This window comes from Mastacembelus armatus, chromosome 17 (assembly GCF_900324485.2).
Source record: "Mastacembelus armatus chromosome 17, fMasArm1.2, whole genome shotgun sequence".
NCBI classification, from domain to species: Eukaryota; Metazoa; Chordata; class Actinopteri; order Synbranchiformes; family Mastacembelidae; genus Mastacembelus; species Mastacembelus armatus.
This window is the reverse complement of record NC_046649.1, coordinates 167,417-311,595: the sequence shown is the minus strand read 5'-3', so window position 1 is coordinate 311,595 and position 144,179 is coordinate 167,417. Positions and strand designations below refer to the sequence as shown.

General features: G+C 41.5%; 3 protein-coding genes across 10 annotated transcripts; 1 reads left to right on the top strand and 2 right to left on the bottom strand.

Moving 5' to 3' along the window:
* Nucleotides 1–22,154: 22,154 nt before the first annotated feature.
* Nucleotides 22,155–30,863, bottom strand: tmem68 (transmembrane protein 68). Of its 5 annotated transcripts, none has more exons than XM_026313011.1 (9): nt 30,735–30,863; nt 29,332–29,514; nt 28,485–28,658; nt 28,114–28,213; nt 26,944–27,111; nt 24,802–24,995; nt 24,561–24,621; nt 24,172–24,311; nt 22,155–23,981 (listed from the first exon to the last, which is right to left on the bottom strand). In XM_026313011.1, exons 1-9 carry the CDS (start codon nt 30,777–30,779, stop codon nt 23,877–23,879), a joined length of 1,170 nt encoding a protein of 389 aa, XP_026168796.1. In that variant the 5' UTR covers nt 30,780–30,863; the 3' UTR covers nt 22,155–23,876. The 5 variants fall into 5 exon arrangements, with proteins under 5 accessions (XP_026168796.1, XP_026168799.1, XP_026168798.1 ...); XM_026313014.2 differs by lacking the exon at nt 30,735–30,863 and adding an exon at nt 30,089–30,189; XM_026313013.2 differs by lacking the exon at nt 30,735–30,863 and adding an exon at nt 29,977–30,115.
* tgs1 (trimethylguanosine synthase 1) lies at nt 30,703–51,953 on the top strand. Its single transcript, XM_026313009.2, has 15 exons — nt 30,703–30,887; nt 31,005–31,057; nt 31,156–31,265; nt 31,403–31,484; nt 31,552–31,629; nt 31,797–32,342; nt 32,882–33,008; nt 33,345–33,431; nt 33,613–33,766; nt 36,133–36,466; nt 36,544–36,687; nt 43,958–44,104; nt 46,133–46,349; nt 47,409–47,487; nt 51,501–51,953. The coding sequence occupies exons 1-15, from the start codon at nt 30,778–30,780 to the stop codon at nt 51,612–51,614; spliced, it is 2,382 nt and encodes a 793-aa protein (XP_026168794.1). The 5' UTR covers nt 30,703–30,777; the 3' UTR covers nt 51,615–51,953.
* Nucleotides 51,954–64,258: 12,305 nt separating this feature from the next.
* Nucleotides 64,259–141,992, bottom strand: cntnap2b (contactin associated protein 2b). 4 transcript variants are annotated; one of them, XR_003296024.2, is made up of 26 exons: nt 141,516–141,992; nt 127,755–127,865; nt 125,295–125,488; nt 121,964–122,111; nt 110,708–110,911; nt 110,350–110,534; nt 105,684–105,827; nt 103,555–103,810; nt 103,298–103,447; nt 96,902–97,064; nt 96,638–96,744; nt 96,214–96,333; nt 88,941–89,056; nt 87,069–87,153; nt 86,812–86,968; nt 86,336–86,463; nt 86,069–86,239; nt 84,537–84,755; nt 83,243–83,479; nt 82,876–83,109; nt 82,626–82,759; nt 82,161–82,254; nt 81,609–81,839; nt 81,407–81,481; nt 81,047–81,127; nt 67,025–67,120 (listed from the first exon to the last, which is right to left on the bottom strand). XR_003296024.2 is itself a non-coding variant. In XM_026312847.2 (25 exons), the coding sequence occupies exons 1-25, from the start codon at nt 141,595–141,597 to the stop codon at nt 66,921–66,923; spliced, it is 3,945 nt and encodes a 1,314-aa protein (XP_026168632.1). In that variant the 5' UTR covers nt 141,598–141,992; the 3' UTR covers nt 64,259–66,920. The 4 variants fall into 4 exon arrangements, 3 of the variants coding, with proteins under 3 accessions (XP_026168632.1, XP_026168633.1, XP_026168635.1); XM_026312847.2 differs by lacking the exon at nt 81,047–81,127 and having other exon boundaries at nt 64,259–67,120; XM_026312848.2 differs by lacking the exon at nt 81,047–81,127 and having other exon boundaries at nt 64,259–67,120; nt 141,522–141,992.
* Between the last annotated feature and the right edge of the window lie 2,187 nt (nt 141,993–144,179).

Here is a 144,179-nt window from a genome sequence, read left to right as displayed (position 1 = left end):
TCAAAAGAGTGTCCTGTATCTTTTAAATGGAGGTGCACAGCTGACTGTGGTCCCGAGGAGCTGCTCCTCCTGTGCTGGGTTATCCTCCTGTTAAGTGGTTATTTGGTTTCTCCAATGTAGAGTTCTGAGCATTTTTCCTTACACTGGACAGCATATACTACATTGCTCCTCTTTTGTTTTGGTGTCCAGTCTTTAGGGTGAACCAGTCACTGTTTCAGTGTGTTGGTGGGTTTGAAGTGAACTGGTATCTGATGTTTCCTAAAAATCCATTGGCCTCCCTGGAGGTATGGTTTTTGGTGTAAAATAAGATATTGGTCTGAGTGGGGGTTCTGTCTGTAAAATTCATCTCTGCATGAGAAGTATGTAGTGTTCAGACAAAGTTCCAGTAGCAAGCAGATTTGGTCTGGGTTGAGGCTGCTCCTGGTAGAGAGGGGCGATCTTCAAGATGAGTAGTGAAACGTTTTGAACTAAAAACTAGAAGTCCAGTTGCCATGACTCAACCTCTAGGTAACTTCACCTGGACAACTGAGAATCTCCACAGACAACCATAGTGCATAGTAACGGTTTACCTGCTTGTCCATTGCTTGCATTTATAATGGCCTGGTCAAATCTCCAGATTGGATCAGTGTTTCAGTCCACCCCATGCATGAGCTGCGTTGTGTCTCCTGCTGTAGCTGCATGTGTTAAAACAGCAACTCCAAACAGTTTCTGGACATAATGGTCATGGCATTGTCCGGAGTTTGTGCTCATATATATTGTTTTTTTCAGAGAAATAAAAGCATGTAAAAGAAAACAAAAAAACCCTCATAACCCTCCCCATCCCTTACTGTCACTCATGTCAAGATTACAATATGCTGACATAGTCACTGCATTGTGGTGTACAACATAACAATAAAATATTACATATAAATGTATATAGTACAAGGGTATTGCTACTGGTGACCTGTCCAGGGTGTTCCCCTGCCTTTCACCCAAAGAGAGCTGGGATAGGCTCCAGCAGATCCCTGTGTCCCTAATTAGGAATAAGCAGGTATAGATAATGGATGGATGGTTGGACAAGAGTATAGCTTACGCAACAAGTCATTTAGAATCAGTATTACAGAGTCATACACACGTCAAGGATCTTGTACCCAGATGATCTATCGAAAAAGGTCAGGAAAGGATTATATATTATATATATCTTATTCTTTATTCTTATTCTTTCACGCCTATGGCTGGAGATCTCATCTTTTATCCCATGAGTTACTGAGAGTCAGGCAGACTCCTTCCACCTGAGAAGCACTAGGCAGTGTGCCAAAAGAGGCGTGAAAGCAATAACTTTATGTCCACCTACTGGGAGCTATAACCATGATCCCAAACAATGCCATTAGGGGGCTAGGGGTGATCTTAACTTCTAACACAGTAGAGTGCTTCAAAGACACACCTTCAGTGCCCTTCCAGACTGAGGCATGACAGAAACATGTGCAACAAGGTTGCTTCAGCAGTCTTGCATCTGTTACAGATGGGATCAGCCTAAGGGAACATTTTAGCCAGTTTGGATTTTGACATATGTGCCTGGTGCATGACCTTAAACTAAAGTAAAGAATGATGCACACACATGGAAGAAGAGAGAGCTTTAAAGTGTAATGCAAGTGGAATCACTAATTGTCATTTGAAGGTCCTGTTCCCATGCATTTTGTGTTGTAGAATTAGTAATGAGTTCTAAAGGTCAGGCAAGTTTATTTATATAGCACAATTCATACACAGAGTAATTCAAAGTGCTTTACAGAAATAAAAGACACGTTTAAAAGTACATAGGCAAGAATCAAAATAAGAAACAGCAAATAGTGAAATTAAAATTAAAGGGTGCAGATAAATCACTGTCAGTTGTCATATGTTATATGCCACGCTAAAAAGAAAGGTTTTTAACTTGGACTTAAAAATTGCCACAGATGAGGCTTGTCTAACATCATCAGGAAGACTATTCCAGGTTTTAGCTGCATAGAACTGAAATGTTGCTTCTCCCTGTTTAGTCCTGACTCTGGGCACAAGCAGAAGATCTGTCCCTGATGTTCTCAGAGTCCAAGATGGTTCATGTGGCATCAACATGTCAGAGATGTAATGTGGTGCTGAGCCATGAAGAGACTTATACACAAGCAGTGCTGTTTTAAAGTCTATTCTCTGAGAGACAGGAAGCCAGTGCAGAGATCTGAGAACAGGAGTAATGTGGTTGTACTTCCTAGTTCCAGTCAGGACCCGAGCAGCAGCGTTCTGAATGTACTGCAGCTGCCTTGCAGCTCTTTCGGAGAGCCCCATGAACAGGCCGTTACAGTAATCTAACCTGCTAGAGATAAATGCATGGATGAGTCTTTCCAAGTCTGGTTTAGACATGATCCCTTTGTTTCTGGCAATGTTTTTGAGGTGGTAAAATGCTGACGATGTTATAGATTTAATGTGGCTGTTAAAATTCAAGTCTGAGTCTATGATTACCCCTAGATTTCTAACTTGATTTTTAAATTTTAGAGAAAGAGACTCCAGGTGATTGCTGACACTTTCTCTTTGTTTCTGTGGCCCAAAAATTATTATTTCAGTCTTGTTACTGTTTATTTGGAGAGAGTTGTTTTGCATCTACAGAGTGATCTGTTCAATACAGTGACAGTGAATCGATTATTCACTAGCTGTGAGTGAGATGTAAATCTGAGTGTCATCTGCATAGTTATGGTAGGACACATTATTGCTGCGTGTTAACTGGCCTAAAGGAAACATGTAAAGATTGAACAAAAGGGCTCCCAAGATGGACCCCTGGGGGACCCCACATTTTTAAAAAAATTTGTTGGTAAAATATCAAGGCAGCATGATGTAGATTTTAATTGTAGAAGCGTTTCTGCCAGAGCTCTGTGATCAAGGAGATCAAAATGTTCTAGATTCACTGGAGAACAAGGAGGCACAAGTGATACTGTCATGTTCCTTGGACTGCAGCTAGATATAGTTTGTCTTATCTTTAATATTTTGTCTGTGAAAAAAGCTGCAAAATCATTGCATGACTTTTTGGACAGAGAGTTCAGAAGGAACAGGGGCTGCTGGGTTTGTGAGTCTGTCTACAATAGAAAACAATGTGCGGGCATTATTGCTGTTTCTATTGATAACCTCTGAGAAAAATGATTGCCTTGCATTTTTTAATTTTTGGTTATAGTTGTGAAGACTCTCTTTGTACAAGTCGAAATGAACCTGGAGTTTGGTTTTTCGCCACTTGCGTTCTGCCTGTCTGCATATTCTTTTCTGAATTTTAACCACTGTGGCATTTCTCCAAGGTGACTTTTTTCTTGCTGACAATACCTTGGTCTTAATTGGGGCAATGGAATCAATAACAGTCATAACTTTGGAGCTGAAACTGCTTACAAGATCATCAACAGGGGCTGATGGCATGGTTGGTGATGGTGCAAAAGCCTGAATGAATAATTGTTAGGTAAATTCTTTTAACAAATAGACTCAGAGGACGAACTTCAGTAAGATTATATAGAAGTTTTACTTGCAAGGAGTAACAATCACACAGCACCTTGGTACAGCATGAGGATCACTGGCTGCTTGCAGCCTAACACATCAGTTTTCATGGAAACAAGAAAAAGGGAGGGGATTTCACACAGAAAGACATCTGGGCCCTTATCAAATAGTCAAGATTAGAGCAAACTGTGCTCACTGAGAGCAACAATTATATTTCTACAATGCACAATAGGCCCTATTCAGAAGTGCTTCAGTTATACTAAAGTAAGGTGGATCAGGTCATAGGAGGTCACAGGAGAGTAAACATTTTAATTTCTCTAACAATAATGCACAGCTCTTCTCTGCTTTTTGACTATCTCTGTTTCACCTGTGTTCAAAACAGCAGGGGTGGTTGTTTTAAAAAAAACACAGCAATGATCAGAAAGAGCAACATCGGTCACCACCACCTCAGAAATATTAAGACCTTTAGAGATTACTAGATCCAGTGTGTGTCCCTTGATATGTGTTGGATCTGTTACATGCTGAGAAAGCCCAAAGTTGTCCAGGATGTTCAAGAGTTCTTTTGCACTTGCATCATTGAGATTATCAACATGAATGTTAAAGTCACCCACAAATCAATGCAATCAAAATCAATGCATACAATAGATAGTAATTTAGCAAACCCATCAAAAAAATGTGCATTGTACTTTGGGGGTCTATAAATAGCTACAAATGTTGCTCGACAGGAGGATTTGGTATGAAGAGCAACATATTCAAAGGAGTCAAACTTTCCATATGACATGTTTTTGCATTTGAGGCTATCATTAAATAAAATGGCAACTCCACTCCTTTCTTATGTATTCTTGTTTCACTCATGAAACTGAAATTTGGAGGAGTTGATTCGATAAGAACTGCAGCATTATTATCTTGTCCTAACCATGTTTCAGTTAAAAACATTTGAAACATTTTGTCAGATTTTGAGAGACAGGTGAGGGAGGCCCCACACTGGGAACCCAACCTGAGGGGCGGTCTGGCCAATAATCTGTTTAGCCCTAGCTCTTTCTGTCTGCAGGTTCCCAGTGGGTCCACAACTCCAAAGTTGCCTGTCATCTGGATTTCTGAAACTTTCTAAAGGCCTGCACCATCTGCGCTTGGGGCAAGGCGTCCCACCAGCTGATGGCAGGTCTCCTCCACCTGCTACCCATTCCCATGCGGCCGTGGTCCCACATTGCCCTGGACTTTATCACCGGCCTTCCACCCTCTCACGGTAAGTCAGTCATTCTCACTATTATTGATCAGTTTTCCAAGGCTGCACACTTTGACACTCTCCCCAAGCTCCCCGTAGCTTCGGACACTGCTCGCCTTCTCAAGGACCATGTATTCTGCCTGCATTCTGCAGCATGTGGTCTCTGTCCGTGGGCCCCAATATCTCCCAAGTGTGGAAGGTGTTCTGCAAGGGCCTGGGGGCTACGGTCCGTCTATCCTCCGGTTTTCACCCCCAGAGCAATAGCCAGGCCAAGCGAGTGAACCTGGAGCTAGAGGCTGCCCTCAGATGTGTGATGGCCACTGACCCTACCTCCTAGAGCTACTACCTCCCATGGATTGAGTACACTCATAATTCCCAGGTGAGCTCTGCCACAGGCCTAAGGTCTAGGCCTAAGGACCCAGATACTTACCTGTGTGGTTGTTTGGGTCCTCCTCCCTTCTCTCTCGCAACAACAGATATGTGAACTGTACCATGGAGCTAATCTCTTCTGATTCACTAACTTCTTTCAGAGGGTCAACAGTATCAAGAGTTTCATGCAGTGAGGCTACAGCACTGTCAACAACATAATCAACTTGATAGGGAGTAGGATTGAGGCAGCTGCCCTCCACTGTGTTGGTACATGGCATAGATGTAAATAAAGATGGACTCATTTTAAGATAAGATAATTCTTTATTGATCCCACAGTGGGGAAATTCAATTGTTACCACAGCTACAAGACAACAGTAAGGTGCAAGAATGAAAAATAAAAAGTGTGCAAAATGTGTGCAGAGATTAAACATTTAACAAATTTACAAATAAGAATACTATACATAATATGTCTAAAATAAAATAAAAATAAACTACACAAGATAAGCTAAGAAAAACCTCTTTGTACACAGTTGAGTTTGTTAGACTGATTGGTTGTATAATCTAACAGCGGTGGGAATGAAAGACCTGCGGTACCGCTCCTTCCTACACGGAGGGTGTAACAGTCTTCCACTGAAGAAGCTGCTCAGCGCCTCCACTATCTGATGCAGTGGATGAGAGGTATTGTCCATGATGGATGTCAGCTTGGCCAACATCCTCCTCTCACCCACCACCTCCACAGAGTCCAGTGGACAGCCCAGGATAGAACCGGCCCTCCTGACCAGCTTATTGAGTCTTTTTCTGTCCCGGTCTGTGCTGCCTGCTCCCCAGCAGACCACAGCGTAGTGGATAGCAGAGGCTACCACAGAGTCAATGTCCTTAAGAGAGGCCTGCACATTCCGAAGGACCTCAGTCTCCTCAGAGGCGACTTTGGCTCTTCTTGTACAGGGCATCGGTGTTATTAGTCCAGTCCAGTTTATGGTTTAGGTGAACACCCAGGTACTTAAAACTGTCCACTATCTCAATATCTGACCCCTGGATGCTCACCGGTGTGTGATGTGGTGTCCTCCTCCGGAAGTCGATCACCATCTCCTTCGTCTTACTAGTGTTTAAGCACAAGTGGTTGCACTCACACCAGTCCTCAAAGTCCATGATGACTGACCTGTACTCCAGCTCGTCCCCCCCAGTGTTGTTAGAGAAACACCGCACCCTCTGGGTCGGTGCTGTGTTCTCCACACAGAAGCTGATGTAGTCTGTGATGCAGTGGATCAGGCTGTAGATGTCTTCCTCATGAGAGCTGCAGAGTGTCTCCCAGTTTGTCGTCTGGAAACTCACTCTGTCTCTCACTGCCTCATCAGTCCACACTTTCACAGTCTTCTTCTGTGCAGGTTCTCTTCTCAACTTGGGTGTGAGGGGAGGGAGTTGTATACATCCTTAACGTTTGCATACAGCAGGTCCAGCGTCTTGTTCTCCCTTAACATACTGGGTAAAAGTGGGGAGAATGGAGGAGAGTGAGGTATGGTTGAAGTCCCCGCTGATGAGAAGGAGCGCCTGTGGGTGCCATGTCTGCATGTGCATGCAATACGGCCGAATGCCGACAGCGAGAAACTCAACATCCCGGATGCAGAGCTGTTCCTTAACAGAGACGTGCGCCGGGTTGCACCATCTCTCGTTAATAAACACCGCCAGTCCTCCTTTCCTCTTACCACTCTCTCCCAAACTCCTGTCCGCCCGAACCAGTTTAAATCCATCCAGGGCGACCACAGAGTAGAAAAGGGAAAAGAAAGGGGAGAGCTGCCGTAACTTGCTGCTGCTCTTGCAGCACCATTTTCTTAAATTTATTAACAGTGTTGTCTCTAAATCCTGATTGAAAATCTTCAAATATTTCATTCCTGTGTAAGTGGTCTGATAGCTGCTTAGCAACAGCTTTTTCTAGGATTTTAGAAATAAATGGTAGGTTGGATATTGGTTTATAATTAGCCAAGACTCCTGGATCTAGGCTTTTTGAGTAAGGGTTTGATTACTGCAATCTTAAAGGCCTGTGGTACGTAGCCTGATACTAGAGCAAAATTTACTAAGTCTAATGAAGATGAGTTAATTAATGGCAGGGTGTTTTTAAGCAGTCTACTCGGGATGGGATCTAAGAGACACGTTGATGATTTTGATGAAGCAACTACTGATGTAAATTCAGAGAAATCTATGGGAGAGAAGCAGTCTAAACATAACTGAGGTCTTACAGATGATACAAGAGCTACTGTAGTAGAAGATTCATTTATTGCAGGTATAGGAAGTTTATCTCTAATAGTTGTGATTTTATTTGTAAAGAAACTCATAAATTCATCACTGCTGAGAGCTAAGGGAACACTGGGCTCAACAGAGCTGTGACCTTTTGTCAGCCTGGCTCCAGTGCTGAAAAGAAACCTGGGATTGTTCTTATTTTCCTTTATTAGTGATGAATAGTATGTAGTTCTGGCTTTATGGAGAGCTTTTTTATATGTTAAGAGACTGTTTTTCCAGGCTAGAAAAATTTCCTCTAAATTTGTGGAACGCCACTTCCTTTCCAGCCTTCGTGATGCCTGCTCTAAGGTACGAATATGTTAATTATACCATGGGGCTAATCTTCCCTGATTCACTAACTTCTCTTAGAGTTAGTTCTTAGAGTCTCTGGGTAAGAAACACAGGAGCACTCGTATCTTTTTCCAGATTGCATCTAAATCATTTCAACTCACAAGTTACATTCAGTGTATTCATTGTCCAACATTACAGTTTCAACATTCACTGAGCAAATTCTGTATCTTATGCTCTCAAAAACACTCATCAACACGCATCAGGAGTTTTACAAAATTAATTGGAGCGATATACATGGAGTATTTAAACCTAATACACAAGGTAACAGTAAAATAAACACGAAATAATGATACGAAATAGCGCGAGAATACTCGCGGTTCCGCTAATATAGAAGTAATACGAAGCTTAAGGTTTTCATCTGTGGTGGTTTTAACCATGCACTGACAGTGTTGCCAACTCCACAGTAAGGAAAGTAGCTATTGGCTGTCCTAAAAGTCGCTAGGAGTCGCTAAATGACGCCATCACCTAATTTGCATAAGTCATTTTGCTTGTCAATTTGTAATGGACACTGTGGAAGAAAGGAATAATCTTGTGGGAGAGCTAAAAAGTGAGTAAAAGACACTGTAAATATGTTTAGAACTGTAAATGTATTTTCAGTTGATCCTTTGTCAATTTGATTTTTTAATTTAGCCATTTAATAGACTATTTTTCAAAATAACCCAAATTACATATAATCAGTTTCGTCCTGTATTCTTAACCCTCCTCCTTTATCTGGGCTTGGGACCAGCAAAGTGACCTAAAAGAGAGACAGTGGCGGAGTTACTTTGTTTTTGTTTTTTTGTGCGTTTTTTTTTTGTGTGTGTGTTTTTGTGTTTTTTATTTTTTTATTCTTAACTTTGTTTTTGCTCCACTTTGGACTGGAGCCTGGAGTATTTTTGACTGTATAGTTTTGACTGACATTGTGAGCTAGCTAGCTAGATCTTCACAGACAGAGTAGGCGAGGTGGTAGACGTGACTGAGAACGTCTGATGCAGCGAGTCAAATGTTGACGATGATTTATTTTAGAGTGACAGTGTCGTAACTTTTACATTTACTTGCCGCTCTGTAAACAAGGCGGGCTCGGTGGCGACTTTGGGCGTGCGCGATTCATTTGCCATTTGACACAGCGGTGTGTGGGTCTCTTCCCCTCCTCTCTGCTCTAACTGCAGCTGCTGTGGGAGGCTATATTGAGACTGACCGCATTTGAGCGGTTTGGGACGGGGAGGGGCTCACAAAAGCACCCGCTGCTTGTGTCGTGTACAGTGTAGTAGAACGATACGTGCTTTCACGTCGAAGTCTCCAAAAGTTCCCGAAAAGTCGCTAACAAAATCAGAAAAAGTAGCTAGATTTGTCGCTAGTCGCTTTTGACAAAAAAAGTCGCCAAGGGGGGTTAGAAAGTCGCTAAATATAGCGACAAAGTCGGCAACAGTGTGTACTGACCTGTTCTTAGAGTCTCTGGGTAAGAAACACAGGAGCACTCGTATCTTTCTCCAGATTGCATCTAACAGGAAACGGGAAGTTGGTCCGCATTAGGCAACCGGGAGTGGACGACTACAATGCCAAAGGTTCAACTTACCATTACACTACTTTACTTACCCGTACTTACACAGGATTACATATAATAATGGCAAAATAATAATCCTCACAATTTTTAGAGCATACCTGCACTGTTAAAGTGACCACAAACAAAAGCTTGACGTATTGCTTATCACTTACAACACCAAATGTAATGGTGCGGTTGCACATATTTGGGTGCACCGCACTTGCACAAAAGAGCTCTCAGAAGACCTACGATCAAGAATTATTGACTTGCATGAAGCTGGAAAGGGTTACAAAAGAATCTCTAAAAGCTTAGATGTTCATGTATTGTGGGAATGCAGACACACTTTGTGTGACTAGTATGCAGCATAGTGTGTAAAGTGTACTCCTGTATGTTTTAGACACGTGACAGGGTCACCGCTCTTCACTATGTCTTTACCATGAGGGAAGGTAAAGGGAATGACAACTCCATATATGGTAATAGTCCAAATTCCTTTTCTGGAAAAGTACTGGTATTTGGGGCGGTGGCCATCAGCTATATCTATTCTATAGTTTCCCCCTATAGCTCAGATCTCTCCGTGTGTCCCATGAGGGTTGATCTCCAGAGCGCTCTGTATAGTTTTAAATAAAACCTATGATCAGCTGAACCACTCCAGACGTCTTTGTGTACTTCCTCATCAAACGGACCTGGGTAAGTTAAATGCGAACTCAACAATTTGGTGGCCCGTACGGGGATGAGGAAAATTGGACTGACTGCCTGAGGAACGCATTGACAATATACTTGGCGCCACAGACAGGTTAGCAGAAACCTTTTCATGAATTCTGCATAATTGGCATATTCTAAAATTACAATTGTCAATGTGTGAATCGGGATAGTTATAAATTTGGACGGTTTGGGGTGGTAGGTCGTCATTTCGTGTTGGATCGATTGACGAAAAAAAGAAATAAAACCGTGTTGGATCGGTAATAGAAATAAACCTTGTTGGATAGGTAATAATAGAAAAACCGTGTTGGATCGGTGGGCTTTAAGCTTTTGTTCCCGGTTGTGGCGGACCCACCGGTTCCCGACGGGGGACTGGCGGAGCTGGGTTGCAGGACCCGGGGAACTGGGGAACCCCGAAGTGGTGAGTCATGTCGGATTGACTCATGAACAAGGGACGCTGTGTTGGATAGGTTGTGTAGAGTTTTGGGTTTTGGATGTTGTGCATTTGTGTGGATCTCGAGGAAGTTTGAGTGAGTCTGTGTCGGTGTGAATTGGGGAGTGGGGAGTGAGGACAGTGGGTGTGTGTGTGTGGAAAGCGCCAGAGATAGATAGAGACAGGAAGTGTAGGGGCGCGGGGTTTGTGAAGACAGAGAGAAACGCGGAAGTGAGAGAAGGTAAGGTAAGTAAGGCTCCGCCTATATTTGGTTCCCTCTACTGGAGGAAGAGGGAATTGTATTATAATTTATTTGGCTCCCTCTCCTGAAACAACTAGGGATAATAATAACTATAGATAGAGCCCCCTCTGGTGAGGAGGGGATAAATTAATAAATAAAATAAAATAAATAAATAAATAAATAAAATAAGATAGAATAAAATAAATAAATAATAATAACAATAATAATAAACAAATAAATAAAAATAAAATAAATATATAATACAAGAATAAATGATAATAAATATAAGAAGAATAATAAAGAATAATAATAGCAACAATATACAAAATAAAGATAGACCATGCATTAATTTGGAAGGCAGACTTGAATATAACAATGGAAAGACACCTGGACCAACAGGTAAGTGATGAGGAATGGGGCCCGTCTGAAAAATGGGTGAAACTGGAAACTCAGGTGCCATCAACCCTGGCGGCAGGTCGGCTGAAGCAGGGGCAGAAGAATACAAAAGAAGAAATGGAAGAACAATATAGGAAGATGTTAATGGTTTGATTAAGGAAAAAGGAAGAAACCCACAGGATTGAGCTGCCCTGATCCCATGGATATGGGAGAAGGCACATGGACACGAGAAACGGGCCAAGGAAGCAGGAATGGAAGGAGAAAAAGCTTCCATCCTTAGTAAAGGTAAGTTCAGACAGAGAAAACAGGAAGAGGAGGCAGAGGCCAGTACCTGGATTAATATAGCCCTGCTGTGGCAGAGTACCCAGCATCTACACAAGGATAAGACATGGAAGGCCAAAGAGGGAACTGATGAGAAATTGCCACCACCTTATTTCGTAAGTAGTCCATCTGCACCCTCGGTTCCTACTCTATATCCTGTAATAGAGATCAAAAAAGGAGAATTGCAAGTGCCTGATCTGCCTCAGCCTAGTCCACAGGTCCACACACAGAAATCAGGCTATAAAGAGTACATCGATTGGGAAACTTTGAAGTTAACTCCCTCTGGAAGTGGATGAAGCTCCCCGGATCACGCGGCAGAACCTGTTCCTTTTGCAGACAGAGCACATAGAGAGGGAGGCCCCAGGAACGTTCATATTCAAACACCTCCTGAGACGAAGGTAAGTACTGATAGGTGGACAGACCCACAGATATTAGACCGGGAAGTTTTGCTGAAGTTCACCCCACAAAGACACCCAAAGACAGGACAGATAGTCCTCTGGGCGGAAGGAACATGAGGTCCAGAGATGAAGGAGGCTGAGGAAGAAGAAATGAACGGCTCAGCTGGAAAGGTGACTGGTAAACTAGAGGATCCCGGTCCTAGTGAGAACTAATTGCCAAAAGCTCAGATCATGGGGACCCCCCAAGGGTCCCCCACCTTTCCCCAATCAGTCCACCCAATCCATTGAGAGCAGCGAGGATGAAAAGGACCGACTGGAGGACGGGGAGGTAAATCAGCATCATTCTTTAAAACCACCCTTGTTGGCTTCGGAAGGAAGTGTGAAGTATCGGCCGTATGGGCTCGGGGATGTGCAGGTGTTGGTGGATCAACTTCCCCCAGTGGCAGAGGAAGGAGGTTTGTGGCTTGGCAAATTGGACAAGCTGATCGCAGGGCAGAGATTGGCATTGGGAGACTTTAGGGCGGTTATTCAGAGGTGCCTGACCAGTATAGATGCACGAGACCTTGAGAGGGCAGCAGGGACTTTGCGCCAGCAGGATGAGAAGCCGTTTGCGCAATGGGCTGGTGACCTGAGCAGGGTGATTAGAGAAAAATATCCATTACCCACTTCAACCGCCGTGCCCAAACTGGCATGGAATTCGAAAGAAAATCCAAGGATCTTCTTGGATCAGACTAAGGAACTGTGGGGTGCGTCATACTGGGTGTCATCCTGGCAAACCAGGGCCCCAGAGGGAGTGGTATAGACAGGCGGTGTTGGAGGGAGTATCGGAGAAGGTAAAAACTGCTATGTGTGACAATTCTGATTTACAGGGGGCTGACTCTGTAGTGTGGGAGAGACATCTGGTGCACCATCTGACTCGTGTTCAGCAACAACTGCAAAAGGAAGACGAGCAGAATAAGGGCCTCCAAACTCAGCTTTTAAAAAAATACAGCTGTCAGAGGCCCGGGAAAGGGTTAATTCAGAAAAAAGAAGGAGAACAACGAGGAACCAAAGAAATTGATGTGGCAATGGGGAATGGATGCTCCAGAATCCCCGGACCTGTTTCCCATACTGCCCTGGGAGCCGAATCGCCGTTTACCGGTGAACAGAAGGGGGTACAGGGGAGCTCCGAGGGGGGAAATGGATGGAGAGGATGCGGGGGGCGTGGGGGCCCACCTCGAAATGTATGCTTCCTATGTGGGGACACAGAACATTGGGTAAAAGACTGTCCTCACAGAGGTTACTTCGCCCGAGGAAGAGCCCGGGGGGGACAGGGTGCCGGTTCGTATCGTGGACGAGGTGGCCCTCCATCCTACAACATGCCAGTGATGAACTGGGGATCTCCCGTGACCTGGGATGATCCCTACCAAGAATGATACACCCCATCGAGAGGCCCGGACAGCAGTAAAACTACGGCGGATCCTCTGCTGCCCGTGATGGTCAATTACATGAAGTTGTCGTTTTTGGTCGACACTGGGGCAAAATGCTCCACTTTGAACACCACCTCAGAATCTACGCTGTCGACCCAGACTACCACAGTTATGGGCTTCTCGGGGAAGAAACAGACTCTGCCGGTGACACTGCCACTACTCACACAATTGGGCCACCAGTGCGTCCGCCACACTTACATCTACTCTCCGGGCACTCCTGTCAACCTCCTGGGCAGGGACTTACTGATCAAACTGGGGGCGACTATTCTCTGCTCCCTTGAAGGACTGAGTGTGACTCTACCAGATGGCACATGCTTGCCTTGTACCCGGTATTCTACCGGGGAATGTGCACAGTTCCTACTTAGACCCTCAGAGGAAGAGGGAGCAGATATTTACTGGGCTAAACTTTGCCCTGAACCACCAGACCAGGGAGGCATCTGGTCAGCATATCAAAGGTGGCGCCCCTGGATCTCGCTCCTTGACCCCTACGTCCCTCCCCCGGACTCTCTCCGTGTCACCCTCTTCTATGACAGGCTCCAAACCGATTGGTACAGGGGAGAGTTCGATCAGGTCGTAGGAGATTCTTGGAGCATCAATACGGAAAATATTTATGTGGCACCAGAAGGTGTGGCGGCAGCGGTGAAGCTGCTTCCGGAACAACAACCGTGGTATCAAATGGAGGAGGATTCTACACCCCATGTGTCTCTCGCACTACACCCGAGTCGTGAGGCCAAAGAATTGGGAGGTATCGTTAAGAGGGCATTGGCTCACTCAGACTGGAAGCCCACCTCAATATCGCAGGTCTCATACGCTCCCACTATACAGACCTTTATGTACTGGCGGCACCATCTGCGACTGCCTGTATACAGGCCACTAAGATAGTCTTGATGCTTCTGGCAGAGAGGGGTTTCAAGGTTAGTAAACAGAAACTCCAAACCTGTAGAAGACAAGTCTCCTTTCTGGGGCGTTAGATCTCTCAAAAGGGGGCAGGATTGTCCCCTGCCCACAGATCCACCATACTGCACCACCCCAAGCCCCTGCTGGTAAAGGACATGCTCTCCTTCCTTGGCCTTACAGGGTACAGCTGCTCCTACGTCCCGGATTTCACGAACCTCACGAGCCCCCTCCGATGGATGGTGAAAGACCAAGGTCTGAGGAACCTCTCCGCCCACCTTGTTTGGACGACGGAGGCAGAGCAAAACTTCATCCGCCTTAAACAAGAACTGGCTACAGCAGCTGAGTTGGCCATTCCGGACTATTCACTCCCATTCTTTTTGGATGTGTCTGTCACAGATGCCGTGGCCAATGGCGTCCTGTACCAGAAAAAAAAAAGGCAGCCCAAATGTGGAAGAACTTAGAGCAATGGTGGCATCCATATCCCAAAGATATGGCCAGAGAGTTGGTCAGGGAATGTGACATCTGCACCAAGTACAACACCAGACCAACAGTGAAACCAGAGATCGGTAGGTATCCACTTATCACCAGGCCTGGATGAGAGATTGTTATTGATTTCACAGATATGGGAACCACCGTTCGAGGGTACAGGTACGTACTGATGTGTGTGGAGGTGTATTCAGGGTGGCCAGAAGCGTGGCCCACCAAGAGGGAAGACAGTAATACGGTAATCAAATGCCTGATAAATTATTATATCCCCAACCATGGCTTCCCAGAGAAAATTAGGTCAGATAATGGGACGCATTTTAAGAATTAGGATTTGTAGAAAGTGGAGGCCATGATGGGGTTGAAACATGGGTTTGGAACGGTGTATCATCCACAGTCTTAAGGAAAGGTGGAAAGGATGAATCGAATTGTAAAAATCAAATTGGCAAAAATCTGTGCACAGACCAAATTGAATTGGATTGATGCATTGCCATTGGCACTTATGTCCATCTGCTCTTCTGTTAACCAATCCACTGGGTTTACACCTTTCGAACTCCAAACAGGGAGACCTTTTCCAGGGTCCTATACCATTAGCCCAATAACCACAGTAGAGAATGAGGGTCTGTCAACCAAAGCATATTTTAACCTTTTGCAAGATCTCGTTTCAGCTTTTCCTCAACAGGTGGCGAACAAGGGGGTCTCCGGACAACAGACGGTCCCAGAAGCCGACTGGGTGCTTCTGATGGTCATCAAAAGGACGTGGTCCGAACCACATTGGACAGGACCTTATAAGGTCACGGAGAGAACATCTCACGCAGTGAGGCTGCAGGGAAAGGCGATACCTGGTACCACTGGTCGCAGTGTGTACTAGGACAACCGCCATCCAGATCCTTGACTAAGGTCCAGGAGGACCTGTAACAACATACCTCTGTCTCGGCTGAGGCAGAGAAGGACCCTCCTCAGAAAGGGGCAGAATAATCCCCGGGGAGTGAGTCAGGTATTGAGGTAGTCCACCCTCAGTCCGAAGAAAGAAGAAGCCGTCCGAAAAGGAAGGGGGTAAGAAAGAGCGCCCCTCTCCGACAAGGGCCGTGCCAAGCCTCCAGCCGACGAATAAGAGCACCGAGGGAGGCAGCGTCGAGGGATTGTTGGTTGTGATTTTGAGCGGTGGTTTCAGCTGTAGATCTATTTAGTTTATAGTGTATGTTTAGTTATTGCCAGATAATTTAGTCAACGAGTGGGGAAATAAAAGGAGATGTTTGGATTTGGGAAGGTATTGGGGGTCTTTACGACCCTGACTGTAATGATTGTTGTTTTGTGTTTGGTTCACTATGAGTTTCGATTTTTGTATTTGTAGGCATACTGGTCACATGTGGGTGTTGCTGCATTCCCTGTATGAGATCCCTGGCGCTTCGGGTAATTTCATCCGCATTAGAGAAGCAGGACCTGAAGGTCCTCATGCCTTTATTGGCTACTGATCCTGATGATCTCAATAGTGGTGTTGCCATACTGAGGCCTATTGATGTGTGATCTCCTAGGGGAGATCAAAAGGGGGATATCAAATTTTGACATTTACATAGTGGGGGTGGGCTCTTAGGAGAGCCCAAAAGGGGGAATTGTGGGAATGCAGACACACTTTGTGTGACTAGTATGCAGCGTAGTGTGTAAAGTGTACTCCTGTATGTTTTAGACACGTGACAGGGTCACCGCTCTTCACTATGTCTTTACCATGAGGGAAGGTAAAGGGAATGACAACTCCATATATGGTAATAGTCCAAATTCCTTTTCTGGAAAAGTACTGGTATTTGGGGCGGTGGCCATCAGCTATATCTATTCTATAGTTTCCCCCTATAGCTCAGATCTCTCCGTGTGTCCCATGAGGGTTGATCTCCAGAGCGCTCTGTATAGTTTTAAATAAAACCTATGATCAGCTGAACCACTCCAGACGTCTTTGTGTACTTCCTCATCAAACGGACCTGGGTAAGTTAAATGCGAACTCAACAGTATCCACTGTAAGACAGACTATCTACAAATGGAGATAGTTCAGCACTGTTGCTACTCTCCCTAGGTGTGGTCGTTCTGTAATGATGACTGCAAGAGCACAGCGCAGAATGCTCAATGAGGTGAAGAAGAATCCTAGAGTGTCAGCTAAAGACTTACAGAAATCTCTGGCACATGGTAACATGTTTGTTGACAAATCTACAATAAGTAAAACATTAAACAGGAATGGAGTTCATGGGAAGACACCACGGAGGAAGCCACTACTGTCCAAGAAAAACATTGCAGCACGTTTGAAGTTTGCAAAAGAGCACCTGGATGTTCCACAGCACTACTGGCAAAATATTCTCTGGACAGATGAAACCAAAATTGAGTTGTTTGGAAAGAACACTCAACGCTATGTGTAGAGAAAAAAAGGCACAGCATACCAACATCAAACCCTCATCCCAACTGTGAAATATGGTGGAGGGGGCATCATGGTTTGGGGCTGCTTTGCTGCCTCGGCCTGGACGGATTGCTGTCATCGATGGAAAAATGAATTCCAGAGTTTATCAAGACATTTTGCAGGAAAACCATCTGTCTGCCAACTGAAGCTCAACAGAGGTGATGCAATAGGACAACGACCCAAAGCATAGAAGTAAATCAACAGAATGGCTTCAACAGAAGAAAATACGCCTTCTGGAGTGGCCCAGTCTTGAGCTCAACCCGATTGACTCCAAAATTTAATAGGGATTTTATCCAAGAATTTTCTGACTTTTTGTCTTCTCTATGTCACGCTCTGATAGTCTTGTTAAGAAAATGTTTTATTCTGTTTACATACAGTATTAAAAAATAATAGCAGTACAATGTGACTAACCAGAATAATCCAGGTTTTTAGTATATTTTTTATTGCTACATGGCAAACAAGTAACCAATAGGTGCAGTAGATTCTCAGAAAACAAACAAGACCCAGCATTCATGATATGCACGCTCTTAAGGCTGTGCAACTGGGCAATTCATTGAAAGGGGTGTGCTCAAAAAAATAACAGTGTGGCATTCAATCAGTGAGGTCATCAATTTTGTGAAAAAACAGGTGTGAATCAGGTGCCCCCTATTTAAGGATGAAGCCAGCACTTGTTGAACATGCATTTGAAAGCCTGAGGAAAATGGGTCGTTCAAGACATTGTTCAGAAGAACAGCGTACTTTGATTAAAAAGTTGATTGGAGAGGGGAAAACCTATAAAGAGGTGCAAAAAATTATAGGCTGTTCAGCTAAAATGATCTCCAATGCCTTAAAATGGAAGGCAAAACCTGAGAGACGTGGAAGAAAACGGAAGATAACCATCAAAATGGATCGAAGAATAACCAGAATGGCAAAGGCTCAGCCAACGATCAGCTCCAGGATGATCAAAGACAGTCTAGAGTTACCTGTAAGTACTGTGACAGTTAGAAGACGTCTGTGTGAAGCTAATCTATTTTCAAGAATCCCCCACAAAGTCCCTCTGTTAAAAAAAAGGCATGTGCAGAAGAGGTTACAATTTGCCAAAGAACACATCAACTGGCCTAAAGAGAAATGGAGGAACATTTTGTGGACTGATGAGAGTAAAATTGTTCTTTTTGGGTCCAAGGGCCATAGACAGTTTGTGAGACGACCCCCAAACTCTGAATTCAAGCCACAGTACACAGTGAAGACAGTGAAGCATGGTGGTGCAAGCATCATGATATGGGCATGTTTCTCCTACTATGGTGTTGGGCCTATTTATCGCATACCAGGGATCATGGATCAGTTTGCATATGTCAAAATACTTGAAGAGGTCATGTTGCCTTATGCTGAAGAGGACATGCCCTTGAAATGATTGTTTCAACAAGACAATGACCCCAAACACACTAGTAAACGAGCAAAGTCTTGGTTACAAACCAACAAAATTAATGTTATGGAGTGGCCAGCCCAATCCCTGGACCTTAATCCAATCGAGAACTTGTGGGGTGATATCAAAAATGCTGTTTCTGAAGCAAAACCAAGAAATGTAAATGAATTGTGGAATGTTGTTAAAGAATCATGGAGTGGAATAACAGCTGAAAGGTGCCACAAGTTGGTTGACTCCATGCCACACAGATGTGAAGCAGTTATAAAAACTGTGGTCATACAACTAAATATTAGTTTAGTGATTCACAGGATTGCTAAATCCTAGAAACAAAAACGTTTGTACAAAATAGTTTTGAGTTTGTACAGTCAACGGCAGACACTGCTATTTTTTTGAACACACCCCTTTCAATTAATTGCCCAGTTGCACAGCCTTAAGAGCGTGCATATCATGAATGCTGGGTCTTGTTTGTTTTCTGAGAATCTACTACACCTGCTGGTAACTTGTTTGCCATGTAGCAATAAAAAATATAAAAACCTGGATTATTCTGGTTTGTCACATTGTACTGCTATTATTTTGAACAATACTGTACATCCTTACACTTATCTTAGTATCCAAGTATTTGTTTCTTAATTCTGAGATGTCTGAAAGATAACTTTTGCCATCTGTGGGCTGGAGAACAACAACAGGATGGTTGACCATATTTTAATCCCATTTTATTGCCTAGTCTTAGAGACCACAGTTCTGGTCTCTTATCTAGATCTGGAAGATGGTTGACCGCTTTTTAACCCTTCTATCTTAATTTGACAGATGGTGGCCCTCACCTCATGAGGAATATACTCCTTTTGAATGGAATTCTGGTCACATAAGCTATAAAATGTCTACCCTGGCTGTGCCTAGCCAGTGATCTCTCACTCTGCATTCAGTGTGCTTAGTGACAGTTTACTCCTTTTGCAAGTAAAAGTGATCTAAACTCTGAAGTTCATCCTCTGAGTCTATTTTGTTAAGAATTTCCCTAACAGTCTCTTAATCTTGGGTGACTTTAATATCCATGTCTGTTGTCATTCAAAACCTCTGGTCAAAGAATTTTAATGTCTTATGGACTCTCTTAATTTCATACAATCTGTTACTGGACCTACACATCAGAGGGGTCACACTTTGAATTTAGTGTTTTTACGAGGTTTCTCTGTAATATTTAGCTATGTGATGCTGTTATCTCTGATCACTGTCCAGTTCTTTTTGATTCTGTTTTTCCATGTAATCCTCAAAACTCTTATCATTCTCCTCGTTACTCTAGATGTTTAAATTTCGCTGCTGCTAAGTTTTTCACTGATGTGTTTTTATCTACTCAACTTCCAACTGCTGTGAATGCTCTATCCTCTTGTCCATCCCGATGAATAAGTTGATCGATTCCACAGTACCTGCATTTCCACCTTGGTCTCAGCTGCTCCTTTGTGGTTACAGAGATCCAAGATGATGAGGAAAGCACAGCCATGGCTTCGTGCCATTACACAAGAGTGTAGTTGTGCTGAGTGCAGTTGGAAGAAAACTAAACTTCAGATATCGTATGAAATCTTCAGAGAATGTCTTAAACGCTATCAGAGTGCGGCTAAGAAAGCTCAGAGGAAATACGTCAGTACAATTAATGTTTTTTTAAACCCCACCCCTAGTACTTCATTGGAATTCTCTACTGAATTGTGTGAACAGTTTTTAAAACATTTTATCCTTGAAGTCCACTTGTTATTGCATTATCAATAGCTCTTGGAATCAAATGGAATTGTACTAGCTTCATTTAAACATGCTATAGTCCAACCATTGTCAAAAAAGCACCATCTTGAACAGCATGATCTGAATAACTATAGACCCATATCTAAATTATCTTTCATCTCAAAAGTTTTGAAAAAGTTTATTCCCAGAGCGGGATAACAGTCCGACTTCTCCCCCATTTTAGGTGGTTTGGTGGGCATAGCGGGTCAAGAGGTTGTTAAGTATGTTTCAAAGGACAAAAAATGGCTTGTTGGTAAAAACTGGCAAGGTGTAGAAAGGTATTATATGCAGCGGGGGGCCGCTGGTGGCATAGCGGTAGCGTGCCCATCCACGAATGCCGGCTGTCACAAACGACCTGGATGACTTCCCTCTCTCTCTCTCTCCACTGTCCTATCAATAAAGGCAGAAATGCCCGAAAAAATTAAAGAAAAAAAAAAAAAATTCAGCTCCTTCTAGTATGTCTATTATGTTAATTTTGACCTCAGATTTTAATTTAGTTTTAGTCATAGTCTTTTGACTAAAATGCAATTTTATTTTTAGTCATATTTTAGTCGTGCTTTGTTTTTGTTTTAGTCTAGTTTTAGTCAACTAAATCTACTGTAGATTTAGTCGACTAAAATCGACAAAATATTCTAAATTAAAATTAAATAAAAAACAAGTTTCATTAAGTATATATGGAATATGGCCTGGCCCTGTGATGGACTGGTGACCTGTCCAGGGTGTACCCCTGCCTTCCACCCGAGAGAGAGCTGGGATAGGCTCCAGCAGATCCCCGTGACCCTGAGCCAGGAAAAGCGGGTATAGAAAATGGATGGATGGATGGAATATGGCCTTTCCATAAAAGACCAAAAATTAGATATGCATTGTTTATAACATTGTTTATGACATTCTTCATTCTTTAAAGCAAAAGAGCAACTCTGTACTTAGCAGTAATGCCATTGCATCAAAGATGATACTGACTCATATATCTTCTCTTTGTTTTCTCCAGGCTGTTGCCATCTCATTATAGTTTAAGTCAGGCAGAAACCCAGTGTAGGCTATGATGATGTCGTGTACTCGCGCATCCCGCGTCACTAGGTGGATCAGTTACTTTTCAAATGTGCGTGTGTGTCTAAGAAGATTGATTCTGATTGGATCTTTTCTAAAAATGTCCCTCTCACATTTTCGTCTCGTTTTTGACTTCAACGAAAATGTCAGTATATTTTTATTTAATTTTCGTCGTCATCACTTAATTTTTATTTAGTTAACGTCTCATTTTCGTCAGTGAAAACATGTTGACGAAAGTTAACGAAAATACTTTGTCAACGAAATTAACACTGATGTCCACCAGTCTGCAAAAATATATCTCTGGTGTCACCTATACAAAAAATTTACTTGTTCAGATCAGATTTATAGAAATAAATTCATCAAGACCTCCGCTCCGCTGAGACCAACAAACTCAACAGCAACTCACTTTTCCTACGCAGACACCAAAATGATGATCATCAATTTTATCTCGGTGTACTCTATGATCTTGTGTTTCCTGCAAAAGCACCTCTGAGGAAGCAAAATCTCAAGAAAAGAAACACATAGAAGGGGATGTCACCAACGAAAAGCCTGCCCTTGAAATAGAGGGGTTTAAAGCCCACTTTTAACTGTCCATGACCATCCAATAGTTTGGTGATTGTCAATTTGCCAAATCATGGTTAGTGGATCTATTCGACACTTCATTTTTGTACATTAATCTGAACTCAACATAAAATGTGGGCCAGAAAATAAAACAGATAGAACATGAGTAAAGCACAGTTGAAAAAAATATATTTAATATTCTAAAATTATTTTTCTTCTAGTTTGGATAGCTGATTAACTAGTTCCTTTTCAAAACTGCTGTCTTGTCCTGTCCTCTTGTCACACAGTAGACACCAATATTTTCCAGTAAGCCATCTAAAAACCTGACCAGAGAAACTACAAGCAGTTACAGTATGTTAAATCAATTAGCAAAATAATGATATATTAATAAAATAGATTTATTATTAGGTTCAAGTGGATTTCAGTGTTTAAAAGTGCAACATTTATATTTCATTGACATAATTTAAAAATACATGTTAGATCATCTCAACACTAAAAACATATATAGAAAAAGGCAACCAGTTCACAGCAATAAAGAATCTAGTAAAGAATCATCCACAAACAGTTTCTGTTCTCAGAAAGGTTTCTCTGAAAAAACTAAAAATCTGAGTTGGCAGTGATTCTTTGAATATAACAAAATTTAAACATACATGTGATCGGAGTACAACACTGCTGATAAAGCACTACAAATCCAGGAAAGAAAAAAATGATCATGATCACATTATCATACATTATTACCATACACAAATGTACCAATATCAGTATTTATATCGCTATAATACAGTGAGAAGATCATGGGGTTTTGGGAGGGAATACTGATGGCTTGATGAGCAGTCACTGAAAGTACCTGACAAGTTTTCCACCAATGACACTTGTGTTGGTAATATTTGGTTAGCATTTGTGTGGGAGAGTTTTGTAAAAACCACCATCACATAAATGCCAGGACACAAGATGCCTACAGTGTGTTTACAATACAATATTCAAAGACTACTTGATGCATAATGAAAGTTATATGCTTCTCATGATGTTTTCAGGGAACCTATTTTAAAAAGGGCACTCTATTGACTTTACACTTAAAAGTTCAGTTTACTGGGAAGCTGAAAGTGTCAGTAGTTCCAAATATAAAATGAAAACCATTTTTTTAGCATGTCTAATATTGTTATTACTGGCATTCATCTATTGAAGTACTTACCTACATTAATTTTGATTTATTTCAGTTTTTGGTTTTCAAGTATCACTTTTATGAAATAAAATCTTATCACCCTGTTTGACTGATGAAAGACACCCACTGCAGCAGCTCTAAAAAAAGACCTCTTGTCAACTCCTGCTATTTTCAATGCTACATCTTTTATTACTTTTATTAAGTAATCCATTGCTGTTTTCTTTTGAGTAATCAGTTACTTGTTCACAGTTACTCTTTAAAATGTCAATAAATGGTGTAAAATATACATCATTGCATTTGTATAGTGCAAAGTAAAAATCCACATATTCAGTTTTAATTGATATAAAACAGAAAATAGCCAATAGTTACTGGAACATATGTCAATTCATTTTGTTGTGCTGATTTCAAAACATGCTGGTTAGTTTTGTGTCTGAACCCTAGGTAACCAATATTAGAATTGGGAGCAAGAAACATGAGACATTCAGATCCTTACAACTTAAAAGCCTGTATTGAGTAAAAAATACACCTCAGTCAACAGAGGACAGTTCACTCACAAAACAACTCTAATAATATTTTCAGCAGGTCTTCCCTTGTGATTGTGTTTCTGATCTGTTTCATTTTTGAAGGTCAATTATTAAAACAGCAACACATAATTTGTGCAACCATGGACAAAATAAAAGGAATGTAGGATAGGAAACCTTACAGTACATCATAATTGAATACAACGGAAAGTACAGTCTCCCAAATGACCAAAACATGGTTCACCTGTGTCTGCTCTGCCTAGTCTAACTCTGCAATTTAATCCCACGAATTATTCTGTGTTCCATTGTTTGCTCCCAATCAAAGATGACCAAACTTATGTGCTGTTACAGCACATTACAAGCAATCGTCTGCATAGTCACATGCATTGGACATTTGGTCTCTGTTGTTGAGCTGTTGATGTTATTGACCTTTATTTTTGGTGTGAAAACGCTCCAACAAGGCTCTCAGGATGCTCCCTGGGGTCTGCTGGTGCTGGGCGATCAGAAACTGCACTGCCTGATGCACCTGCAGAGCAAATAAACAGTCAGCAGCACTATGTAAAAATGACTGTTGCTTTGTGTAACCGCTCATATTACTGGTAACATCCACAAGACATCCCTTTAATGTAATCACATAGAAGAATGACATTAAAAATGAAGCAAAGAAGAAGACAGAAATGTAGTTCTTAGCAGTGCAAAAACTTCAGCTAACTCACCTTTTCTGCCAGCTCTGCAGCATTTATGTTTGGGTCATATGGAATGGGATCACCAAGGAAGGTCCGAAACTTCACAGGAAACCCACCATAAACAGGAGCTACAGGGAGACGAAACCTCTCATATACCCAGCGGAAAAATCCTGGACAGAAAGAGACAGAATGAGTGAGTATTGTAGAAGAAAAAAAAAAAACACACACCATGGCTACAGACGAGGACAAACAAATAAGTTACTATCACATTGAGACCACCTGAGTGAGGTCAGTATGTTTATATAGAATGTGTCTGTAGAGTGAGCTGTGCTGCTTTTTCTGTGTGTAATGTTGTCCTGTACAAACTTCCAGGTCAGTGGTACCATCAGTTCAGTGATGTTTTCTGTGATTTAACTTACTGAGAGTGCCCAGAGATCTGAAGCCTTCACGCACATTTTGAGTAAACATTGGAATTACTGGCTGAAAGACATTAAAGATGAGAATTAAAGATGAGAATTTTCTATTCTGCAGAATTCTATCATGTGAGGAAGACACTGCACTGTGCTGCATTGAGACACTTGTTTTGTTTTTTTATAGCAGAGCAGCAACAAGAATCAACTGTATCTACAAGAACGGGAGCTTTCATGAATAACAACACACCACTTGAGAGTCGATGGCAACCTGGGCAAAACCTTTGCGTTTTCCCCAGAGAAGAGGGTAGGTCTCGTCACTGAACAGAGCCTCACGCACTCCACCTGGAGAAATTCCCAACAGGTGACCATTCTTCAGAGCCCGCACACACTCTTCCTGAGGACCATGGATCACACTGAACACCTCCAAAAGCAACTTGAAACCTAGAGGAACAGGACATAATGAGCCACCGTAAGGACAGAGTACTTGCTGAGGGGAGGAGAAAAGAAATCAATCACAACAACTTTTCCAGCCCAGCCAAGCAAAAATATTTTTGCAACATTTTTCCACTCCTTATGCAGAATTGAAAGTGTGCATAAAAACATACAGCGGGGAAAATAAGTATTTGACACGTCAGCATTTTTATCAGTAAGGGGATTTCTAAGTGGGCTATTGACACACAATTTCCACCAGATGTAGCCATCAAGCCAAATATTGAATTCATACAAAGAAATCAGAACATTTAAGTATACAAGTTGAGTCATAATAAATAAAGTGAAATGACACAGGGAATAAGTATTGAACACATGAAGATAAGAAGGTGCAAAATGGCAGGAGATCACCTGAAATCTGTCAGTATTACGAAAGAAACCCTGCCCCCTATCAGTACTAATTGATATCAGCTGCTTTAGTCCTAATTGATAGGCCTATAAAGGCTTCTCATTACCCAGGAGGCACACAGGAAAGACTTCATGATGGGTAAAAGCAAAGAACTCTCTCAAGATCTTCGTAATCTTATCGTTGAAAAGCATTTTGATGGGAATGGTTATAGGCGCATTTCCAGAATGCTGAATATTCCTGTGAGCACTGTGGGGGCCATTATCCGGAAATGGAAAGAGCATCAGTTCACCATAAACCGGCCACGATCAGGTGCTCCATGTAAGATCCCTGTCCGAGGAGTCCAAAGAATAATCAGGAGAGTTCTCCAAGACCCAAGAACCACTCGGGCAGAACTTCAGGAAGACCTTGCATCAGCAGGTACTGTTGTTTCAAAGAAAACTATAAGCAATGCACTGAACCGCGATGGCATCCATGCACGCTCACCACGTAAGACTCTACTGCTGAACAAAAACCATGTTGAGGCTCGGTTAAAGTTTGCGAAAGAGCATTTGGAGAAGCCTGTGGATTATTGGGAGACTATAGTATGGTCAGATGAAAGCAAAATTGAACTTTTTGGCAGTCATTCTACACACCATGTTTGGAGAAGAAATGGCACTGCCCACTACCCCAAGAACACCATACCAACAGTTAAGTTTGGGGGTGGAAGCATCATGGTTTGGGGCTGCTTTTCAGCAAGGGGTACTGGCAGACTTCATATTATTGAAGGCAGGATGAATGGAGAAATGTACCGGGACATTCTGGATAAAAATCTGCTGCCATCTACCAGAAAGCTGAAAATGAAAAGAGGGTGGACATTTCAGCAAGACAATGATCCCAAACACAAGGCCAAGGAAACAATGAAGTGGTTTCAAAGAAAGAAAATCAAGTTGCTTGAATGGCCCAGTCAATCACCTGACCTAAATCCCATAGAAAATCTGTGGAGAGAACTGAAGATCAAAGTTCATAAAAGAGGCCCAAGGAACCTTCAAGATTTAAAGACCATTTGTGTGGAAGAATGGGCCAGAATCACTCCTGAGCAATGCAGACAACTGGTCTCTCCATACAAGAGGCGTCTAGAAGCTGTGATCACCAACAAAGGCTTTTCTACAAAGTATTAAATAAAGTGTGTTCAATACTTATTCCCTGTGTCATTTCACTTTATTTATTATGACTCAACTTGTATACTTAAATGTTCTGATTTCTTTGTATGAATTCAACATTTGGCTTGATGGCTACATCTGGTGGAAATTGTGTGTCAATAGCCCACTTAGAAATCCCCTTACTGATAAAAATGCTGATGTGTCAAATACTTATTTTCCCCGCTGTATGGCTGGAAAGGCACCAACAAAGAGTACACAAATATAAAAATACTCAGACTGATTTGGATGTGGACTTTTCCTGTGCTATCTTAATTTTGAGTATATTAGAAACAATCCATCTGCCTTTTAATACTACTTTTATTGTTCATAACAAAGAACATAAAACACACACACAAAAAAAAAGTGTGAGTACCTGGGATCTTGAAGAGGAAATGGTCAGCTACAGAGTGACATGTCCGTCCCTTTTGAATGATAACACTGGCCAGGAAGTAGTAGTAGTCAATGGGAATGGCTCCATGATAGTACACTATCAGTGCTGGTCCTTTGTCAGGGATCTTTTCCATCCCATGGATCTCATAACCTGATACATGTCAATGTACATGACAAATGAAAAATATATAACGCTGATAAGAACTGTGGCCCTGACAGCTCACTGCACTGTAGCTTAAAAGCATATGGAAACAAAAAAAAAGAACCGGTGCTTCATTTAGCTGTCACAAGAAACATAAAATATAATTATCAGCGCTGGCCAAATAAACACAGGCCTGTCAATCTAACTATTTATTTTTACTTTGCCTTCATTATAGAAAAACATTTTTGGAACATACCCTTGACTCTTGTTACTTATTTTGTAATAGAATATATAGCAATATTAGTGCTATGATGAACTGCATTGTTCAAGTGAGCCATGATAGTGTCACAGTGACAGAATACACAAAGACCCTAAAACTGAAGCAGTGAAATACAGCTGCGCTATCACTGAAGCTGTTTTTGTAAATTATAGGCTATATCTGCTATTTTTGTTAAAGTTGACAAACAATCTGTTGAAACGTTATATAGTTTTAAATCATAGGTCACTGCCCTTGCATTGCAATAGTCACTATGAATATGCTTTACCTATTAATATTTTTTCTTATCAAATATTGTATTTTAGGACAGCATATAATACAAACATAATGACTCTCACATCGTTTACACAGCTCACCTAATGAGCCTATCTGGGCTAGGTGGAGTGAAAACAATCTGAAAAGCAAATTTGAATTTTCTACCAGCTTTCCCTTAGACTGATGAAGCTACGATTAGTGGTGAAACATTTCAACCTAATTACTAGAAGTCCAGTTTTCATGACTCAGCTTCAAGATAACTTCTAATGACTCTTGACCCATTTACCTAGTCCACCTAATGAGCCTATTTAAGGCTAGGGGTGGAGTGAGACCACCTCAAAGACAATTTTTGACAAAATGGGTAGCTGACTGACAAAATATTTATAAACAACAAGCAAGTACAGAGAATATGAGGAGGAGAGAGAAGGGAGAAAGAAGCACAAGACATACATTTGTATCTGAAGCCCACAGTGTTTTACCATGCCATATGGCTCCATGTCCATCCCAGAGGGTAGCCAGAGTCTTCCGGGCTCCATCCCACAGGTTGTTGCTGTAAGCTTCTCTTAGCTGATTCTTCCTCTATTTGAAGAAAATATCAGATTATGGCATATCAAAATTATGACAGGAAAACAACAGGTTCTAATGTTAGTTGTTTTGTCCAAAACTCTTATTCCTAATATTCAGCTTTATTAATGGAGTGATAGAGTATGCTATAAATGTATCATGGTACCCTAAAACGTCTGACCAAGATGTACATTTTATGGCATTTTACACATTTGTGAATGCTCGTAAACATGAGCTGTGCTTCACAGACAACACAGTGCAGATGATAGAAAGAGTGTCTGCATACCTTATAGACATGAAGGAAGAGTATAGACAGGTAAAGTAGGATGACAATGAGAAACGGCACAATAAAGACAATGGCGAGAGGGGTAAAAACCCAAAGCAGGTACTCCAAAACACTCAGGTAGTCCTCCACTTGACCAAGGCCTGCCCATTCCTCCCATGCATGAAACACGCATGCCTGAGAATGAAGGCAAGAACCATCAATTATATTCAATCCATATTTTTATGGACTGAAACATCTCTGAAACAATGTCATGAAATCTATGTACAGGCATTCACTTGTCAAAACTAAGGATTTTCAGGGAACGCACAATAATACTCATACACTTAAGAACACACGCAGCTGCTGTGGAAACAACACAAGAAATACATGTCATATAACAGTCTACCAACAGTGTTACTCTTCAGGTACAGCATTTCAGACCATAAACTTTATCAAAACAAACTTGGAGAATAACATTTACCATATACTTAGTTTAATAGCATAAAGCTTGTTAGTTGTGAGTGGCAGTCTCACAAAAACTCAGCAGATACGTGATGACAGTAGGCTCTTTAAACTACTGGAGCCCACAGTAAAATAAAGCGTGGTGTATTTTTCTTTTGCAGTAGTTGCAGTATTAGTCATTTAGAAAATGATTATTTTCAATGTGACACACTGAGGAGCAGTTTAGCGTTCATTGTCTTGCTCAAATGTGCAGTCTGTGGACTCCAACATTACTGATATACTAATGAACATTAGTTTCAATCCAGTAATCAACCACTTCCTTAAGTAATTAAATAAAACAGTGCATGAACAGAGCCAATACTATTTCTGGATATAAACGTGGGGGGCAAATGGACAGGGTTCATACCAAAAGGGAGACAGTATCCTCTGCTCCCATCAGACATGACTGGTTTCGACTGTCCGGCATGCTGTTGTACTGCCAGTCACTACAGCTGTAGTTCAAGCAGCTGATGGTGCGATTGGTAGTCTGACAGCCTCGGTGGGAAGGATGCCACTGCACGGAGAACATCTGCTGCTGTGTACAAGTCAGCTAAAGGACAGGAAACACCGCTCAGTTTTATAAGTCAATTTATGCAGGAGCCGAAATATTCTTCTTGTTACATTCCATCTCATTTAGGTAAAGTACAGATGTCCATGTCAGAAAAACACAAGTACATGTGATGGAGTTTGATTGCTTTCTTAATCAGAAAGTTAATGAGAACATTTTAGAATTCGTTTAGAAAACCAGTATCGGTATTTAAACGACACACGCAGCCCTGACAGCTACATTACACATGATTTAATGGGAGCCAGCGTTAGTGTTTAGCTTAACGTTACAACCTAACGGCAGCCCTAAAGAACAAACGAGCGAAAACATCAAATATGTTCATAAAAACAGAAGCTGAAGCTATGACCTAACTTACGTTAACGTTAAATCAGCAGAACTGGACAACCTGAACTGAAAGCAAGCCTTCGGTCATAACGTCAACACAGAAGAAACAGAAAGCGTTACCTTAGACAGTCACCCTGTTAACTGGGTCACTTAAAACATGCGACTACATATTTATTTGTAAAACCAGGACAACATATGAATCTTAGCTAAAAATGTATCCAATTCCTTATACCGGAAGACTTTTGGTGTGACACCATTAGGTGTTTGGTTGATTTAGTGTCACTGGAAACCACGGTACCAATAAAAGAATTCCCACTGAAAACTGAAAATGAAACTTCCCGTTTAATTACATGTGTTTAATCACGCAGCCATCAAAATAAAAACGTAGAAGTATAAAATGCTTTTTACGCAGCCTAAGCACATCGAGGGAGAATAAGAAAAGTGAAGTGAGGTTAATGGTGGCGAAAAGGGAAAGAAAAGGGCGACTAGAACATTTTTAAGGGTTTCTATGAAATTCCGGTCCAAAAAAAAGAGTATATGGCCTCTATTAATATATAGGAAATAGGAAATACAATATTTCTCAATAAACACTTAATACACATAGTAGTGCAATATTGGTGTATTGAGAGCCACTGTACATGGCAGAGTCAAATAGAGTCTTGTATGTTAAAACGTACTTGGCAATATAACAGACACTGGTATTTTTATAATAAAAAATATTATGAATTTATATATACAATGACATACATTGTTCAAATCAAGAATAAAAAGTCATTGTTTAAATCCTGGTTAGTGGAAATAACACTTTTATTTTGACAAGACGTGACCGGAAGCGTAATTGTTGCACTTAACTGCGGAACGGAGGAGCATCGGCTTACCCATGCTGGTGGTGTGAGTTGCAGAAACCAGGAGTCGATTGTCATGATGTTGGAGAGGAGCAGGTTGGCAGTAGTGGCGGATATCTTTTTCAGCAAGAGACGTTCATTTGAGGAGGAGAGAATCCACTGTCTCTGCTCCAGAGCCTTCATACAGTGAGTGGGTCTTACGTTACTTCTCGATACGCATACATGATGGTGAACACATTTAAACGTGAATTAGGTTAGAGCTCAAGAGTTGCTGGTGTTGAGCGTTTTGTGTTTTCTGTCTAGAGATCGAGAGCTATATCGCTCAGATAATACACGGGCAGACACTGCAGTCCATGGTATGTTATTGGCTACCATTTTAGCTGATTCTCAAGTTTTCTACGGGTTTAATTAACTGAAGAAAGATGACTGTACCTCACATACCTTTTCCCCCAAGGCACAGATGATGAAGTGGAGGTTGACGAGGAAGAGCTGGATGAGGAGGCTCAGTTGATGGCCAGCATGGGTCTACCTCTGGCTTTTGTCAGCTCATCTGAACAGAGAAAGGTAGATAAGAGCTTCTGCAGGATGCTCCCCTCAAGATGATATTTGTGTGTGTGCTGTTATGTTATTTTTGAAACGATGAAGTGAGTAAAGTGTGTAGTTTTTTCTGAGGAATGTTCCAGTTTGTAATCATGTGATAGGGAGAGAGGTCTAACAGGAAACCTGCCACATACTGGGCAGACGCAGCTGAAGATGAGCAAGATCTACAAATTGACCACAAAGGTACAGTTATTATTATTATGATTATTATTATGTGTTTATGATGTTATTGACTTGTAATTTTACATAGATGATGAGAGGGAAGTGTATGATTCACTGGAAGAAGGAGCAGCAGGGATCCAAGATGCTGGCTGGGAGACCTACTGGGGTAATGAGGACAAGACAAAGATTACAACAGAGTACACACACTGTACAGTTGCACATTGAACCCACCAAAAGTTGTAGCATCACTTTGACAAAATAATCTTAACTCACAGTCCATATACTCATATACTGCTTCTCCATTTTTCTTCATTTTCTGTATATCTCCTGAAGCTCAACAGGGTGAAGCACTGCTGTGGAGCAGCTGGCTGGAGACACATCCAGAGGCCAAGCTCCTGTTTGCAGATGATCCAGGATCAGTTATTGCTCCATGGGATGACCATGCTACTAAGGCTGTCTGGGACAAACATGCTGCTGACACCTATTACTCCTACTGGGAGCAGTTCTCATACTGGGCAGCACAAGGCTGGACTGCTGACCAGTTTGTCTGCAACGGAAGCACTGGTGGCGAAACAGCAGCAGAAGGCATAATGGACAGAGGCACTGAGATACACTCAGAGGCAATGATGAATGGACAGACTGGCACTGAGAACCAACTTGTTGAGGACTTGAGTGATTTGATTGGACAGAGCTGCACTTTAGAAGCAAAAGGGAGCTCTGTGACTGACTCACAGTTACACACAGCATGTGTGAGCATCGCTGATATTAGAAAGCTTTCAGAGGTAGAGCTCTGTGGCTCCAATGATCCCTCTGATGGTGGGAATGATAACAAGAGATCTGCCACCTCCTCACAGCATAGAGCCAAACATACATACGTAGGTAATAACTGATTGTCTTTGTGCCACTGTCAATACTGTGCTGTAAACTTTGCTCCCTTATTATGCAAACTGCTTTGTCTCTTGTGTTTTAGTACCACATTTTTAGTCTACTTTTTTTTATCTTAAAATCTCTAACAGTCATAATCTTACTGGCAAAAGTTGTTACAAAACAAAAACTACTGCATCTGAATGCAAAATATAGCATGTGCCACTCAAAGTTCCTAAATGCTGGTACGTTTCATTGTTGCTTTGTTTCTGGCAGCTACACTACAAAACATGCCTGGAAAGTCATGAAAATGTTAAAATATACACTGGTACAATAATGTGTTAAACCAATATGGATTGTGATGTTTAATTTTTCAAAGGAAAAATCATAATTATGTTAAACCTTCATTCACAATATACATCATATAATATATTTTACAGTATACTAATATTCACTTTTCATGCTGCTTCAGACTTAATAACACAAATTTGAATGGTTTAAATTTATACATGGTATGAGCTGTGGCAGTAAATATCTTGTATGTTTTGACTCAGAGTCCCAGCAGGCTGCTCGCAGCCCTGACAGACAGTATGACTCGTGGAATAAGAGTAAAGAATCTGATGACGACGATGGTGATGATGACAAACCCCCAGGAGAAGGAAATGCTAAAGTCAAGCGCAGGTGAGATTTTACTGGCTGCGATTCAGGCTTTAACATTCCCTCTTCTCCACCAGTTTCTGAAAACTTGCTGCTTAAATTTTTCAGATGTAACCATAGGTCATTATATATTGTTTAAAACCAGGGAATAAACATCCCCTGAAAAAATTAAAAAAAAAATGTGATTTTAAATCAGATAATATTTGAACCAAATGTTACAGAACTTGAATGTAACAATCATAATTTAAAGAAATATCTAATGTTACATTTAAGTAATTAGAGAGCCTCTGTGTTTCTATTGATTCTGAATTTTCTTGAGCATGTATTATGTATTATGCAGTATTTTCTGTTTATCTGTAGTCATGAGCTGGATGTGGAAGAGAACCCAAATTTGACACCCGACGAAGCATGGCATACACTGGGACTCAAACACAATCCAAAGCCTGTGTAAGTCCGATCCATTCATGCAGCAGGCTTATTTGACTTCTTTCCTGGTTTCCTGCCCTTTATGTCCTCTGGTACCTGCTACATTTCACTCTAGTTGGTGTACGACCTCTCGCAGTCTGTTGTTAAACAGACTCATTTTAGTATTGGACTGAATAAGATTATATTTGTGTTTGTGTGTCAGGTTCAACAGTGTGTTGAGCTTCAAAAGGGGTGCCAGTCAGAGGCACTTGAGGCAGTGGTGGACTAAGAGAGCAGTCCGTAGCACCAACAAACACACCAGATTCTTGGAGACAGGGGGAGACCCGCAGCCACAGATCAGCACCTGTCTCTACAAGGTACCACCTGTAAACATAGGAAGGCAGTTTTGGATTGGAGGAAGGTCCCACAGTAATTGCTGGGAATGGGCGTATAGTTGGCAAAGTAATCCATATGGACTCATTTCAGCTCCATGTTGGATATTTCCAATCTGAGAGCTGCAGAGTGCTTATGTTTAAATATAGTTAAATTTAGATTAACTCTGTATATAGCACAATGGCAGTTTCATTGGGTGAAAGGAATAAATCTGGAATATTAATTTAAATTCACCTAAAGTACATCAACAATAGGGACCTGCTATAATGCATTCAGAAAGTATTCACTTTTTTCAATTTTTGTTATGTTGCAGCCAATTGTTTAAATTAATTTTTGTCCATGTGCTACCTCTGTGTTGTCTTGGTTGTGAGATTAGGGCCATTGTCATGTTGGAAGGTGACGCTTCAGCCCAGTCTGAGGTCCTGAGAGCTGGGGAACAGGTTTTCATTGAGGATATCGCATTCAACATTCACATGCAATTTATTTGTAGAGCCCCAAATCACAAAACAATAATCTCAAGGCACTTTACAAAAAAACCCAACTAATCCCTTATGAGCAAGCACATGGCGACAGTGGAGAGGAAAAAAATTCCAGCAGAACCAGGCTCAGTTTGGGCGGCCATCTGCCTCGACCGGTTGGGGTGAGTAGATAGAGGAGAGAGAAAAGAACAGCAACAATAAACAAGAAATTGACACTGCAGGTTGGTGGGGCCAGTAACTGCACATCAGCGATATACAGCTCCAGGACCAGGGACACCTGCAGAAGGTACAGAGAGAGACAGAGAGACAGAGAACAAAGTTAATGGCATTCAATGGTGGAATATACATGTGAGGGGGGAGGAGAGGGGAAGGGAAGGGAGGGGAGGGGAGGGTTAGGGTAGGGGAGCTCAGTGCACCGATGGTCCTCAGGCAATCTAGGCCTATAGCAGCATAACTAAGGGATGGTTCAGGGTTACCTGAAGCCAGCCCTAGCTATATGCTTTGTCAAAAAGGAAGGTTTTAAGTCTAGCCTTCAAAGTACAGAGTGTGTCTGTCTCCTGAACCCAGACTGGGAGCTGGTTCTCTGAGAGCGAAGTGGTCTATTGGGATAATATGGTACTATGAGGTCTTTAAGGTATGATCATGAAGGGATTTGTATGTGAGAAGAAGGATTGTAAATTCTATTCTGGATTTTACAGGGAGCCAATGAAGAGAAGCTAATATAGGAGAAATATGATCTCTCTTGCTAGTTCCTGTCAGGACTCTGGCTGCAGCATTCTGGATTAACTGGAAGCTTTTTATGGAGATGCTGGGACATCCAGATAGTAATCTAGCCTTGAGGTAACAAATGCATGGGCTAGTTTTTCTGCAGCATCTCTGTACTTTGCTACATTCAGCTTTCCCTCAACTTTCCACTCTCTCACACTCCCTGCTGCTGAAAAACACCCCCACAGCATGATGCTGCTGCCACCATGCTTCACTGTTGGGATGGTATTGGGCAGCTGATGAGAGGTGCCTGGCTTCCTCCAGACATGACATTTAGAACTGAGGTCAAACAGTTCACTCTTGGTCTCATCAGACCAGAGAATCTTGTTCCTCACAGTCTGAGAGTACTTCAGGTGCATTTTTGCAAACTCCAAGTGGGCTTTCATGTGTTTTGCACCGAGGAGAGGTTTTTGGGTAGCTACTCTGTCATAAAGCCCAGATCGGTGGAGGGCTGCAGTGATGGTTGTCCTTTTGGAACTTTTTCCCATCTCCACACAGGATCTCTGGAGCTCAGTCAGAGTGACCATCAGGTTCTTGGTCATGTCTCATACTAAGGCCCTTTTCCCATGATTGCTCAGTTTAGCCGGGCTGTGAGGCCTTCTATAGAGAGGTGTGTGCCTTTCCAAATGATGTCCATTCAATTTAATTTACAAACATTCCTGAAATTCTGTTGTCACTTTGTCATTATGTTGTACTGAGTTTAGGTTAATGAGGAAAAAAATGTTTAAAAAAGTTTAAACAGTTGTAGTATCAGGCTGCAGCATAACAAAATAGAAACCAATGTAGGGGGTCTGAAAACTTTCTGAATGCACTCTACATACTTTGTCAGTCAACAAACATTTTGGTAACCAAATCACTTGGCTGAAGCATGCATAAGAGTTTAACTGCGAAGATGAAAACAAAATACTGCAAACTACAGTGTTCCACTCCAAATTTTCATGACACCTTAACAAAAACAAGAAATGATTTGCATTTGTGTTTTGCACTTAATTGTGTCAATAATAGAGCGTTTGAAATGGGTGACACCTTTATGGATTATCAATCATAGAAATGGAAGTAAATCTATAAATCTTACATAAAACATATAAGGACTGTTTTTTTGATAGGTCAAAAACTTTCTTAAAAAGACTCAGAGCGAGACGGAGATGGCTCCCTGTGACCAGAGTGAGACGGGAGAAGTGACAAGAGAAGGGGAGCAAAAAAGGAGGAGGACAGAGAAGAAAACTGTTGAGAAAAGACACAAAAAGGGTGTGGAAAAGAAAGGTTCAAATTCTCTATGTTTTGAAGCAGAGAGGAGTAAGAGCATTCAGTCTAGCACCTCCTTCAACTCTGCTGTTCTGTCTGTCCATACTGAGAGTGAGGAGGAGCAGCCTGGTAGACAGTTACAATGCCTAGAATTTCCTGACTTCTTCCTGCCTGATAAACGTGAAGGAAACAGCGGTAAGTAGAACATTTGTGGCTATATGGTCTTTGTAAAAAATACACTCTAGTAATATACATGTATGTGTTTATGAAAGATGGAAAGAAGCCAAAGAAGGGCAAGCGAGGGTGGAAGCAGCAGATCCCAGCAGAAATGGCAGCTGAACCCAAGCTGGCTAAATACTGGGCTCAACGCTACAGACTCTTCACTCGCTTCGATGAAGGAATCAAACTGGATCGAGGTCAGTCTGCATTCTACATAGACAGCTATAACGCAGAACTCCTTTTACTGCCATTAGCATCAGATGAAACATTTAAAAGGTAAAAATCACACATGCCATTTTGAAATGATGATTTCATTTATAAAGTAGAAAAAATGTCCAAACCTGCCTGGCCCTATGTGAAAAAGAAATTTCTAGTCCATATGAAATAAATGATGATATCTCTGAATGATACAGCAATCCAGGGAGTGGTTAGTTTTATCTTAAGCACTTGTTCATAAAAAGAACATAATGGCTTTAATATAGAAGCTGCAGTTTATTTCCAACTTACAGTGGGTACGGAAAGTATTCAGACTCCTTTTAAATTTTTCACTCTTTGTGTCATTGCAGCCATTTGCCAAAATCAAAAAAGTTCATTTTATTTCTCATTAATGTACACTCAGCACCCCATCTTGACAGAAAAAAAACAGAAATGTAGAAATTTTTGCAAATTTATTAAAAAAGAAAAACTGAAATATCACATGGTCATAAGTATTCAGACCCTTTGCAGTGACACTCATATTTAACTCACATGCTGTCCATTTCTTCTGATCCTCCTTGAGATGGTTCTGCTCCTTCACTGGAGTCCAGCTGTGTTTAATTAAACTGATTGGACTTGATTAGGAAAGGCATACACCTGTCTATATAAGACCTTACAGCTCACAGTGCATGTCAGAGCAAATGAGAATCATGAGGTCGAAGGAACTGCCCAAGGAGCTCAGAGACAGAATTGTGGCAAGGCACAGATCTGGCCAAGGTTACAAAATAATTTCTGCAGAACTCAAGGTTCCTAAGAGCACAGTGGCCTCCATAATCCTCAAATGGAAAAAGTTTGGGACGACCAGAACTCTTCCTAGATCTGGCCGTTGTTGGAACTGGAAATGTCCTCTCTCAGTTCCGCGTGTTCGTTTGATTGATTAAACGGAGGAGATGAATGTGGTCTCAAATTAGCCGTTTATTAAAACACACTGAATAAAGCAGTTACAGAGCTCTGGGTCAAACTTTCCCTAACCAATAACAGTCTTTGTCAGGGCACGAAGTCTGACTGACTATTCTTCCCTCGACCCAGTGATAATATTACAGAATGAAATGTGCAATCTTTAGGAAGCTGGCGTGTTCTTCTCCCATAGGTTTAGAACGATGGGATGTCCTGAGATATCACTGTTACTATGCCTCCTGGCAGCGGTCAACCTGCCCTGTAAGACAGAGTACAACAACAAAAGCAACAGGCACATCCCATCTGTTATGTCTAACCCACTTCTTGCCCTGTAAGAAACCTTGCCATTACTGAAAAACAAGTTCATGTCTAAACTGCTACTGTTTCACACATACCAAATGCTTCATGAGTATACTGTAATAATGCATTAAAGTTTAATCTATAATATGATAAAAGTAATCTAATACTGCCTTATACCTTAAGCTGTAATGTAATAAAAGTAATAATTCCCACACCGTCCAGCCAAACTGAGCAATCGCTGGAGAAGAGCCTTGGTAAGAGAGGTAAAGAAGAACCCAAAGATCACTGTGGCTGAGCTCCAGAGATGCAGTAGGGAGATGGGAGAAAGTTCCACAAAGTCAACTATCACTGCAGCCCTCCACCAGTCGGGGCTTTATGGCAGAGTGGCCCGACGGAAGCCTCTCCTCAGTGCAAGAAACATGAAAGCCCGCATAGAGTTTGCCAAAAAACACATGAAGGACTCCCAGACTATGAGAAATAAGATTCTCTGGTCTGATGAGACAAAGAGTGAACTTTTTGGCATTAATTCTAAGCGGTATGTGTGGAGAAAACCAGGCACTGCTCATCACCTGCCCAATGCAATCCCTATAGTGAAACATGGTATCCTGGAAGAAAACCTCTTTCAGAGTGTTCAGGACCTCAGACTGGACCGAAGGTTCACCTTTCAACAGTACAATGACCCTAAGCACACAGCTAAAATAACAAAGGAGTGGTTTCGGAACAACTCTGTGACCGTTCTTGACTGGCCCAGCCAGAGCCCTGACCTAAACCCAATTGAGCATCTCTGGAGAGACCTGAAAATGGCTGTCCACCAACGTTCACCATCCAACCTGACAGAACTGGAGAGGATCTGCAAGGAAGAATGGCAGAGGATCCCCAAATCCAGGTTCAAAAAACTTGTTGCATCATTCCCAAGAAAACTCATGGCTGTACTAGCTCAAAAGGGTGCTTCTACTCAATACTGAGCACAGGGTCTGAATACTTATGACCATGTGATATTTCAGTTTTTCTTTTTTAATAAATTTGCAAAAATTTCTACATTTCTGTTTTTTTCTGTCAAGATGGGGTGCTGAGTGTACATTAATGAGAAATAAAATGAACTTTTTTGATTTTGGCAAATGGCTGCAATGACACAAAGAGTGAAAAATTTAAAGGGGTCTGAATACTTTCCGTACCCACTGTATGTGAAAGGATGATTGCATGCAAATACAATTTTGCATTATGGTATTGTACTATAAAGGTCTAATAAATCCAAAACTAGAAAAAAATATTTTAGGAACCTTTTAAAATTTTTTCATAAAAGTCTGAATCAACTCCTAGAATTCTAATAATTTTTCTCCCTTTACTAGTGTGTCTGATTGATGGAAGTCAGTGTTTTTAGGAGAATACATGCAGAATGTTTCACTGATTATCTGCAGAGAGGATGCAATAGCCTTTTAGAGGTCACATAATGTTAATTTCTTTCTGCCTCCAAGTTACATGAACATACATAAAAGCATCATCTGCATACAATTGTGTTTGAACTTCTAAGTATATACTATAAACCATCATTCATAAAGGTCCTAATATAGAACCATGGGGGACCCCAATGTTATACTTAACAAGATCAGATCTCTTAAGGATTTTTTGTGGTTGTGTTAAAATAAGTAGGTAGTTAAAAGTACAACATTCATTATTTCAAGTCATCATCTGTAGACCTGTGCTTTAAATTGTCATCCAGATGGGGTGGACTTCCGGCTGGCAGACGGAGTAGACGTGCATGAAGACGCTCCCCTAGCTTAGACTCCAAAAATTGTTAGAAACACACTACTTCAGATATAGAGGAAAGAATATGCAAATTACTGAAAATAGAAACACGGAAAGGCATTAGATAAAGGACAGAATGGCAAAAAATAAAGAAAGAGGAAGCTCAGTAACGAAAGCTAACAAGGAGGCACTGCTAGCTAGTAGCCTCTCAAGTGGAGTCCCAGAACGAACCTAACACCAAAAGACCTGCCTCTGCCCATGGACACAGATCTAAAAATACAGCGAGCTTATCACTCCCTCGCTCCTAAACCACGGGCCGAATGCCCTCTGAGGCCTCTTATCATTAACTTTGAGGAGTTCACTACGAGAAGCCTGGCAAAAGAGGAAGATACCACTGGGCAACTGCATGCTGTTCTTCGACCATGACTACGCTGCAGAGATAGTACAAAAGCGATTTCCAAAATCCCCCATCTCAGCTTTCCAGCTCAAAATCCTGCTCTCACTTAACATGGGAGTGAATGGAGCAGTTGGATGGTACTCTACTATCCTGTTAAGGCTCAGGACAAGAAATGTATAAGTCTGGTGGCTTTGGTGGTCACTGTTTCTGAATCCAAATTTGTCTACTTCTTCTGAAAAAATGATGTATCAAGAGGAAAAATTGTCTCTAGCTGGTGATGTCACCACTAACTCTGAACATTCCGCTCCCATAGACACCAATGTGAAATTCAGAAAAGGCCTAAAAACACCATAAAACGTAAACCGTGATTAATCAAAAACCATAACAGATATCAAAAAGCTGAATACAAGACTAATAGATTAATGACTTCCAACCTGTCTAAAGGTCAAATTGTGTTTCGAGCTGAAAGCAGGCTGACACAGTTAAAGTTGAAAGAGGACAAAGTTGAAGAGAATTTGAACATTTGCTCCATTCATTTCAATGGGCCAAAAATTTGAAAAAAGCATAATATTTCTAAAAAGAAAAGAAAAGAAATTACGATTCACAAAACAAGCATTCTGAGTTCCAAGCTATGAGGACTTTGGCAAGGCAACTTAGAGCACAAGAAAAACACTCAATACAAAAAAATCAGAGATCCAACTAGTGATGAAGTAATATATGAACCAGACATGATTATGAGAATCTTTAAAGATTACTATAAAACTTGGTACTCTCCACCTAAGAAGATAAATCCAACCGAGATTAGAAACTTTTTGTCAAAACTGGATCTCCCCTACATAGGTAGCAACCAAAATGAGGCTTTAACCTCCCCAATAACAAAAGAAGAACTGGATAAAGTCATTAGTAAATTGAGGGCTCTCAAGTGTTGTGGGAGTGATGGCTTTCCAAATGAGTAGTATAAAGTCTTCAGGGAAGAACTCTCCTCCCCCCTACTAGAGTCTTTCAGTTGGACACTTAAAACTGCTAGGATTCCTCCCTCTTGGAATGAGGCAGTGATAGCTGTAATTCCAAGGAAAGGCAAACAGAATACTGAGTCATATCAGCCGATCTCTGTCCTCAAATGTTGACTATCAACTGTTTACATCATATAATTGCTAAAAGAACAGAGCATCTATTACCCGAATTAATAGACGAGGATCAGACAGGATTCATAAAAGGACATCAACCTCAGGAATTAGAATATATATAATAGATAAAATTAACAAATGTGCAGCCATATTCAGCCCGGATGCAGAAAAGGCGCATATGACAGGATCGTGTGGCATTTACTTTTCTCGCTCATGAAGACGATGGATTTCAGGAGTCTGTTTATCTGTTGTATTCAGTCCCTTTATAGCGAACCGACTGTCCGAATAAAGATCAATGGCACATTAACAGACAGATTTAGACTCTATAGAGGGACTTGCCAGCGGTGTTGCCTCAGCCCCTCTCTTTTCGCTCTGTTCATCGAGCCTTTGGCTCAAGAAATAAGAGAAAATGTTGGTCTTAGAGGGATTACAATAGCACAGGAAGAACATAGAATAGGACTGCTGATCACATACACACAAAATCCTGACTTAACCTTCCCCAAACTCATGACCATACTGGAAAACTTTGGTCAAATTTCAGGTTATAAAAACGACATACAGAGAGATATGTTGAAATGGTGAACGTTAACTCTAAATCTCAGCTCAAGAATAGAGGTAATAAAAATGAATGTATTGCCGAGCCTGCTGTACTTGTTCTCTCTCTGTCCTGTCTGTATTTCAGACTCACAATTTAGAGCATGGAACAAGCAGGTTTATCTGGGCAGGCAAGGAACCTAGAATCAAACTCAAAATGCTTCAACTAGAAAAAGCGATGGGAGGCCTTGCTGTTGCCTAATTTAAGAGAATACTTCTATGCTGCCCAAATAAAATAAAAAAAAGAAAATAATAAAATTTAAAAAGAAAATGCTTTAATTTGAAAATAAAGTTCATATGGCATAACATATATAACTGTCACATGGGGGTGTTGTGGTGGTGAAGAATTGAGGCACAGGACCCAAGTGCAGGACAGTTCTCTTTATTTCAGGGAAAACAGCCTCAGGTACAGCGGAGACACTCTCCGCACTCCAGGAAGAAACACAGTCTTTAAGTTCACCACTTGGCATCAGGACAGGCATAAACTCGGCGTCAAACAAAACTTAACACTCCGGCACTTGGTGTAAAAACTAAATATGATGATTCCTCACTGCCTCGGGTACAAAGCATATTAACAACAATCCTCCAACAGAGAACAAAAGAATAGAAGGAGTATACTAAGACTAATCGAAAACAGGTGAAACCAATCTATACTAATCAACATAAAGCTACCAGGATCTACATAGATAACAGGTAATCAGAACCCAAAATAAAAGTCCATAACCAGAAATACAAATGTCAAACCACAACAATAACCTGCATAAGCTCTCCTCAGTTGCTGGTTTATTTGGCCGACTTTTGAACCGCTATGTTCTGGACAGTTGCCATCATGCAGTCCTGGTACTGTAAATGACTATAGTTCATCAGGTTGCTTCAGACCACGGGAACTCATTTACCTGTATTTGGCGCCACCTTTTTTTGCGGGTTTATTGACATGTAAAAGTCTAGAGCTCGAATATAGGACGACATTGTTTACTGAGATGCGTATTGATCAAAAAAATATCATCTTATATTTGGAACAATACAGTATAAGGTTCCCAGGGATCCCCAGGTGATGGATCTAGGATTGATCCCAGAAGGACTAATTGCAAAGGAGGACAGATATATTTTCAAAATAATTACTGTGGCAAGGTCATTACCAGGAACTGGTTAAAAAGTGACACTCCAAAGATAGTCCAATGGATGGATGTTATGGAGGAGATTTATGTAATGAAGAAAATGACTTTTAACCTGCGAGTCAAAACAGGTGACAAATCTGAGGAAATGGACAAGAGTCAAGACATGATCAGTGTGCACTTGCATACATGAGAACTTGAGAATTTATGCCCCATTGATGGTTTCCTTTTATGTTCCTTTTTCCTTATTTTACTGTACTTCATCTTTATATGTTTCCTCTTACTCAAAGCAAAATAAAGAGTTTAAAAAAAATTGTCATCCAGACCAAAACATGTAAACCTCATATTCCTCCTGTAACACCAGAGGTGATTATCAAAAATTGGGAGCATTGCATATTTTTACACCTCTCTTTATCACGTGCACGAGGGTGCTTTAGAAAACATACACCTACAACGACACTTCACATAGTTTTGTCTCTCGTCGACTCACAGTTAAAGAAAAATTCTATTGATTTGGTTTGCTTTTAAAGAAGTTAAATGAGACTCTGCAACTTAACCAGTAACTCCATCTGAGAGAAATGTAGGTCAATTCAGATACCTTTTGTAAGGAATCAAAATTATATATATTTTACATTTACTTAATTTTTACCAGCTTTCAAACTTCATTTATTTCCATCAATAGCTCAAGTGCCAAGAAAAACCCTGTGTCTAAGATGAATCAGCAACACTGAAATCTGGCAATGAATACAACAAGAGACATATTGACAGTGACATTGAGACTGTATACCTATCCTGACTGTCCATGTTGGAGGCCATGCTGTGAGTTTATCGGATCCACACTGAGAATCTATTGAGAAACACATTGTACTGACTATTAAAACAGGATCAGTGAGACAGGGATTATATTTTTATTTTAGTCATCATTGTTACAATAAAATCAGAGCCTTCTCACTCCGGTCTGTTAATGAACCTCACAGCTTCAGTCTAGTGAAAATCATTTAGCCAACATAATAACTATCACTGTTGCGTGTTTCAGAGGGCTGGTTCTCTGTGACACCAGAAAGGATCGCTGAGCACATCGCCCTGAGGGTCGCACACAGTTTCTCTGACTCTCAGCTAGTCATAGATGCCTTCTGCGGTGTGGGAGGAAATGCCATCCAATTTGCCCTCACTGGAAAAAGAGGTAGGCTTAATGTGTGTTAATGTGTATGTTCTTGTACCTCCATCCAGCTGTGTCAATTTATAATATCAGTGGTGAAACCTTTTGATTAGTGTCATTTTGTCTGCAAAAACAAGAATAGAATATAGGGAATATAGAGTCATTTTAGAGTTCAGACAAGAACTGCTCAGTGTTGACCTCACAAATGGCATGGTAAACCAAATTGTAAATTGACTTATACTCAAAGCGCTTTTCACTATTTGTCCATTAACCCATTTAAACAAACTCACGCTGTGTTGGCCTGTGAGGCCACCATATAATTATTTACATACACACACACACACACACACACACACACACACACACACACACACACACACACACACACACACACTCATAAACACCAATGGAACGGCTACTGGTAATAACTTGTGGTTCAGTGTCTTGCCCAGGGACATTTCTTGCCTAAGGGCACATTGACATTTGGTTTCAAATTTGGATGACCCACTCTACCTCCTCAGCAAAGTTATATATGCTAGTTTTTTTTTTTTTTTTAGCACAGACTACGGATCCCCCTGCTTTTGTACTTTCAACATTTTTTATGTCATAGCTCCTGGCTATATTTTAGTGGCAGGGAGGACTGCACTTGTTGCCTTGTATGACGTCTCTATTAGTCAAAATTCTCGCTTCAAACATTCAGAATTAACTGTACTTTTCTATCCCAGCTGACACTGGGAAGGAGGTATAGTACATCCTGGACAAAAACACATAAACACATCCTGGACATTGCTAATCTGTTGCAGAGCTGACACACAGAAACAAACACTTACACCTACCAACAATTTAGAGTTACCAGTACATGTCTTTAGGCTGTGGGAGGAAACTTAAGAACTAGAAGACAAAACCACACAATTCAATTCAATTCAATTCAATTTTATTTGTATAGCGCCAAATCACAATACAAATCATCTCAAGGCACTTTACAAAAACTAAAACTAAAAACCCAACAATTCCCTTATGAGCAAGCACTTGGCGACAGTGGAGAGGAAAAAACTCCCTTTAACGGAAGAAAAAAAAACCTCCAGCAGAACCGGGCTCAGTTTGGGCGGCCATCTGCCTCGACCGGTTGGGGTGAGTGGATAGAGCAGAGAGAAAAGAAAAGCAACAATAAACAACAAATAGACACTGCAAGTTGGTGGGGCCAGTAACTACACATCAGCGATAAACAGCTCCAGGACCAGGGACACCTGCAGAAGGTACAGAGAGAGAGAGAGAGAGAGAGAGAGAGGGAGGGAGGGAGAGAGCACAAACTAGGGTAGAGAGAGAGCACAAGGTTAGTAACATTCAATGGTGGAATATACATGAGGTGGGAGAGAAGGGGGGGGGGGGGGTTAGGGTAGGGGAGCTCAGTGCACCGATGGTCCTCAGGCAGTCTAGGCCTATAGCAGCATAACTAACTAAGGGATGGTTCAGGGTTGCCTGAAGCCAGCCCTAACTATATGCTTTGTCAAAGAGGAAGGTTTTAAGTCTAGCCTTAAAAGTACAGAGAGTGTCTGCCTCCTGAACCCAGGCTGAGAGCTGGTTCCACAGGAGAGGAGCTTGATAGCTAAAGGCTCTGCCTCCCATTCTGCTTTTGAGAACTCTGGGAACCACAAGTAGGCCTGCACTCTGAGAGCGAAGTGGTCTATTGGGATAATATGGTACTATGAGGTCTTTAAGGTATGAAGGAGCTTGATTATGAAGGGATACAGACAAGGGGAGAACATGAAAACTCATGCAGAAAGAGCCCTGGGTTGAACAGGAACCTTTTGCTGTGAGGTATCAGCAACACTATTCACCACTGCATCACCATGCCACTCAACTGTACTTTGGTCATAGATATGTTTTAGGTAATTACTTCATAATTCTCAATGACTTATAATAATACACATATCATCATGGTCATGTCTGTGATTAAAAAGAATGGAAAGATTATAGTTCCTGTAAGGATAGTACAGCAAGGCAAGGACTTAGAGCTCAGTGTATCACTTCACATTTTATTTCTACTTTCAGTCCTGGCCATTGATATTGACCCACTGCGTCTGGACTTGGCATGGCACAATGCTATGGTTTATGGTGTGGCTGACCGCATTGAATTTCTGCAAGGGGACTTCCTTCAACTGGCATCCCGTCTTCAGGGTGATGTGGTCTTCTTGTCACCACCATGGGGAGGACCAGACTACCTGACTGCTGAGGTGTTTGACATCAAGACCATGATGGAGCCTGATGGATATCCTTTGATGCAGAAGCATAGAGATGTTACACACAACAAGGGTCCTCAGCCAGATTTTCATCCTAAATTAGATATTTGACACTATAAAATACCACTTCTATAGCTCACTAATTTGCTTTATTTTGTTTTATCTAAAATTGGTTGAACTGGTATATCTTCAGTTTTAGTATGGATTAAGCAATTATAGATGTATAATGTGTTATTTGAATAATTAATGTTACTTAACATTCATTTAATTAACATTAATGATCTTTGAACATGATTGTTGGGAGATTTTATTACCTTTAGATTGAGGCTAGAAGTGTCCTTGTTTCTGGTCTTTATGCTAAAGTCAGCTAGCTGGCTTTAGGCTGTAGCTATAGACACAAGAATGGTATAAATCACCTTTACCTTATTGTGTCTAAGGAAGAATGTGAATAAGCATATTTTTACTCCCTTTATCACCTGGATACTCAAAGAACATTTATTTTAAGGCCATGTTTTTTCACTATTTCAGTCTTTATTTTACAGCAGTTCTGCAACAATTTTATAAGGTTTAAGTTTTGTCAGTTTTGTTGAAGCACTTTGTGGTGTTGCTGTAATGGATTGTATTGTATTACATGTTGTTTCTGATATTCTACTAGCTAGTTAATTTGGAACTTTATTTCCCACAGCATTAAAAACTCTCTTTGATGTTAGTATATCAGTATTAAAAACAACATGACAGCATAGAAGACGAGCATAGACCTAGAATCAATAAACATGACTTCAAATTGGAGGCATTAGAACAAATTGATTACACTGCCTGCACTTGGCAGAAATTACTTGTGTAGATGGGTCTAACTTGGCTTTACTAAATATTAAATGCAATATTATAATGCAATCTAGTGCAACATCAGAACAAATTCACCTTGGTGTAGTTTGATTAAAATGAGTAGAACAGGAAAATAAGAGTATCTCAGAGACTCGAAAAGGTAATACTTTGTGAGGTTCTGCTTACCTCTGCACATGTATTTGCACTGGATATCAGTGGTTTTTAAAAACTGGGCTGTGATTTTCATCCTTAATAGTAGCCACATTCGAGATCTTCCGACTGGCCAAGCTCATATCAGATAATATAGTGTACTTCCTGCCTCGCAATGTAGACATGGATCAGGTATGTATATGCTTTTTCTTTGTGTGAATACATGAGTGTTGAACAGGCCATTGGTTATTGGACAAGAACACTAACACCACAGTAACACTAACCATATTTACTCTGTAATATATGCTTGCATACTAGCAAAGGTAATCTAACACCAGAGACCTTGCTCCCCATAATACATTTGTCAAATTAAATCAGAACATTACTGAAACTCAGGGTTGAACTGGCCATCTGGCAGACCGGGCACTTTCCCGCTGAGCCGATGGGCCAGGCCAATACATCTTCATACCATATTTGTCTTGTCTCTTGGTTGTGAAAGCTGCTAGAACCAGCTCAGCACCAGGCCCCAGCAGAGTGCCATATGTTGTCTACAAGAGATGCCCCAGACTCTTGAAGCAACTATGGTCGGTTCTCAGAGTAATCTGGAGAAGGGGGAAGGTGGCACAGCAGTGGAGACACGCAGAGGGTGTCTGGATCCCAAAGGAGGAGAGCTCAAGCACCATCGTGCAGTTTAGGATCATCTCACTCATCAGTGTCGAATGCAAGATATTTTTTAGTATCATTGCCCGGCGCATGACGGAATTCCTCCTGAAGAACACCTACATCGACACCTCCGTGCAGAAGGGCGGAGTTCCAAAGATTCCTGGATGTATCGAGCATACAAGGGTCATCACCCAGCTGATCCGGGAGGCACGTGAAGGCAAAGGAGACCTGGCAGTCCTTTGGCTGGATCTTGCCAATGCCTACGGGTCCATGCCACACAAGTTGGTGGAAACCTCGCTTGATCGGTACCACATTCCAGGCAAGATCAAAATCGCAAAGCCTCAGCAGCACCGCCCTGTACGGGAGGAACAACAAGCTGAATCTGCCCTTCAGCAGTATGACGGAGGAGTTTATGGCTACCCGAGCAAGAGAGGTGCTGCTGTATAGGGACTCCAGTGACATCAAGGTCTCCTCAGCTGACATAGAAGTAAGAACCGGCAGGAAGTGAAAGGCTCATGTGGCACTCGACCAGGCTGAGTCCCAGTTGCGACATAGAGAGCTCGTGGGAACAGTGCCATCCAGACGGGCAGGTCTCGGGAACAACACAAGACCACACTACAACAAGTCCCAGGGAAAGGAAAGGTGTTAGCTGATCCAGGAGGAGGTCCGAGCAGGGGTGGAGGAAGCCCGCTTCAGTAGGACAGTAAGGATGCGGCAGCAGGGATGTGGACCCGATGGGATGAGGTGGCTGACTGGAAGATCTCGTGGACAGAGCTATGGAAGTCTGAGCCACACCGGATTAAGTTCCTCATTCAGTCGGTGTATGATGTCCTACCAAGCCCATCCAACCTCTTCCACTGGCGCTTGGCTGAGACTCCACTGTGCCCTCTTTGCCAGGGACGAGGATCGCTGGAGCACATCTTGAGCTGCTGCCCAAGGGCACTGGGAGAAGGGCGTTACCGTTGGCGCCATGACCAAGTGCTGCGGGTCATTGCAGAGGCCATCAGCACAGGGATCTCCACCAGTAAACCAACAACCAACGAGGCAGTCCATCGCCTTTGTTAGGGCTGTGGAGAAGCCACAGCAGCGCCTGAGTCAAGCAGGGGGGCTGCTGGCAACGGCTCGGGACGGGCAGCTGAAGGTCGACCTCAGTGTTAATTTCGTTGACGAAGTATTTTCATTATAATTTTCGTCAACGACAAGTTTTCACTGACAAAAACGAGACAACTAAATAAAAATTAAGTGATGACGTCGAAAACTAAATAAAAATATATTGACATTTTCGTTGACTAATAAAAACGAGACAAAAATGTGAGTGAGGGACGTTTTTAGAAAAGATCCAATCAGAATTAATCTTCTTAGACGCACACGCACATTTAAAAAGTAACTGATCCACCTAGTGACGCGGGATGTGCGAGTACACGACATCATCATAGCCTACACTGATGTTTCTGTCTGACTTAAACTATAATGAAATGGAAACAGCTGGGAGAAAACGAAGAGAAGGTATATGGGTCAGTTTCACGTTTGATGCAATGGCATTACTGCTAAATACAGTTTTTCTTTTAAATATTTTGGAGTTGCACTTTTGCTTTAAAGAGTGAAGAATGTCATATGCAAGTTATAAAAGATGCATATCTAATTTTTGGTCTTTTATGAAAAGGCCATGTTCCATATATATTTAATGAAACTTGTTTTTGATTTAATTTTAATTTAGCATATTTTGTATATTACAATAGTTTTACTAAATTGCACTTAAATTAAACCCAATATATTTTAGTCGACTAAATCTACAGTAGATTTAGTCGACTAAAATCTTATGCTGTTTAGTCGACTAAAACTAAAACAAAGCAGATGACTAAAATATGACTAAAACTAAAATTGCATTTTAGTCAAAAGACTATGACTAAAACTAAATTAAAATCTGCTGTCAAAATTAACACTGGTCGACCTAGGCAGGCAGTTCAAATTCCCGGAGAACATCACAGTGACCTCTCTCAGGCCAGACATGGTCCTGGTGTCAGAAACAACAAGGCAAGTGGTCCTGCTGGAGTTGACTGTTCCCTGGGAAGACCGGATGGAGGAGGCCTTCGAGAGGAAGAGGTCCAAGTATGAGGTGCTGGCAGGCAAATGTCAAAGCAGGGGATGGAGGACCCGATGCAACCCCAACGAGGTCGGATGCAAAGGATTTGTCGGCCAGTCTCTTGTCAGGCCACTCAAGATGCTGGGAGTGAAGGGACTGCACAACAGAAGAGCCATCAAAAACATCACTGACGCGGCAGAAAAGGCATCAAGATGGCTGTGAATCAAGTGGGGAGAGCCATGGACCACACAAGATACTTAGACACAAGCCAGGGCCTGATCAACCCCAGCTGGGTTGCCTGGGCGAGGGTGTCTGATGTTGCGAGACCCGAAACACCCAGTGACCCCAGGATACATCACTGATGATGTGTCTAAGTTGCACACAAGTGTATATTAGAACTAGTCTGATCAGTCTTAGCAGCCTATAGCTTTTTTCTGCCTAATTAGTTGACAGTGCTGTGGTCTTTGCGACAATGTAATATATTTGTCAAAAAAAGTCAGCGTAGGATTTTTTTTTTCCAGACAGACTGGCCCATGAGACATTTAATCAGCAGCCCCCACCTATTAGATGGATAGTATTTTGATTGTATCGCAAAGATAGTATTTTGATCATATCGCAAAGATGGATAATATTTTGATCGTATTGCAAAGATGGATAGTATTTTGATTGTACTGTAGCAATCCGACAGGTCTACCTGACTAGACTGCGGCTAGCTAGCTAAAAAAACACACACTGCTTCTTTGTCTTTTATGAGTATATCATCATGCTGTGATGATTTTTCTTGATGGGACTGTATACTTCAGCTGAACAAATGCCATCTCTTAAAGGGAGTTTTTCCTCTCCACTGTCACCAAGTGCTTGCTCATAAGGGAATTGTTGGGTTTTTAGTTTTAGTTTTTGTAAAGTGCCTTGAGATGATTTGTATTGGGATTTGGTGCTATACAAATAAAATTGAATTGAATTGAATTGGTGGAGGGAGTAGTTGTAGAGATGTAGGTGGAAGTAGCCACATTGTCAAACCTGATGTAATACTGGTTGAAGGTATTGGCTCTATCCACATCACCATCCAAAGGCTGAGAGTTGTGCAGTTTGTAGCCAGTGATAGTCCTTACCCCTCTCCACACCTCCCTGATATTTTTCTCCAGCTGTTTTTCCAACTTTTTCTTGTACTCACTTTAGCTCACCTCAGTGTCAGTGTGAGCTCCCATTGTATACTCCTCAGTTTCTCCTTATCCCTGTCCAGGAAAGCTCTCTTTTTCTGGTTCAAGAGGTCTTTATTGTCACTGGTGGTCCATGGTTTATTGTTAGGATAGCACCATACTGTACTGGTTCTTTGTTTTTAAAGAACAAAACCACAGTAGAATGATATATATGATATATTTTTTTCAATTTAATGACTATTCCAACGTTTGAAAAGCATTGCCCATTCCTTACAAAATATGTGTTCTTCCCTCCACAGATTGCATCTCTAGCAGGTGCAGGAGGGAAGGTGGAGGTGGAGCAGAATTTCCTCAACAACAAGCTGAAGACTGTGACTGCTTACTTTGGTGGCTTGATAAAGCCAGACAGTTAGTAAACCTGACAATAATAAAGCATTTTCTGCTCTTTCTCAATTTCTATTAAATCTTATTAGACATCACCTTTTATTCACTCCAGGGATCCATTTGAGTACCAAAAAGTGTAACAGTTTGACTTACTTTTCTGTATTTTTGCTATTCAAATTCTGTCATATACAAGCAAGAAATAATTAATTCTGCAACCCTAACCCTGATCCAAAGTTAGAATTTCGAACCACCCTGCAAGTTTGTACATCCTATGCAGATGGTTTTAACAGAAAAAAGTTCTGTGAAATGTTATATCTTTTAAACTGATTTTATTGTATGCTATAACCAATAAATGTTTTTAAATGTTCTGTTGGTTATTATCATCGTTAATAAGACAACATGTAGGAAGCCAGATTGGCTGTGATTCTGGTAGGAGGCAGACTCAGGAAACAATTTCCTTTTACAATGAGTGATTTATTTACATAGGGTGCTCCCACATGCGCATGAAACATCAAAAATATATACAAAATAAAAAACAGGACAAATAACGGAATACAACTGAACTTAAACTACCACAACTTAAATTAGGCTGCAAATGGCTATACCCTACAGTTCTGTCCCATAACATTTCTCATATTTTTCTACACCTATAAGGCATATCAGTACACATAAAACAAGTTATCTAGAAATTACCCTAAATACCCATAAAATAATATACCAAAGATAACCCACTTCCCCTCACACTTGGTCTTGACCAGTGACATCACCAATGACATCAAGGGTATACATACATGGCTGCTTCTTCCTTTTGATTTCTGCCACCTGAGGTAAGTATGAAAAACAGCAGTAAAATTTTAATGCCCAACAATGATATTTGGAAATGTGAGCATTACACTAAATTATGGTAAAACTATATACAAACTATAACAAACTCAAACAGACCCAGGATGGCTCAAACAAACAATTAGCAAGTATGGTTGACAGAACATTCCTAAAGGTACATTCATCAGGTGTGCTCTCACCCACTTTGTCACATAACACGTCATTACATTGTGAGTTTCAGGCATAATTCTGTTAAATAATAATTGAATAGGTAAACTTGTTAAACAGTTTAAGCAGTTGCCTTAAGGTTACTGTATTGTCGTCTCTGGTTATCCTTATTACTTTTAGATGGTTGTCAATTTGACTATAACTGCATCAAATTTTCTAAGTGTAGCTGGCTGTCCTCTTCATTAGGATCACACACAGGAGAGAGCCTTGAATCCAAGTGCACAGGTGTTTTATTCACAAAACACAGTACAGACAAGGTGAGTTACCCTAGAGTAAACGGGCAAGGCACAGATCTGGCCAAGGTTACAAAAGAATTTCTGCAGCACTCAAGGTTCCTAAGAGCACAGTGGCCTCCATAATCCTCAAATGGAAGAAGTTTGGGACGACCAGAACTCTTCCTAGACCTGGCCGTCCAGCCAAACTGAGCAATCGTGGGAGAAAAGCCTTGGTGAGAGAGAACCCAAGAAGAACCCAAAGATCACTGTGGCTGAGCTCCAGAGATGCAGTAGGGAGATGGGAGAAAGTTCCACACAGTCAACTATCACTGCAGCCCTCCACCAGCTGGGGCTTTATGGCAGAGGGGCCCGATGGAAGCCTCTCCTCAGTGCAAGACACATGAAAGCCCGCATAGAGTTTGCCAAAAAACACATGAAGGACTCCCAGACTATGAGAAATAAGATTCTCTGATAATAGGGTCTGATGAGACCAAGATTGAACTTTTTGGCGTTAATTCTAAGCGGTATGTGTGGAGAAAACCAGGCACTCATCCCCCGTCCAATATAATCCCTACAGTGAAACATGGTGGTGGGAGCATCATGTTGTGGGGGTGTTTTTCAGCTGGAGGGACAGGACGACTGGTTGCAATTGAAGGAAAGATGAATGCGGCCAAGTACAGAGATATCCTGGAAGAAAACCTCTTCCAGAGTGCTCAGGACCTCAGACTGGGCCGAAGGTTCACCTTTCAACAGTACAATGACCCTAAGCACGCAGCTAAAATAACAAAGGAGTGGCTTCGGAACAACTCTGTGACCGTTCTTGACTGGCTCAGCCAGAGCCCTGACCTAAATCCAATTGAGCATCTCTGGAGAGACCTGAAAATTGCTGTCCACCAACGTTCACCATCCAACCTGACAGAACTGGAGAGGATCTGCAAGGAAGAATGGCAGAGGATCCCCAAATCCAGGTGTGAAAAACTTGTTGCATCATTCCCAAGAAGTCTCATGGCTGTACTAGCTCAAAAGGGTGCTTCTACTCAATACTGAGCACAGGGTCTGAATACTTATGACCATGTGATATTTCAGTTTTTCTTTTTTAATAAATTTGCAAAAATTTCTACATTTCTGTTTTTTTCTGTCAAGATGGGGTGCTGAGTGTACATTAATGAGAAATAAAATGAACTTTTTTGATTTTGGCAAATGGCTGCAATGACACAAAGAGTGAAAAATTTAAAGGGGTCTGAATACTTTCCGTACCCACTGTACACAGGATACATGTTTTGCTTATACATGACTTTGAGTTTCCATGGATATTACACAACAGTATGCCCTCACACTGCATTTGTAGTTCACAGAAATAAGGGTCCTCAACGTGTTAACAGCCAAGTTTTCTGTCATTTCATCTGTCATATCATCTGACATATTGTGTCAATGTGGCAGCTGCAGTCTGTCCAATTTAGATCACCAAAATCCACGAAAAACCACTTCATTGGGTATTCCGTTGATAGGCTTTTTAGTTGAAGTTCACAGGAATGTTAAGGGATTAAATGAAGCAATTGGATTGTAGTTAAAGAGGAATCAAGAGTCAATATTGCCATTCCAAGATATTTAATAGGAATTTGGTGTAGTGAACTTACAGAAAATCAATAACTCCTTGGGTCATAATTTTAAAAAAATATTAAACATGGATAAAAATAATCCTATTAAAAACTATTCTGATGAGGATGTTGTCAGTGCAGTGAATGATCAATAATTCTATACCTTTACTGTGTTTTCTAGATAGTTATACTACAGAAATACAAAGAGCATGAGTGATTTAGGACCATCCATCCATCCATCCATCTTTTTCCACATATCTGGGGCCCAGTTGTGGGGGCAGTAGCCTAAGCAGGGATACCCAGACTTCCTTTTCCCTGGACACTTCCTCCAGCTCTTCCGGGGGGACACCAAGGTGTTCCCAGGCTAGCCGGGAGACATAGTCCCTCCAGTGTGTCCTGGGTCTTCCCCAGGGCCTCCTCTCGGTGGGACATGCCCAGAACACCTCTCCAGGGAGGCTCCCGGAACAAATGCCCGAGCCACCTCAGCTGACTCCTCTCGATGTGGAGGAGCAGCGGCTGTACACTGAGCTCCTCCCGGGTGACCGAGCTCCTCACCCTATCTCTAAGGGAATGACTATTCGGTTCTGATACCTTTTCATTCATTAAACAAAAAGGAAAAGTTTAGAAATGGTTAGATTCACCTGGAAATAGTAAATATTGGTCTGATTTTCGATGTGCATAATGTTCTGTTTTGTGCTGAAGTGTGTCCATACAACACTTTAAATTCAAAGATGCAAATGTTGACAATCCTTATGTTGATTTGCTCATTGTCACTACTCCATCCTCATCTCCAGGCCTCAAGTTTACCATCTCACAAACACTTTCTCAGTGTTCCTCAGGGATCCACAGAGTTTTTGTGGGTCACCATGGACCCTAATTATTTCTAAGCATATTTGCCCTCAGAGATACTGCAGTGCATCACTCTGCTTTTATCAAGCTGTGGTATCTAGTATCAGACAGATGTTGTAAACACCAACTATTCAATTCAATTCAATTCAATTCAATTTTATTTGTATAGCGCCAAATCACAATACAAATCATCTCAAGGCACTTTACAAAAACTAAAACTAAAAACCCAACAATTCCCTTATGAGCAAGCACTTGGCGACAGTGGAGAGGAAAAAACTCCCTTTAACGGAAGAAAAAACCTCCAGCAGAACCAGGCTCAGTTTGGGCGGCCATCTGCCTCGACCGGTTGGGGTGAGTGGATAGAGCAGAGAGAAAAGAACAGCAACAATAAACAACAAATAGACACTGCAGGTTGGTGGGACCAGTAACTGCACATCAGCGATATACAGCTCCAGGACCAGGGACACCTGCAGAAGGTACAGAGAGAATAGAGAGAGAGGGAGAGAGCACAAACTAGGGGAGAGAGAGAACACAAGGTTAGTAAGATTCAGTGGTGGAATACACATGAGGTGGGAGGAGAGAAGAGAGGGGAGGGGAAGGGAAAGGGGGGGGTTAGGGTAGGGGAGCTCAGTGCACCGATGGTCCTCGGGCAGTCTAGGCCTATAGCAGCATAACTAAGGGATGGTTCAGGGTTGCCTGAAGCCAGCCCTAACTATACGCTTTGTCAAAGAGGAAGGTTTTAAGTCTAGCCTTAAAAGTATAGAGAGTGTCTGCCTCCTGAACCCAGGCTGGGAGCTGGTTCCATGGGAGAGGAGCTTGATAACTAAAGGCTCTGCCTCCCATTCTGCTTTTGGAAACTCTGGGAACCACAAGTAGACCTGCACTCTGAGAGCGAAGTGGTCGATTGGGATAATATGGTACTATGAGGTCTTTAAGGTATGAAGGAGCTTGATTATGAAGGGATTTGTATGTGAGAAGAAGGATTTTAAATTCTATTCTATATTTTACAGGGAGCCAATGAAGAGAAGCCAATATAGGAGAAATATGATCTCTCCTGCTAGTTCCTGTCAGGACTCTGGCTGCGGCATTCTGGATTAATTGGAGGCTTTTTATGGAGATATTGGGACATCCAGATAGTAATGAGTTACAGTAATCTAGCCTTGAGGTAACAAATGCATGGACTAGTTTTTCTGCATCATTTTGAGACAGGATGTTCCTAATTTTGGAAATGTTGCGCAGGTGAAAGAATGCAGTTCTAGAGATTTGTTTTATGTGTGAGTTAAAGGACATGTCCTGGTCAAAAATAACTCCAAGGTTTTTTACAGTAGTGCTAGAGACCGGGGTTATGCCATCTAGAGTAGCTATAATTTGAGAAAAGTTATTTCTGAGATTTTTTGGCCCAAATATAATGACTTCTGTTTTCTCTGAGTTTAAAAGTAAAAAGTTACTGGTCATCCAGGCCTTTATGTCAGTTAGACAGGCTTGAAGTCTGGTTAACTGGTTTGTGTTAACAGGTTTAATAGATAGATATAACTGAGTGTCATCTGCATAACTACTAGTCATTCTTAGCCACCTCAAATATATATAAATCTTTAAGGAATGCCCTTCCTGCTAAACTTCTACCTCAAACAACAGATACCACCTTTTTCCAAGACAAGCGTCATCTTAGATTACGTATGGAAAATAAAAATTTGCCATTGTCAAATGTTTTCCTGAGGCCAGAGCGGGCGACATCGAGTCAAATTTGAAGTTGCTGGCTAAGACTAATTTTACATATGGTAAGACTGTTACTCACATCAACAGCAATGGCACCCGATTACGCCAATCAGAGGACACTAAAGTTAATGTTGAGTCGGTGTGTAACAATCTGACCAGCAATAACATGTTTAGCCGCATGTTGTTCCGTCGCTGGCTGTCTAGGTGGTGTCCAGCAAATGATGTGAGCTTCATAGACAATTGGGCCATTTTCTGGGGAAAACCTGGTCTGGTAGCGAGAGACGGCATCTGTTGGAGAAATTAAGAAAATGTTTTACCCTCAAGTGACCTAATCCACCTTACTTTAGTATAATTGGAACACTGCTGAATAGGGCCTGTTGTGTAGACATAACTTTTGCTTTCAGTGAGAACAGTTAGCTCTAACCTTAACTTTTTGATGAAGACTGAAAGAGATGAAAACCCAGATGATTTGCAGTGGGAAATTTCGTCCTCTTTCTGTTCACATGACCTTATTTGTATCATACCATAAAACTCGTATGGAGATCTCTTTCTTCCAGGCTTGGACCCACGTGGGGGAGTCTAGGACTCATTATTTAAAGACCTCTGTCTCCACTCCAGGAAGGTAAGAGGAATCTTATGAGTGAACTGAATGAAGTTAAATACCTTGATCTGAGTGGAGTCTTAGAGAGTCTATGATTCAAACAAAACCGTGTCAAACTGAGTGGAATCTCAGAGAATCAGAAACTCAAACAAAACCGTGAGCAGTCTGTGGGGGACCCAAAACTTAAAATACCCCGGTGCAGCTTCGAAAGTGCTTTTGAGCATAAGGCCAATAGAGAGTAGGTACCGAGAATAAGAGATAAAAAGGAGACAATTGACATAATAGCTATAAAAGATTTAAAAAATAAATAAATAAATAGTGAGTATCACAATAAGTAACTCAGAAACTAAGAAATAAAATGGGTAATAAGAAGAGAAAATTAGAAGAACAGTCACCGATGACGCATAATTGATGCATCAAAAGGATCATAAAAACATAGAAAAAAACTTAAAAAAGCAATAAAAAAAAAAAATACATCAGTGGTTTTAGATGTTTGTTAACAATTTCAAAGCAGATCAGCGCAGAAAGGTAAGACACGAATTGTCATATTGTGTTTGAGGTCCAACTCATCTTATCTGTTCTATTGTTCTACTGTGTGTGTTCTGGTTGTTAACTGTTCATTATGTGTTCGGGGGTTAATATAGGGGTTTGGGTGCATGTGTGTGTCGTGTTTTGGGGAGATGGGTTAGCGGCACCGTAAGTGTGAAGGATTGTTGTGGGAGGGACCTCTCCAGTGATGTGTGTCTGAAGGGAGAAAGAGTTGCTATGGTGTTTTGTGTAACAAATAAGAATATGGGGACATGCCGTGTATATGGGGCACATATACTCATAACAGACAAAGAAGTAGTGTCTGTCTTTTTAGCTAGGTAGCTGCAGTTTAGTCAGGTAGACCTGTCGAATTGCTACAATACGATCAATATACAACCCATCTTTGCATGCCCTATACGTATACCAACTCCTATTCCATAAATGCACCAAAGCTTTAGGCTGCTGATTAAATGTCTCATGGGCCAGTGTGTCTGGAAAAAAAAAATCCTATGCTGACATTTTTTTGACAAATACATTACATTTCCACAAAGACCACAACACCGTCAACTAATTAGGCAGAAAAAACTATAGGCTGCTAAGAGTTGTATGGGTCGAGACAAATATGATATGAATGAATGAATGAATGCCTTTATTGTCACTATACACATGTACAATGAGATTAAAACACGCACTCCTACAGTGCAAACATATAAGTTACACAACAATAGACAAAATAAAGCAAAGATGTATTAGCCTGGCCCAGAAAGTACGTCGGCCCAGCGGGAAAGTCTGGTCTGCCACTCCAAGGTGCTGCACAGAATGGGGTTGGGCCACATGCACAGCAGTTAAAAAATGCCATTTTAAATGGACTCAAACCTGAAATTTCAGGATTTATTCAAAAGCATCAAATTGGTTTGGCAAACTTGTGTCATGACAGAGTAAAAATTATCCTGTGCATGCGGCTACTGTTCTCCAACAAAGGTCAAAAGCACAAAAGAAAGTTAGGAAAACAGCTGAAGTGTTTTTCACTGACTATGATAAATGAAATGGTTTCTGAGTGTTATTTTCAGGGTAACAAGCCATGACTGGAGAGCGGAGGCAGGTAACCCTGGACCATTGCTTAGTTATGCTGCTATAGGACCAGACTGCCTGAGGACTCTCCCAGTGCAATGAGCTCCCCTACCCTAACCCTCCCTTCCCTTCCGTTAAAGGGAGTTTTTCCTCTCCACTCTCGCCAAGTGCTTGCTCATAAGGGATTTGTTGGGTTTTTAGTTTTTGTAAAGTGCCTTGAGATGATTGTATTGTGATTTGGCACTATACAAATAAAATTGAATTAACTGAACTGACACAACACACATCAGTTTTTACTATCAGACAAGTGTCCAGTTGATCTGTTAGGAAGAGATTTACTCACTGCTTTAAACATAGGGATACATTCCTACAGTGATGAGAGCTGTCAGGCTAGAGAGTGATCTTTTCTGAACTGAAAGTGTTCAGCTACCAAAACATTATTACACCTTAGACTTAGTCACAGAGGGACCCAGTTCAGTAACCACAGATTTGGGGAAAATGACAGGTGAGGTAGCTGCTGCACAGGCCACTGGACAGACACCAGACAGCATGCACTGCACCATGTACTTCAGACACAAACCAGGGTCAGATGAAGTGTATGAAAAACAGTTTTTCAAGAACAAAACTGTTAGGATTAGACTAACCAACCTTTATTGGAACAAAGCAGGATATGTAGGAGCAGCATGCAGACTACAACCTGAGAAAGACAAACTGTTCAAATTGAGGGTGAGCCCACACATGTCACTTGCTAAACTTCCAGCAGTTAAATGGAAAGACTTAGGAGCAGGCCCTTGTAACCAGGGCTGAAGAGGTGGAGACCCCCTGAGAGCCAGTCCCAAGTGACCCTCATGTTTTCTACAATCGCACTGTAGACACATTGTTATGAGATGTCCACACCCTGCTGGAGGTGTGTAGGGACTGGCGACTCCTCCTCCATGAGGCAAAATGGCGATGTCTTGCCCAGCTCACTGCCCAGCCAGTATTCCTCCTGTCCTTCAGGCTCGACGAGGGCATCATCCGAAGAGGCCGACTTCAGAACATCCGTGTGCCGACATATTCATCTCAATGGCTGTGATGATTGCTCTTTTAGTTACTTGTGGTTGCTGTTGCATTCCATGTATTAGAGGCGTTTGTCAACACCGTAGACATAGCGATTCATCATATCATCAATTTATCATAGTAACTATGATTTGCGATGTGTGTTTAAACATAATAGTTATGATTTTGTGACTTTAATAAATATTTTCTAATAGTAGTTATACTGATCATAAACAGGAGGGATATGTTAGAGAAAATGTTTCACCCTCAAGTTAACCTGATCCACCTTACTCTAATACCTGAAACACTGCTGAATAGGACCTGTTGTGCAAACTTTTCTTTCAGGGTGAACAGCTTGTTCTGATCTTGACTTTTTGATAAGACTCTTGGTATCATAGTCCATATATTCAGAAATTTAAAAAAAAACTTCAATTCTAGAATGGCACCTGTTAGGTGGCAGCCTGTTACAGCAGCTCCTCTGTTTGTTTTTTGCAAGTTTTTTACTGAATTATTATCTGTTAATCCAAGTCAAATCAAGATCTATGATTTCTCTCTGATAACAGATGAAAGTGGATGAGTTGGGTTTTTCGAATTCCTGTGGAGAGACATATGGAGATTATGGAAACTGCATCAGAAAATATATGTTTCTGTGGCAACGGCATCTATACAAGAGAGCAACTGCTAGCTTTCAAGGGAACAAGTCTGCTTCTTGGTACAAAACCTGACATCCCCCAAGACCTGAGGAGGCGTAGGAGGGGCTGTAGAGCAGGAGTGAAAAACGTAGGAGATTTAAACCATTTCTGCCAAAAATTATTATGGGGAATGTGAGGTCACTCTGCAACAAAGTGGATGAACTTACAGCTTTAGCTAGCAGCCAGCGAGAGTACAGAGAGTGTAGCTTGCTTTGCCTCACCGAGACCTGGCTGAATAAAAATATACCGGACAGCTCGCTTGAACTGCCTGGGTTCTCACTAGTGCGAGCGGACAGAGGCAAACAGAGCGGCAAGAAAAGACGAGGTGGTCTCACAGTTTTTGTTAACTCTAAATGGTGCAACCCTGGACATGTAACAGTGAAAGACTGTATCTGTACTCCAGACATAGAGCTATTGGTGGTTGGACTGAGGCCATACTACCTGCCCCGTGAGTTTTCACACACCATTGTTGTGACTGTTTACATTCCTCCATCAGCTGCAGCACAGAGTGCATGTGACATCATCCACACAGTTGTCGCTGGTCTCCAGACAAAACACCCCAGTGCCCTTATACTAATTAATGGGGATTTTAACCATGTCAGTATTTCGGGAACTCTGACCAACTTCAAACAGTATATGGACTGTGCAACACGAGAAAATAAGATTCTTGATCTCCTTTGTGCCACTGTGAAGGAGGCATATAGCTCTTCAGCCCTACCCCCACTTGGTGGATCAGACCACAACTTAATATATTTAGTACCAACATACAAGCCTGTAGTAAGACAGCAGTCTGCTATCAAGAGGTATGTGAAAGTTTGGTCAAAGGATGCTGAGGAGTGCCTCAGGGTTACAAACTGGGACCTTTTCATGGACGCTCATGGTGAGGACATCGAAGGCATCTCTCACTGCATCACAGATTACATCCACTTCTGTGAGGACAATATTGTTCCATCCAAAAACGTTCGTTGTTTCCCCAATAATAAGCCATGGATAAATAAGGACATTAAAGGCCTCCTCAATAAGAAGAAGAGGGCATTCATGGCAATAGACAAGGAGGAACTCCGAGCCGCACAGAAGGAACTCAAGAGGAAGCTGAGGGAGGCAAAGCAGCTCTATAGAGACAGAGTAGAGCATAAGTTGAGACAGAACAATATCAAAGAGGTGTGGAATGGGATAAAAATAATTGACTGGTTATAAGAAGTCACACACTGCTGTGGAAGGAGACTCAAAGTTTGCTAATGAACTTAACCTGTTCTTTAATAGATTTGACACCACTTCTGCTTCTTACTCTGATCCATTGTCCTCACACACCATCCCTCCTCCCTATACCACCTTAGCTGATGCCTCGGGGTCTCTTCACATCACCCCACCCAACATCTCTGCCAATGCTGCCTCCCCATTGCCCACTGATACCATCTCCTCTATCAGCAGCCATACAACATTGAAGTATACCTCACCTCCAATAACTCCTCCCCTGCCCTCATCATCTGACTCCTCATCAACACAATACACAGGCCCAGCCTTTGCCACAGAACAGGTGAGGAAGGAACTAGCTAAACTAAAGGCCAACAAAGCAAAAGGACCAGATGAGATCAGTCCCAGAGTACTTAAGGTGTGTGCTGGACAGCTTGCAGAGGTTTTTCAGAAACTCTTCAACCTCTCTCTGAGGCTCATAAAGGTGCCTAAGTTATGGAAAACTTCCTGTATTGTCCCATTACCAAAAAGAACCCGTCCCAGTACCCTTAGTGACTTCAGACCAGTAGCGCTAACATCACATGTCATGAAAGTGTTTGAGAGACTGGTCCTGCAACACCTGAGGTCCCAAGTCTCTGAATTTCTGGACCCCCTGCAGTTTGCATATCAAGAACACATCGGAGTGCAAGATGCCATCATCTTCTTAATGCACAGAGCATACTCCCATCTGTAGAGGCAGGGCAACACTGTGAGAGCCATGTTTTTTGACTTTTCAAGTGCTTTCAACACTATTCAGCCCCACCTGCTAAGTGCAAAGATGCAGGATATGGAAGTTCCCGCAGATATGGTGGAGTGGATCAAAGACTACCTCACTGGGCGGCCACAGTTTGTTCGCTTAGATGGCTGCATATCTGATGTGGTGATGAGCAGCACCGGTGCACCTCAAGGAACTGTACTAGCACCATTCCTGTTTACGCTCTACACCTCAGACATCCGCTACAACTCAGGAATCTGTCTGACTCTTCAATCATTGGATGCATCAACAATAATAACGATGAGGAATACAGACACTTGATAAAAAGCTTTGTTGATTGGTGTAACAACAACTGTCTAAAGCTCAATATCAAGAAAACCAGAGAACTGGTGGTGGACTTTAGGAGGAACAGGAAGACCCCAGTCCCTGTCTCCATCCTTGGAGACGAAGTAGAGATTGTGGACTCCTACAAATACCTTGGAGTCCACATTAACAACAAACTGGACTGGTCAAACAATACAGATACACTCTTCAAGAAAGGACAGAGCAGACTGTTCTTCCTCAGGAGACTCTGTTCTTTTGGTGTGTGCAACAAGCTACTGAAGATGTTCTATTAGTCTGTAGTAGCGAGTGCACTGTTCTTTGCAGTTGTGTGCTGGGGAGGTGGCATCAAGGCTGGTGAGGCCAACAGACTAAATAAGTTAATCAGGAAGGCAAAATCTGTTGTTGGACTGGAACTGGACAGTCTGGAGGCTGTGGCAGAGAGGAGGATGGTGGACAAAATAAACTCCACATTGGACAATCCTGCCCACCCATTTCATGAGGAACTGTGGCGAATGGGAAGTTCATTCAGCCACAGACTAATTCCCCCTAAAGCCAAGACTGAAAGATTCAGGAAGTCTTTTGTGTCCACGGCAATAAGACTCTATAATTCCTCAATATAAACAATAACGCACACACACACACACACGCACACACACATATACACACACACACACACACAACCCCCCCCCAAAATAAAAAGTTAATTACTTTAATCTACTCTACTTACAGCACGTAAAGGGTCAGCTCCGGTCCAGGACTAAACTCAGGCTCAGGATCGTAAAGAAAAACATAATGAGAAGGACAGCTTATTAAAATTATGGACATAAACAGTGTAATCGACAGAACCGAATGGCATTAGACAGAAAGGAGAATGCAACTTTAAAGTTGTGGGGTGTTATCAAATTTTATATATATTTACGTGCAATTCGATGGGCCAAAAGCACCTGGCAGTAGCTCAAAATGAAATATAAGAACATTGTACACAGGTAAAACCTGTACAGGCTCATAATTATAACATAATTTAATTTAAGCATAATTGACACATTAAAAAAATTAAATAATCTTCAGGGGTTTTATTTCAACTTGCAATGGCTTTCATTCCAAACATAATGCACTTTAGACACAGGTAGTGCTTCAAGCCTCAAGGGATGTAAAGTTTAGGTTTACCTGTTCTGCTATGTGTTTGTGTTCCTGTCCAGAATTAAAATGAGTTACCCAATCCTGACAACATCATGTAAATTTCTACGGCGAGAATTTTCATATAACAAGGCCTATGACCTATTAAACTTGCCATTCTGTAAGCTATTTGCATTTTGCCTCGACACTCATGCGTAGCCTACTAATCCAGAGATTAGATTAGATTTTGAAACTTTGATGGATTTTTATATCGATATCAACTAGTCCATGTGTAGCCTATAGTTATTTTACGTAGCTTATGTATTTTTAGTATTAATAGTAGTTCTTTAGGGTGGACTGGACATGATTTCTAAGAACACATTCTGGTTCTCAGATGTTACAAGCAGCTTGTCATTTAGCCTAAGTGATCTGGATTGAGATATGTTTGGTCAGAAATATAAAATTAGTCATTTTAAGATGTGTACTCATTTTTAGTGTTTTTATCAATAAGAATTGTTGAAGACAATGAGAAAAGCACAACAGATGCAAACTTGGCTATAAAAACAAGAACATTCAAGTAACGTTTTATACATTTAACATTAAAACAAAGAAATGCGATGCTAGTGGCTCATCAAACAAAAATGCATGTGCAATTCAGTGTCAAACAGCATGCCATTACACTGCAGTGCAGCCAAGAGAATATAAATATAATACAATGAAATACTAGGATGTAAACCATAGTTCTGTATGTGAGTAACAAACATTCATTTCCAGAAACATCATCTTACTTCATAAAAATCAAAGACTGTTTGGGGTTTTAAAAGTCAGAGATTATTGAACTGAATGTTGAGTCCTTTCAGTCCATCTTAAGAGTTAGCCAAGAGTTAATGTAGCTGACCCCATCAGGAAGAAGCTAGCCTCACTCTACAGTATGGCCACACCTGCCATGGTGTCCCAGCCCCAAATTCACCAGATGGAAATGAAAATGGCTTTCTCAGTAGCTGGGGAAACTAATGCCTACCATGCTGGCAATACAGGATGATTACTTTGTGTGACATCTTGCACAGATTTTGTGACCTGTATCAGTTTCATCTCTCATCCAATGCAGATGTAGCCCTGTTTCGCACAAAGATTGCAAAAAAGTGGAAACCGCTAGCTTTTTTCTATAACTTAGCACAATCGAGAACCTGCTGAGCTGGCTGACAGTCAGTGACTGCAAGAGAGGCACAAGTCTGTAATCATATACACTGTCCTGTGCTGTCAGTTACAAGTGCAGGTACTATTTCCCATAGTGAACAACTATAAGATTTGAGGTTTTCATAGATTCATCATTGCAAAACTGATTCCCATGCCACCTGAATTTCTGACTTTTTAAAATTCAGAGGACTGAATTGAATGAATTTCTATCACAGCTCATGTTTTAGTTTGCTAGCCAACATCATGCAATAAGAAAGTGAAAGTGTTGAATTTGTAGAAAGGCGTATTGGTGTAGTCGTGATGCAGCTAGGCTAGAAGGTTCCCCTGTCTGCTTTTAATCTTGCACTGAGCTCAACATAACTCATTCCCACATCTATATCTGTACACAATGCACCAAGATACAGTAAATTGTGTCAGATTCAGGTGTGATGGCATTAGAGAAGATTTCCAAAATTTTGTAATGCACTTTAAATAGCAGCTACGTTAAAAAGCCTTATTATGGTATGTAATATCAAAATAACAACACCGTGAGTGGCACTCTTGTTCATTTTTCAAACGTTGAACTTACAGCTGAAACCATTTGGCAGCAAAAACAGTAAAATAAAGGATGCAACTAAATAAATAAATAATCAGTGATCTACAGTTATTAAGACACTGTCAGTTATGTCGATGTAAAAATACATGTCATGTTCCCTTTTCCTTAATTTTTAGTCCAATGGATGCAGAAAAAGGCTGCATCTCCTTTAGAGACTCGCAAGCCAGTTCAAACACAAACACACACACTGAAGTTTTCAGTCTTAAGGCTAAAAGAAAAATAAAATAAGGTAAAGGATTTCACAAGATTTAAAACCTGGAATTTATGAGCATTGCTACAAATGCAAAGGATTATTGGGCTTGATGGAGTAATAATTATCATTAATGCTGTAATTTTTAAATTAATTGAAATAACAGTACACTGCTCAAGATATAAAATAATATGTAATATTAATTTATAGAAATAAATAATTGCAAAGTAAGACATTTTATAAAAAATAAATACATTTAAATCAAATTTAAAACTATATTAAAAAATAAAATACTGCCACACTCACTCACTCATCCATGGCCTGTAACTTTACCGCAACATCCTCTACCCTAATCTAAAGGCTGCCATCCTGTCAGACATCATAAATAAAGTTAAAACTAATTGCTCCACGCCTTGACACAGGCACTACCAGGCAGTGCCCTGTTCTGTGCTTTAATATCAATGCTGTACAGCCATGGTGTCCAGTTTTTAAATAAAACCATTCAACACATCCTCAATGTCCCACATGTGGTCTCCTCACCACTACTCCATATGGCTAGAAAACTATGTACATCCTGATGTCATGTGTCCATGTTGTTGTGAGGAGTTCAGATGAACCACTCCTTTTTGCTCTCGTCGATGGTTTCGCTGAAGGCTGGGTCATTGACAATGATCGCTGCATCAGCACAGTCTGCTGACTCGGCTCCCTTGGCCTCATTTGTGTGGTAGGAGCCTTTATGACGAAATGTGTGACGGATAACAAACACCATGATGCAGAGGACAGTGAAGATCACCATGGAGATGATGCCTGGAAACAAAACAAATGAGCCCTTAATTTATAATAATAGAGTGGACAACTGAAATGTGGATAAATCAGCACAAGAGAAAGAGTAGTAAAAATTACGTTGCAGATCATGACTTTTAGTTCCAAAGAGACTCGAGGCCACATTCCCTATAACACTACTTACATTTTTATCGCATTACTTAGGCACTATTTTTGAAACTATTGGCTGTTTTTGCAATACTCTAACACATTAAACAGAAAACCTTAAACCAAACTTTCAAAACATTTGAAAAATCATGCAAACGCATATTTCTTGCAAAACTCTTCAAACTTTGTTAAAAATTGTGTTTTTGTGTGAACACATTTCACATTGTCAAATGAATAAGCACACAAAACAACTACACACTTGTAGTATAAATGTAAAACACATGGCTTTTCCTTTTTCTGTCTGGGGTATACTGGTTTACAATAAAGCTTTGTCATACATGTACAGTAGGCCTGTAATCACACATTCACACAGGTATTCAAATGTGTCAGGTATGGATGTTTATTTCCACATATCAGTATAAAAAAGGGCAAGAAGGTTTTTCAGGAACAGCACAGTACAAGAAAACAAAATCATTTTACATTAAAAAAATTTGAAAAAGAAAACAAAAAAAATTAGGCAACATCTTGCCTTCTTTCTGGATGTGGCCACAAGATCTCATGTACTTCACATGCGAGATGTTGTCTAGTGCAAGACACCTTGAAAAGTATCACCTGGAGTGTTGTATCCAGGCCTGGAATTATTCCTGGTAGGTATCTTCACGTGATTCCTTCATAGCCTGTAAAAGGGCCATGTGTTGTTGGGACTGATTGTCTAAAGGACTACAAAAAAACTGCAGCTCCATACATTTCCAGATCCATTGAAAATATTGCTTACCTGTATATATTCATATCGTAGTTGTTTGACACCTTCAGGATTTTTCTCAAAGGGACTCTGTAGATCTGTTTCATTCTATTTTGTGTGAGAAAATGAGACAGTAGGGAGACACTCAAACTGTTCTCATTTTGGAAGATGGTGTTGACTGCTATTATGTGTTCATTTGTTTGAGCTCTTTCTCATTACAGTATGTCAGTACAGTATATTTTACAGTAGCGGTAAGACTACAAAACTTACTGTAAAATTACTGTATAATTCTCATTTAAAAAATGTCTTGATAATACCTGCAGCAGTGTACTGACACAGGTTAGGCTGAACCTGTTTCCCTTGGAGCCAGCTTCCCTCAGGCTGACCCCCCACCCCTTGAATCTCTGCAGCAATGCTGGCAGCACTCATATGTCTATTTCCCAAAGACAACCTCTGGATATGACGCTGAGCACGTGCACTCAACTTCTTTGGTCGACCATGGCGAGGCCTGTTGAAACAGGAGTGAAACCTGTCCTGTTAAACCGCTGTATGGTCTTGGCCACCATGCTGCAGCTCAGTTTCTGGGTCTTGGCAATCTTCTTATAGCCTAGGCTATATGGAGAGCAACAATTCTTTTTTTCAGATCCTCTGAGAGTTCTTTGCCATGAGGTGCCATCTTGAACTTCCAGTGACCAGTATGAGAGACTGAGAGCAATAACACCAAATTTAACACACCTGCTCCCCATTCCACCTTGTAACACTAACAAGTCACACAACACTGGGGAGGGAAAATGGCTAATTGGGCCCAATTTGAACATTTTCACTTAGGGGTGTACTCACTTTTGTTGCCAGCGGTTTAGACATTAATGGCTGTGTGTTGAGTTATTTTGAGGAGACAGCAAATTCATACTGCTATACAAGCTGTACACTCACTACTTTACATTGTAGCAAAGTGTCATCTTTTCAGTGTTGTCACATGAAAAGATATAATAAATTATTTACAAAAATGTGAGGTGTGTACTCACTTCTGTGAGATACTGTAAATAAAACAACCAGAATCTCAACGAATACTTGGCTCAAAAAATTAAGAAATATATGGCTTGAAAGATTGAAATATTTTCTTTTAAATTAAGCAATTCAAGTCAAAAACAAATCACCACTTTTTATTTAATCCGTATGAACGTAAGGAGTGGTACATTTTCTCCTGTCTCACCTCATTACAGCTAATGTGATCAGCAGTGAAGGTGTAATATTCCGACACAAGGAGGTATAGTGTGATATCTTAACCTCCCGGTGTGGGAATATTTCCACTTCACTTGTTTCTTCTTCGAAACAGCAGCCGTGGAAGATGACCACAGTCAAATTTGTCTGAATTGATCATCTCAGTGAGGGAAGAGAAGTGCTGATTGGGCTGGGCCCACACTTCAAGCTAAGGCCAACAAATGTCAAGAGTGGTGAAGGCAACATATATGAAGGCAACAAATGAAACATCTGATGCCCAATGATGGAGAATCTCAAACATCAAACGCATCCACTCAGGAAAAGAAGTGGTACCTGAAAATCAGGTTGCGCACATTTATACTTTTCACCATGGTTGCAACAATCCCATGGATGATCCATGATTTATGGCATGATCAGTAGATCACTCAGGCCAACAAGAAGTATGACTGAACCTGCATCTTTGCTTCAATTCAATTCAATTCAATTTTATTTGTATAGCGCCAAATCACAATACAAATCATCTCAAGGCACTTTACAAAAACTAAAACTAAAAACCCAACAATTCCCTTATGAGCAAGCACTTGGTGACAGTGGAGAGGAAAAACTCCCTTTAACGGAAGAAAAAACCTCCAGCAGAACCGGGCTCAGTTTGGGCGGCCATCTGCCTCGACCGGTTGGGGTGAGTGGATAGAGCAGAGAGAAAAGAACAGCAACAATAAACAACAAATAGACACTGCAGGTTAGTGACATTCAATGGTGGAATATACATGAGGTGGGAGGAGAGGAAGAGAGGGGAGGCGAAGGGAAGGAGGGGGGGGGTAAGGGAGCTCAGTGCACCGATGGTCCTCGGGCAGTCTAGGCCTATAGCAGCATAACTAAGGAATGGTTCAGGGTTGCCTGAAGCCAGCCCTAACTATATGCTTTGTCAAAGAGGAAGGTTTTAAGTCTAGCCTTAAAAGTACAGAGAGTGTCTGCCTCCTGATCCCAGGCTGGGAGCTGGTTCCACAGGAGAGGAGCTTGATAACTAAAGGCTCTGCCTCCCATTCTGCTTTTGGAAACTCTGGGAACCACAAGTAGACTTGCACTCTGAGAGCGAAGTGGTCTATTGGGATAATATGGTACTATGAGGTCTTTAAGGTATGAAGGATCTTGATTATGAAGGGATTTGTATGTGAGAAGAAGGATTTTAAATTCTATTCTATATTTTACAGGGAGCCAATGAAGAGAAGCCAATATAGGAGAAATATGATCTCTCTTGCTAGTTCCTGTCAGGACTCTGGCTGCGGCATTCTGGATTAATTGGAGGCTTTTTATTGAGATATTGGGACATCCAGATAGTAATCTAGCCTTGAGGTAAAAAAATGCATGGACTAGTTTTTCTGCATCATTTTGAGACAGGATGTTCCTAATTTTGGAAATGTTGCGCAGGTGAAAGAATGCAGTTCTAGAGATTTGTTTTATGTGTGAGTTAAAGGACATGTCCTGGTCAAAAATAACTCCAAGGTTTTTTACAGTAGTGCTGGAGACCAGGGTTATGCCATCTAGAGTAGCTACAATTTTAGAAAAGTTATTTCTGAGATTTTTTGGCCCAAATATAATGACTTCTGTTTTCTCTGAGTTTAAAACTAAAAAGTTACTGGTCATCCAGGCCTTTTTCGACCTGTGCTTCGAGGAACATGATAATTTTTATGACTGAGGGGGGTTGATTCATTCAGACTGACATATTCATCCTGCTGTAACCAGGTTTCAGTAAGACAGAGTAAGTCAATTTGGTGATCAGTTATCAAATCATTTACTAACAGAGATTTAGATGAAAGAGACCTGATATTTATTAATCCACATTTGACAGTTCTGTTTTTTTGTTCAATAAGAGGAGTGGTCTTAATTTTTATTAAGTTTTTATGAATAACTCCTCTGCTGTTAACTTCTGATTTATTTGATCTATATGTTCGAGGGGCAGACACAGTCTCTATGTGGTTTGAGGGGGGCGGCAGCTCTAAGGAAACTGCAGAGAGGCGTTTTAGACTGAGTCTCTGCATCCCGGTCCCCACCCTGGATTGTCAGGCTTTAGGTCGGCTAATAAACTCGGCCAAATTTCTAGAGATGAGAGCTACACCATCCAAAGTGGGATGGATGCCATCTCTCGCTACCAGACCGGGTTTTCCCCAGAAAGTGGCCCAATTGTCTATGAAGCCCACATCGATTGCTGGACACCACCTAGACAGCCAGCAACGGAACGACGACATGCGGCTAAACATGTCATCGCTGGTCAGATTGGGGAGGGGTCCAGAGAAAACTACGGAGTCCGACATTAATTTAGCAAAGTTACACACCGACTCAACATAAATTTTAGTGACCTCCGATTGGCGTAATCCAGTGTCATTGCTGCCGACGTGAATAACAATTTTTCCATATTTACGATTAGCCTTAGCCAGCAGCTTCAGATTTGACTCAATGTCGCCCGCTCCGGCCCCAGGAATACATTTGACTATGGTCGCTGGTGTCTCTATTTTCACGTTCCTGACTATGGAATCGCCAATTATCAGAGTCGGTTTCTCAGCGGGTGTGTCGCTGAGCGGGGAAAATCTATTAGAAACGTGAACACGCAGGTGATGAGCCGTGGGCTTCTGCTTAGGAGTACGTTTCCGTCGGACCGTCACCCAGGCTAATTCTCCGGGCTGCTCCGGAGCTGCCCTTGGACCGCTAACAGACCCTGAGCTCGGTGGCTCCACACCAGCTAACGGGGCTAGGCTAGCTGGCTTTTGTTCGAAGGTGTGGAGCCGCGCTTCCAAATCAGTGATCCTCGCCTCCAAGGCTAGCAGAACCTTACACTTATTACAGGTATCATTATCGCTAAAGGAAGCAGAGGAATAGCTAAACATGTGGCACACCGAACAAGAAAGAGAGAGAGAGAGAGAGGCCATATTAGCTAAGCTAACCAGCTAGCTAAGCTAACCGGTAGGCTAACAAGCGCTAAGTCAGGAAATAGCAATAAATACCGGTCAAAATAGAAAGGTACTTGACTAGTACCGGAATGTAGCAGTTAATGAATTGTTTAGAGTTTAGTTAGTTTTTAGCTGTGTTAAACTATAGCTTGTCTGTTTGCTAGTCTGTAGACGAACTATACAACACGACACGCTTGCAAGACAAAAGTGATTCACTTACCCGAAGAGCAACAGCAATGACCCATGTTCCTACACAAGGAAGACTTCCTGAGGATCCAGAATGCACAATGGCCCATGTTAAAGCTGTTTGATTGACTGCATTATCACTAAAGTCTGCAGATAGGTGACCTATAACACCAATGACATTTTATTCCAAAATGGCCACCACAGACATCTTCACACAGACCTATGGAAATGTTTCCATGGAGATCACTGCAACAGGACGTGAAAAGACATCCTAGCTACAATGATAGCTGCATCTGAGGCTGGTTTGATGTTATGTTTGGAAAGTTTTTCTTGTCTTTCTTTACAGGTGTTGTTATAAGGCAATACTGTGCTGACCTTGTGTACCTGTGGACTAATAATGCATGCAATCAACAACTGCCCTTAATCTTTTCCTGAACCTCAGAATGACAGTGTCTAGCTTTTGAGCATGATTTCTGGAAAATGATGACAAAATATTTTGAAAATCTTTGCGGAATAACATTTCTGATGAAACATCCATAATTTGCTCATAAATCCTGACCATCTTTTAGTTATCATAGAATGATAAAAGGAGGGATATGTGAGAGAATTTTTCCTATATATAAGATGCCTTCTTTAGTTCCAGCACAGACAGCCTCCTTGCGTGAACTCAGCAAAAACCACTGATGTGTATTTCAGCAGGGGGTTGCAGGAAGCAAGAAGACAGCTAGTCACACAGACTTGCAAATTACATTGCTGAACATTGGTCTGTATAAGAATGATTTACATGTTGTGTAACTCAATCGCTCAGGAAACCTGCAGTCTTGGCTCCCTCTCCAGGAGGCTAAACAGTGGTGCCTCGCCCAGCTTCAGTCCCTGCTGCTGGCTCCCCAAGCTTCGTAGACGGCTCCCATGTCTCCGCTGCCAGCTCTCCTGTCCCTGTTGCCGGCTCCCCAGTCTCTGATGCCGGCTTTCCAGTCTCAGACGCCAGTTCTCCAGTCTCTGCTGCCGACTCCCCAGTCTTCGTCACTGGTCTCCCTGTCTCCATTTCTGGCTCTCCAGTCCAGTTCCCACGTCTCTGCAGCTGGTTTTCCAGTCTTCACTGTCAGCTCCCCAGTCTCCAATGGCGGCTCTCCAGTCACAGCTGCAAGCTCCCCAGCCTTCTCTCCCATCTCTGCTGCCAGCTCCCCAAGCTTTGTCACCGGTGTCAGTAGTCCGACAACAATGGCGCCATCGGAGTGTGGACGGGGCTGTCTCAGTCACCAAGTCCTCAGCCTGAGGCTCCAAGCCCACAGTGAGAGCTCCCAAGTTTACAGAACGAGCCTCTAGCCCCGCAACCTCGATGTCGGCACCGCCGCTTCCAGATGAAGCCACCTCGGTCTCCAGTCTCCCAGTTGGAGCCTCCAGCACTCCAGTCCGAGTCTCCGATCTCCCAGTTTGAGTCTCCAGTCTCCCAATCCGAGATTTCAGTCTCCGAGTCCAAGTCTCCAGCTCCCCAGTCCCGGACTCTGGCCTGTTCCCCGCCGGCTCACCCTTTGCGTTTAATCATCCTGATGAGTTACACCTGTTGTCCATTAGTCTTTTGTCCCATGTCTATATTTACCTGCCTGGTTCCATTGTTCCCTGCCGGACGATTGAGTTTCCTGTGTGTCCTGAGTTTGCTATATTTCCTGAGTAAGTTATGACAGTTTAAGTTCCCGGAGTTCGACTACGTTATGTGCACTGGCTGAGGTTTTACCTGTGCCTGGTCCCATCCCCACCCAAGTTGTGTTTTCTTTTCTCGTCCTACGTTCTCAATAAAGTTTGCTGTCTTTATTTCACATGAATATTTTTTTAGTATTCTGCTAATGTGACTTGCTAGCAGATATAAAACACAGTGTAGGCTGTGTATTCAGCAGCCTGTATCATGCCAGAATAATGCCAACTCATGGATCACCAAAGTCTGCATCCAGTGTTGAGGAACCAGGACAATCTGCTGTGGGCTAGGATGACAGGTCAGGGAGGAGGTAACATCATGATCCCCACATTTGGAGACTGGGTACCAAGCACGATTAATAACTTCACACACAAGAGCAGCTGACCTGAAATTGAAGATCATGATGAGAATGAACCCCTGGAATCTCTGGTGCCAATTACCAAGACCAATTGAAGTACCTTCCAAAGGTCTTCTACTAGAGGAGGTGAATACAGGATTACAACAACCATGATCCTTGAAATGCTTGAAATTAACAAGATTAACTGAAATTAACAAGATTAACTCAATGAAGAAAGAGGTAGATCAGCATGGAGAGAAGTTAGCCAGCTATCAAAACTGCAGAAAGGTGTGATGAAGAAAGGCTTACCTAAGAAGTACAAAAAGCTGAGTTCTTGGAGACTGCCAAGCAAAGACTCACAGCCCTGTCCACCTGCCACAAGAGGTACACTAGAGAAATAGAAGCCAGGAGAATAAAGCAGATGTTCTCCACTGAGCCATCTAAAGTGTACTCTCACTGGCAGGGTAATAACATGAGAGCAGACCCACCAAGGCTGGAAAAGCATATACAAAACATAATAACTGTCACTGTGATGGTTACTATATCCTCTTCAGGGAGGTTTTTGTGGTCTGTTCAAAGGCCCACTAGTCATTGAGGACTGACACCAAAGAAAGAGTCTCACGTATAAAGAATCGGACAGCACCAGCTGAGACATGAGCCTGATCTACTGGCTAAAAGAAGCTAACCTCACTCCAGCTACTAGTGGACCCAACCTGAGTGGTTAACCGAAGGTCAAACAGTCCTAATCCCTGGAGGGGGCAGTCCCATCCAATAACCCTGCAAAACTCCTACTCCATCTACTGATAGACAGAGCAGTTACCAGAGACATGACCAGAAAGACCAACCTGTGCACTGCCTGGATTGACTGCGAGAAAGCGTCTTACTAAATGCTGCACTAATTGATCCTGGAATGCTTAAAACTGTACCACATCAATAGGACTCTAAGATTCAACATCAAAACTCAATGGGAATGTGTAAAACAAACCTAGAGGCCAACTTTAAGCCAATCACACGTCATTATCAAAGTGTGGTATCTACCAAGAAGATGAACTATCCCCACTGCTGTTTTGCACAGGCCTGAAACCCTTCATGGATTTTGCACTTCCTGCCTCGAACCTTAATTTTAAAAATTCCAGTTCCTGTATCCCTGTTACCTAGTGTTCAGTAGCTGCCACACCTGTGACTGGCTGCATAAAAGCAGAGCAGCAGCCACATGTCTTTGCTAGTTTGTGATGTTGCCACTTGGTACTCACCCTCCAGCCCTACCTGAATTGATTTCTGCCGAACCATGATATGATACTTGAGGGCTTAACCTGCACCTGGAAATGCCTTTCTTTTTTCTGGAGTGGGTCAGGTCTCTTTCATCTAAATCTCTGTTAGTAAATGATTTGATAACTGATCACCAAATTGACCTACTTTATCTTACTGAAACCTGGTTACAGCAGGATGAATATGTCAGTCTGAATGAATCAACCCCCCTCAGTCATAAAAATTATCATGTTCCTCGAAGCACAGGTCGAGGTGGAGGAGTAGCTACAATCTTCCACTCAAACTTATTATTAAACTTTCATCCTCAGAACAATTTTAACTCATTTGAGAGCCTCACTCTTAGTCTCTCACATCCAAACTGGAAAACACAAAAACCAGTTCTACTTGTCACTGTGTACCGTCCACCTGTCCCTTAACTCAGAGTTTTTAACTGAATTCCCTGACTTCCTGTCTGATTTAGTGCTTAGTTCAGATAAAGTCATTATAGTGGGAGATTTTAACATTCATGTAGATGTTGAAAATAATAGTCTCAGCATTGCATTTAATTCTATATTAGATTCAATTGGTTTCATTCAAAATGTTAATAAACCCACCCACTGTTTCAATCACACCTATGGCATCGAAATTGAACATCTAATAGTTTTTCCCCCAAATCCTGTTTTGTCAGATCATTCTTTAATAACTTTTGAATTTAAGATGATGGATCACGCAGCGTTTGGAAGAAAATTCCACTACAGCAGATGTTTATCCGACAATGCTGTTAATAAATTTAAGAAAATGATTCCATCTTTATTTACATCTATGCCAAGTATAAACATAGTGGAGGGCAGCTGCTTCAATCCCACTCCCTACCAAATTGATCATGTTGTTGACAGCGCTGTAACCTCACTGCGTGAAATGCTTGATTCTGTAGCCCCTCTGAAAAAGAAGTTAGTGAATCAGAGAAGACTAGCCCCATGGTATAATTTACATGTTCGTACCTTAAAGCAGGCATCACGAAGGCTGGAAAGGAAGTGGCGTTCCACAAACTTAGAGGAAATTTTTCTAGCCTGGAAAAACAGTCTATTAACATATAAAAAAGCTCTCCGTAAAGCCAGAACTGCATACTATTCATCACTAATCGAGGAAAATAAGAACAATCCCAGGTTTCTTTTCAGCACTGTAGCCAGGCTGACAAAAAGTCACAGCTCTGTTGAGCCCAGTGTTCCCTTAGCTCTCAGCAGTGATGAATTTATGAGTTTCTTTACAAATAAAATCACAACTATTAGAGATAAAATTCAGCAGATGCTTCCTATACCTGCAATAAATGAATCTTCTACTACAGTAGCTCTTGAATCATCTGTAGGACCTCAGTTATGTTTAGACTGCTTCTCTCCCATAGATCTCTCTGAATTTACATCAGTAGTTGCTTCATCGAAATCATCAACGTGTCTCTTAGACCCCATCCCTACTAGACTGCTTAAAGGCACCCTGCCATTAATTAACTCATCTTTATTGGACTTGGTAAATTTATCTCTAGTATCAGGCTACGTACCACAGGCCTTTAAGACTGCAGTAATCAAACCTTTACTCAAAAAGCCTAGTCTTGATCCAGGAGTCTTGGCTAATTATAGACCAATGTCCAACCTGCCATTTATTTCTAAAATCCTAGAAAAAGATGTTGCTAAGCAGCTATCAGACCACTTACACAGGAATGAACTATTTGAAGATTTTCAATCAGGATTTAGAGCACATCATAGTACAGAAACAGCACTGTTGAAAGTTACCAACGATCTTCTCTTAGCCTCAGATAATGGACTTGTTTCAATACTTGTCCTCCTAGACCTTAGTGCAGCATTCGACACCATTGACCACAAACTCTTATTACAGAGACTGGAGCATGTGATTGGTATCAGAGGAACAGCGTTAAAGTGGTTCCAATCCTATTTATCAGACAGATTCCAGTTTGTTCATGTCCATGATGAACCTTCCACACGAACAAAAGTTAGTTATGGAGTTCCACAAGGCTCCGTGCTAGGACCGATTCTGTTCACCCTGTACATGCTTCCTTTAGGATATGTCATTAGGAAGCACTCCATTAATTACCACTGCTATGCAGATGACACTCAGTTATATCTATCTATTAAACCTGTTAACACAAACCAGTTAACCAGACTTCAAGCCTGTCTAACTGACATAAAGGCCTGGATGACCAGTAACTTTTTAGTTTTAAACTCAGAGAAAACAGAAGTCATTATATTTGGGCCAAAAAATCTCAGAAATAACTTTTCTAAAATTATAGCTACTCTAGATGGCATAACCCTGGCCTCCAGCACTACTGTAAAAATCCTTGGAGTTATTTTTGACCAGGACATGTCCTTTAACTCACACATAAAATCTCTAGAACTGCAATCTTTCACCTGCGCAACATTTCTAAAATTAGGAACATCCTGTCTCAAAATGATGCAGAAAAACTAGTCCATGCATTTGTTACCTCAAGGCTAGATTACTGTAACTCATTACTATCTGGATGTCCCAATATCTCCATAAAAAGCCTCCAATTAATCCAGAATGCCGCAGCCAGAGTCCTGACAGGAACTAGCAAGAGAGATCATATTTCTCCTATATTGACTTCTCTTCATTGGCTCCCTGTAAAATATAGAATAGAATTTAAAATCCTTCTTCTCACATACAAATCCCTTCATAATCAAGCTCCTTCATACCTTAAAGACCTCATAGTACCATATTATCCCAATTGACCACTTCGCTCTCAGAGCGCAAGTCTACTTGTGGTTCCCAGAGTTTCCAAAAGCAGAATGGGAGGCAGAGCCTTTAGTTATCAAGCTCCTCTCCTATGGAACCAGCTCCCAGCCTGGGATCAGGAGGCAGACACTCTCTGTACTTTTAAGGCTAGACTTAAAACCTTCCTCTTTGACAAAGCATATAGTTAGGGCTGGCTTCAGGCAACCCTGAACCATCCCTTAGTTATGCTGCTATAGGCCTAGACTGCCCAAGGACCATCTGTGCACTGAGCTCCCCTACCCTAACCCCCCCCCTTCCCTTCGCCTCCCCTCTCTTCTCTCCTCCCACCTCATGTATATTGAATGTTACTAACCTTGTGCTCTCTCTCTCCCCTAGTTTGTGCTCTCTCCCTCTCTCTCTGTTCTCTCTCTGTACCTTCTGCAGGTGTCCCTGGTCCTGGAGCTGTATATCGCTGATGTGTAGTTACTGGTCCCACCAACCTGCAGTGTCTATTTGTTGTTCTTTTCTCTCTGCTCTATCCACTCACCCCAACCGGTCGAGGCAGATGGCCGCCCAAACTGAGCCCGGTTCTGCTGGAGGTTTTTTCTTCCGTTAAAGGGAGTTTTTCCTCTCCACTGTCGCCAAGTGCTTTCTCATAAGGGATTTGTTGGGTTTTTAGTTTTAGTTTTTGTAAAGTGCCTTGAGATGATTTGTATTGTGATTTGGCGCTATACAAATAAAATTGAATTGAATTGAATTGAATTGGACTTATGTGGAGCTAATTGGATTCCTGAGGACCTGACTGGACTCCTGAGGTCCCAACTTGAACCTCATGGAACTAACTTGTTTTCTGTACTGGAACCTGCGGATTGCTGGACTCCCGAAAGATTAACTTGTGTCTTGAGAACTAGCGGATATCTAAAGAGCTTATCAGATCCCTAAAAACATTACCTGACGGTGTAATTGACCTGTCCTTTGACTGCCTGATGAGTTCAGTAAAGCTAAGTAGATTCTTGATTAAACTGACATGACCTGGAGAAATATGTTGATTTACAGTAAGCTTGTATTATTTTTATCTTACTGTCAAGTGTCTAGCCTGAACATCTAAGGAATATATTATTTTCTTGCCTGATTGGTCCTAGTTACCAGGTCTAGTTTTGTGTTCTTTCTCACTTACTACCTGACTAACTTTCTTGTTTAAATTAGTCACATAATTCATATGAATGTTAGTTTTGAAGATTCTTAAGTTTGTTTTCTGTGTTGCTTGTCTACACCTGAACCTATTCGTCACAGCATTTGCTTTGTTCCTTTAATAAAACTCAATTCTTCCGGTTCAGGACCCTTCTTGAGCTCAAACTTAAAGAACTCTTCCCCCCCGGTGAGTGAAAGCCTGACACTTCAGCGAGATCATCACCAAAAGTGGACACCAACTACAAAATGGAGTAAGCTACCTCCTCATGGATGACATCAAGCTGTATGTCAGATCACTAGGATCTACAATATCATTTGGATTGGATAAGTGTGGTTGGATGGTAACAAAGAGGCAACATAGTCAGAACTGAGGATATTTTACTTGTTGTACTTGTACAGATGACAACATAGCAGATGTTGAGGAAAGCTACAAGTACCTTGGAATCCAAAAGGCAAATGGAAAGCAGCACCTACCAAATATACCTACAAAGAGTAAGTAGTCATGGTCATCAAAAGAGGACATTGAAACGGACACAAATATCCATGAGTACATCAGGAATCTTCCTGCTGTTTTGCCCCTGCCTGTATTTACCACCAGCAGATAGAAGAAGTGGGTGATACTGAAAAAATCCTACTAGTGGCTGGACAAAGCTGAACTGAAAGACAGCAGAGAGGTACCAACGTTGGCATCTGAGGAACAAGCTTAAAAGATCAATAGAGGCTGGGGTCTACCACACCAAGCAGAACCCCAGGTACAGGCTGTGCAAAGAGGGCCCTAAGACAATACAGCAAATAACAGTAGGTTGTAAGATGCTAGCCAGCAGGGCATACATGGGATGCCATAACCAAGTGGTTGGCATAATGTACAGGAACATCTGTGCCAAGTATGGGCTGGAGTTACTAAGATCAAAATGGGAAACACACTCAGGTTCATGAGAATGACCAGGCTAAGATCCTGCGGAAATTTCAGATACAGACTAATAAACTGGTAATGGCTAACCAACCAGACATAGTAGTGGTGGACAAACTGGAGAAAAAGGCCTTACTGATAGATGTAGCAATCCCAAGCAATAGAAACATCAGAAAGAAGGAACATGAGAAACTCGAGAAATACTGAAAGAAAACCTAGAAAAGATGTGGAAGGTGAAGGCAACAGTGATCCTCATGATAATCGGAACACTTTGAACTCTGACCCCAAAATTGCAAGACTGGCTCCATCAGATCCCATGAAAAACATCCACGGTCGCTGTCCACAAGAGTTTAGTCCTAGGAACAGCTAAGATACTGTGTAGGACCCTCAAGCTCCAAGTGCAGTGGTTAGAACTGTCACCTCACATCACATCATTTCTGTGCAGAGTTTGCCTGTTCTCCTGTGTACTTGGGTTCTCTCTCAGTACTCTGTTTCAGTCCAAACACATGCAGTTTGCAGTTAGGATGACTGGTGACTCTAAATTGCCTATAGGTGTGAATGTAAGTGTGAATGCTTATCTGTCTCTACCTGACAGGCCTGTGATAGATTGGCCAGCGTGTACCCCGCCTCTTGCTCAATGTCAGCTGGGACTGATTCAGCCCCTCCCAGCTAGAATGATAAGTGGTAGATTATGAATGGATGGATTTCAACAATGAATTCAGGTAAATAGGATGTGTAAAAAGACTTATTCCAGGAAAACTTCATAATACAATACTAAAAGGCTTTTAGTTATCTAAATGCAAAAATAATTTTGTGACTTTTCCCTCTTTTTAGTTCAAATAATGGAGCTATTTTTTTTTAAGTGTGGGGGGTGTCTGGTCTTGTACAGGCTGCCACACTTTTAAATACTGTTCCCAACTTGGTAGTTGGAAGCTACACAAGATTCACCTCCAATTATGGCAAAGTTGCGATCCACTCCATTACCAATGGCTCTGTCCTCATTGAAGGGGAAAACAACTCCAGCTGTGGACAAATAAACCTCAGTCATTTGTTTGAACTTGGACATAGAATCCTCATTACTCCCCATTAAACTTTGACTTTGACATCTCCTTATGTTCTTTAAAGATATATAATCTGTCTGTGTCTCTACCAGCTTCTATGTGCCACGGGTCACTAGCCGAAGCCATGGGGGAGATGGTCAGGGGTGAGGCTCCACAGTTGGATGGGACCAGAATGCCAAGGATGCTGATGGGTGCTGCCACACCTGAGCGCAGTGCAGCTTTCAATGGTGCCATGCCATTTAGCTGAACTCTGGACAAACAGCCCACAAAGCCTGGTGTGTTGTAGCGCTCAATTAGGATGGGGTCAATCTGTCCTGTTTCTATAAGGAAGGCAGCAGATCACACAAAGACCAAGAGGGTTTTAAAAAGGCTTTATGAAAAGTGACAATGTTCTTTCTTAACACATGTTTATATCATTATTTATTACTGTACTGCTATGGTGAGTTATATCTCCGTGGTATTGTATGACATATAAAAAATTTCAATCTATGTAACTCAATTTAGCTACAAAGGAACAAACTGAAAATCTATAGGTAAATGGTACTGTAATAAACAATGAAATAGGAGGTGAAAAACCATCAACATCTAGACAGGATTAAAATCACCAAGCATCACATGCGTCTACTTATCTAGACACTTACCAAAGACCTTTCCGAGAAAAATGCTTTTGACTAAGTTAAACTGGGTGTCAGAGGCCTCAGGCAGGGTGTATGTGGAAACTGGGTAGTGGTCCAACTGGAGAACATGGACAGACAAAAGGAAGAGTGACAGGTTCAACTTTTGTAACTTTAATCTGCTTTGTTACGATTTCCAGCTGTAACTTCTTCCTTTTTCCTGAAAATTAGTCTTAAAACCTGGTATTAATGCAGTTACAGTCTGGAAAACTTTATCGTAAAATAGTTCAGCTTTCAGGGGATATGCTTATTAAGTGTAAAACAGCATGTAATTCCTAAAATTCCTAAATTATTATTGCATTTTTGTTCACATGCTGTTACATTATATTAATTAGTCATCTTTAAAGGTGTTGGTAAATGAATTTTTGAACTTTGGACAAAGTATTTGGTATGACATGGTGAGGTACTACTATGGTGGCAGCAAGCACTGACCTGCAGTCGTATCTCCCGTAAGTTCCTAGTTAGGTTGATAGAATGTGGCTGTCCATTGGCCATATTACGATGATCAACATCTATAGTGTACGGTTCTGTCAACCCCCCAAGACTGTAGCGGATCTGGAGGGTGCCTGGATACAAACACATACAGTGTTTGTGTCCAAAAAATATATATATATATATATTTTTTTTTTTTTATATATATTATTCAATAAATCAAAATTAGTTATTATGCTGGTAAGCCTACCATTGTGCCTGAGGACCACAGCCAAGTAATCCTGAGTTCTGGAGCTGATGTAGACCAGGATGCTGGGGGTGCTGGAGGTGCTGAAGCTGAACACTAGCACCTCACGAGTCAGGTTGGCCCCGCTAGGAAGACCAGCACCTGATAGGCTCTTTACCTCTCTCAAAGCAAAAGATCCGGCCTCCTGCAGAAAGTCATAACGCACTACAGTTCCTGTTTCGAAGTAGCCACCTACATCTGCCATACACACACACACACACACACACACACATACACAGAAACCACACAAGAAGAAACGGTAATTCAGACACCATGAAAATGTTGATCGGTGTTTGTTGCATCAAATCCAAGTCAGTGTTGAAAGTCATACCATCTGTGCAGAAGGGTCCATCATATGCAGTAAGGGAACAGTCACAGGAGTATCCATTGTACTGCTCTACACACTTCCCTCCATTCCTGCAGTGCATCCCATAGCTGCTGCAGTGACCCTGGCAGCCTGGATTCACCCCTGGAATTGCCTTTGCCCTCTCCTCCAGGTCAAAGATCACCCCATTAATCTTCAGAGCCCGCATACAGCCTAGGAAACCCCTCTGACCACTTGAGGCACCTGCAAAATAAACCATAAAGCACAGGATTAATTCAGACGTAGTCTATAGTTGGTTATTTCAACATTCATAGTGGCTCAACAACTGTGACTACGTGTACATGGACAGCAATAATCCAACTACTGACCTTGTTCCGAATAAGACAATATTCTGATTAAGGTGTTTACATGAGTTTCTTTTAGAATATTCCGTTCATGTTCCCATTTTACATGTTATAGTGCATAGACGTAGACTGACACACGCCTGTCGGCCTATGTCACGCCGTCTGACTTTCTTCCCTCTATAATTTCATGTTGGCATTGGCTATGATCATACAGTTCGTTATGGTACCATATTACCATTCTGGGTATTTAATTTTAATTTTACAGAGGCTTCAAGTGCAGTTAGACTTATTTACTTGTCATGTAATACATGCACATAGACAACGCTGTCTTCTCCAACAAGGGGCATATTCTGTACTTTCATTCGGCAACATCATGCCAACATGACAAACATGGAGGTACTGGATGAAAGTACGAAGTATAGACTGGTGGGAAAGAATCGTTCTAATGAAATTTGATGACTATACTGCCGTATGCTGTCGCAAAATGCAGCGAAAACTCTCACAGAATGTTCACATTGCTATTAAGGTGTTTACATGAGTTTCATAATGCAACTAAAATAGGAACACTCCACATCTTAATTTGATTATTGCTTACTTCGACTATGACCTTAACCCAATTAAGGTAATCAAAAATCGCTGTTTACCTGGTAGTTTCTTAATCAGTGTTGTCTTAATCTGATTAATATTGGATTATTATTTGTTGTCCGTGTAAATGCACTGTGTGAATTATATTTATGGCACTGAACAGCAGGACACCTCTCACTCATCACACTCTAAATGCATGTATATCAGCAATGTTTGATGCTGCAGTTAGATTAACATCACATAGAGTCAGTACAATGAGCACTGTAAGATCTCTGACTATATATGATCCCCCCGAAATCAAACCTGAAGTAGCGTATGACATGATATGACCATACATCAGGTGTGTGTGGGTGAATATGTGTGTGTCTTACCAACATATAGCTCACTGTAGAACTCCTGTTTTGTGTGTCCCTGTGGTGGGGTGGGTCTGACATCTCTATACTGTCTATTAAGCTGCAGCACTACCTCCTTGATGTTCTTCTCAACCTCTACACGATGCCACTGGTTATCATTCAGAGGCATTGGCGAGTGGACACTGAGCTCCACCCGCTCGCTGCCAACATCAAAAGAGAAGACAACCATGGAGCCTCCTGAGGCCACCAGAAAAACATTTAAACATTAGTAAGATTTTATAACATCATGGTGATTTTCTCACTAAAAATAAATTGAAGCCATAAGCTACATGTGTAAAGTACTTGGGGGAAATTTCAGACATGTCCTTTTCCCATTTTTCCTATCCAATCATTTGGTTCATTGTTATAGCTTTTGTTTATTAAATAAATTTGTGACAGTTTTAAAAAGTGCAATATAATCATTGTATCTATTAGTTGTTGCAATGCTAAAAACATAAAACCCCAAATCAGCAAGAGAATACATTTTGAGTGGTGATATTTATACGCACATGGTGCTTTTCTACACTCAAGTACACTCAATGCACCCATTCATGCTTATTCACACACCAACAGCAGCTCTGCCATGCACTGTCCTGGCCATTGGGAAGTTGCACATAATTGTTCACACACAAACACCAATGGAAGAGACACTGGGAGCAATTATAGGGTTCAGTGTCTTCCTTAAATGACATGTGAACTAAAAAAAGCAGGGAATCAATCATCCAACCTTACATCTTTACTCAATTAATAAATAGCTAAATGATAATATTTTCTTGACCTCCCAGCCTGGTTAAGTAAAATGTGTTCCTGTTTGATAACCAGTACACCAGTATAATGTTATTAAGTGTTACTGTGAATGTCTGACACAGTCGTACACCACAATAATAATAATAACAATAATAACAATTCATCATCATTCCATTAATAAATGTGAAGCTGACTTATAGTAACAGGCACCCAGCGAATATGTTGACAAGTAATTACCACAGAAACAGTTAGCTTTGTGTCATCAACAAGTGATTTGAGTCAGTGCTTTGCAGCTAGAACAGCATTAAAGCTCAAACTAGCCAGCCCTGCTTTAACAATTTGCATGAGTTTTAAAATGAATGAACATGTAGCCAATGTGTTTAACATTTCAGGTATGGGTTAAGCTATAGTCATGGGTTGGGGTAGATATAACTGTTCTGGTTCCTAGCTTGGTTGCATTAGTTCATTTTAGACATAGGATTAACTGTTGTGCTGAGCAGCATGTTGGTAAAGTGAAGTGTGTTTAGACTTTTGAAAAAAGGAATGTGTGTTGACCAATTCTATCGAAATTGATAGCATTTATAACATCTCTACATTAACAAAAATAAATGCTTACTTGTCTTACGAAAAAGATTCTAACGTCTTGTTCAGTGAACACACACACACACACACGCACGCACGCACACACACACACACACACACACACACACACACACACACACACACACACACACACACACACACACACACACACACAAATACACCTCTGAGTTCAATGTGAAGGAAGCTGGTGGTTCCCAGGTTCGCCAGAAAGACTCCATGAATGGAGGAAGTCTTAAAGTAGAAGGAGATATCAGTGCTGCTTTCTCCTCTGACAGAAGGGAAGTGGAGGTAGGAGGCAGGGCTGGTGAAGGATGCTGCATTCCAGTAGTTTCCTTCAGACAACAAAAGGATTTCAATAAAATTCTCATGTTTGTCTGATATAAAATACTTTCTGGTCAAAGATTAATGTGTGCACGAGTAACACTCACGATCCCCGTGGCATTTGAGTGGTCCTATTGTCAATTTGGCCTCAGATCCAGCTCTGTTTTTATCACCAACCACAACCTGACTGACAGGTAAGTGGTCTTTATAGACCAACAGACCTGAATCCTCCCTCCTGCATACACACATGGAGACAAACACCAGTCAGTCAAGTCAATCTCAGTTATTTTAACATTATATTAAGTTAATATATTAACAATACGCACAGTTAATAATAACTTTATGTGCATTGCCTCATTTTAAAAGCTTCTTCGACTGACCCGTCAGCTGCCTATGAACAATGATTGAATGTTGGGCTATATGTAAACTAGAAAAGACTAAGTTGGTAAAATAAAGGATGTATAGTTTTGGCATCTTGTCTTTAAAAATCTACACACATTTTAAATGATGGTTTAAATTTTGTGTGGGGATAGGATGGAATAAAAATGTATATGGTACACTGGAGCATATAATAGACACTCACCAGGAGCGCAGGTCTGCATCACAGTTGCAGTAGTGTTTGGGGTCAGTGCAGTTGTGTTCAATACCACAGGAACACTTCTGTATCCCTGGTCCTGAACCTCCCCAGTATGAATGCCTCTCATTTGCTCTTCCTACCCACCAGGTAAATGGGATGCCATCTGGGAGTTAAACCAAAAATTTGGTTTCAATTTATTTTCAGAAAAAGTCTTTTTCACACTCTTTAAAAATATTATGCTCACATTCCATTGGACACTTTACCTGGAGTGTTGAGCAGCCGAGACATTCGGCAGGTGTAGGCTACATACTGTTCACAGTACTCTGCACTGTTGGTGACTGACAACACCTGGACACATAAACAGTAAGGACACAGAGAAACACGTTCTCTTATTATACTGTTCTGTTTTTCTTATCGCTCTTCATCTTCAAAGAAAGCCTTCACTTTATTACATAATACCTACAATAATATTAAAAGTTAATTCAATGGTTTGCTTGTCATGCAATTACTCCTTCTGGCTCCTTCCCCTGTGTTTCCTGGATTCCTGCCTCCCAGCTACTACTACTCTCTGGCTCCTCTGTATATCTTGGATTCCTGTCTCCCAGCTCATACCACTCAACTGCCTTTCTGTGTTCCTGTATCCCAGTCTACGTATACTCCTGCCCGTGTGTAAAGATTCGCCCTAGTATATCCCTTAGTTCCAGTTTTTGGTCTCCTGTGTGTGTCAGTAAAGCCCTTTGTCTGTAAAATGTGGGTCCAGCTTTAACTTTAATAGCAAAAAGTCATACAGAAGGCCCGGTCAGTGCCAGCTCCAGGACCAAGTGGAATAACCCATAGGGTATACAAGAGATGCCCTAAGCTACACTACAGGTTTGCCAATTTCGCACCATATCTGTCCTAAGCACGGAAGGAAATATTTTTTTTTCTGTCTTGGCCAGAAGGATGACAGCTTATTTGGTAAGCAAATATATTGACACGGTAGTCCAGAAGAGTGGCATTCCAGGCTTTGCTGGGTGCTTGGAACACACAGGGGTCCTAAGCCAGCTGATCCGGAAGGCCAACGGCCAGCTTCAAATTCAGGGTGAGACCAGCCAAGTGCCTGGACAAAGTGGGACTTGCCACAGCGCAAGATCACATGGAGTGAGCTCTGGAGACTAGAGCCCTTTCGAATCTCCTTCTTTCTGCGATTGTATGATACCTTGCCTACTCCAATGAACCTTCACAGATGGGGTATGAGGGAGGATCCACTGTGTAAGCTATGTGGGGAGAGAGGCATAATGGCACATATATTGGCTGGGTGTAAGGTCACTCTTAGCAATGGAAGATACAGATGGTGCCACCACAAGGTCCTCAGAACACTGGCTGAAATTCTGGATCACGAAAGATGGAAAAAGCATCAGGTATACCCAAAGGCAGCCCCAGCTATCCATTTCATCAAAGAAGGGGAAAACCACAGGACCCCAAGAAAACCAGCAGAGACCTCTTGCAGACAGCCCAATCATGGGAGATGAGGGTGGAACCTGGGGAGGATATTACTTTTTCCTTAGTGACCTAGTCATTTGGTCTGAAGGGGAAAGAAAGATCATTATGGTGGAACTGACTGTCCCCTGGGAAGACAGCTGCAACAGGGCCTGGGAGAGGAAGGCCACTAAATACCACAACCTGGTCCAACAATGCAGGGACAAAGGGTGGCAGACCTGGCTTTTTCTCCTTGAAGTAGGCTGCAGAGGTTTCCCGGCGCAGTCGGTGTAGAAAACACTTAGCACTTTGGGAGTTGCTGGGAGGGAGAGGAAAACAGCCATCTGCAGGTTGGGGGAAGCAGCAGAGAGAGCCTCATGTTGGCTCTGGAGTAGAAGGGAGGAGCAAAGCTGGAAGCCAGGAGGAGATGAGCAGTGACTGGCCATCACTGCTGACCCACCAACTGGAGGACATGGTGGTTTAGGGTCAAAATGTCTGGTGAAGGTTGACCACCTGACGACATCTTCTACTGGCTGAAGGCTGACGTCACAAGCATGTAACTAAGAACTTGCATCAGTACTTATCAGTTGCATTCTATTACATACAACTGCATACTACTATTCTAAACAAAACTGATTTGTGCAGTAGGTGAGCTGGGCCAAAGTGTCATTATGTACCTGTTCATCGGTCACATTGTATGTGATCTGCAGGATTGCCTTTCCCTCTTGGTCAGCATTGATGACTGAAGTCTGCGGAGGCAGGTTGTTCTTCAGTGTGGTCCAAACGTTTTCCACTGAAAGAACAGGGTATATATCAAGTCTTCAGATCTCCTTTCAGAAAGAGTAAATGGTTGTTTAATCTTGTATGTTAGCAGATGCAAAATAACTCAACAACATAGAGGAAATTGGGGGACTTTAATCATTGTCATCTTAAAGAGACTAAAAACATATGAGCAGTATGTAACATGTGCCACAACACAGAGGAACACTACTCTTGACTTGTGCTATGGCTCAGTGAGTGGCGCATACAAATCATTGTCACTTGGATCATCCTATCACAACTGTGTGTATCTTATGCCCCGGTACATACCAGCTTTTAGGCATCTCTCTCAGGTAGAGAAATCTGTGAAATGCTGGTCGGAGGACAACATCTCTACTCTTAGAACCTGTTTTGACTGCACAGATTGGGACTGTTTTTATGATGCATGTGATGACATCAATGAGTTATGTGATTCTGTTTCTTCTTATGTCACATTTTGTGTTGATTCCATTATCCAATCTAAAACGTGGTTATTTCTCCAAATAACAAACCTTGGGTGAACAAGGATCTGAAATCAATCATAAACGAAAAGAAAAGGACCTACTGTACTGGTAACCAAATGGAGAGGAAGGAGGTTTCCAGGGAAGTGCATGGTGAGATTAGGAAGGCTAAGCTTAAATATAAAGATAAAATTGAAGGTCGATATAGCAGTGGAGATCTTAGGGCAGCTTGGCAAAGCATTAAAAACATGGCCTCCATTATTCAACAAAATAAAAACAGAAAACCTATTAGTGGACAATTCCGATTTACCTGGGGTTTTTAACTCTTTTTTTCTCTAGGTTTGAAAGGTCTGACATTTCAAACAGCATATCTGCTTGTCCCCTCCTTGAACCGCCACCTTATCGTGGTGGAGGGGTTTTGGTGCCCGTATGATCCTAGGAGCTACGTTGTCCGGGGCTATATGCCCCTGGAAGGGTCTCCCAAGTCAAACAGGTCCTAGGTGACAGACCAGAGTAAGAGCAGTTCAATGACCTCTTATGGAGCGAAAATCAAGGACCGTGACGTCGCCCGGCATGGCGAAGCCTGGGGTTGGGGCCCGATGGCGAGCGCCTGGTGGCTGGGTCTCCCCCCATGGGGCCCAGCCGGGCAAAGCCTGGACCCACCACCCGCAGGAGGATCCATAAGGGGCCGGTGCATAGTGGATCGGGCAGTGGTCAAACAGTCTACTAACATATAAAAAAGCTCTCCGTAAAGCCAGAACTGCATACTATTCATCACTAATAGAGGAAAATAAGAACAATCCCAGGTTTTCAGCACTGTAGCCAGGCTGACAAAAAGTCACAGCTCTGTTGAGCCCAGTGTTCCCTTAGCTCTCAGCAGTGATGAATTTATGAGTTTCTTTACAAATAAAATCACAACTATTAGAGATAAACTTCAGCAGATGCTTCCTATACCTGCAATAAATGAATCTTCTACTACAGTAGCTCTTGTATCATCTGTAAGACCTCAGTTATGTTTAGACTGCTTCTCTCCCATAGATCTCTCTGAATTTACATCAGTAGTTGCTTCATCGAAATCATCGTGTCTCTTAGACCCCATCCCGTTTCAATACTTGTCCTCCTAGACCTTAGTGCAGCATTCGACACCATTGACCACAACATCTTATTACAGAGACTGGAGCATGTGACTGGTATCAGAGGAACAGCGTTAAAATGGTTCCAATCCTATTTATCGGACAGATTCCAGTTTGTTCATGTCCATGATGATCCTTCCACACGAACAAAAGTTAGTTATGGAGTTCCACAAGGCTCTGTGCTAGGACCGATTCTGTTCACTATGTACATGCTTCCTTTAGGATATGTCATTAGGAAGCACTCCATTAATTACCACTGCTATGCAGATGACACTCAATTATATCTATTTATTAAACCTGTTAACACAAACCAGTTAACCAGACTTCAGGATGTCCCAATATCTCCATAAAAAGCCTCCAATTAATCCAGAATGCCGCAGCCAGAGTCCTGACAGGAACTAGCAAGAGAGATCATATTTCTCCTATATTGGCTTCTCTTCATTGGATCCCTGTAAAATATAGAATAGAATTTAAAATCCTTCTTCTCACATACAAATCCCTTCATAATCAAGCTCCTTCATACCTTAAAGACCTCATAGTACCATATTATCCCAATAGACCACTTCGCTCTCAGAGTGCAGGTCTACTTGTGGTTCCCAGAGTTTCCAAAAGCAGAATGGGAGGCAGAGCCTTTAGTTATCAAGCTCCTCTCCTGTGGAACCAGCTCCCAGCCTGGGTTCAGGAGGCAGACACTCTCTGTACTTTTAAGGCTAGACTTAAAACCTTCCTCTTTGACAAAGCATATAGTTAGGGCTGGCTTCAGGCAACACTGAACCATCCCTTAATTATGCTGCTATAGGCCTAGACTGCCCCAGGACCATCGGTGCACTGAGCTCCCCTACCCTAACCCCGTTTAAGGGAGTTTTTCCTCTCCACTGTCGCCAAGTGCTTGCTCATAAGGGAATTGTTGGGTTTTTAGTTTTAGTTTTTGTAAGGTGCCTTGAGATGATTTGTATTGTGATTTGGCGCTATACAAATAAAATTGAATTGAATTGAATTGAATTGAATTGAATTGGTTGAGGACGAGGACCTCGGCGACCTGATCCCCGGATGCTGAAACTGGCTCTAGGGACATGGAATGTCACCTTGGGGGGCAGTCGTGGCCGGTTCGAGTCTCAGGTCCGGCGGGGAAATTGTCGGTGGCACGTAGCGAACAGCCAGCGCCCCGTCCACCTTCAATACCACGACTGAGGTGAGACCCTTGAGCAAGGCACCAGACCCCCAACTGCTCCCCGGGCGCCACAGCATTGGCTGCCCACTGTCCCGGGTGTGTGTGCACGGTGTGTGTGTGTTCACTTGCTGTGTGTGTGCACTTGGGATTGGGTAAAAAAGCAGAGTAGCAATGGAGTATGGGTCAGCATACTTGGCCAGTTAAGTCACTTTCACTTTCACTTTCCCTTTCACCTCACTGGGGGGGGGGGGGGGGCTGAGCTTGTGCGGGAGGTCGAGCGGTACCAACTAGAGATAGTCGGGCTCACCTCAACGCACAGCCTGGGCTCTGGAACCCAGCTCCTTGAGAGGGGCTGGACTCTCTTCTACTCTGGAGTTGCTCGCGGTGAGCGGCAGCAAGCTGGTGTGAGCTTGCTCATAGCTCCCCAGCTCAGCCGCCACGTGTTGGAGTTTTCCCCCCAGAGTGAAAGGGTCGTTTCCCTGCGCCTTCGGGTCGGGGATAGGTCTCTGACCGAGACAACAGTGCAGAGTACCCGGCCTTTTTGGGGGGGTGCTGAAAGGTGCTCCTACGGGGGACTCCATAATTCTGTTGGGGGACTTCAACGCTCACATGGGCAGCGACAGTGAAACCTGGAGGGGCGTGATTGGGAGGAACGGCCTCCCCGATACAAACCCGATTGGTGTTCTGTTGCTGGACTTCTGTGCTAGTCACAGTTTGTCCATAACGAACACCATGTTCAAGCATAAGGGTGTCCATCAGTGCACATGGCACCAGGACACCCTAGGCCGGAGGTCAATGATCGACTTTGTAGTCGTGTCATCTCACCTTCGGCCGTATGTCTTGGACACTCGGGTGAAGAGAGAGGCAGAGCTGTCAACTGATCACCACCTGGTGGTGAGTTGGATCCGCTGGAGGAGGAGGAAGCGGGACAGACTTGGCAGGCCCAAATGTACTTGAGTCTGTTGGGAATGTTTGGCCGAACCCGCTGTCAGAGGGGTCTTTAACGCACACCTCCGAGAGAGCTTCTACCAGATCCCGGGGGTAGCTGGGGACATTGAGTCCGAATGGACCATGTTTTCCACCTCCATTGACGACGCTAGGAGCTGTGGCCGTAAGGTTTCGGGTGCCTGTCGTGGCAGCAATCCCTGGGGAGGTGTTCCGGGCATGTCCCACCGGGAGGAGGCCCCGGGGAAGACCCAGGACACACACATAGTCCCTCTATGTCTCTCGGCTGGCCTGGGAATGCCTCGGTGTCCCCCCGGAAGAGCTGGAGGAAGTGTCCAGGGAGAAGGAAGTCTGGGTATCCCTGATTCGGCTACTGCCCCCACGACGAAGCGGAAGAAGATGGATGGATGGATGGATATCTGCTTGTAAAAAGTCTCTCAGACCTGTTAAGGAAATGGTGATTTCCCAGGAACAATTGGAAGTCTTATTCAAGAAGGCTAAGGCTGGGAAAGCTATGGGTCCGGATACCATTTGTGGGCGTACCTTGCATCACTGTGCCGCCAAGCTCAGTGGGGTTTTTACTAGACTCTTCCAAAACTGTGTGGCTCTCGGTCAGATTCCCACTCTTTGGAAGACGTCAATGATAATACCCATTCCCAAATCGAATAATTCAAATGAACTGAGTGAGTTCATCACTTGTTATGAAAAGTTTTGAGAGAATTTTAAAAAATTCTATTTTGTCCCTTACCTTAGAAGGTAGACTTGATCCACTATAATTTGCCTACCAACAAAATAAGGGTGTGGAGGATGCCAAACTCTTTTTATTAAACTCCTTGTATGCACCTTGAAAACCCTGGCACTCTGGCAAGACTTTTATTTGCAGACTTTTCTTCCGCATTTAATAAAATGCAGCCCCACATTTTGATCCAAAGACTTGCTTCTGATTTTAATTTCCCTGACCAGCTTCTTATGTTGATTCTGAATTTTCTCACTAGCAGGGCCCTTTTGGTAAATGGGCAGAGATCCACATCCTCAATCACAAACACAGGTTCACCCCAAGGCTGTGTGCTGTCACCGCTTTTGGTTATAATGTATCCAGACAGCTGCAGGTCCTCTCAGGAGAACAGGTTTTTAGTGAAGTTCTCTGATGACACTGTTCTTGTGTCCTTACTCAAAGGTGCAGATACTCACCATGGCCTGGCTCTACAGGATTTTGTGCAATGGTGTGATGAGAACCACCTTGACCTCAATGTTCACAAAACGAAAGATATGATTATTAATTTTATACGTAACACAGCACAGGGGGTTAGTGTCATACACAGGAAAGATGTCCAGATTGTGGACACTTAAAATTATCTTGGTACCTGGATTGACTCTAAACTGAAGTTTGACACAAACACGGAGCCCATTGTCAAACGGGCTCAGCAAAGGATCTACTTGCTTAGAAAAATGTAAATAGGAGAATTTTGACAAATTTTTATGGTTCTTTTACTGAAAGTCTTCTTTTTCTTTTATTTGTTGGTTTAAGGGCTTGTCCCTAAAAGATAAAAAACTTCACAGCATAGTCAAAATGTGCTCCAACATCACTGGAGTCAAACAGAGGGACTTGCGCTTGCTCTGGGAGGCTCAGGTGTTGAAGAAGGCTAAGTGTATCCTGAAACAACCTCTTCACATTCTGTCCTCTGAGTTTTCACTGATGCCCTCAGGATGACATTTTTATGTGCCATCTTTGAGAACAAATCGTTTCTCCAATTCTTTTATTCCTTCTGCTACGAGACTGCTAAATTCAGATGCTGGTGTTTTTCTAGTTTCTTCTGTCCATTAAGAGAGTACACTTGGTTGGGGTTGGGGCTCGCAAACTAAATGTTAAAAATTTTAGGGGTTAAAGGATTATTTGGATGATGTATTTTGTCTGTATGTTTGTATGTGTTCTTGTACATGTACATATTTGTATATACTTGTATATGTGTGTGATATGCTCTGAGCTATAGCTACAGTGAATTGCCCTTAAAGGGATCAATAAAGTTATCTGAATCTAAAAATAAGCAATAATTAAATAATTCCAAAATTCATACCACAGTACCTAACTGATTTCCAAACAGATGATAAGATATCAGTGTGGTCATTCTAGAAAGCATGTTTCCTGAAAACTCAAAGAGTAGTTTAACCCTGATTTGACAGAAATTCAGAATTTTCTGTTCCAGAAACAGATATCATTTAAACTCAGTCAGTTACTGCGCCAACTGTGTGCAACTAACCTGCTCTCTGGCAGGTTTTCTTCCAGAAACTCTGAGTTTCTGTGTCTGCTGAGTTTGCAGAAGCTGTCAGACAGGCCATACATTTCCTCATTCATACAGTTCATATCAAAGCACTGATCGGAGCACATTCATTTTCTGAGGTTCGTGTTGGAAATAGCAAATAAAAATTCTTTACTGATTCTTTACATCTTTACTGATGTGAATGTTTTTATGATCACTCAGTGTAAGGACCGTGATCTCTCCTTCCATATAGGCCTGTAATGTCTCAGTTGGGAATAAAATCTATAGGCTGAGCAGTCCTTTATTACACTGCCACTCTTTGGATAGTTCTATTAGAACAACTGTTATTTTATTAATCAGATCACCTCCTGTCAGGCCTCAAGATATGAGTATTAGAGCCACAGATTTTATTTGAATTTGCATGTCGAGAACAAAGTTGAAATGTCAAGATTATAAAAAAAATACAATTATAATGATTTGCAGGTGTTGAAATTGCATTGTGTTTGGAATGAAACTCACTGCATGTCACATTTGATTTTTTTTAATATGTCACTTAGCTTGGAACCAAATTAGGTTATAGTAGTAAACCTATACAGTATAGGTTCACTACTAAAGCATCAGGTATACCCACGTTTTTGCCTGTTTCTACATTGTTCTTATATTTCAAACCTATGAATTGCCTTGAGCAGTAATTTTCTCCAAGATGAGTTCCCTCTCCTTTGCCACTGCAGCTGTGTTGCTTTTCTTTCAAATAATGTGTTAATGTGTTCAAGACCACACATAAGAGCTGTGTAATACTTATCAGTTTAGTTTTATTTATCTATACCCGCTTATCCCTAATCAGGGTCAAAGAGATCTGCTGGAGCCTATCCCAGCTCTCTTTGGGTGAAAGGCCAGGGTACACCCTGGACAGGTCACCGGTCCATCACAGGGCCAAAAAAAGATATAGAAATAATATATTTCACTTGGTAGACCAGTGTAAAATAAAGTATTTATCTTGGTTGTTCAATTTTCTATCCATGAAACACAGAATGGTAAAATGATGGCTCTTTATAGTCCTTGTGTATAAAGTTATCTCAGTTAATTTACTCAGAGTTGACTGAAGTAACCCTGATCAGATGTTCTAGAACTGAAAACTGTGAGTTTCCCATCTCAGGGTTAGTCTTTTCACAGTGATATTTTACCTGTCATCTCACAGCTGACTCTGAAAGGGGCAATAGGTCCACTGCCATCTGGGTCAATCCAGTAGCTCCCAGTGCTCTTCCCCTGGTGATTATACTCCTCACAGGACTGCTGATACATTGCTAGAAAGTTGACACAACATACATCTCAGCAGACACAAAGTGTGTGTGTGGGTCGGCGTGACTTTCTGTGTTTGTGTGGACAGATTTTAGACTTAGTAACTGCAAGTTACCATAGTTACCACTGAGTATATTTAACTGCACCAAGTGGTCTTAGCCAAGAGCTAAAGTGGCCAACAGGATCGCAGGCACCTTGCCCACATTCGGTAGCAGTGCCTGTGAAACCATTGTATGTGTACTTTTTGACAGGTAAGGGCTGGAGTGTAGTCCTATGGAAATAAATTAGTGCATGTTCATGTGTACTTACACGTATGGCAGGTAGCTCCAGTGTACCCTGTGCCACTACAGTTGCAGCTGAAAGTGTCCCACGTCTGAGAACAGCGACCACCATGCTCACAGTGGTTAAGCACACATCTGACATGACACACAGTTGAATAGAGGAAGGAAACTCAATGAACACTGGAAGAACCACAAGGAAAAGATTCCAACCCATGTTTGCTGTGACCAGATATAACCAATTGCATTTGCTGCATTTACTTCTTTTATGGCAATTTACAATTCAGTGATATACCTGTCTATAATAGCACACATATCCAGGCTGACATTTTCAAAGGTTCCAATGTGGCCCTGCTCCACAGCCCTTAGGTCAGCTAGATGGTCATCTATGTGGATCATCTGCATGCAGCCCTGGAAGGAGTGCTGAGGTGATCGGTTGTTAGGGTGCAGGAAGTACCCTGAAGTAAAATGGAGAAGGTCAAAGGTCATTACTAAATACCAATTAAATTAACTATTTGCTTTTCTTGACACAGTTTGTCTGTGCTGCATCTGTTTTTTTACTTTTTGTCCCCCTCATTGTCATAGCCAGGATTTTAGAAATACACACCCGTGGAAATTTCTTTAAGTTTGAGAGTTGCTAATTCTCAGAAACAACCACAAGTGCGATGAATCATCTCAGGTTTAATCACGGGCCCGGAGAGGACGTCCTTCAATTTCAATTCAATTCAATTTTATTTGTATAGCGCCAAATCACAATACAAATCATCCCAAGGCACTCCTTGCAGAAATCTTCTGACTCTGTGTTACAACACCAGGTTTATATACACTTTGTCACCAGGGGTGGACTCTGGAATCTGAGGCGACCGAGGCGACTGTACATGTTTGTTCAGGTGTCCTCTATCTCCAGGCCTCTACCAGCACTAACCAAATTGTTGGCAGTTATTTACAACCCTCTACCCTAAAACACTAAACCAACAAAAGAGACAGAACCACATACCATCAAAGGGTCAAGCAAACATTCAAGTCACCCCTTGACATCTTGTGAAACCTCCACACCTCTGCCCAAGAAAAATACACAAACAACCTACATTTTGGTTATTTCACTCACTGCCTGGAAATAAAAATATCCTGCACTTTTACTAATTCACAGCTTACAGTGCAGACCTCTGTAAATTTTGTTGACTTGTTGAGTTGTTCTGTTATCTCAACAGATTTTGACTATCTTGTCATATTCATTATCCCAATCTGCAAAGGAATTCTGTGATCTATGTGAAACATTTGATCTGTTGCAGCATGGGAAAGGCCCCAAACCAATTAAGTGCACATTAGATTTAGTTATTACCGAGGGTGATTAGATTTTTAGTACTGCTGGCACAAATGCCTTTCTAACCATACCTATGTTTTCTTTCATGTGTCCATTTCACCTGTTACCCCAACCAGATCTGATCAAATGTCTTTCTTATCAACATTGTCCAGTGTTTCAATGACCATACTATTTCTTTTAATGTGATCTGTCTGTGTCAGTAAACCTAACACTACTAATGGATTTGCTCAGTCATTTTAACTACATAATTGTGGAACCTATTGACACCATTGCAAAGTTGCAGATGAAAAGGAAGTGGCACAGCTCACACTTGAGCTGGGTCCTTTCTGTGTAGACTTTGCATGTTCATTAGACTCTCAGCATTCAGTGATATCAGCTTAAAAGAAAAAGAAAGCAGTTTTGACTGAGCAGAAAAAGTTTTAAATAAGTATGACGAAGACAGGGGCTCTGTTATTTCCATTGGTGATCATGTCTAAACAAATCATAATGACATACAGTCATTATTGGAGTGCTGTTATTCAACTGGTGAATACTCCCTCTGGGTCAAATCAGTGATTATGGTCACTTAGATTCACTCTATCAGTGCTTAGACCAAATAAATAAAGGTACAGTTCAATTTTCAACAGTTAAATAAAGATGAGACAGAAATCATTGTATTTTGGAACAAGAAGTCGTGGAACTTATTGCGTAGCTTTATCCCATAGCTACAGTATACAGACAAAAACTCAAGCTAGAAAACTTGGTTTCTTAAATGACTCAGATTGAGCTTCAGCAGGCACATCAAAGCTCTAACTAATCAGAATATCATCATCTCAAACAAGCAGCAACTCTTAGAGGTCTCCTGCACAGACAGAATTCGGAGACAATCATTCATCTCCAACAGGGTGAACAATATAGGGTGAAAAAAGACATCTTAAAGTTATTTAGATTGTGGCTACCAGAGTTTTAACAAAAACAATCAGAATGGAACACATCACTCCTGTTTGTATAACAGTTACCTATAAAATAGTTTTTAAAATACTACTTCCAGTTTGTAAATCACTGTGATATCAGGCTGAAATAAATTACTTAGCGTTTATGTTCCTGGTCTAGGCGTAAGCAGAAGCAGAAGGTACAATAATATCCAGGCATCCCTAGAAAACATCAGAGTTCCCGACATGTTTGAGGGGCTTGGCCATCCAAAATTCCCTGCAACTTGGCAGCAATGGGAGCAACCTGACCCTGGCCAACCTGTGTTTGTGGTTTGCTAGCTAACACATACCGCTGTTACGGTTCAGTTAAGGGAGCATAAAAATGTATTTCACTCCCTCCGTTAGGATCTGCAGATCACAACTGCGCATATCTTATTCCATCCTACTGTTTAAAGTGAGAGAAAGTGGTCTCCAAAATAGTTGGACGAAGGAATTTAAATGGTCACTTCAGTGTTATCTGGACTGTGTTTGGAACACCTTTATAAACTTTTCTAAGGATACTGTTGACCTGATGTTGAACTGATGTAGTTAGTGCTTGGATATCATCATAGGAAGACAATAACAAAGTAAATTTACTTGAGTAGTGTACTTAAGTACAGTTTTTGAGAATTTGCACTTAAGTAGTATTTTTTGGGGAAACATTACTTTTACTCCACTACATTTGAAAGATAAATATAATACTTTTTACTCAACTAGATTTCTATAAAGGCTCTCGTTACTTGTTACTTATGTGGAGAAATTGTCTTACAACCGAAAGACAACTGACCGTCTTTAAGTTTCTTGCGTGTGGTTTGTCCCACTTACACACCCTAAAGATACATACTACGGTAAAGCAGGTGGAGGTATGCACTTTGAACCCTGGTTGTGACCTGCCAAGAAGAAGGTTTGTCCCACTGGTGTTGCCATACCAGTTAACATCGTACTGAGATAAGACAGATTGTACTGTGTGTGGCAGTAATGATTTAGTCCTGGTTCAGTCTTGGTTTAGTCCTACTCTATTCCTGGTTATGTCCTTGTTTTGTCCTGGTTTAATATTGCTAACATGAGTCCTGGGTTAGACCTGATTTTACCCTGGTTTCAGTTCAGTTTAATGTTTAGTTCACATTGGTTTTTCTAAGGTGAAATGTCTAATATTCAATACATTAAAAATGTAAGTACTACCTTTGCTTAGACTTGCTGCAGCAATGTTTAATAAAAAGGTTGTGTTTGATTTCATTGAAACATATGTCACATCTGTCTTTAAATCCTAGTGACTTCTGCTGAAAAGTGATGTAAAATAAAACGTGCTTTTTGTTAATTCAATATATAAATTTTGTATAGCAGCAAATACTGGTGGTATTTTGCTATTTAATCATTTACTAATTTTCACTGCTACTTTTAGACTCGACTTAGACCTAGTTCACTCACTGAGGGGTCAGGGGAGAGATCCTGCCTCAAGTGGAGGAGTTTAAGTATTTTGGAATTTTGTTAAGGAGTGAGGGGAAGGATAGAACATGAGAATGACAGATGGGTCGGAGCAGCGGCAGCAATGCGGTCAATGTACCAGTCTGTTGTGGTAAAGAAGGAAATAAGCCGAAAGGCAAATCTCTCAATTTACCAGTCAATCTATGTTCCTACCCTCACCTATGGTCACATGCTTTGGGTCATAACCAAAAGGACAAGATCTTGGATACAAGCAGCTGAAATGAGCTTTGTTCACAGGGTGGCCGGGCACTCCTTTAGAGATAGTGTGAGGAGCTCGGTAACCGGGAGGAGCTGGGAGTAAAGCCGCTGCTCCTCCACATCGAGAGGAGCCAGCTGAGGTGGCTCGGGCAGCTGTTCCGGATGCCCCCAGGGTGCTTCCCTGGGGAGGTGTTCCAGGCATGTCTCACCGGGAGGAGGCCCCGGGGAAGACCCAGGACACACACATAGTCCCTCTATGTCTCTCGGCTGGCCTGGGAATGCCTCGGTGTCCCCCCGGGAGAGCTGGACGAAGTGTCCAGGGAAAAGGAAGTCTGGGTATCCCTGCTTAGGCTACTGCCCGCGCGACCTGGCCCCGGATAAGCGGAAGAAGATGGATGGATGGACAATTTAGTTAATGTGCAGTTTTAGGAACTTTAGCACTCAGCACTTTAGCTCTTGGCACTTTAACACTGCAGCTAATCACTTTATAACTAAATTATTTTAATATTTGAAATTCTATATGATCCCCAGCTCTTGGCTTGTTAAAGAGATGTTGTTTGCTTGTTTATTGTACTTCTTTTTTATTGTTCTTGTTTTACTGTCCTGATTTTATGTAGTAACATCAACTTGCCTCAGGGACTAAAGATAGAAATTTGCCTCTGGCTATAATCTTATCTGTCTTAAAAAAAAAAAAAAAAATCCAAATCCAAATTTGGCAAATTCAGTAAATCCAGTAAACCATAGCAGCTCAGAAGAAAACAAAATTTCTCACTATGATTTTATGATTTCACTGTCCATTCGATTATCATATATTCGGTTTTCACAAAGAGCGCATGTTAAGACCTTTAAAGTTTTTGATCAACCAATCGCAGTCTTCGAAATGCTGCATCATCCCTAGCAACGGGGTCAACCACACCTCCTCACTAAGAGGTTTTTGTATTTTTCTTACTCAGAGTTGCTCTGAGAAGTTTCCTAAATTACATTTAGTCTAGGACTCCCAGCTAGGACTTTTTAGACTAAGATAGGAGTTCTCCGAGAGTATTCTAAGAATAGTGCTTTGTGAATACGGGCCCAGGTCTCTTACTCTTAGGTGCATGGCTTCCACCTCCAATTCCTAGGGTTATAAGACATCTTCTTCAAGAATATAAAACCAGCCATCTTACATCTCTGAGAAGCAGTCAGCTGTTACAACCCCAAACAAGGTAAAGCTGCTTTTAGCTATTTTGCTGCACACAGATGGAGCCAGCTTCCTGGTGACCTTAAATGCCTAACCCCAGCCACTTTCAAATCGAAATTGAAAACTTTCTTTGCTTTTTGTGTTACAGTTTTGCTTCCTCAGTTGCATTTTGGCAAACCTAAAACTTCTTACTGTACTGTAAATGAGTTCTAGTTTTGTTTTTAATTATCTTTGTATACTTGTATTTTATTTTCATGTATCTATTTTATTATTATTATTTTAATTCCTATTGGTTTTAATGTTATCCTTATGCTTTAGCTTCCCTGAGGACCATCAGTGCACTGAGCTCGCCTATCCCTCCCCTCCCCTCCCTTCCCTTCCCCTCTCTTCCTCTCCTCCCACCTCACATGTATATTCCACCATTGAATGTCACTAACCTTGTGCTCTCTCTCTCTCTCCCCTAGTTTGTGCTCTCTCTCTCTCTCTCTCTGTTCTCTCTCTGTACCTTCTGCAGGTGTCCCTGGTCCTGGAGCTGTATATCGCTGATGTGCAGTTACTGGCCCCACCAACCTGCAGTGTCTATTTGTTGTTTATTGTTGCTGTTCTTTTCTCTCTCCTCTATCCACTAACCCCAGCCAGTCGAGGCAGATGGCCACCCAAACTGAGCCCAGTTCTGCTGGAGGTTTTTTTTTCTGTTAAGGGGAGTTTTTCCTCTCTACTGTCGTCAAGTACTTGCTTATTGGACTGGACTGGACTGGACTGGACTGGACTGGACTCGACTGGACTCGACTCGACAATCCTCACAGGTGTGGTGTCAACACAATAATTTTACTGCTCCTGATCGAGTCAGAGCCTTGATTGTAAATGTCAAACATATTTGTTTTCTGGTTGGAGAGGCGCTGATGGAATACTCACAATAGACAGCTACAGGGGTTGGACAATGAAACTTAAACACTGGCCAATTTAGTGTTGGAGGTTTCATGGCTAAATTTGACCAGCCTGGTGGCCAATCTTCATTGATTGCACATTCCACCAGTAAGAGCAGAGTGTGAAACCTCTCTCCCCTAGTTTGTGTTCTCTCCCTCTCTCTCTCTGTTCTCTCTCTGTACCTTCTGCAGGTGTCCCTGGTCCTGGAGCTGTATATCGCTGATGTGCAGTTACTGGTCCCACCAACCTGCAGTGTCTATTTGTTGTTTATTGTTGCTGTTCTTTTCTCTCTGCTCTATACACTCACCCCAACCGGTCGAGGCAGATGGCCGCCCAAACTGAGCCCGGTTCTGCTGGAGGTTTTTTCTTCCGTTAAAGGGAGTTTTTCCTCTCCACTGTTGTCAAGTGCTGCTCATAAGGGATTTGTTGGGTTTTAGTTTTTGTAAAGTGCCTTGAGATGATTTGTATTGTGATTTGGCGCTATACAAATAAAATTGAATTGAATTGTATTGAATTCAAAGCACTTTGACTTGCCACACGTGCTATATAAATGTGCTATATAAATAAAACTGCCTTGCTTTGTACTGGCACCACTTGATATGAACTCTGGTTTAGTTATATTATAAGGACCTCCAAAGTAGTAGGTTCCTCCAGTCTGAATCTGGATTGGGATGGCTGTTCTGACTGTGGATGCTTCATCTCCATCAATTGTCAGCATTGCATAGTTTTCCAGTGCATTCACATGGACAGTATGCCATTGACCATCATTCAAGCCTGAACCTAAAAGGAAAAACAGACTCAATAATTGAGGAAAGAACCAAGATATGAGGATAAAAGTGACAAGTAATTAATTCATTAAGTAATTAAACTAACATCATCTAGCTCACCTGAAGATATATCAATACGTGTGTTCTTCTGTGTAACATTCATGTAGACAGTGACTTTGCCTTCTGTCACTGCCACTTCCACCCAGCCATCAGTCAACGCAGTGAACATCAGCAATCCGTTAGGGTTCCATGTCCTGAAAGACAAACTGACTGACAGACTGTCACTATCAGTCTGTCCTGGCAGCCGCAGGAAGGATGAGGAGTTGAAGAAAACGGGGAATGAGTTGGACTCCATGCAGGAGAATGTCAAGTTATGCTACAGTTGGGGAGAGAGAACAAGAAAACCAGTAAATACATTTGACCTGTTCTGGCACAAACACTTCATCAGCAGTATTATTTTATCAGGCCCGTAATTATGAACTTTGCCAATCCAGTTTTACTACAAAATTGTATTGAACTCCCTATTTGCACCAATATAAGATATATTAAAGGAGGAGAGAAAATAATGATGACAAGACCTTTTACACTGTCTAGATTTGTAGCCATAGATGACTACAGTTTATGGTGATTTGAACAAACTTCAAACTACAGCAGCTGTAAATCCAGACAACTTTACCGCTCGGTTTGATTAAAACCTGGAGTTGTTATGGATCATGATGGACACACGAAACAATAGTGTTGTTACCAAGAAGTACTCTCACACAGACTGTCATGATCCGTACTTTGATTTCCTGTTTTGTGCTTTTATTTTGGAGGATCTGCACTGCATTTTGTTTCACTTTACCTGATTAGTTGAGTACCTTTAGTTAATTAGTACCTGATTTCACCCCCATGCTTTGTTCTGCCTTGTTCCAAGTTTTGTCTTTGTTTTTCCTACACCACTGGATTTCAAATCAAATCAAATCAAATCAAATCAAATCAAATCAAATCAAATCAAATCAAATCAAATCAAATCAAATCCGGTCTGGTAGTGAGAGACGGCATCCACCCCACTTTGAATGGTGCAGCTCTCATCTCTAGAAATCTGGCCAAGTTTATTAGCCAACCTAAAGCCTGACAATCCAGAGTGGGGACAGGGACGCAGAGACTCAGTCTAAAACGCCTCTCTGCAGTTTCCTTAGAGTCGTCACCCCCCTCAAACCACATAGAGATTGTGTCTGCCCCTCGAACATATAAATCAAATAAATCAGAAGTTAACAGAAGAGGAGTTATTCATAAAAACCTAATAAAAATTAAGACCACTCTTCTTATTGAACAGAAAAACAGAACAGTCAGATGTGGCTTATTAAATATTAGGTCTCTTTCATCTAAATCTCTGTTAGTAAATGATTTGATAACTGATCACCAAACTGACTTACTCTGTCTTACTGAAACCTGGCTACAGCAGGATGAATATGTCAGTCTGAATGAATCACCCCCCTCAGTCATAAAAATTATCATGTTCCTCGAAGCACAGGTCGAGATGGAGGAGTAGCTGCAATCTTCCACTCAAACTTATTATTAAACTTTCATATTCAGAACAGTTAACTCATCTGAGAGCGTCACTCTGAGCCTATACCTGTGGACATGCTGCTAGATAAATTTGATCTGTCAAGGTATGCTATGTCTATGTTACATTCAGTGTCTCACAAACAGTACTCTGGGGCAAACTTCTTATAATCAAGTAAAGACGAAATTCAAACTTAGTTCATTCTGGTCTGACACATAGGTGGCTGTCAGACAGTTATTCACATTCACTCCTAAGTGCAACTAACATGTCTCTGGTGCATGGAGGAAACCCACACAGACTGTAATGCATTAATTCTCCAACCCAGCCACTACCACCTGGTCTGTAGTAACCTCTACCCCCCTACCACTCCCCTCACCTGAGCACCCACACCCACTTGCACCCACTTGTTCCTTACTCTTCCAGTCATGTTTGGGTTCAAATAGTTTTTACTGAGCCATTACATTTGTTTCTTGGAGGTAGGGAAATATTCACCTTGAGAAAAGTTAACAATTAAGGTAATATAGGGTTCTACTCTAATGACAATAACAGGTAAACAGAAAGAATGTAAGCCAGGTCTCTTAACCCATTGATGCACCTTCAAAAAAGTTTATGTTTACGTTAATGTCTCTTCGACAAAAATGTGCTTGTGTGCATCAGAGGATTAAAGACCCACACACAGAGCCCAAGAAAAATGTCTTACAAAGCTGGAGGTGTCCACCTTCTTCCTGCGGACCAGGTTAGTTATGTTCTCTCCGTTGTAGGTGATTCCCTCCATGCAGCCCACAAAGTTGACTCTGCCTCCTGAGCTCTGCTTTGTTGATAAAGGCAGCCCTCCGAAACTGATCTGAAAACACACAGAGGCAGTGGAGTTGTTAGGCATAATCATTCAGGGCTTCAGAACTGAATATTTTGAGGTCATCCCTGAACTTGGTCCTGTCAAAAGGTTAACACTAACATTATGTTAATACTAGGTTAACTCTAAGGCCACAGACTCATATGGAGCAAGGCGGTACTAATTATAGCATCAGTACAGGAGTAATAATTTAGCAACGCACATGAAAAAGGAAGCGTGCAAATTCAAATGCAAATTCACTGACTGGCAGTCATAGAACCATGAAACGTTTGAGTGGTAACACCCAGTTTACCCTTCTTGAATATTTCAAGAAGAAAAATAAAGCTAAGGTATGACAAAGCTAGCACATTAAACTGTATAAGAAATGAAGCTGATGGCCAAAAGTTTAAACTATTACAGACATAAGAAACCATTTGCCTCCCTTTGTAGATTATTGTGTGGCCACAGGATGGCCAATTATTTTTTATACAAAATATTTTAAAACGTTAAACACCTTGAAAAGAGGGAAGCTAATTCATCAGGCAAATTTATCTTGACATTTACATTCACATAAACAACCTCACTGAATGGACACTGCCTCCACAGTTTTTATGGCTTTTTCGTGGCAATCTATAATTTTTCCTGCGTTTTAATGCTAAATTATTAAGAACAATACAATTTACTTATTTAGGTCACTAATTTATTTACTAATAATATATTAAGCTGAGTTTGAAATGAAATTAAAGTTTTGGGAGCATATTTGGGGACATATGTAGAGTTTAAACTATAAAAATAGGTATTTATAGGCATTGTTTTGACCACATCCAAAATTCGTGGTTTTTCACAATTCGCGGGTGCTCTAGGAACATAACCCCTGCGAATTTTGGGGGTTTACTGTACTTTTAGATTTACAAATAGTGGTTCTCAAAGTGTGGTCTGTGTATTGCAGTGGGGTTGTGATGACACTGGAAGAACTTTTTCATATTTCTTAAACCTTTGGAGGAAGTTTCCCTTGTTTGTCTAGGAACTACAGGAACTGAGAATTATTGGAATACTAATTTAGGACACATTTTTAGCTCCTACCTTGGAGTAGGTACTGTACTTTTCAGAACAAGAAATTCATCAAACACTAAACCAATGCATCACCAGAAACCGCCTTTTTTAAAAGTTAATTTTAAACAAGAGTGTTCACATGGAAAAAAACATTTTTACAAGTGGACTGACACTGAAGTTCAGGCTGTACATGCAACGGAAAAAATTCCAAGAGATCTTGATGAATCATGCAGAAGTGACATCTCTATAGCAGCCATCAGCTTGCGTTACTTGAATGTCCTGGACTAATGGTGTGAAGTTTGTGAGAGGGCTACAGTACCAGCTAAAGATTATTACAACAGGGGATGAGTCTTGAGTAAACTTAAAGCACAGCTTCCAAAGCAAAGACAAGAAAATATGATAAGGCATATATTGCTCTCGGCTTCACCAGCAATGGGTAACAAGGACAGACCACTGTGTGTCTGAAAAAACGTTAGCTTCTGACAGTTTGAAAGTGAAGACACTGTTTTTTTTTTGTTTGCCTTACTTTCACATGGGGAATCAGAATGAGTCCATCATTAGATCCTAACGACCCTCACCTGAGCTCACTCCTTTGTTCACTTAGCAAGTCAATTCAGACTAGGTGTGAAGTGAAACCAACTCAAGGGCGTGGGTCTAACAACTCTCACCTGATTTGCTTACCTCACTTAATGAGCCTATTGGACTAAGGCTGGAGTGAAACTAACCTGGGAAATAAATTTGGAGGTTCCAGTCCAGCCTTTCTCAGACTGATGAAGCCATTTGGATGGCTGGCGAAATGTTTCAGCTTTAAAGAACGGAAAGTCCAGTTGCCATGACTCAACCTCTAGATAACCTCCCCTGGACGACTGAGAATCTACACAGACTTACTCAAAAGGTGTCGTTCTGTATGAATTACAATATTTAAAATAAATTCCAGTACAGTTTGCATGCAAGAATAAAATATTTTTATCTTAACTGGGGGGCCCTGCACAAAATGCTTGGGAACTACTGAGAAGAGAAAAGCTAAGACAGCACAAGATAAAATGAAACTACTTGGGAAAATTCTGAATGTTCCAGCAGCAAGGGTACCACATAAGTATAGCAGAAATAAAACTGAAGAGGTAACCACAAGATATTTACAGTATCTCACAGAAGTGAGTACACCCCTCACATTTTTGTAAATAGTTTATTATATCTTTTCACGTGACAACACTGAAAAAATGACATTTTGCTACAATGTAAATGCTACAATGTATTTTCCAGCACTGCCCTAACCCTCTTAGGAATGGAGTTCACCAGAGCTTCACAGGTTGTCACTGGAATCCTCTTCCACTCCTCCATGATGACATCATGGAGCTGGTGGATGTTAGAGACCTTGCACTCCTCCACCTTCTGTTTGAGGATGCCCCACAGATGCTCAATAGGGTTTAGGTCTGGAGACTTGGCCAGTCCATCACCTTTACCCTCAGCTTCTTTAGCAAGGCAGTGGTCATCTTGGAGGTGTGTTTGGGGTCGTTATCATGCTGGAATACTGCCCTGCGGCCCACTCTCCGAAGGGAGGCGATCATGCTCTGCTTCAGTATGTCACAGTACATGTTGGCATTCATGGTTCCCTCAATGAACTGTAGCTCCCCAGTGCCGGCAGCACTCATGCAGCCCCAGACCATGACACTCCCAACACCATGCTTGGCTGTAGGCAAGACACCCTTTTCTTTGTACTCCTTACCCGGTTGCCGCCAGACACGCTTGACACCATCTGAACCAAATAAGTTTATCTTGGTCTCATCAGACCACAGGACACGGTTCCAGTAATCCATATCCTTAGTCTGCTTGTCTTCAGCAAACTGTTGCGGGCTTTCTTGTGCATCATCTTTAGAAGAGGCTTCTTTCTGGGACGACAGCCATGCAGACCAATTTGATGCAGTGTGCAGCGTATGGTCTGAGCACTGACAGGCTGACTCCCCACCCCTTGAACCTCTGCAGCAATGCTGGCAGCACTCATACGTCTATTTCCATCCCATTCATACCTGAGACCTTGTAACACTAACGAGTCACATGACACCGGGGAGGGAAAATGGCTAATTGGGCCCAATTTGGACATTTTCACTTAGGGGTGTACTCACTTTTGTGGCCAGCAGTTTAGACATTAATGGCTATGTATTGAGTTATTTTGAGGGGACAGCAAATTCATACTGCTATACAAGCTGTACACTCACTACTTTACATTGTAGCAAAGTGTCATCTCTTCAGTGTTGTCACATGAAGAGATATAATAAATTATTTACAAAAATGTGAGGGGTGTACTCACTTCTGTGAGATACTGTACAATAGAAATATGATTAAAATATAATAACACTACGAAGCTAGAAAGTATTGCACTCTGCTATAATGAATATTTACAGTTTTTACACTGGTCAACTGGGGATGGGGGAATTGTGTCTGACCCACATTCCACAAACTCCTGCTCTACTCCCGACATAAAAATTTTGTCCATTCTCAAGAGGACAGGAAGAGGATGGCTTTGGTTGAAATCTAAATGGGAACGGGGCGGTTTCGACTGGAAACGGAGCGGCGTCAATCGGCAAAAACTGGAGAATCAAGATCTGTCTTTGATCCTGCTCAAAAACTTCTCTCAGCCTCTAGAGAGCGCCAATAGAGGAGCAATGGGTTGGGAAGCGTGGAAGTTAAAGCAGGAATGAGACGGATGTTAGCGCCAACAGCATGAACAGGATGGCATCACGTCGGGAGTGAGTCAGAAGGCAAAATCTCACTGCCGCTCTCATCTGCATTGCATTGCAGTAATTCCCTCTCAGCCACATTCTTGACTGAAAGGCTCATTATGCACCTCAAAATGCAGGTCTTTGTCTTCTCAAGTGCATCACATGATTATTCATGACCAGACACGCCTCCCTGCATATGCCCTTTCCAAAGAAGTGTCTTAGAAAATTTAAATCAGTGTATTGTTTTCTGTGAATGAGTGAACAAGATGTTTTTCACATCATTATGAAGCAAAAACTCTAGGCTACAAGATCCAGTTCTCAAAAGTCTTGTGAACCAATGTTCTGTTTGTGTTTTATGGTCTTATTTCAGTGACTTAAAAATGAACTAACAAAGCATAAACACTGTTTTCTCAAAAACACAATCATGTATAAACTTGCTGCTCACATATTATTATAGCCCTGTTTGTGCTGATTACAGTGTTATCAGACTTTAGCCATTAATATGTTTAAAAGCAACTGAAAAAAGCACAAATGATGGGATGATGGTATCACAGACAAAATAGCAGTGCATTAGCCATGAACACAAAGACTGACTCAACATCATCTTAGTGGACAGGACTTTGTGAATACCAAGCCCATTGTCACTGTGTTTACATTACCAGAATGTACTTAAAGTACCTTGGAACTAGAAACACATTGCCAGGACTGTGAGGCTGAAATGATAAACATGTCTGACAGAATGAATCCTGGGAAGTCTGTACCTCGTAGTCCAGGTCCAGGTGGTCAAATTCGCCATTGGTCCTGAACTGCTGAGTGTGGTGGTCCAGAGTGAAGTTGACATTCCTACGGTACCGCTCTATGACAACTGAATGCCAATGGTCATCATCTAATAAGCTCCCACTAGTCACTGACGTGTGACCCTGAATGGAACCGTACTGGTTACTGCCTGGAAAGAAGACAGAAAGCAGACTGTAAATTCACATAATGTCACTTCAAAACACAGCAAAATATAATGCAGTCTTGCAGATGTCAACAGAAAAGATTAGGTCTTCTCTGGAGAACAATATGCAGTGCTTTTGCTGTCTTTAAACCCATAGACTTTATGTTATGAAAGGCTACCTAAGTTGATGTTGAGTTGCAGTCTTGCCCTGCGAAGCTCCAGGGAAATATAGTCTCCCTGTTGTCCCTCTCCATGGAGCAAGACCCCATCTCCTGCCATGGTTCTAAACTTCAGAGAGATGACATCTTTCACAATCTTCATCTTTTTACTCCTGAAGCGGTAGGAGATGACACTGTGACCATCAAAACTGACCACATCTGCCCCTGGAAAATGAAAAACAGGAAATGCTATATATCTTTTTTGGAGTATTTGGAAAATATTGACAGTTTTGCACAAATCTATAATGGAAACACAACTTCTATCACTGTCCTCTCTCCTTCTCTGTGCTGTCAACCAAATAGCAAACTTAACTATCTTCTTCTTTTCCTTTTGACTGCTCCTTTCAGGGGTCACCACAGCGAAATTAATTTTGGCAGCAGATTTTAATTTATTTTTAGTCATAGTCCTTTGACTAAAATGCAATTTTTGTTTTAGACATATTTTAGTCATCTGCTTTGTTTTAGTTTTAGTCTAGTTTTAGTCGACTAAATAGCATAAGAATTTAGTCGACTAAATCTACAGTAGATTTAGTCAACTAACATATATTGGGTTGAATTTCAATGTAATTTAGTTAAACTATTGTAATATACAAAATAGTCTAAATTAAAAATAAATGAAAGCAATGTTCATTAAATATATGGAATGTGACCTTTTCATAAAAGACCAAAAGTTAGATCTGCAGTTTATAACCTGCATATGACATTATTCATTCTTTAAAGCAAAGTGCAACTCCAAAATATTTAAGAGAAAAACTGTATTTAGCAGTAATGTCATTGCATCAAACATGAAATTGACCCATATGTCTTCACTTCGCTTTCTCCCAGCTGTTTCCATTTCATTATAGTTTAAGTCAGACAGAAACCCAGTGTAGGCTATGCAAGATGATGTCGTGTACGCACGCATCCCGCGTCAATAGGTTGGATCAGTTACTTTTCAAATTTGTGCTCAAAGTGTGTCTAAGAAGATTAATTCTGATTGGATCTTTTCTAAAAACGTCCCTCACTGTCATGACCTGTTTGGACTTCCTGTTTCTTTTATTTTGGTAGGGTTCATGACAGGATCTAGTTTTGTTTCATTTCTGTTCTCTTTACGTTGCCCTGATTTGGTTTGATTGTTTTCATCTGTGCCTTGTTTTGTCCCTCACATACCTTGGTTCTGTGACCGTTTCCTTGCCAGGTTGTCTGTTGCCAAACCCTATGCTCCACGCCTTGTTTGCCGGTTTTCTCTCTCCACATCTTCTCCGCTGTTTGATCCTGGATTGCCCTTTTGTTTCCCCAAGTTAAGTTAAGTTGTTCTGGTTTTCTTTTGTGTGTGTCCTCACCATGTCTTGCGTGTTTATCTAGTTCCTCTTGTGTTCAGGTTTTGTCTTGTTACCGTGTGCATGTTAGTTAGGCCCGAGCGCACTGACAGTGCAGGCAAGGGCCTATTGTAATCGCTCAATGAGCCAGGAGTGCCAAACTGCAAGGGGTCCCCCCAGGTATGATGGAGGACTTATCCACACCCCACCATGACGTGGGACTGTGCGAGACCTTTCCGAAAATGTATATATTATGATTGACAGGTGGCCGTGGGCCTGGAAATCGTTAGGAATATTCTTATTATTAGGCCCGAGCAAGGACCGAGGTCCCAGCGCAGGGACTATTATAATTGCTCAATGGGCAAGGGACGAATAAGCGGGGGGGGCGGTTTCTGGCTTCATCTACCGTCTCCCCACACCCCACCATGACGTTACTGGGCGTTAGACCTTTCCGAAAATGTATAGTATGTCGCTGTCGCGCGGCCATGGGCCTGGAAATTGTTAGGATTATTAGGCCCGAGCAAGGACCGAGGTCCCAGCGCAGGGACTATTATAATCGCTCAATGGGCAAGGGACGAATAAGCGTTTACAGCCTTATTTGACCCCCTGAACGTGTGTGAAAACTCACCAAAATTTGCACCCCCCTCAGAATCGCGTCACAATTTGATATTTTATGGGTTTCATAAACGACCTCAAAAGAATGGCTCTGCGGCGCCCCCGACAGAGGTCGAGATACATTGGGCCTATGGGAGGTCATGTGACACTTTTTTCATTGTACAGTCGCAAAACCTGGCACACATCTTCTTCATGTCAGGCCAGGCAAAAAAGCTTATTGTGTCCCGGTCGTGTGACCGACAGGAAGTCCACCAGCTGGGGGTTTATTTCGAGGTCATTGAGTTCGTTGATTTTGCTCACCTCGTATTCTTTCGAACTCCTCCTTGGGCTTTTGACCGATCGAGCTCATTTTTGGCCGGCGTCACCTAGACCCATGGGGCTGCAAAATTTATCCCAATTCTTTGAATAAGTATTACGGTTTTCCTTTGGCGGGCGCTGCAATTTGGCCTAGGTTTTTGGCTCGCCGCCGTTTCCTCAACTTGTAATAACTCTCACACGCATGGTCGGATTGGAATGGGACCAATTGATGAATTGTAGTCCCTGCCGCCCTAGACCCATCTGATTAAACTAAATCGAAATAGGCCCTATAGCGCCCCCTGTATAACGATTTGAAAATTGCCATTCAAACCAAACCATTTACTTTGTCAGATTTGTACCAGATTTGGCACACACATCCTTTAGGGCGTCCTGATCATAAAAGCCGATCGGACCCATGCTCTATTTTGCATGTGGTTGCCTTGGCGGTGACTGGATCTCGCCATTCGTTTCCAATGGGAATTTTGCAAAATGTCCAGCTTTTGTCAGAACGGTACCAGATTTGGCACAGATCTCCGTGGGGGTCCAGTGAAGGGCATGGTCTACTTGGAGGGGGTGTGGGGGGGGCGGATAGCGCCCCCTATGCAGTTGCACTTACTTTGTCAGAACTGTATCAAATTTGGCACAGACCTCCGTGGGGCTCCAGGAGAGGACATGGTCTACTTGGGGCGGTGTGGGGGGGGGCGGATGGCGCCCCCTATGTTCTTGCACTTACTTTGTCAGAACTGTACCGAATTTGGCACAGATCTCCGTGGGGGTCCGCTGAATGACGTGGTCTACTTGGGGAGGTGCGGTCTCCTCGGGGGAGGGGTTTTGGGGGGGCCGCCGGTTCTTGGGGGACGGTCGATTCGGAGGGCGGGGGCGCTTGGGGAGGCGTTTCGTTCGGGGAGGCCGTTCGCTGGGGGAGGCGGTTCGTTCGTGGACGCGGTTCGCTGGGGGACGCGGTTCGCTCGCGGGGGCGGCGCGCCGGGGGAGGCGGTCCGCTCGAGGCGAGGGCCGATCATCGCCGCTTGCGGCTATATTTATTATTCTTTTTCTTCTTCTGCGAAACAACCCTTAATTTGACCCCCTGAACATATTCGAAAACTCACGAAAATTTGCACTCAAGTCAGAATCTTGAAAAAATTTTGTTTTTTAAAGGTTTCACACACGACCTTAAAACAATGGCTCTACAGCGCCCCCGAGAAAAGTCGAAATACATTGCGCCTATGGGAGGCCGACCCACACTTTTTTCATCGCACACTCACCAAACTCGTTACGCCTCTTCTTCCTTTCGGGGCAAGCAGAAAAGCTTATCATGTCAAGGTCGTATGACAAACAGGAAGTCCACCAGCCTGGAATTTATCTAAAGGTCATTGAGTTCGCCATTTTTTGCTGCCCTCACATTCTTTCGAACTCGTCCTAGGGCTTTTCACCAATTGAGCTCATTTTTGGTCAGCATCACCTAGACCCATGGGGCTGCAAAAGTTATCCAAATTTTTTCGCTCACTTTCACAATTTTCGTTTGACGCCGCCTTCCAGCTGACGTACGATTTTTGGCTCGCCACCATTTCTTCAACTTGTAATCACTCTCACACACATGGTCGGATTTGAATCGGACCAACTGATGAATTGTAGTCCCTGCCGCCCTGAACCCATTTCATTAAACTAAATCAAAATAGGCCCTATAGCGCCCCCTGTATAACGACTTTGTCAGAATTGTACCAAATTTGGCACACATATCCTTTAGGGCATCCTAATCATAAAAGCCAATCGGACCCATGCCCTATTTTCAATGCTGTTGCCTTGGCGATGACGAAATCTCGCCATTCATTTCCAATGGGAATTTTGCAAAATGTCCAGTTTCGCACACCTCGTACTTCAGCGAACTCGTCCTAGGACTTTTGACCGAATGAGCTGATTCTTGGTCAGCATCATCTAGACATGTGGGGCAGCTAAAGTTATCCAAATTTTTTTGCTAACTTTTACGGATTTCCTTTGCCGGACCCCAGAAGTTGACCTATGTTTTGCCATCTTCGAATTGTGATAACTCACAAACGCATGGTCAGATTTCAATCGGACCAATTGATGAATTGCAGAGCCCACTGGCCTGAACCCATGTGACTTAAGAAAATCACTATAGATGCAATAGCGCCCCCTATGTACTTGCACTTACTTTGTCAGAACGGTACCAAATTTGGCGCAGACCTTCGTGGGGGTCCACTGAATGACGTGGTCTACTTCAAGGGAGTGCGGATAGCACCCCCTATGTACTTGCACTTACTTTGTCAGAACTGTACCAAATTTGGCACAGACCTCTGCGGGGGTCCACTGAGAGACGTGGTCTACTTGGTGAGGTGTGGTCGCTTCGGGGGAGGGGATTGGGGGGGCGGCCGATTGTTGGGGGATGGTCGATTCGGAGGGCGGAGGCGCTTGGGGAGGCGTTTCGTTCGGGGAGGAGGTTTGCTTGGGGAGGCGGTTCGTTCGTGAACGCGGTTCGCTGGGGGACGCGGTTTGCTAGCGGGGGCGGTGCGCCGGGGGAGGCAGTCCGCTCGAGGCGAGGGCCGCTTATCGCCGCTTGCGGCTATATTTTCCTTTGCTTCTGCCTCGTCTCCCTTACACTCATGTTCCGCAACTCATGCGTTCTTGTTCATGTCTGGTTTCTTTAGTGTTCATGTTCCTGTTCTCACGTTCCTGTTTTCATGTAGTCCTGTGTACCTTGTTTCCTCGTGTCCCTGCCGATGTTTTACACTTATCAGTTTCCCTGCCTTGACCTACCCCTGCTTGTGTGTGTTTGTTTAGCCTTGTTTTCATTCAATAAAGCCCCTTTTTCTTCACTCCTGTGTCTTGTGGATGATTTTTGCTCCTGACCACGTCCTTAGTTTATGACACTCACTCACATTTTCGTCTTGTTTTATTAGTTAACGACAATGTCAATATATTTTAATTATAGTTTTCATCATCATCACTTAATTTTTATTTAGTTATCAGATGTGGGCTTCATAGACAATTGGGCCACTTTCTGGGGAAAACCCGGTCTGATAGCGAGAGATGGCATCCATCCCACTTTGAATGGTGCAGCTCTCATCTCTAGGAATTTGGCCGAGTTTCTTAGCCGACCTAAAGCCTGACAATCCAGGGTGGGGACCGGGATGCAGAGACTCAGTCTAAAACGCTTCTCTGCAGTTTCCTTAGAGCCGCCGCCCCCTTCAAACCACATAGAGACTGTGTCTGCCCCTCGAACATATAAATCAAACAAATCAGAAGTTAACAGAAGAGGAGTTATTCATAAAAACCTAATAAAAATTAAGACCACTCCTCTTATTGAACAGAAAAACAGAACTGTCAAATGTGGATTATTAAATATTAGGTCCCTTTCTTCTAAATCTCTGTTAGTAAATGATTTGATAACTGATCACCAAATTGACCTACTTTATCTTACTGAAACCTGGTTACAGCAGGATGAATATGTCAGTCTGAATGAATCAACCCCCCTCAGTCATAAAAATTATCATGTTCCTCGAAGCACAGGTCGAGGTGGAGGAGTAGCTGCAATCTTCCAGTCAAACTTATTATTAAACTTTCATCCTCAGAACAGTTATAACTCATTTGAGAGCCTCACTCTTAGTCTCTCACATACAAACTGGAAAACACAAAAACCAGTTCTACTTGTCATTTTGTACCGTCCACCTGTTCCGTACTCAGAGTTTTTAACTGAATTCCCTGACTTCCTGTCTGATTTAGTGCTTAGATCAGATAAAGTCATTATAGTGGGAGATTTTAACATTCATGTAGATGTTGAAAATAACAGCCTCAGCATTGCATTTAATTCTATATTAGATTCAATTGGTTTCATTCAAAACGTTAATAAACCCACCCACTGTTTTAATCACACCCTTGATCTTGTTCTGACCTATGGCATCGAAATTGAACATCTAATAATTTTCCCCCCAAATCCTGTTTTGTCAGATCATTCTTTAATAACTTTCGAATTTAAAATGATGGATCATGCAGCGTCTGGAAGAAAATTCCACTACAGCAGATGTTTATCTGACAACGCTGTTAATAAATTTAAGAAAATGATTCCATCTTTATTTACATCTATGCCAAGTATAAACATAATGGAGGGCAGCTGCCTTAATCCTACTCCCTACCAAATTGATCATGTTGTTGACAGCGCTGTAACCTCACTGCGTGAAACGCTTGATTCTGTAGCCCCTCTGAAAAAGAAGTTAGTGATTCAGAGAAGACTAGCCCCATGGTATAATTTACATGTTCGTACCTTAAAGCAGGCATCACGAAGGCTGGAAAGGAAGTGGCGTTCCACAAACTTAGAGGAAATTTTTCTAGCCTGGAAAAACAGTCTACTAACATATAAAAAAGCTCTCCGTAAAGCCAGAACTGCATACTATTCATCACTAATCGAGGAAAATAAGAACAATCCCAGGTTTCTTTTCAGCACTGTAGCCAGGCTGACAAAAAGTCACAGCTCCGTTGAGCCCAGTGTTCCCTTAGCTCTCAGCAGTGATGAATTTATGAGTTTCTTTACAAATAAAATCACAACTATTAGAGATAAAATTCAGCAGATGCTTCCTATACCTGCAATAAATGAATCTTTTACTACAGTAGCTCTTGAATCATCTGTAGGACCTCAGTTATGTTTAGACTGCTTCTCTCCTATAGATCTCTCTGAATTTACATCAGTAGTTGCTTCATCGAAATCATCAACGTGTCTCTTGGACCCCATCCCGACTAGACTGCTTAAAGGCACCCTGCCATTAATGAACTCATCTTTATTGGACTTGGTAAATTTATCTCTAGTATCAGGCTACGTACCACAGGCCTTTAAGACTGCAGTAATCAAACCTTTACTCAAAAAGCCTAGTCTTGATCCAGGTGTCTTGGCTAATTATAGACCAATATCCAACCTGCCATTTATTTCTAAAATCCTAGAAAAAGCTGTTGCTAAGCAGCTATCAGACCACTTACACAGGAATGAACTATTTGAAGATTTCCAATCAGGATTTAGAGCACATCATAGTACAGAAACAGCACTGTTGAAAGTTACCAACGATCTTCTCTTAGCCTCAGATAATGGACTTGTTTCGATACTTGTCCTCCTAGACCTTAGTGCAGCATTCGACACCATTGACCACAACATCTTATTACAGAGACTGGAGCATGTGATTGGTATCAGAGGAACAGCGTTAAAGTGGTTCCAATCCTATTTATCGGACAGATTCCAGTTTGTTCATGTCCATGATGAACCTTCCACACGAACAAAAGTTAGTTATGGAGTTCCACAAGGTTCTGTGCTAGGACCGATTCTGTTCACCCTGTACATGCTTCCTTTAGGATATATCATTAGGAAGCACTCTATTAATTACCACTGCTATGCGGATGACACTCAGTTATATCAATCTATTAAACCTGTTAACACAAACCAGTTAACCAGACTTCAAGCCTGTCTAACTGACATAAAGGCTTGGATGACCAGTAACTTTTTACTTTTAAACTCGGAGAAAACAGAAGTCATTATATTTGGGCCTAAAAATCTCAGAAATAACTTTTCTAAAATTATAGCTACTCTAGATGGCATAGCCCTGGCCTCCAGCACTACTGTAAAAAACCTTGGAGTTATTTTTGACCAGGACATGTCCTTTAACTCACACATAAAACAAATTTCTAGAACTGCATTCTTTCACCTGCGCAACATTTCCAAAATTAGGAACATCCTGTCTCAAAATGATGTAGAAAAACTAGTCCATGCGTTTGTTTCCTCAAGGCTAGATTACTGTAACTCATTACTATCTGGATGTCCTAATATCTTAATAAAAAGCCTCCAATTAATCCAGAATGCCGCAGCCAGAGTCCTGACAGGAACTAGCAAGAGAGATCATATTTCTCCTATATTGGCTTCTCTTCATTGGCTCCCTGTAAAATATAGAATAGAATTTAAAATCCTTCTTCTCACATACAAATCCCTTCATAATCAAGCTCCTTCATACCTTAAAGACCTCATAGTACCATATTATCCCAATAGACCACTTCGCTCTCAGAGTGCAGGCCTACTTGTGGTTCCCAGAGTTCTCAAAAGCAGAATGGGAGGCAGAGCCTTTAGCTATCAAGCTCCTCTCCTGTGGAACCAGCTCTCAGCCTGGGTTCAGGAGGCAGACACTCTCTGTACTTTTAAGGCTAGACTTAAAACCTTCCTCTTTGACAAAGCATATAGTTAGGGCTGGCTTCAGGCAACCCTGAACCATCCCTTAGTTAGTTATGCTGCTATAGGCCTAGACTGCCCGAGGACCATTGGTGCACTGAGCTCCCCTACCCTACCCGCCCCCCCCTCCCCCTTCTCTCCGACCTCATGTATATTCCACCATTGAATGTTACTAACCTTGTGCTCTCTCTCTCCCCTAGTTTGTGCTCTCTCCCTCCCTCTCTCTCTCTCTCTCTCTCTCTGTACCTTCTGCAGGTGTCCCTGGTCCTGGAGCTGTTTATCGCTGATGTGCAGTTACTGGCCCCACCAACTTGCAGTGTCTATTTGTTGTTTATTGTTGCTGTTCTTTTCTCTCTGCTCTATCCACTCACCCCAACCGGTCGAGGCAGATGGCCGCCCAAACTGAGCCCGGTTCTGCTGGAGGTTTTTTTTTCTTCCGTTAAAGGGAGTTTTTTCCTCTCCACTGTCGCCAAGTGCTTGCTCATAAGGGAATTGTTGGGTTTTTAGTTTTAGTTTTTGTAAAGTGCCTTGAGATGATTTGTATTGTGATTTGGCGCTATACAAATAAAATTGAATTGAATTGAATTGAATCATCTCGTCAGTGAAAACGTGTTGTTGACGAAAATTATAACGCAAATATTTCATCAACGAAATTAACACTGCATTCCACTCTATCCTCTGTATCCTCCTCAACCACACCAACTATCCTCATGTACTCCTTCACTACATCAATAACAGAATCTATGATGCAACAAAAGGCATAAATTGAACCATACAGATTTACATTATTTGAATTGAATACTGGGTTGTTATGGGTAATACAGTCAGGTAAGCTTTGACCTCACTTTCTCACCTGAACCTGCTTGTTTTTTCCTACCTTTAATGTAAACAGTTTTTTTTTTTTTTGTTAATGAAGAATAATAACTAATAAAATTATTACACTGCACAGGTTTGGTATTTTATCTCTACTTAAACTAAAATAGTCAAGTCAATCAGTTACAGTAGCTTGTTACCTGGCAAATGTGCAGGTAAGTCAGCTAATGTTGTTTGACAGTATTCACTTCACTTCACAGGGAACTGTTAACCACACACTTTTAACCCTCTGGGGTCGATGCACGCGCCGGCGCGTTTTGACGCATCTTTTTCTGATAAGGCCGGAACAAACTAATTACTCCATCAATTCTGATCGTACAGATAAAAGAAGTATATCATTCAAATCTGTAAAGGGTCTAGTTTTAGTGGTATACCATCATAATAACAACAAAACGTTGTGCTTTTTTTAAATAAAGAAAGCCGACAGGGTGCGCTCTCGGACTTTTCTGTCTCTGCCATTTCTCTTCACAGACGCGTAAATAAAACCACCAGAATCTCAGCGAATACTTGGCTCATAAAAATAAGAATTATATGGCTAGAAAGCTTGAAATGTTTTCTTTTGAGTGAAACAATTCAAGTCAAAAACAAATCATCACTTTTTATTTAATCCGTATGAACGTAAGGAGAAGTCCGTTTTTTCCTGTCTCACCTCATTACAGGTAATGCGGTCCCGCCTTGTACACTGTCCACTGTTCACATGTAAATAATCTCAGGTGAACCAGGTAAATATGTGCACACCCCCGAGAAATGACACAAAATATCAAACTTCATCATAGAATTTACTCACTTTTTCGGTGCGTTTGGATGATGGCGCGTTACGCACGTGAAGCGGCGCTCCTTACATTCCACACAGAGACAAATAGTTTAGCTTGTCCTCGGAGTAAAAACACTGATTTTAACTCAAATGAGGATCGTTTGGCTCCTCATTGTGTTGTATTGTACAGCACTAATCCCCTCCCATCTACATTGACTGAAAGGCTCATTATGCGCGGCTTTGTCTGGTCGTTCAGTGCGTCTTTTGTGTTCTCAGGTAAATCACATGACTATTCATCCTCAGACACACCCTCTTGCATATGGCCTTTCTGGACAAAAAGTGTCTTAGAAAATTTAAATCAGTGTATTGTTTACTGTGAATGTGTGAACAAGATGACATTCACAGCACTCTGAAGTAAACACTTTAGCCAACAACATGGTGGTCTCCAAAGTCTTGTGAACCAATGTTCTGTTTGTGTTTTATGGTCTTATTTCAGTGAGTAAAAAATTGTAGTTTTTCACTAGCCATGCATAAACACTTTTTTCTCAAAAACAATAATGTATAAACTTGATGCTCACATATTATTGTAGCCAATTTTGTGCTGATTACAGTGCTATTAGACTTTAGACATTAATATGTTTAAAAGACACTGAAAAAAGCACAAATGTCAGGACATGTCAAAATTTGTCCAGGCCCCAAAAACCCCCTCAGACCCCAGAGGGTTAAGCCACAGTATTAATGATCCAGTGTTCACAGTCAGAACAGTCAGCATCTGGATTTGCTTTTCAACTTACTTGTGGATTAAATCTCCACCATGAAATCTATTGCTACTTTCTTCTTGTCCTACACTGAACCATACTATTGATTTTCCACGATTAACCATGTTCCTACACCAAACATGCAGCCATATATTTAGCAGTTGAAATATTTTGCATAATTGTCTAAATTGTCAAAATGAAATGTCCAGGTGGTATCCACTGTAAAATTAGCATTTTCAGTTCAGCATTTAACAAAATATGTGCCCATATTTATAAATGACAGTAATCATGATTTCACTTTACAACATGCTTTTGAACTAATCAATTAGCAACATACCAAATGTGTACAACATGTGGTAGAGAGAAGAATAAGATGCTGGAATCGGTTCATCAACTTGTACTCACAGTATGAGCAGCCATAGAGCTCCAGACGTAATCCAATGCGTCCCTCCCTGCTCCAATCCAGTGGTATGAAGCGGATGTAGTGAGCCTGGACAGGGTGTTGCAGCTCATGGCGAACTACACCCTCACTGTTCACATTCCCCTCAAATGTCTGAAACACAAAAAACACAAACATTCTGTTGCAGCTACATCTCCACAGTTCATGTAATCCTTAGTTCCATAATTAGAAACATGAAGTAAATTTTCAAGCAATTAGCAAGTTACTAGCAAGTTATGTTTTTTTTTTTTAAGTTTAAATCTCAGTCATAAAGATAGGTGGAATTTTCCAATCTAATATTTGATTTTGAGCAGACCAAGTCTTTTTTTTCCAGTTACACCTACTTTCTAGGGCTAAGCCATTTCTTTTGAAATGTCCATTGCATTTGGACTACTGTAATGCCCTCTGTGGTGGTGTCACCCAGTCCTCGATTTCTTTACTTCAGTTTGTTCATAACGCTGTAGCTTTTTTACACAAAATTATGCACACATTAGCCCTGGTCTGAGATATTTGCATTGACTACCATTTTCTTTTACGTAGGACAGCATTAAGATTTTATTATTTGCTTTTAAAGTTTTTAAATGGCTTACTTACTTGCATGAACTGTTTAATCTTCTTCAGCTGGACTGAGGATTTCCAATCGAAAGCTCTCAGTAGGAAATGGTAGGACTTGGTCAAGATAGGGAGACCAGGCTTTTACTGTAGTGGCTAAAAGATTATGGAATTCTCTACCCCTTCAGTTTCAATTAACCAGCAATCTCAGCTTTTATGTCTTACCTAAAAATGTAAATTTCTATTTTGGCATTTAGTTCTGGTACTTAACTGGTATTTGTTCTCTTTTTAATAGTGTAATTTTTTTACTTTGCATTCTAATTTTATTTTCTATCTGCACTTTCTTTGTCCTTTTACTTTATTTTTATTTTTCAGCATTGTGCAGCATTTTGGTGAATTTTAGTTGTAAATGCTGATTTGATTTGATTTGAATTTGAATTTCAAATTGAATTAAGTTTTTGGGATTTTTCTTTTTCTATCTATGAAATGTTGGATAGAAAAGCAGAAAAGAAAAAATGATTATTTCGAATCAGAGTCTCGAGCTAGCTTGCCTGAGTCTCCAGCTTCCCAATCCGAGTCTCCAGCCTCCATGTACGAGTCTGCCCTCTCCCTGCTGCACATGACTCTATTTACTTTATTACAAAACCAACATCCAGAGGATTTTAATCATGTAACCCTGGACTCTACACTTGCTGCTCTCCATCAATATGTAGACTGACCCACTAGGAAGAACAGGGCAATAGATCCGATTTGTATGCAAATACACAATCATAATCTGGTACACCTGCAGTCTATGTACACCCCTCTTGTCAAGAGGCAAACTGTAACAACCCAGCAGGTTAGGAAGTGGTCCACTGGAGCAAAGGATGCCCTCAGGGACTGCTTAGCGACCATCGAGTACACCATAGTGTACTGGTGGGCTCACATGGGGAGGATTAAGAGGGGGCAGTGGAGTGTATTACAGACTGATCTGAATGTCTGTGTGAATATAGTGTTCCCTGACAGGATAGTGCAGTGCTCTGCTAATAACAGAACCTGGGTTACCAGTGAGGTTAACACCATCCTAAACAAGAAAAAGAGAGCATTTAGGTGAAAAAAAAATTACAAGGAGATGAGAGAGGTGCAAAAATAACTCTAAATCTGCCTGAAGGAGGCCAAGGAGGTATGCAGGAGAAAGCTGGAGAAAAAGCTGAAGGAAAATAGTAGTAATGGGCAAATGATACCGAGGCTTTGAAGCTTGTGTCACTCTTCCTGAAGCGGAGTGATTCGAAACGCTGTGTCGGAGCTTGTATCGAAACACCAATGTCTTCGAACTGATGACGTTCGAAGCTTAGAACGTCATCAGTGCTTCGCTTCGCGCTTATAGTCTCACAGTCTTTCATAGTCTCATAGTCTTTCATAGTCTTTCAGTGTGTGTCATTGGCTCATGGCGTTTCAATGCATTCTGAGGCAATGACAGCTTGACAGGTTTGACAGATTTGAGTGGTTTGGTGCCATATCAGCTATATAAGATGCATCATTCTGCTTCAGGATTTGGAGAGTGAGAGTGAGAGTATTTTGGCAAGTTTCACGGCGAGTCCCACAAATAAGCGACGTTCTAAAGTTTGGGATCATTTTGATCTCAAGAGGTCTGAACTTTTATTGCTGTCATGGGATTGAAACAGTGCCAGTGCTTCAGTCGTGCTCTTCAGAGGTTGCTATGGCTTCAGTTGTCCACCAGATGTCACTGTCACTGAAGTCTCGAAGCTTTGAATCTTTTTCGGCACAATTGTCAGGAAAGCTTCATGAGGCTTCACTTGCCCACCACTAGAAAATAGCATATGGAAAGCCTGTAAACTACAACTATAGTATTTGCTATTTAGCTTTAGGTTACAATTGTATAATACAGATTGTAGGACATTTTTTCTGAACAAAAACTTTAAAACAAGAATATCGCTATATATTAATACTCATATATTTATACCTTATCTATGCAGTATATCACATAATAGCAATGAAAACCAAACTTTCTCCAAATGTCTCTCCTCTTTGCATACAGTCAAAATAGATGCAGAAAGGTAACTAACGTATATAAGATTAAGGTAAACAAACTGTAACCATTGTGTTACTGGAATTATACTTTTATTTTATTATATTTTTATTGTTTTGTTTATAAAATATCTGGATATATTTTGTCACACGTGATTTCCATTAGTTTACGTCTGCACAGAAAGGAAGATTAACACTGAAGACTGAAGTGAAAGAAGTGAGTTTTGTTATCTGTGAGCCAATTGGTTTCAGCCTATAATTTGTTTTTGATATTTAGAGCCCACAGGCAAGGGCCTATTGTTGTTGCTCAACGAGCCAGGAGTGCAAAAGTGCCAGGGGTGGTCAATTTTAGGGGGGTGGCTGTCCATTTGCGATTGGTGGTCGGCTTGGGAAAGCAGTTTGCTCGGGGAGGCGGTACGCTCGCAGCGAGGGACATTCATCGCCGTTTGCAGCTATATTTGATAATTATGTTTGCATTATATCCACTGTTGTGCAATTTATATCACAGACAAATTAAAATTTTGAGTAAAATTTTAGTCAAGATCTGAAGTTATACTGTATATTAAGTTATTTATCTCCCCAATGAATATCTAAGAAACCTGGAAAGACTACTCTGTACTGATTCTAGTACTGGCCATCATTGTGTTCTTTTTGCCATAGAAAGTGTTAGACAGTTTTGATGAGGCAAAATGACATCACAATACATGACATCCTTACCCAGATGTTTCCATCCTGCAGATAAGGTCTCCAGTTTTTCTGCGTGTCACTGTAAAGCAGCCGATACTTGCTGACCCAGTCAGAGCTACTGTAGCGACCTTGTGTCACTATGGCAACTACCTGCTTCCTAGAACCCAGGTCCACCTGTAACCACCGGTAATGGTCTGTATCCAAGGGTGACCAGCCTCCAGCACCTATGTCAACAAAAATGGGAGCAAGGGAAAGGGACTGCCAGTTTACCAATTAGGTACACATTTATAAATAATATATCAGAAGTTCATCCCTTATTCATATTCATACATATATATATGTATATACAGTGGGTACGGAAAGTATTCAGACCCCTTTACATTTTTCACTCTTTGTGTCATTGCAGTCATTTGCCAAAATCAAAAAAGTTCATTTTATTTCTCATTAATGTTCACTCAGCACCCCATCTTGACAGAAAAAAACAGAAATGTAGAAATTTTTGCAAATTTATTAAAAAAGAAAAACTGAAATATCACATGGTCATAAGTATTCAGACCCTTTGCAGTGACACTCATATTTAACTCACATGCTGTCCATTTCTTCTGATCCTCCTTGAGATGGTTCTGCTCCTTCATTGGAGTCCAGCTGTGTTTAATTAAACTGATTGGACTTGATTAGGAAAGGCACACACCTGTCTATATAAGACCTTACAGCTCACAGTGCATGTCAGAGCAAATGAGAATCATGAGGTCGAAGGAACTGCCCAAGGAGCTCAAAGACAGAATTGTGGCAAGGCACAGATCTGGCCAAGGTTACAAAATAATTTCTGCAGCACTCAAGGTTCCTAAGAGCACAGTGGCCTCCATAATCCTCAAATGGAAAAAGTTTGGGACGACCAGAACTCTTCCTAGACCTGGCCGTCCAGCCAAACTGAGCAATCGTGGGAGAAGAGCCTTGGTGAGAGAGGTAAAGAAGAACCCAAAGATCACTGTGGCTGAGCTCCAGAGATGCAGTAGGGAGATGGGAGAAAGTTCCACAAAGTCAACTATCACTGCAGCCCTCCACCAGTCGGGACTTTATGGCAGAGTGGCCCGACGGAAGCCTCTCCTCAATGCAAGACACATGAAAGCCCGCATAGAGTTTGCCAAAAAACACGAAGGACTCCCAGACTATGAGAAATAAGATTCTCTGGTCTGATGAGACCAAGATTGAACTTTTTGGCGTTAATTCTAAGCGGTGTGTGTGGAGAAAACCAGGCACTGCTCATCACCTGCCCAATACAATCCCTACAGTGAAACATGGTGGTGGGAGCATCATGTTGTGGGGGTGTTTTTCAGCTGCAGGGACAGGACGATTGGTTGCAATTGAAGGAAAGATGAATGCAGCCAAGTACAGAGATATCCTGGAAGAAAACCTCTTCCAGAGTGCTCAGGACCTCAGACTGGGCCGAAGGTTCACCTTTCAACAGGACAATGACCCTAAGCACACAGCTAAAATAACAAAGGAGTGGCTTCGGAACAACTCTGTGACCGTTCTTGACTGGCCCAGCCAGAGCCCTGACCTAAACCCAATTGAGCATCTCTGGAGAGACCTGAAAATTGCTGTCCACCAACGTTCACCATCCAACCTGACAGAACTGGAGAGGATCTGCAAGGAAGAATGGCAGAGGATCCCCAAATCCAGGTGTGGAAAACTTGTTGCATCATTCCCAAGAAGACTCATGGCTGTACTAGCTCAAAAGGGTGCTTCTACTCAATACTGAGCACAGGGTCTGAATACTTATGACCATGTGATATTTCAGTTTTTCTTTTTTAATAAATTTGCAAAAATTTCTACATTTCTGTTTTTTTCTGTCAAGATGGGGTGCTGAGTGTACATTAATGAGAAATAAAAATGAACTTTTTTGATTTTGGCAAATGGCTGCAATGACACAAAGAGTGAAAAATTTAAAGGGGTCTGAATACTTTCCGTACCCACTGTAAATGAAGGATCTTAGTCTGTACTTTTTTGTACTTTTTAAATATATATACCGGATCTCCATAAAGTCTCTTTACAATTTAAAAAATATATTACAAAGGCAACTGAGATATCTTAATCAGATTTGCTCTATGTACCCAGTGGTTATCAAAGTTTTTAATAACATTGCATGATACAGGACATCACTAATCTAAAGCAAAAGATCACTGATGCCATTGCCACCATTGATGAGGCTATGCTACAGCGAACATGGCAAGAAATCGAGTACAGTCTTGATGTGCTTCGTGCAACTAATAGTGCCCATATAGAGGTGTATTAAATGAGGCAAAAAAACTTGAATATCTACTCCTCATTTTGTAATAATTTCCACATTATTAACAATTTCCACAGTATTTGTCCGTTCATTTGCTTGTATGTGATATATGATATAGGATTCTGCTATCGGATTTATATATATATATAGATCCGATAGCAGAATCAGTATCAACAGTACTTCTCTTTGCACAGGCATACCTTGTTTCCTATTGAGTTTGGCATAACCAGCTCCATATCCTCGTGCATACACTGATGAACTTGTGAAGGAACTGTAGGGGAGAGGAGTAGCTAAGATGTTCTCACACCTCCCTGAACCAGAAACAAAAAACAGACACAGATCTCAGCATATCAGTAATAAAATCAGTCTTCAGAAGCCCACTGATGTTGGTAACCCCATGATGCCTCACATAACACAACAGACCAATATTTTGGTTAAATAAATTATACTAATGATATTCCCTGAGGGCAACATGGTGGCTTGGTGGTCAGCACTTACGGCTGCCTTACAGCAAGAAGGTTCTTGGTTTGAAACCCAGCAGGGGCCTTTCTGTGTGGATTTGCATGTTCTCCCTGTGCCTGCATGGATTTTCCTCCCACATTCCAAAAACATGTATGTCAGGTAGATTGGTCATTCTAAATTGTACACAGGAGTAAGTGTGACTGTGTGTTAGGAGTGGGGATCTTTAGGCATGCCACTATATGATTCCATTTTGATTCCACTGGCCCACGATTTGATTAAAAAATTATGTATCATTTCTATACTTGCTACCTGTATTTCCAAAGATCATTGGCCTAATCTGAAATATCATTTGAAAGCAGAAAACCTCAAATGGTATAAACCAATTCAGGATTGAATTATCACAGCGACAACAGTTCCTTAATGTTAACAAGTGTACGAACATAGCAAGACAGTCCAGTGAACAAAATCCCTCCAGGTTTTTAGTCCAAAAGATGTATTATACTTGAGTGAAAGCCATAAAACCATCATAATTCACTTTTCAGTCCTCATTAAAATGTTTTAATTTCATTTATTTTATGTTTTTTTTTTTCGCTGTTTATTTGCCACAGATAGACAGATGGTAGATTTAGACTTTCTATCAGCACGAAAACCAATGGCAGACCAGCTGACAGGCAAAACCTACCCATGAGGTAGAAAATTCTAATGACAGGAAAATCACCAGTCACCATCATTGCCAATGATGAATGACATATGTTGTAGCCAATGAAATAACGTTTCCTATGATGTGACACACTGTGTACTTTGCTTTCGAATAGGAATGTTGCCCTGACAAGACTGGTGACGCACAGGCAGAACAGAAGGTTCAGCGCACAGGGGATGTGTGGGGACACAGGAGTCATATTTCATATTTCACAGGATGACGTCATTCATAGAAACCTTACAGTGCTATATTGGACATCTTGATTGACGTTTGTGACGATGACCGCACAATATAAGATACTGTACAGCTAACAGTTACTGTAGAACGCTAACGATGCTAGTGTCTCACATAGCTCATACCCCTAAACATACAAGCCCAAGCATGTGCATGCTACAAGCACACATGCATGTAAGTCGTTTGTAGTCCTGTAGTGGTAAAACGTGTCTAACTGACAGACTTTATTCAATCAAATATTAACATCAATTATTAACTGTTCTGCATCGATTTAGAATTATAAAGTGATTGACGATGCATCATAAAAACACAAAATAGATAACTATTTTTCCCACCCCTAGTGTCGTTGTTCGACTATATAGGGCCATGTGATGGACTGCCTTTCACCTGTAGAGAGGTGGGATAGGCTCCAGCAGATTCCCGTGACCTTAAATAGGAATAAGAAGGTATACAGGGTGGGCCATTTATATGGATACACCTTAATAAAATGGGAATGGTTGGTGATATTAACGTCCTGTTTGTGGCACATTAGTATATGTGAGGGGGCAAACTTTTTAAGATGGGTGGTGACCATGGTGGCCATTTGGAAGTCGGCCATCTTGGATCCAACTTTTGTTTTTTCAATAGGAAGAGGGTCATGTGACACATCAAACTTATTGGGAATTTCACAAGAAAAACAATGGTGTGCTTGGTTTTAACGTAACTTTATTCTTTCATGAGTTATTTACAAGTTTCTCTTTGTTCACAGCCATTGACATGTCGAAAAGGTTAACACGTGATGAGCGGATCGAAATTGTGTTGATATCTGGTGAACGCAGTAACCGGGTCATTGCAGCAGATTTCAATGCAAGACACCCTACGAGACCACCCATCTCCCATGCTACAGTTAGCAAACTGCTTGCTAAGTTTCGTGAAACTGGTTCAGTGTTGGATTTGCCAAAATGTGGACGGATGAAAACTGTCACTAGTGAACAAACATCAGTGGCTGTCCTAGCTTCATTCAGCAAGAGCCCACAGCGTAGCACTCGCCGCATGTCACTGGAGAGTGGCATTAGTCGAACATCCCTTCGGCAGATATTAGCTACTCACAAATGGCACCCTTACAAACTCCAGCTACTGCAGCATCTCAACGAGGATGACCCAGATCGGCGCACACAATTTGCAGAATGGGCAAAACAAAAATTGGAACAGGACCCTCAGTTCACGCAGAAGATTTTGTTCAGTGATGAGGCAAACTTTTATGTGAATGGTGAAGTTAACAAACAAAACCACCACTATTGGTCTGACACTAACCCACATTGGATAGATCCCTCCAAGACTGTTGGAACAAAAAAAGTGATGGTATGGTGTGGTATATGGGGTACAAAGATAGTGGGGCCATTCTTCATCAATGGAAACCTCAAGGCCACTGGATATTAGAAATTGCTACATGATGATGCGTTTCCCTCTTTATGCACTGAAGCTGGCACATTCCCTGAGTTTTTCCAGCAAGATGGTGCACCACCACATTATGGGTGTCAGGTCCGAGCATTCCTAGATGAACAGTTTCCTGAAAAGTGGATTGGTCGTCGTGGGCCAGTTGAATGGCCCCCAAGGTCTCCCGATCTGACCCCCTTAGACTTTTATCTTTGGGGTCATCTGAAGGCAATTGTCTATGGTGTGAAGATATGAGATGTGCAGCACCTGAAACTACGGATACTGGAAGCCTGTGCTGGCATTTCTCCGGTGGTGTTGCTATCAGTGTGTGAAGAGTGGGAGAAGAGGGTTACATTGACAATCCATCACAATGGGCAGCACATTGAACACATTTTATAAGTGGTCAGAAACTTGTAAAATGAAAGAATAAAGTTACGTTAAAACCAAGCACACCATTGTTTTTCTTGTGAAATTCCCAATAAGTTTGATGTGTCACATGACCCTCTTCCTATTGAAAAAACAAAAGTTGGATCCAAGATGGCCGACTTCCAAATGGCCACCATGGTCACCACCCATCTTGAAAAGTTTGCCCCCTCACATATACTAATGTGCCACAAACAGGACGTTAATATCACCAACCATTCCCATTTTATTAAGGTGTATCCATATAAATGGCCCACCCTGTAGATAACAGATGGATAGATGGATATTCCCTCAGTTGCACTTTTTAAGTACTAAGAAGCATAATAACTCACTCATCTAACATGATAAACATTACTCCACTTGCTTAACATCGGTATGTAAGTTAATTGTGAGCATATTGTGAGCAACCAACGTCCTCACCCTGAATTAGAAATTATGTTAATATTAATATTAGTGCCTTCCCATATTACTTATGTTACAAAAGTGAAATGCCATGTTTAATTTAGACACCTACTGAATATAAATACTGTAAATTCTCTCTGTTCTGATGTTTGTTACAACAAAGTAACAATAGCTGTCAGAAAAATCAGTAACTTCTGTTTCCACTGTTTCAATATCAGGTATAATAGCATTTAACCCTCTGGGGTCGACGCACGCGCCGGCGCGTTTTGACGCATCTTTTTCTGATAAGGCCGAAACAAACTGAAATTACTCCATCAATTCTGATCGTACAGATAAAAGAAGCATATCATTCAAATCTGTAAAGGGTCTAGTTTTAGTGGTATACCATGATAATAACAACAAAACGTTGTGCTTTTTTTAAATAAAGAAAGCCGACAGGGTGCGCTCTCTGACTTTTCTGTCTCTGTCATTTCTCTTCACAGACGCGTAAATAAAACAACCAGAATCTCAGCGAATACTTGCCTCATAAAAATAAGAATTATATGGCTAGAAAGCTTGAAATGTTTTCTTTTGAGTGAAACAATTCAAGTCAAAAACAAATCATCACTTTTTATTTAATCCGTATGAACGTAAGGAGAAGTCCGTTTTTTCCCCGTCTCACCTCATTACAGGTAATGCGGTCCCGCCTTGTACACTGTCCACTGTTCACATGTAAATAATCTCAGGTGAACCAGGTAAATATGTGCACGCCCCCGAGAAATGACACAAAATATCAAACTTCATCATAGAATTTACTCACTTTTTCGGCGCGTTTGGTTACGCACGTGAAGCGGCACTCCTTACATTCCACACAGAGACAAACAGTTTAGTTTGTCCTCAGAGTAAAAACACTGATTTTAACTCAAATGAGGATCGTTTGCTCCTCATTGTGTTGTATTGTACAGCACTAATCCGTCCCATCTACATTGACTGAAAGGCTCATTATGCGCGGCTTTGTCTGGACGTTCAGTGCGTCTTTTGTGTTCTCAGGTAAATCACATGACTATTCATCCTCAGACACACCCTCTTGCATATGGCCTTTCTGGACAAAAAGTGTCTTAGAAAATTTAAATCAGTGTATTGTTTTCTGTGAATGTGTGAACAAGATGACATTCACAGCACTCTGAAGTAAACACTTTAGCCTACAACATGCTGGTCTCCAAAGTCTTGTGAACCAATGTTCTGTTTGTGTTTTATGGTCTTATTTCAGTGAGTAAAAAAATTGTAGTTTTTCACTAGCCATGCATAAACACTTTTTTCTCAAAAACACAATAATGTATAAACTTGAAGCTCACATATTATTGTAGCCAATTTTGTGCTGATTACAGTGTTATTAGACTTTAGACATTAATATGTTTAAAAAACACTGAAAAAAGCACAAATGTCAGGACATGTCAAAATTTGTCCAGGCCCCAAAAACCCCCTCAGACCCCAGAGGGTTAACATAACACTTTTTGTATAGTGACACTAGGTAAGACGGCTCACATATTGTACATGTTTTGATCGGTTTTAAAACAAGGCAGTTAGGTATTGTTTTGCCCTTTTTTATTTTGTTGGTTAAAGCCTAAAGATCAGATAATATCAGCATTATTGGTCTCCTGGAGGGCGCCAAAGGCGACGACTCCACACTCCACACATCATCAAGACGAAAGCAGGCTGACCCAAGATGGAAAGGGCACACTGCGCAGTGGTACAGGTCCCTCCCAGACCCAGAGACTGTGTCCCATACTGGTGAGGCTTCAAAACTATCGGGATAAATTATGAGTGCAGTGTGGGAAATACAAGTGTTGAAATATGAAAATGCCACGATGATGATCTTTCAGGACTATTCAGCTGCAATTATTAGAAAGCGTAAAAGCTTTGACTACATAAAGAAACGCCTGAAATCCATTGGCGCTGACTACAGGTACAGTATCTCACAGAAGTGAGTACACCCCTCACATTTTTGTAAATAATTTATTATAACTTTTCATGTGACAACACTGAAGAAATGACACTTTGCTACAATGTAAAGTAGTGAGTGTATAGCTTGTATAACAGTATAAATTTTCTGTCCCCTCAAAATAACTCAACACACAGCCATTAATGTCTAAACCGCTGGCCACAAAAGTGAGTACCCCCTTAGTGAAAATGTCCAAATTGGGCCCAGTCAGCCATTTTCCCTCCCCGGTGTCATGTGACTCGTTAGTGTTACAAGGTCTCAGGTGTGAATGGGGAGAAAAAATAACTCCAAGGTTTTTCACAGTAGTGCTAGTGCCAGGGCTATGCCACCTATAATTTTAGAAAAGTTATTTCTGAGGTTTTTAGGCCCAAATACAATAACTTCTGTTTTCTCTGAATTTAAAAGTAGAAAATTACTGGTCATCCAGGCCTTTATGTCAGTTGCACACGCGTGAAGTCTGGTTAACTGGTTTGTGTTAACAGGTTTAATAGATAGATATAACTGAGTGTCATCTGCGTAGCAGTGGTAATTAATAGAGTGCTTCCTAATGACATAACCTAGAGCAGTGGTTCTCAAACTTTTCCTGCCATTCCCCACTTAAGGCCGAGCATAATAATACAGAGTTCAAAATAAATAAAATGAAAGTGCAATTGTGTAATTAGTTCGAAGTCGAGTGGTTTGTTGACGAGATTGGGGTGCGTTGTTTCTAAGTGTCTTTTTAATTTGTTGGGTCTCATGCTGTCTGTTGCCAGCGGTTTAAGACAAACAACACACATGGGTCTCTCCTCTGCCCCCACCAGCCCTACTGTGAATCCAAGACCCAGGTAGGCTTCATCGTATTTTCTTTGTGGCTGGCTTTTTGCTTGATTTACCTTACTGTCTTCCGTGTTTGTCTGCTGGCGTGGAGTCGCCTGCTCTTTTAGGGGTCCGCATAACAAATTTATCCAATGTTATGCCCACTAATCATTGCGTCGCTGCGTGAAGGTTTGCTTATTGTTCCGCTACAATTAAGTGCCAACGTTAAACATTTATTTCCCACACCATGGTTTCTCTTGTATTCCTCTATTTGTATACACGTTTCTTTGTATGTGGTTGTTTTATTTTGCGTGTATGGTGTTTGTCAGTAAAGGAAATTATGAATTAGGATATACACAAAATTAGACTAATTTACTCCCGTTCGCTGCGCCCCACCTGTCATGGCGTCGTGCCCACCCCACAGTTCGAGAATCACTGGCCTAAAGGAAGCATGTACAGGGTGAACAGAATCGGTCCTAGCACAGCGCCTTGTGGAACTCCATAACTAACTTTTGTGTGCATGGAAGGTTCATCATGGACATGAACAAACTGGAATCTATCTGATAAATAGGATTGGAACCATTTTAACGCTGTTCCTTTGATACCAGTCACATGCTCCAGTCTCTGTAATAAGATGTTGTGGTCAATAGTGTCGAATTCAGCACTAAGGTCTAGGAGGGCAAGTAATGATACAAGTCCATTGTCTGAGGCTAAGAGAAGATCGTTGGTGACTTTTAACAGTTCTGTACAATGATGTGCTCTAAATCTTCAGAAAATCTTCAGATAGTTCATTCCTGTGAAAATGATAGCTGCTTAGCAACATCTTTTTCTAGGATTTTAGAAATAAATGGTAGGTTGGATATTGGTCTATAATTAGCCGAGACTCCTGGATCAAGACTAGGCTTTTTGAGCAAGGGTTTGATTACTGCAGTCTTAAAAGGCCTGTGGTACGTAGCCTAAGTCTAATAAAGATGAGTTCATTAATGGCAGGGTGTCTTTAAGCAGTCTAGTCGGGATGGGGTCTAAGAGACACGTTGATGATTTCGATGAAGCAACTACTGATGTAAATTCAGAGAGATCTATGGGAGAGAAGCAGTCTAGACATAACTGAGGTCTCACAGATGATTCAAGAGCTACTATAGTAGAAGATTCATTTATTGCAGGTATAGGAAGCATCTGCTGAATTTTATCTCTAATAGTTGTGATTTTATTTGTAAAGAAACTCATAAATTCATCACTGCTGAGAGCTAAGGGAACACTGGGCCAAACATTGCTGTGACTTTTTGTCAGCCTGGCCACAATGCTGAAAGGAAACCTGGGATTGTTCTTATTTTCCTCTATTAGTGATGAATAGTATGCAGTTCTGACTTTACGGAAAGCCTTTTTATATGTTAATAGACTGTTTTTCCAGGCTAGAAAAATTTCCTCTAAATTTGTGGAATGCCACCCTTTCCAGCCTTTGTGATGCCTGCTTTAAGGTATGAATACGTAAATTATACCATGATGATGATCAATTTGGTAGGGAGTGGGATTGAAGCAGCTGCCCTCCACTATGTTTATACTTGGCATAGATGTAAATAAAGATGGAATCATTTTCTTAAATTTATTAACAGCGTAGCCAGATAAACATCTGCTGTAGTGGAATTTTCTTCCAAACGCTGTATGATCCATCATCTTAAATTCAAAAGTTATTAAAGAATGATCTGACAAAATAGGATTATGGGGAGAAACTATTAAATGTTCAATTTTGATGCCATAGGTCAGAACAAGATCAAGGGTGTGATTGAAACAGTGGGTGGGTTTATTAACATTTTGAGTGAAACCAATTGAATCTAATATTGAATTAAATGCAGTGCTGAGACTGTTATTTTCAACATCTACATGAATGTTAAAATCTCCCACTATAATGAAGTTATCTGAACTAAGTACTAAATCAGATACGAAGTCTGGAAATTCAGTTAAAAACCCTGAGTAAGGGACAAGTGGAAAGTACACAATGACAAGTAGAACTGGTTTTTGTGTTTTCCAGTTTGGATGTGAAAGGCTCAGAGTGAGGCTCTCAAATGAGTTATAACTGTTCTGAGAATGAAAGTTTAATAATAAATTGGGGTGGAAGATGGCAGCTACTCCTCCATCTCGACCTGTGCTTCAAGGAACATGAAAATTTTTATGACTGAGGGGGGTTGATTCATTCAGACTGACATATTCATCTTGCTGTAGCCAGGTTTCAGTAAGACAGTAAGTCAATTTGGTGATCAGTTATCAAATCATTTACTAACAGAGATTTAGATGAAAGAGACCTAATATTTAATAATCCACATCTGACTGTTCTGTTCTGTAAGAGGAGTGGTCTTAATTTTTATTAGGTTTTTATGAATAACTCCTCTTCTGTTAACATCTGATTTATTTGATTTATATGTTCAAGGGGCAGACACAATCTCTATGTGGTTTGAGGGGGGCGACGACTCTTTTTTAGACTGAGCGCTTCCAAGTCAGTGATCCTGGCATCCAAAGCTAGCAGAACCTTACACTTATTACAGGTATCATTATCGCTAAAGGAGGCAGAGGAATAACTAAACATGTGGCACACCGAGCAGGAAAGATAGAGAGAGGGAGAAGCCATACTACTACAAGGCGGGACCGCATTACCTGTAATGAGGTGAGACAGGAAAAAACGGACTTCTCCTTACGTTCATACGGATTAAATAAAAAGTGATGATTTGTTTTTGACTTGAATTGTTTCACTCAAAAGAAAACATTTCAAGCTTTCTAGCCATATAATTCTTATTTTTATGAGCCAAGTATTCGCTGAGATTCTGGTTGTTTTATTTACGCGTCTGTGAAGAGAAATGGCAGAGACAGAAAAGTCCGAGAACGCACCCTGTCGGCTTTCTTTATTTAAAAAAAGCACAACGTTTTGTTGTTATTATGATGGTATACCACTAAAACTAGACCCTTCACAGATTTGAATGATATACTTCTTTTATCTGTACGATCAGAATTGACGGAGTAATTTAAGTTTGTTTCAGCCTTATCAGAAAAAGATGCGTCAAAACGCGCCGGCGCGTGCGTCGACCCCAGAGGGTTAAAAGACACTGAAAAAAGCACAAATGTCAGGACATGTCAAAATTTGTCCAGGGCCCCAAAACCCCCTCAGACCCCAGAGGGTTAATTAACTCATCTTTATTAGACTAGTATCAGGCTACATACCACAGGCCTTTAAGACTGCAGTAATCAAACCCCTACTCAAAAAGCCTAGTCTTGATCCAGGAGTCTTGGCTAATTATAGACCAATATCCAACCTACCATTTATTTCTAAAATTCTTGAAAAGGCTGTTGCTAAGCAGCTATCAGACCACTTACACAGGAATGAACTATTTGAAGATTTTCAGATTTTCATTTAGAGCACATCATTGTACAGAAAAAGCACTGTTAAAAGTCACCAACGATCTTCTCTTAGCCTCAGATAATGGACTTGTATCAATACTTGTCCTCCTAGACCTTAGTGCTGCATTCAACACTATTGACCACAACATCTTATTACATAGATTGAAGCATGTGACTGGTATCAGAGGAACAGCGTTAAAATGGTTCCAATACTATTTATCGGACAGATGAACTCTATTAATTACCACTGCTTTGCAGATGACACTCAACTGTATCTGTCTATGAAACCTGTTAACACAAACCAGACACCAACTTTCTACTTTTAAATTCAGAGAAAACAGAAGTTATTGTATTTGGGCCTAAACCTCAGAAATAACTTTTCTAAAATTATAGCTACGTTAGATGACATAACCCTGGGCTCCAGCACTACTGTAAAAAACCTTGGAGTTTTTTTTGACCAGGACATGTCCTTTAACTCACACATAAAACAAATCTCTAGAACTGCATTCTTTCACCTGCACAACATTGCCAAAATTAGGAACATCCTGTCTCAAAATGATGTAGAAAAACTAGTCCATGCATTTGTTACCTCAAGGCTAGATTAGTGTAACTCATTGCTATGTGGATGTCTCAGTATATCCATAAAAAGCCTCCAATTAATCCAGAATGCCGCAGCCAGTCCTGACAGGAACTAGTAAGAGAGATCATATTTCTCCTATATTAGTATTAGCTTCTCTTCATTGGCTCCCTGTAATATACAGAATAGAATTTAAAATCCTTCTCCTCACATACAAATCCCTTCATGATCAAGCTCCTTCATACCTTAAAGACCTCATAATACCATATTATCCCAATAGAGCACTTCGCTCTCAGAGTGCAGGTCTACTTGTGGTTCCCAGAGTTTCCAAAAGCAGAATGGGAGGCAGAGCCATTAGCTATCAAGCTCCTCTCCTGTGGAACCAGCTCCCAGTCTGGGTTCAGGAGGCAGACACTCTCTGTACTTTTAAGGCTAGACTTAAAACCTTCCTCTTTGACAAAGCGTATAGTTAGGGCTGGCTTCAGGCAACCCTGAACCATCCCTTAGTTATGCTGCTTGTGATGGCTGTATCTACAGCCATTCAATAAAGGTTGGACTATTTATTCACATCTTATCACCGTTTTTATATTTTACGATATGAAATAAGTTAATTTGTTTAGTTTATAATTTACTTTATTTTAGGACAGCCTTGCTTGCTAGATGAAGCGCGCACATTTAGTTAGCATTGGTTTGTCTTTTGTCTATTTGTTAATTTATGTTTTTTTTGTCTTTGAGTTACCTGTTCTCTTCCTGGTCTGGCAAAAGAGGTGGCTGAGGTGGAGCTGAAATTTATGCAGAGACCAACAATGAGGACCAGACCACTGACTGGAAAACCAGAAGGGGGGGGAAGGATGAAGTCCTTGGTCTAAAGATTTGGTTTCTTTTGTGAAGTTCCATCTAGATATGATGTAGTTGTTGTTCATTTAGTTTAATTAATTGTGAACTGATGGACTTATAAGTTTAGTTATAAATATGTGTAATTTAGTTAATTATGTTTTGTTTTGTAAATCCCCCTCGTTTCAGTTGGCCTGATCAGCCAGTATATAAGTTCCTTTAGGTGTTTAGTTAGGGGGGCAGTCTCGGTCTTTGTTCAGTCAGTCAGTTTACATTTAGGTTAAACTTTTTTTTTGTTTGAGTTAAGTTCTGTTCAGTTGACCTTTTTTTTATGGGCCCAGAACTTTTTTCAAATTTTTCAAATTTGTCTCATTTTTGTACATTTGGAGAAAATAAATTCTTTTTGTTTGAGAATCTACCTGTGGCTCGTGTGTCAGCCAGTCGGTCCTCCACACTGCTATAGGCCTAGACTGCCCGAGGACCATCGGTACCCCTCCCTCCCTTCCCCTCTCTTCCTCTCCTCCCACCTCACATGTATATTCCACCATTGAATGTCACTAACCTTGTGCTCTCTCTCTCCCCTAGTTTGTGCTCTCTCCCTCTCTCTCTGTTCTCTCTGTACCTTCTGCAGGTGTTCCTGGTCCTGGTGCTGTATATCGCTGATGTGCAGTTACTGGCCCCACCAACCTGCAGTGTCTATTTGTTGTTTATTGTTGCTGTTCTTTTCTCTCTCCTCTATCCACTCACCCCAACCGGTCAAGGCAGATGGCCGCCCAAACTGAGCCCGATTCTGCTGGAGGTTTTTTCTTCCGTTAAAGGGAGTTTTTCCTCTCCACTGTCGCCAAGTGCTTGCTTATAAGAGATTTGTTGGGTTTTTTTTGTTTTTGTAAAGTACCTTGAGATGATTTGTATTACGAATTGGTGCTATACAAGTAAAATTGAATTGAACTGAATTGAAAGAACCCCTTCCAAGAGGCTGATTAAACTGACATTGGTAGGAATGTCCCTAACCCATCTCAAAGACTTGTATTAGTGCCAATAGAGGCATTTTTTACTGAATTAGTATCAGCTTTATTGAGCATTAATCTAAGCCAAGTTGCTTAGCTGGTAGATTGTAAAATGCTAAATGAATCAAGTGCCTCTCGTATAATTTTTGTCTGTTCCGCCATTTTCTCACGTAGCACATACATGTCAATATACAAGCCTAAACGTACATACAATCTTAAACATGCATGCATGTAGGCCATTTGTAGTCTAGTAGTGGTACTTTATTCAAATAAATATTAAATTGGATTATTTTCCGCAACGATTCAGAATCGTTTTAAAGTTAACAATGATGCATAAAAAAGATTATTTTTCCCACCCCTAGTGGGTATGATTGTAGCATTCGTTTTTTCCCAGCAGTGAACATCAGAGCAAATCAAAAAAATCAATAGGGGCAGGTCTTTGCCTCGGATTGGCGCTGACTGTCATGTGAGTTTAAAATCAAGACCTGCAATTTAACAACAGCTGTCCTTAATCCTAGCCCAGCATTTGTCATAAGAGCCTTATAAAAACATTTTGATGCAGGCAATTTTTTCTTAATGTATTATAGAGCTATTCAAGTGTCACAGATAAACTTTGGATTAATTTAAATAGCTTTATTGTGTTTACACAAAACAGAAGAATGACTTGGATTGGGATGGACGATGTGGGGGTGGCGGGGGGGCTTGTTAGAGACATCTCTGCACAATAAATGTACTAACTATTTAAACCCCCTATTTACTGAAACACTTTTCAGCAGTGTGTAAACAAATAGTTTAGGCTAGTTGTGTGCGGACATATCATCAATTACTAAATTCTTTGTAATATGCTATAGGGATTTGTTTCTGTGGAATAATCATATAAATAAATATTATTTCTTATACTCTTATCACATGAGCTAACGCATAGTATCAAGTATTGTTATTAGCTTCATGTATAGAACATGTATAGTATCCACCTAAAACATGGACCCTAGTTTATAACTGAACTGCAGTATAACTGAACTGCAGTACTCCATTTATAAAGTGTGCATAAAGTGTTGAGCAATAAGTAAATTAGTTAAAATGCATGTTGCCCAACAAGGAACAGGGTATGTGTTCTGATTAAATAATTTTATTCTGCACTTCTAATATTGACGTGCTGATATTTTTCTCTAGAAGTGCAATGTGCACTTTCACTGAAAGCGTCATAAATATGCAAACAGCATGACAGATTAATTTCCTGCTTTAAAAACATGTAGCTCTTCATAGTCTTCATGTTTTTTCCTTCTCTGTAACATGGACAATGTACTTTAACACAGGTATACATTATGGTCCAGTCTTCAGACCTCATGTTTATACACCGGCATATATGGCCTCATACATGCTCATGCTGAGGCCAGACTGCACAAAGGGCTACAATGATCCCAGCAAGAGCAAGCCACCAAATTAGCCACGGTGTGTGTGTGCATCTGTTTGTCTTCACACTGTGAGGACCAATTTAGGTTTAATACTATGAGAATAAGGCCATTTTGACAAGTTCTCATTTTATGGTATCTTCAAAGGGCTGTTAAGGTTTCAGGCTTGATTTAGTCAGGGTAGGTTAGGGTAAGGCTTGGGTTTCGACACTTCGTCGTGATGGTTATGGTTAGGTTAAAGGGCTAGAGAATGCATTAGCTATATCGACTGTCCTCATAAAGATAGTTGTACCGTGTGTGTGTCTGTGCGTGTGTGTGTTAGCCTACTTACGTGATAGTGAAGATGCAGCGCTGGAGGTGTTGATGATGCTACATATGACTGGCAGCATAAGCAATGTGATCAGACAAGCCATCTTTACAGAAAAGCCACACAGTCACGGAGACAATAGGGTCCAAGTGGTTCTTGGTGCAGTATTTTGCTCCGCTGAGTTCCCTGCTGTTCCGCTGACGTACCGCTAAGACGCTGCTTTCTTTATTTCTTTATTCTTTATGAGCAGTGAAAACCAAAAAGGTAATGGCAGTCCGCCCGACTGGCCCTGTGTGTATAATCTTCTCCTCAATCTCAGCCTGCCCAGCGGCACTCCGACGGACCAATAACCTCCGGAACAAGCCTGAGAACTGAACGCGGCTGTGTTGCTGCTAGAGTCTCGAGGTCCAGGTGCATGGTCAGACAGAAATACAGACAGACAGATAGACAGGACCAGTTCAACCCCCCGAACTGCAGGACAAATCTATACACCCCCACTCTGTACCACACTTGGTACAGTCCCATATGTAAAACAATACTGGGCTAGGATTCCTAGAATTAAGGAGCGGGCAGAGGGGGGGTCCCAGAGGCAACACAGAGAAAGGTGTGAAGCTCAGCATTTAGCTTTAGTGCTATACGAAGTAAAAAATAATGTTTAAACACGTTTTGAACAAAATAGAATATGAAATAATTGGCCACAAAGGTGTATCAAAATCTCACACAACACATTACAGTAAAAAAACATGATTTGGCATTCATTAATTTAGCTAAGCAACTCTACTGGGCCTAATCTCAGGGTTTTACTTAGCATTGGGTGCTGAGTATAGATACTCAGTTTCTATAGATCTATAGAAACGTGACAAATGACAGGAAAATCAACCACCATTTGCTGCGGGTACAGCTTCAGTACATTTTGACTTTTCTCCCACCTTTTTTCCCCAGACATACTCATTCTGGAATGAAGCTGACTCACTTGGCACATGAACAAACAGTTTTCTAGTTCCCAGGTTTGCTGTTGTATTGTGCAGCCCATTGCACATGTGCATACCACTCCCACTGACTCGTCTGCACGTCATTTAGTTTGTTCTGTGCAACAGATCTCATTGCTATTTTTTCATACAAATAACAGTTAAGTATACTTGTCTACAATTTGAGTAATCATCATCTGTAGAGGAACACATAACTTCATGTTATCACAGTATAACATGAAGTCAGTTAAACTTCAGGGATATATCTGTCCGTTTAGGAAGCACAACAAATTGTGAATCAGTTTCACATGCTTTGGTGAAAATTAAAGTGACAACAGCTGCAATGGAAAGGCAAGATCAAGGCAACTCAACAAATCGATGTGGTGGTCATAGTCAAATACTCTCACCTTATAATTCCTTAGTGATTCTTTCTCAGGTTTTGTGTTTTGCTTGCCCTTGTCAATACTGCTAGCATCAGATAGTACCTGACCAATCAGGTTTCACAGTTAATCCAGTTAGTCCAAGATGGCTCACGTGCAGTTGCAAGAACATTTGCTTTGTCTCCCAGAGGACCAGTTGTTACACCAGGAGAGCTAGACAGGGCCGTAGAAGCCCAGCAGCAGGAACAGTACCTGCTCATTAACTTTGATGTGTCATTACAATGGACAGAAACTGCAAGTTACAGGTGATCACTAAAAAGTACAGTGCATACATAAAGATAAGGCATTTAATGCTGCACACTAGCTGATTTTCAGATCTTTCACAATTTTGTCTGTGGCGACCACAGACATATAGACAGCTTCCACCAACTTTTAATGTTAAAATTTTCAGAATGGACATGCTAGATGGCTCAACCAGACCAGGAGACCACACACCTGTTACTACTCACACACTTATACTACTCAACAACTTCACATTTGCAACTCCACAGACACAAGATTTCACAGAAACTCACATGGTCAAATTGCTTTGTGAGCCATGCCGTTTCAATGTCGGCCCTACTGTGGTATGTCTTGCACAACACATTAAAGACACTTTAATTTTGCCATAATTCAACAATCTTGTCTTCTTTTGCTCGATATGGCTTAGGGTTGTGTTGTGATCTACTACCTTTTTCTGACTTATAAAAACGCACAACATCCAATTGGTGATGCTTCATGCGCTAAAGCTGGGGAACAATAGTCTGTTTATTGTCCATAGCTTATATGCTAATTCTTAAAGACACTGTAATGTAAAGGAGCAGCAGCGTTATGTGTTTATTTTACACAGTAGTGTTTAAGCTGTAGACAGTTAGCCACTTTAGCTGTTTGCATCTGTGTTAGTCAGTGTTTGGTACCAACCTGAAAACTGCAACAACAACTGTATTTATTACCATCTTGTGATCAATGCACCAAATTTACCAGAAAAATTATGTCTGTGCTGTCCAGCCTTCAGGTAACAAAGATCTTACGTTTCTTTGATCTGATGGCCAAAAACAAAGCAGACCCATGATGTTATTTTAATTGCAGCCTCATTGTATATACTGTAACGTCATAATGCTGGTAAATTATGCTGTTATTTTATATTCTCCTATGTTTCAAGTCACATTAGGAATGAGATTTGAGTTGTATTGTCTAGTGCACCTGTTTTTACACAAGGTCTAACCTTAACTACAGTGTTTTTACTTCCTTATAATACTCTAAATGTGACTGAAATGAATCTAGTTGTTCCTCCATCACCT

Bases quoted from the DNA above. Each gene is read 5' to 3' on its own strand.
- tgs1 (XM_026313009.2), top strand. From the start codon at position 30,778: ATGATGTTGGAGAGGAGCAGGTTGGCAGTAGTGGCGGATATCTTTTTC. The intron at 36,467-36,543 runs GTAAGTAGAACA...TGTTTATGAAAG, and splicing joins TAAACGTGAAGGAAACAGCG to ATGGAAAGAAGCCAAAGAAG. The intron at 47,488-51,500 runs GTATGTATATGC...TTCCCTCCACAG, and splicing joins GCAATGTAGACATGGATCAG to ATTGCATCTCTAGCAGGTGC.
- cntnap2b (XM_026312847.2), bottom strand. From the start codon at position 141,597: ATGGCTTGTCTGATCACATTGCTTATGCTGCCAGTCATATGTAGCATC. The intron at 96,745-96,901 runs GTATATCACTGA...GTGTCATGTCAG, and splicing joins ATGTGTGCTATTATAGACAG to ATGTGTGCTTAACCACTGTG. The intron at 81,482-81,608 runs GTAGAGACACAG...ATTTGTCCACAG, and splicing joins CCCGTGGCACATAGAAGCTG to CTGGAGTTGTTTTCCCCTTC.
- tmem68 (XM_026313011.1), bottom strand. From the start codon at position 30,779: ATGACAATCGACTCCTGGTTTCTGCAACTCACACCACCAGCATGG. The intron at 28,659-29,331 runs GTATGAACCCTG...CTTCATTCTCAG, and splicing joins AGGATACTGTCTCCCTTTTG to GCATGCGTGTTTCATGCATG. The intron at 24,622-24,801 runs GTGTGTTGTTAT...AATGTCTTTCAG, and splicing joins TTGCCATCGACTCTCAAGTG to CCAGTAATTCCAATGTTTAC.